The 144,179-nt window shown below is 41.8% G+C and overlaps 3 protein-coding genes and 1 long non-coding RNA gene across 4 annotated transcripts; 3 read left to right on the top strand and 1 right to left on the bottom strand.

Annotated features, from left to right (window-relative positions):
- Positions 1-21,107: 21,107 nt before the first annotated feature.
- On the top strand, positions 21,108-21,748 carry LOC119647261. The gene is made up of 2 exons (XR_005248827.1): positions 21,108-21,248; positions 21,410-21,748. It is a non-coding gene; the product is annotated as an uncharacterized LOC119647261 (long non-coding RNA).
- An 11,071-nt stretch (positions 21,749-32,819) lies between these two features.
- Positions 32,820-33,557, top strand: LOC119649448. The gene is made up of 2 exons (XM_038051604.1): positions 32,820-32,972; positions 33,026-33,557. The coding sequence occupies exons 1-2, from the start codon at positions 32,969-32,971 to the stop codon at positions 33,490-33,492; spliced, it is 471 nt and encodes a 156-aa protein (XP_037907532.1). The 5' UTR covers positions 32,820-32,968; the 3' UTR covers positions 33,493-33,557.
- Positions 33,558-62,479: 28,922 nt separating this feature from the next.
- On the bottom strand, positions 62,480-137,018 carry LOC119654753. Its single transcript, XM_038060322.1, has 6 exons — positions 136,802-137,018; positions 128,944-129,399; positions 99,051-99,509; positions 98,759-98,892; positions 63,208-63,304; positions 62,480-63,021 (listed from the first exon to the last, which is right to left on the bottom strand). The coding sequence occupies exons 1-6, from the start codon at positions 136,803-136,805 to the stop codon at positions 62,564-62,566; spliced, it is 1,608 nt and encodes a 535-aa protein (XP_037916250.1). The 5' UTR covers positions 136,806-137,018; the 3' UTR covers positions 62,480-62,563.
- On the top strand, positions 120,622-123,962 carry LOC119649439 (natterin-1-like). The gene is made up of 2 exons (XM_038051592.1): positions 120,622-120,779; positions 122,945-123,962. The coding sequence occupies exons 1-2, from the start codon at positions 120,776-120,778 to the stop codon at positions 123,814-123,816; spliced, it is 876 nt and encodes a 291-aa protein (XP_037907520.1). The 5' UTR covers positions 120,622-120,775; the 3' UTR covers positions 123,817-123,962.
- Positions 137,019-144,179: the final 7,161 nt, after the last annotated feature.

Raw genomic sequence — 144,179 nt, 5'->3', positions numbered from 1 at the left:
AGAAGGCATTGCAAGTTATAACTTGGATGCATATTCCCGTTGCCAAGTTTTTTTGGTTTATGTTTCAGCCCGACTTCAAAAAGAGAATTCGTTTTAAGGAGGACATCCCGTGTGAAGGCCGTTTTTTGCCCTTCTTTGAAAAATTATTTTGGAGGACTGGATAAAGATAGAAACGTAATTTTTTCACCATACATTTAATGATATTTCTAGTATAGTATATGTAATAAATTCAGCTTGATATCGTAGCCAGTTTTCGAAATACGTGTCAATTCATGCACCCATCACCAAAAAAGGTGATTTTCTGCTGCCACGCTGGAGGACGCTGTGTTCATCTGAGGAAAAAAAAACTAAACGGCATTTTAATGTGGACAATATTCCACGGTCCGCAAACTAGGATAATTAGAAAATATTAAAAGGTAAATTTTTGGTGGGCTTTTTAACTTAATTTTTTGGATTTTGTTGCTTTTTTACGACCCGTCCGATTGTAATTATCCCAGTTTGCGCACCGTAGAAATATGTATTAAAGAAGTGAAAATTTCAAAGAATTTGGTTGGATAGATTTTGAGGTATGGTGGCAGCAGTTTAGAGAAAAACGCATTTGAAAATTTAAATGTGATTAGAACGAGAGCGCCCTCCGTTTCTTCAAAAAAGTCTTTTTAGGCCAATTGTTGCTCTCTGGATTCAATTCTGGCTCTTTTAGCGAGGTCAGTCGATCGTCGTTCGGACCGCCAAATTCGTGCTTCATTACGGCGGTCGGCATAAACCAGACATATGTGACCAACTTGACATTCCATTGTCACTAGGATTTTGAGAAAGCCATTTCATCCTTCATTGAAAATAATTACAGCCAGAAAAGTGGCTATTTCTACGACCTTGGCCCCAGAATGAAGGTGTTTAGGAGCGAAAGTACAGATCAATGCATTTAACGACTCATTGTTATTCTGGGTCTCTGCTCCTAAATATCTGTCCAAGGGATCATCTCGTAGATTGGTTTGATGACGGTTTGAGCTTCTTCAGTCAAAGGTGCCTTCTCGTGGTGGAAACTATCCAGTTCTCCTTTAGCTTCCGCTTTGCACCATTTGCACCAACTGTCCTCGGTCTTTCTGTCCTTCTATCGAATTTGCATGTCGACGAATAGCTAGCCCAAAAAATGTAGTGAGGGCGTTAATAACCTTATCAGCAAGTTTTCCAGGCCCTTTTCCATCAATGCCTTTGTGATTCTTCTTTGCATTTCTAAGCCGCGTTCCCATTCTTTTCTCGACATGTCCTACGCATTCCTTTGTTACTACTACGTATATTTTATTATTTGCAGAAATTTGCAGAAATACCGGAGAAAACTCCAGCAAAATCCAATATACAATATAAAAAACTTGTCGCAATTGGAACATCCATGTTCATGGTTGCTAAAAGTTTCTTTGCTGATGTTGATGCGAAGTCCTTTTTCTTCTCTGATAAGTATCGATTCCCATGAAATACTCGTGTTTTAGTGCGAGCATGACGTTGAACGTTAAAGCGATCTCCCTTCGTACGATCCATTTAAAAAAATCACTGAACACACAAACAGCACAATACTTACAACAAAATATAACTGAGTATAGCTTGAAAGCCTTTCAGTGCCCACTCTCGACTGGATTATCCTTTTTATTCCAAACAGCAAATAAGTTTAGACAACTGATTGGTTTTCCATCTTTTTATATCTATACCTGTGTTCGAATTTATAAGGCTCAGGTAAAAAACTAACAGGTAAAAAAAGATTCGATGCTCTTTCTCATCGAGTACTCTAGCCGCGGCTGTAAACTCCTTACTTGTTTAACAACTTCCGAACGACTCGGGTTATCGGAAAATCTCTTTGCCCACATATTCTCCACTATATATAGATACACTTCATGCAAAAAAAAAATCGACTTCTCCAACCCAACACACGGGATGACCTCCTTAATGTTATAGATCGATTTAATTTTTAATGTAGAGGGATTATTACCGTGACTGGATGTCGGATACCAGCGGACTTAGCTGTGTTCTAAAACGCTTCAAGGTGCATATCCAATTGGACCTTCGCTCCAACGATTATTATTGTGAATAAGAGAGCGTTTCAGAAGTTTCAGCAGGATCAGCCGCAGGTTCAATACTTTTATTGCTTTTATGTATACTACATATGTATAATATATAGTAGTTTTTCCCTGTCAGATTAAATTCGATACGTGCTTTCGTTGTAAATCTGGGCTTTAGGTTCGTCAAATTTGCATTCTACTTTCTGGGTTAAGGAATTAAACAGTGTGGATTGATTTTTCTAAAAACATGGCATTCGCGGTTCTTTCTCGAATTACCGGTCGACCTCCGCTTCAGTTGGTGTTATCTAAGTATATATATTCGCGATCATTTAGCAGGTAGGGCTCATTTAATTGCAAACCCGTCTAGCATCATTTAGTAGCCATGGAAGGGGGTTCAGCGCCCAATAAAACCAAACGTGACTCAATGAATCCCCTTACAATATACTACTCCGTATACAGATCGGTTATGAGGTGTTGTTACCCTCAGGTGAGTCAGTATGACAAGGTAATGTGTGGTAGTTTTCCAATACTGCCTTCAAACACTTTGTTAGCGTCAGATCTATGCAGGATGTCTATTATAATTACGGGGTATGCGGTTTTAAAAGCTTTTGCACTAACGATATTGCAACCAAACACCGCTAGTTGCCTATCCTACAACTATCAGTTGGTATGCTTACAGGATTCCGCTGTAGTTTGGCAGTAGAGAAACTAGCTACCGTGAACAGAAGTGCTTGCCTTTCGGGTTCAAATGGGGTTGTTGACCACGCCCTTAAGGTCTGGCTGACTGCCGGGACATGAAGGTTGAGTGCGGGGATGAAGAGAACAAAAGTCTCTTATTGCTGCTGCGAGCGGGACGAAGCTGAAGCACTTCAGATCACCTCAACCGCTTTCTAATGAAAGCCAAGATTTTGTCGCTAAAAGCAGTACTGGCCGGCAACTTACTGCGCGTTCTGCGGGAAACGCTCAATGAATTTCTGGTGCAACGAAGGGCGACACAATTTTGTACCTGGCCGTTGCGATTTCATAGCAGAAGAGAATAGATACTTTTATTTTGTAATTGGTTCTAGTCCTAACCAAAATCTGCTCTCAGTCAGAAGTCATTATATTGAAAAATTCTCTGTATTTCATATAAAATTAGCTATAAATTAAAAGCAATAATTTTTAAAATTTTCGTCGGTTATGTGCTGTCTGCTCGTAAACTAATACACCCATTTAGATGAGGAGAAGGGCCAACATAAAAGTGAAAACAAGAAAGCCGATTGGACAACGGCTCCAAGATAGCGGAGCCAAAAAGTACAAATTAGAAGTGAGACAGAACTCATTCTAAGGCTGCTTCATTGATGGTGATGTTTCTAACCCACTCATTCCCCCACCATCAGTTGCAACTGCTCCTAGAAATAGACTTTTCATTTGATACACCACATGCTTATATTCGGTGAAAATATTTCACATCCCCCTTTCGCCTATGTGTCCCCCATAAACTCAGCCTAGAACAATGACATTCATTGCAGGCGTGTAGATTCACAGTTCCAACCTTTGTGCCAAATTTCGTGCCAGTAGGTTTCTGAGAAAAGGGTAAGTGACAGACACAACAGACGTCGACTGTTGGCATGTCGTCGTAACCGGCAAGGCGGCAATATGTAATAAAATGGAAATTAAGCCATCCAAAAAGTGAAGGACTTTCCAAAAGTTGGATTCGTTAGGGCAAAAATAGCTGGTATTTGCATATATAGCTGCTATGCTCCACCAAGAGCAATGTTGACACAATACGAGGAAATTCTAGGTGTGTTAGATTCGGATGCAAGCAGTCGTAGCTCTGTATATTGGGGGAATCAAACTACGAACATCCGTACTTTGCTCGAGGCTTTTGAAGAGCTAGATTTGGCACATACCAAAATACCAAAAGTATAGCTACTTTTCGAAAGATAGGCTCGGAATCAGTAGTCGATATGTGAGTACCACAGTGTTGAAGAGAATGGTCTGGTTGGGCACTAAGCATTTTATTCATAGCGATCACCAGGCAATTTTCCTCCAGAAATTGCTGCATGCGATGTGGGTTTACGCGGAGCTGGAAATCCGGGCTGGTCTGGGAAAATGTTTGAAGGCGATGCATTCGTGGTGCTGCTTTTGTGCGGTAGCACAAATAATGAGGCGCATAATGAGAACATGCGATGTCTCTATGTCGAGGTAGCGAATCCTTTACAAATAGGCGGTCAAACTGTTGGTGGAACAAAGAAGTTGCGAAATTGCGGGCTGCATGCTTTCGAGCACGAAGGATTGGATAATGGTTTAGAGAAAAACTAGATTTTTAGACACAAGAATTTTACGCAGACTTACTAGGTACCCTCAAGCAGGCTAGCAGCTAGCAAGTGAAAATTCTTCAAGGAGCTTTGCACTGAGACAGATCAAAACCACTGGGGAATAATGTGCAAGATGGTTATGAAGAATATGAGAGGGCGAACACAACAACTGACCTGCCCGCATCTTCTTCTTTTCGACATAGTGGTGGCGCTCTTCCCACCGCATAAAGCGGAGCGCAAAAAATATAAGCAAGCTTTGGATGTCTTCACAGTACCTGCGATAACTGAAGAGGAGCCTGCGGAGCTTTGCAGGAGAAATGGTGATATTAAGCTCCCGGTTTGAATGCTGTTTGCAATAGAGCCCCTTCATCATACTGACCGATTTGTCTTATAGACACAGTAAGAAAGCTGTTAGAACAGGACGTGTATAATAGAGTTTTCCCTATCACAGGAAATTAAATATATAAAACTTATTGGCTAAAACGGGTGTCCTTACTTATTTGAATAAACTCATCGAAAGTCATCTCTCTCACACTTTGGTACGATGCTGATGAGAGACCCAAGGTGGACACCGTCCCAACAGGAAGAACACAAAGCTCATTGTTGCATCCCTTCTCATCCTTCCCATGTCAAAGGAGGCCACGATAATCGGTTTCGCAGATGATCTAGCCAAGAACCTGGAAATGTGAAAGTGTATGCTAACGAAACCATCAGCGCTATAAGAGCGTGGCTGGAGATAATTCAACTTGACTTTAGGGAACAAAAGACATTGGAGGTCCAAGATATATCTCCAGATTACTTCTGACATGAGAGGTCCGCTCTACCCTGTTATAAGCAGTACCGGGCTCAGAAGGACCACTAGTGAGGGAGAGCAGAGAGCGGAGTGGGCTCAGCGATGACATGGCGAGATTAACTATCAGCTGACTCAATTCCTGTCAGGGCATGGTGGATGATAGCGATGTCGTTTAAGTGGATGATTCTCCCTTTTACCCTGAATGTGGCTGCACACCTGACGGCCGGCAGAATATTATGTTCTACCGTCCACTATTTTGCTCTGAGAGCCGGACGCTCGAAGACTCTTTGACAATCACAATAAACCCTCAGAACATCGTAGGGGAAACGTTGAAGTTGGAGGTAAATTAGTGAGCTGCGCAAACAAGAGGAGTGCGGAAGGCTTGACTGGTTCCACAGGGAAGGAAGAAGGAGAGAACGGGGGTGGTTTAGTGAGCGAGAAGCCCACACACTACTGTAATTTGGCACGGCAGTGTATTTCTAAGATTGCCACCTAAATCCATTAAAATAAGGCAGAAACCAAGCGACCCAGAACCTGGGAAATCGAGCTACAGAAGCAAAGATAAAGATCTTCAAGAGCGGAAATAGGTGATATATTCATTTACGGCTGCTATGGAGCACTAAGTCTTACGGTGGAGGAGTTCAAATCAATCGCGGAGAAACTAGTGGTGAATGGCCATAACCCTGAGATAATACTTGATAATTTAAACGGAAAATATAAAAATATAATTTTTTTTTTCTTACGACCCTGGTCTCAGAAGACAGCTATAGGATAGGTAGACAACAAGTTTGACGAGGAGGCTTTCAAAAGCATATTATGAGCCTTGTCAGATCGGCGAAAAATTACGACGAGCATGTGGCGATAAGGTGTATCAGAAACGAGCACCACACTTTTGGTGGAACTCGGAAATCGAGGAATATCACAAATTTGTCTCGCCTAGACAACGAACTAATCTAGATACGATCAGCTATATAGTATGAACAACAAAACAAAACGGCGTGGAAAAAGTTGCACTTGTCTATAATAAGATAAAAGCGAACACGTTAAACGACTGTGTAAGGAAACTGACTCCGACCTGTGAGGTGGTGCTTGCAAAACACTAATGTCGAAAATTAAAGGCAACGCCCTAGCAAAGTGGAAGCACTGCTAGCTCTAGGTAGATCTCATCAAAGTTCCAAGAGGGGTGGAGATCTTGGAAACTAGCTTGGATAGTATCCCCAACAAACCTTTTAAAGTAGCAGTGAAGACAGCATGTCTCAATGAAGGAACATTTCCCGCAGAGTGGAAGAAGCAGAGGCTAACACTCATTTCCAAGCCAAACAAGCCTTTGGATGAATCTTCATTCTGCAGTTCGCTATGCCCTATGCCGCTATGCATTCGAATGGATGATCTACAGATTACCTCCATTTACCGAAAAGTAAGGGGTCTCTCTGTTGTAAGATGATGTCTACGAGTTATATAGTTGATCGGGTGGCCTAAATAGCTAAAGCCGAACACGAAGAAGATAAATGCTAGGCATTCAATTCTATTCTTTCAATATTAGAGGTGCGTATCATTGTCGACTTCTTAATGGATAGGCTTCCATCATGTTGCATTGAATTAGGACCAGTCAAATGGCTTTATTCAGGACCAACATGTTCGAGATATCGCAAGGAAGGAAATGGTTTATCTTCAAACAGTGAGCAGAATCAGTAGAATGGACATTAACAATGAAGGGCACATCCGCAACAAACGGCAAAATTGCCACGAAAAACGACTCCTCGGCTGGATCGCAAAATCATTGCATAGGCTTCTGAGGAGTGTTTTTCAACTCTAAGGTTTCTGCATCAGGAACTTCAAGAAGGGGGAATAGACATTTCGGAAATGACATTAAGGAGAAGGCATTACGAAGGGAAATTAAGATCGGCAAAAAAGCCAAAGCTAACCACCAAAATAAAGAAAGCCAGTCTGGAGCCGTTATCGGCATTATACTGTTGAAGACTGGAAAAAGGTCTTTTGATTTGAATATTGATTATATTTTTCTCTCGAAAGAAATATTTTTGCTAACATTTAGGTAGCGTTTAGCAACGAATTTAGGCTGAAGGTAGTTATAGAGATCCGAGCCGAGGAAGACCACCAGAACGGTACAATTGAGGTTGCATCGCGGCAACGATAAAAAATGCACCAGCAACGATGCTGTGGTCACTTATTTCCGCCGATGGACCTGGACCCTTATATTTCGTGCAAGGAACAATGGACGCCCGCAAGTACCAGACGGTCTTTGCCGGCATCTTGTTTCCTTATTTTAGTTACCTTAGGTACTGCGGATTTTCTACGCAGGATGCAGGATGCAGGATGATACAACTTGAAAGAAGGAAAACTGAATTTTGGTAAAAACGTTAATGGTCATAATTCGATGAACAGGGACTGTACAACGGAGTACTAATGTGAGATCTCCCTACCGGAGAATATGTTGAAGTGTGAAGGCCGTTTTTTTGGAAATTTTTTGTGAAGAACTGGATACAGATATAAATAAGAATTTTCCACCATAGATTTATTAATACCTTGAGTGTACATAGTAATTTTTCCAGCCTGATCGCATAGTTCGTTATTAAAATACAGAGCAATTTATACACCCATCTCCAAAAAAAGGTGTTTTTCTGCCGCCACGCTAGCTGGCGCTGCGATCATATTAAAGAAAAAAAGTAAACGGCATATTAACGTACAGACTTAACAACAACTCCACAAACTAGGATTATTAAAAAATATTAAAAGCTAAATTTTTGGTGCCTTGTTAAACTTTTTTTTTGTGAATTGATGTTTCTTTAATGAATAAAAAAAACTACTGAATGGATCGCAATTATCCTAGTTTGCGGACCGTAGAAATATGTTTTGAATAGGTCCTGAAAGTTTCAAAGAATTTCGAAGAAGGATTAGAAGAATTAGATTTTGGGCTATGGTGGCAGCCCATTTTCAACATGCAGTTTCGAAAAAAACGCATTTAAAAAGTAGAATGCGATTTTTACCCATAAACCCTTAACTGACCATTAATCTGCTATACCTAGTCCATAAACCTTAGGTGCCTTCAAGGAACACATATCCAGCCTTGGCTTCAATTCTTGTCCGTTTAGCGAAGTCATTTGAACATCATCCGGACTGATAAATACACGCTTTATTAGGGCGATCGACATAAATCGGGCATGTCACTTGTCACGTGTTTAACACTATAATTTCCGAACGACCCCGAATATCAAAGAATCACACTGGGAAGGATCTGGTTTTTGGCGAGTGAAAGTCCCAGATAACGTTTTTAAGGTTTTGTGTGAAACAAAACCTTATTAGAATCGAGACGGTGTCTGTCTGTCCGTCTGTCCGTCTGTCTGTCTGTCTGTCTGTCTGTCTGTCACACCCGATTTATTCGGAAACGGCTGGACCGATTGTCACGAAAATTTGTGAGAGTATGTAATCTGGTGATCCCTTTACATGCAGTAAGTGGCGCCATCTTGTGTTAAGTTTAAGGGGGGGCTCCCCATACATGTGAATGGAGGGTACAAATTTTTTTTTCACAGAATGTAGCCATATAGGGTATCAAATGAAAGGTCTCAATTAGTACTTTTCGAATCTGGTTCAATATTTGATATTAGATGAAAGATAGGGGAGTGAGGGTTCAAAATATGACTCCCAAAAAGTGTAACAGGTCTCGTTCTCAGAACCTATCCAACCGAAAAATCTGAAAAAAATCACAGTTGTGCATGTCTACGAAATCTAGGCCTCAAAATATATCCGGTTCCGATATCTGCACAAATAAAGTTAATAATAGTATACTTCCGCATTTTAGAAATTTACCCGGAACCCCCGTTATGTTCATCCCAGAACTACAAAATTTGGCATGCGTGTAATGAAGAACATAATGCACAGTTTGGTCAAGTTTGAAGAAAATCCAACTATTATTAACAAAGTTATAGGGGGTGAAACTTTAAAATTTTTTGTGAATTTCGTGCACTCTACACCCTGCATGACGTCATCATCACATATGAATTCGTCAATACCACAACGAAATGAGTTCTTATGAATTGGGTCGCAGAGAATTATTTTGCTTTAGTTTTTTAGTTATCTGTCAACCAGACATGTGTGTATATAGGTATATAATATATGCGTGCTAATGAACTTTGCGGGTAGTACCTAATTCAGATAGATATAAGAAGTAAATCGGAAATATGGGTACGATCAATTTATATACGTGCATATATGTCTACAGTATTCGGTAATAGGCAGTTTGTTTGTTTAGGGCGAGCGTGATATCTATGGCTGTAATATGTACGTATGTCTCGTAGTTTGCAAAAATATGAAGGATTATGTTGGATTTGTAGCTATATACGGACAGAAAAATGTGCGTTGAAGTTTCTCAAATAAGATGAACACAAAACCTTTATACCCGAAGCGCGAGCTTCCGGTATTCCGACTTGTTTAAAGACTAGCAGTGTCTTTTGATGCTTTCGAACTTTTCTAAAATTTATTTTAGAAATTTCCTCAGTAAGTTACATCTCTAAATGCATTAAACCAAAGTGTGCTGCCTGTTTATAATTCTTTCCTTTGCTATTCTTGAAAGCGAACGTACACGAAACTTGCAAACAGGTCAAGCGGATTTTAAATGTTTGGGAGCAGGAGTACCAGCCAGCCTAAAAGGATCGCCACGATTTTAGAATTTGTCTTGGTCTGGACAATGTACAAGAACGCACTTTTAGCATTCTTGCTATCCCTTAGCCGTAAATATTTCTTTTCATAAATAATCTTCTTCTTCTGAAGCAAACTGAATTCTTACAGATTATTTGGCAGAAACATATTTACATATATATTCCGAAATAATTGCTCGTCAGTATCTTAACAGTCTCAATACGTCCGAAGCTGTTTCTCCCGTACTATAAACATTTCTTCCGAATGAAAATAATAAATTCAAGCGAAAATATCTCAACTAAAATTTTATGCATGTAAATTCCTAAAATTTCATTAAATTCTTGAACATTCCAGCTTCCATTCAATAATTTCTTGCTTTCCCATATTTCTTGAACTTTCCTTTGAAGCGGACCACCTGACGAGAGTACGTAGATATATTTATAAGACGATTTCATATTTCCTCGGTGCCTTCATCAACGGCCCGCTCGGATGCTGAAACGTTCTTCCCGGCCGGCATAAAAAATCAAATGGGTTCCATTTCCTTCTTAGCGTGCCTTTCACTTTGTGGCACCTTCGCGACTTCGCGCCTCTAGCGTCTTACGGCATTATCTTTCATCTTGCGCCATGAATTGAAATGTTTATCGGCTTTAGATGCGGGAGATCATCAAATCAAATTTAATTGATTGTTATGTCAGGTATGTTTTCTAAATTACTTTGAGGGAAAAGTTCTGGCTTTTTGTGGTTTCACATAATTGAACTGAGAGGCTGCCGCCATGGGTAAAAAATGATGCTATTGCAAAAGAGAATTAATAAATTAGGGTTCATTCATTAGAACCATATAGAAGTGCTTAGTGCCTAGTTAAGAAAGAGTAGTGATGAGAAGCTGTCCAAATTAAAATTATATTATATGGATGGATAATATTCACACCATTTTTTGCTTTCGGAAACAATACGTGTATGCAACTCCTCGGTCTAGGGAATAGGGAATTTTTAACTGTTTTTCGACTTTTGGCACGTAAAGCCAAAGAGGGAGGATCTTAGGCCTGTAGAAAGATAATTTCGTTCATTATAAGATAATCGACATATCGTAAATAACATATATCTGAGAGGCGAGATCCACCGACAAATATAAGGAAGGTGCTCAAAAAGGCTCACCCCCGCGATTGCACAAGATCGCGCAAGTGGCGCATCTATCGAGCTGTGAACATGGTAGGAACAAAAGAAGACAATTCTGTAATTTTTAAGGTTTTGTTTGCAAAACAAAACCTTATTAAAATCGGTTCAATATTCGTCTATCTTTCTTTTTTTTATGGAACCACCTTTAGGTATTGCATCACGAAGCGGAGTTAGCTTACTTTAGCTAGGTCTCCTTCCGTTTTCCCGCGGGTTTCGTAACCGCGCCTTCCTCACTCCTTCTGCTTTTCACAGTTTCTCCTGGATTAGTGCGATCATGGAATTGATCGCATCCCAGTTTTCCTGGCAAGCTACCATTCTTCGGACAAAATTTTCGGGTGATAGCACTTCACCCAGAGTTTCCTCTACACTGAGCGCAATTTCTATAGGCACACCCAATTTTTTTCAATTTTGAGATGAAATTCATGTTAAAACAAAATATTATATTCAAAGTCAAGTGGACACATTTATTTTAAATTATAATACAAACAAAAAATAACGAAATAAATATTATTCTTAAAAAAATTAATAAAAAATAGCATTTCAGTGCGCAATTTCCATAGGTGCACTTTCATTGTAACACTTTTACCAATCGAATAAAAGACATCAATCAAACTTTAGTATTTTGTTTTTGCACCATTATTTCTTATTATTTGAAATATTCTGTTTGGCATAGAATTAATAAGGGTTTTTAGTACATTATCATCGATTTCCCCCCAGCACTCTAATATTTTCTTTTTTAATTCAGCGACTGAGCTAAACTGCCGCCCATTTGCATAAACCCTTCTGGATAGTATTCCCCAAAGGTTTTCGATTGGGTTTATGTCGGGACTACGGGAGGGCCACTCCATTATTTTTATGTTTTTAGAATCTAGGTAAGATTTTGTGAATCGGGAAGCATGGACGGCGGCATCTTGTTGGAAAATAAAATCTATGTTATTTTTCTCGTCTAAATATGGGACAAGAATAACCTCTAACAAATCGGTGTAAATGTCTGAGTTCATTTTTGTGGGTACTATCCCAAGACGAAGTTTTCCATGATAGGAGAAAGCACCCCAAATCATTAAACTTCCACCACCAAAGTTTCTGCTCATACGCGGAGGGTTATCTTTTCGTAGGTCGTGCCAGTAACAACTAAACTCATCGGGGCCATCTAAATTGAATTTCTTTTCATCAGAAAAGATAACTGTTTTCCATTCATCTTCCCATTTCATATGTTTCCGTGCAAAATCTAACCGGGCGGTTTTATGGCACTGTGTTAGGTGCGGAGCTTTCGCGGGTTTCTTATATTTTAAATTGATATCGGCCTGCAAAATTTGCTGAACACGCCTCTTTTTGATTGGAAGATTCAGTTTGCAAACAATTTCAGCCGGACTTAATTTATTTTTCGTCGCTTCATCCTTAATTTGTGTGATGAGCCTGTTTCCAACTTTTTTGTTTCCTTTCGGGTGCTTTCGGGCGGCGTATTTTTCCCCTAATTTGAAAAAATTTCGGATAACATTTAATGATCTGCCGATTTCCTTTGCTATAGCTCGCATACTGCATCCCAGATTCTTCATAGTGGCTGCTTTTACTCGTTCTGTTTCAGTTAATACTTTTCCACGTGGCATACTGTTGTTGCTATATAAAACAATAATATAAGACTATGGATTTTAACCTATATAACATTAAACAATACTATTACTAATAACACACCGTTTTTTGTACGAAAAGCCCCCTCTAAACAACACACTATAAATTTTTTTTTGTATGCACTTATAGAAATTGCGCAGTTGAAAACGGATTTTCACCATAAAAACATAGAAATTAGCACAACTAATCAGCTGATCACATTGCAAATGTCAAAACGCCTTCACAGCAAACCCGAGAACAGATATTAATGCAAGTGGTCATGATACAGCAAGCGTTCTTTGTGCCTTCCTTGAAAATTATTAAAAATGCCATAGCACCTATAAAAATTGCGCTCACTGTATATAGGTTCCTTCTTTCTTCCTCGAACCTAGGCATCTGCCTGTTTGTCACAGGCACTTTTCTCAGAAACGGCTACACCGATTGACACGAAATCTGGTGAGAAGGTGGGACCTGTGGACCCCCAGACACGCAATGAGTGATATCCTTTCACGTTGCGATTTAGGGGGGGAGGGAGTCCCCATACATGTAAAAGGGGAGTGTAAAATTTTTTTTCACCAAATATAGTCATGTGGGGTATCAAATGAAAGGTCTTAATTAGTTGTTTTCGAAGCCGGTCTTAGTTTCCAGATTGGTTAAAATGGCGGGGAGTGGGAGAGGTAGAAAGTGACGATTTCTTTAACGGACCCATTCTCAGCAACTACCCAACCGAAAAATCTGAAAAAAATCACGAAGCTGCCTCTATATGGTGCCCAGACCTCAAAATACTCTCCATAGCTATATCTGTCCAAATTAAGTTAATAATAGTATATTATCATATTTTTGGGAAAATTGAGTAAAACCCCCTTAAGTTTATTTCAGAGTTATAAAATTTGCTAGTATTATAAAATATTATATGAAGCATATTATCTCCAAGTTTGATCAAAATCGTACTATTAATACCAAAGTTACAGTAGCTCAAAGTTGTCTTTACCGTGTAAATTTACAACCCGAAGTACTAAATCTGACATGCTAAATGCATATTCTTAACGGGCTACATACAAATGGGATAGTTCTACACTCAAATATACTCACACAAGAAGCGCCCCAGTTTCCCGACTTGTTTTCATTTAAGTGGATGTGCACAAGCAAAACGGTGGTTGGGGAGACTTTGGTAGTTTCAAAGGAAAAGTTCCAATTAGTAATTTCCAAAGCAGTCTCAGTTTTGACATTAGCTGAAAAGATGGGGTTGCAGGGGCGCTTGTTCCATTTATTTTACGGCCCCATTTTCAGAAACTTCTCAACCGAAAAATCTGAAAAAACTTTTGACCCTGCCCCTATACGATATCTAGGCCTCAAAATACAAATACACATTGCTCTTTAATATCTATAGTGCATCTATTGTTTTCCAATTGCCTATCCCTCCAACCGACACAGCGCCATACCGTAATAATTTCTCCACCATGTTTAACTGTTGAAATCAAATTCTTTGGGTCTAATTCTGTATTGGGTTTTCTTTTAATTTTGACCCTACCGAAGGTGTTGATGTTGCTTTCATCCGGTTAATCGCGGTCTCTTACTAGGTATTCCGCCTTTTTACACGGCTTTTATTAGAACTTGGGCAACAGTCCTGTGGTGGAAAACTCTTCCGCTGGCTTCTTTCATCTCTTCTGCTATCACCTGTGCAGAATTTTTTGGAGTCCGTCATTCGTCACGGTGCGTGAAAACTGTCGGACAACCAGCACGATGCAAGTAAGTAGCAGAATTGTTCCCAACAAAATTTCTAAGAACTGTTTGGATTGTAAATGAGCTTTTTTTCAAGATATTGCACATTTCTCCACGCGATTTGCCAGGTTACGGTGCATCACACTTGCACAATGCTATACACCAAAAGAGATTTCCGATATCACGGAGAATGATCCTCTTAATGAGCAATTACATGCAGTTTAGGGGAATTTTAGGGCATATTTGGATTATAATTCGATTACCCCACAAGAAAGTAAAATTCGAAACTATTAGGCACTTGCGGTTAACCGCGTAGGCGGCTAGACGCGCGCCTGGAGTTTTTTGATTTTGTATGTAATCGCGGATACTTGTACGCACTACACAGCAACAAAATTTCAGACGCGGCGGTTGAATGGAGAGACCAGACCTGCATTTAGCCGCCAGCTTGACTGTATGCACTAGGCACTTGTAACGCGCTGTTAACCACTGGTTATAGTGTACAGGTGTACTTTGCAGACATGAATTTCGACACATAGAAATTTGATACACTCACAACATTTTGTATCTTGCCGTTTGATAGTTTTAGATGATTTCTGCAGTAATTCATCAACACTCATTGTCACATAGTCGTATTTTCCTAGCTATTGAAGACAAATTGCAAATTGACCAGGTTTGTGACGTCCTTTTAAATGGTAGTACGACCCCGCTAACTCGACGGTATCCATTTCAGAATGTTCACTGTTCGGTAGCCCAACCGCTCTATTTACGGGTAGAAGAGAGGATGAGAAAGATATGGGAAAGAAAGAAGAAGCTCCCTCCTTTCTAATCCCTTTGGAAAAATTGTAGAGGTCTTCTACCCCCCAACAAGTGGGGCTATTTTCATGTCAAAACGGTTTGGTTTAACTTCCAACCGCGGGAGGGAGGGAGTTTGATAACTTTGTATATTACTAATCAATATAGCACAGGTTAAGCAACCTGTTCTTTAACAGTAACTACTTTTGATATGGTGATGATATATGATGATGGCGTCCACGTGCATTGTTTGACCGTCTAGCCGTCCTATTACGCAGTTGTCTGGCGGTGCATCATAGCGCTGCTATGGCGATTAACTGTAAATGCTTATGAGCCCTTAAAATTTAATTCATGCCTACTATACAGTAAGCACAAGTTTTCCATTTTTTTCCATCCTGAAGTGTGTTTTTTTTTCAAGTGATCGTGACACTTGATTTTCGGGAATTGAAAATTTTTATGATTCATTCCATAAAACTCCACAACGTGTGACCTATCCATTGCTACTTCCGTCTTCCGATCATAGTGCATACGAGTGGCAGGCTTGTGCTTCGATCAAGTTCTTCGTTTGAGATAGTATCAAGTCAGAGTATCATTAATGCATATAGGGATTGTGAGATGACCCGTCGTACTGAGAACCTTGGTTTTGTTGGTGTTTGTCTTCAGTCCTACTTTACTTGCGTCTCTTTCAAAATTCATTAATTGGCCAAGGCCCATAACCCGGTGAGAGAGCAAACAGATGACATCAGCGTAGTTGAGGTGTTTGAGTTATCGTCCATTGAATTCCTCCACACCCTCCAGACAGGTGCTCAGAGGTGGCGGCGGCAACCCTATCGGCCAAACCAAAACCAAGTGGCCGAGGAGAACCTCCGTAGTGTGGCACCGGGAGAAGCTGTAATCACTTTGGTTTGCCGGCCGTGATTCAGTAGACGAATGCTCCAAAGGCCTAATTAGGGCGATCAGACCCGAGTCTGCACAGGGACTCATCTGAAGTGGCAAATTGGTCACGAAACCTTACCAGGGGTATACTGGATACCATGGGAACCGGGAAAGCCCCTGGACTCACATACTTCGGGTGAACTCCTGTTGTATGTGAGGACAGCTCGGTTATTTGCGGTTGGCCCGCCTAGTGGGAGTTTCATGGTGGTTGTGGTTATGCTCAAGCGAGAAGAGACCTTCGGGCCTCAACGTGGTGTTGCGTATCAACACGGGTGCCGTACTCCATAGTTCGGTAGAGATTTAGGTAATTCTTGCATCCACCAGTATGAATGCTAAGCCATGCACTTGGTATAGACTGGTACCGTTGTTGCTTGTCTCAGCGGGGCTCTGATCGTGGTCACAAAATCAATCCGTGTCTTAAGAGGACCGTAGGTTTAAGTCTCACGACAGGTGCCTACGTAAAACACCATGGGCTTCACACCCTCCAGACAAGGCAGCATGAAGAACATCACAGATAACAAGAAGAAATAATATCAGTGACAGTATGCAACCCTGACGGAGAAGAAAGGTAGTCCAGCAGAATGTTATAATTACCGTCCGATTCGGTTACTATCCCATACCATGAAGATCTTTTAACCCATTCTTAACAACCGTATTCGCGAAATCGTTGAAATAACTGTCAACCAAGCCGGATTAAAGTAAATTTCGAAGTGTGGCGGGTATATCAAAATCACTTCGTGTCTCTGTTCGTGTTCATTAAGGAAGCGCCCTCTCACCACTCCTCTTTGTTCTTGTTATGGACACTGTCACACGGGACATCCAACGTCTATCGCCTTATATACTGCTTTAAGCAGATCATGTTTTTCTAGCATCCAATAGCAAAATTACCTCGAGCAACTTGTCCAAATATGGAATGATCGCCTCATGCAACACCGTCTCAGATTGAATCTAAATAAAATTGAATTTTTGACAACCGATCCCCATGAAACAGGCACAATCACTGTCAGTGGCAATGACCTGCCCAGAACTGAGCGATTTAAATACCTCGGTTCAACGCTATCAGCAAATGGAGAACTGCGCGATGAAATTGCTTCATGCATTAACGTAACCTGGATGAAGTGGCGTTCCACAATTGGTGTTCTTTGTGATCGACGTATCAACGAACGTCTCAAATCTAAAATTGACCATAATTTCATCCGTTCTGTCGCTCTCTATGGTTCTAATTGTTGGTCGATTATAAAAAACAATTACGGCGTTTTGTGATAATGAGGACGAAGATGTTGCGTTGGGCTAATGGCGTGACACGTTTTGATCACACCCGAAATCGATATGGGGTTGCACCGATCGTGGAAAAATTACGAGAGGGGCGTCTACGATGGCATGGTCACGAATTTCGCGCTAACGAGAATTCACCTGCCAAGATTAGTCTGAACATCGAATTCAATGATGAACGACCAAAAGGCAGGTCAAACAAACGGTGGTTTGATACGCTGCATGGGGATGCAAAGCGTAGAGATTGCATCAAGATCGGACATTTGATAAAGCCAAATGGCGAAACCGATCACTACGAGCCAACCCCAGGGCGAACGGGACAAAGGCTGAAAAAAAGGAGAATAATCTTTGCGACGGAAGCAAGCATGCAGATACCTCTCCAAATGTCACACTCAAGACGGGTGCTCTTCTTGGAGTCTCAACGATCATCCTCATCTTTCACTCTCTGGACAGATGTCGGATTCCCAAGATTCCTGTACGAGTGGCGGTAGCAGATTAGCAGTAACTCCACGTTCAGCGATAAATAACTCTGCGAGGAGACGGTCGCACCTAGCGGCTTTACTCCGTTTGAGTGCATTGATGGCTGAAATGATTTCTCTCTTGCTTGGAGGAACAGTCCGTATCCGTATGGCATGGTGACTAGCCATTTCATCCATAAGCGGAGGAACCTCATCGGATATGATACGGTTAAGAACCGTAGTGACCGTTTCTTTCCACGTCTTTAGTTGTACACTTCTGATATCTTTGCGTTCTGCGGCATCTTCGGCTTTCCTGAATAGCAAACTTTCTCTTGTCATAGCGTAAACTACGCTGGACTTCGCTCGGCATCGGAGTTCGAACGCGTCACGTCTATCATCACTCGCAGCAGTTAATTGAGCCTTCATCCCCTTCTGTTTGTCGATCCGCTTCTGCAATACCGCAGTCGATTAGATGTTGTGACGCCCCCTTGGGACGTGGGCGAGGACTTGAGTAGCACACGAGAAAAGCGTATTTTTGATGGCAGCCCAATGCTCAGCGATATTCTCAGGTGGTTTACTTAGTATATGTGACTTCCAATTAGCAAGATAGCTCTCGTAAATGTTGAATGACAATTGAACCATACAAGCGGTCGATATGGAACTTAGGGACCCGCAGCTCTCCAACTCTGTGAGAAGTGGCGGACGAAACACGCAAGCGAACATCAGATGATGATCCGAACAGGTGGACCTGATTGCTCGTACCCTGTCGGTTGAAAATCAACGCACCGTATGGCATGCTGTGTGCTCGAACGATGTGTCATTAATGACGAGGCGGTGAAAGTTACAGAAATCCATCAACGTCCCATCATTATTGTCATGGTCGCCAACACCAAGTTTCCCCATCACATATCCGAGCAAGGTGTTGTCAGAGCCCACCTTGTTATTCAGATCATTCATCATGGTCACAATGTCATCTTAAGGACGCCTTTCCTGAATTGTGTGGAATTGCTTGTAGAAAGCATCAGTTGGTGCGTAGTATTGTATAGTATTGTATAATTTTGAATTTTGTAGTTAGAAGTCTGTCAGAAATCGGTTCTCAGGTGAAGAGAGCGCGTTTTGCCGTAGCAGTGAGAAACAACCCGACACCGGATGTAAGTTTACTACCAAGTAGAGTATAAAAACACATTGCCTCAAGAGGAGAAGGATTACTTTCCAGAGCTACACCATTTTACTTCTCTTAGGTTCAGAATCATCATCATCATCAACGGCGCAACAGCCGGTATCTGGTCTAGGCCTGTCCTAATAAGGAACTCCAGACACCCCGTTTTTGCGCCGATGTCCATCAATTCCGTACCCCTAAAAGCTGTCTGGCGTCCAGAATAGGTCCAGAATGTCCAGTTTATATCGTTGGAATCCTGGCTCCAGTGGGAGAAAGCGTTTCGTTTCTAAGGAATTTCGCAACCGTTACCGGGGAGTGCGCACACATTCCAGAAACCAATCATTGTTCGTTTTCGATAACCAACGGTTTTCAGCGTCAAGTCAGTCCCAATCCGAGACATTGTTAGCGTTTTGGTAGCAATACAGTTTCAAAATTTGGACGTTCCTAGCCTAAAAATTTCGATCCCTTTTAGTTGGCTCTTACTACAAGCAGAGAAGATTCTGAGTGTATTCTAAAGTCCCAAATCATAGGACCTATGCACCTAGTGCAAACTCACTTGATTTAACAGTCAACAAGATGATGTATGATTTGAGCGGTAGATGAAAACTTTCCCAAAATTCTCAAATATATAGCAGCTAGTAAGATTTCGTGAGAGAATTGGTTTGCCATAGTAATATACGGATTCGAACTGCTCTTCAATACGCTCAGTAGGAGGCGCTAGATGTAACGTTCTCCCACGAAACTACTCATTTCTTGCAGCTCATCGACCCTTTTAAATTGGTCATTTCAACAACCTACGGATCATGATGGGGCGATGTGCGGAGTTCATATTCTATACTTTACTATACTATACTATTATTTATCTGTTTCTAGAAAGTGTTTGGTTCTCTTAAGAAGGAATGCATCGGGAGCGCTCTGTTCAAAAGAGCTGTTACGGAGAAGTGAATAGCCACTATCCTTCTTCGTGCTACACTGTCTGAAGTCTATATAGGAGTTTATCATTCATTAAAACATTCCCTCTGCCATGTTTCCTCGGAGTCTTCTACGACAATAGGTCGAGTTACGGGGTTGATACCCATGGATGTTTTAAAATGGCAGTGGATAAGTCACCCGTAAAAGAAGGGCGACATTGTTGGGCATACGCTGGAGCCCTCTACTTTAGATTGGTCGATGTGGTACAAAACTAAAGAGCTTTGCCGAAGACCGTCAACAATGACGTGTAGGTTTGGTTGACAGCTATGCTCCACATAGGAGTCCACAGTAACTACATAGGATGAGCAAAAAATTATCATATCAAATCTAAAACTTGATCATGGCATCTGAATAGATATAATATATAAATAGCTATGTGTGAATTTTACAAGAATTTCGTGTTTAATTTTGAAGAAAATGAGGCATAAATTTCCTAGAAAGGCAATCAATTCGCTGATTTATTATTGTATACGAACATATCGACATCACTTCTGCCTACATAAATTAAATAGATATTTGTTAAATTTCCCTCAGTTCAATTAAAGCAATTTCGGCATTTTCCACAATTTATTCAAAGGTTTTTTTCGTGTCTGCTATTGACGTGCGACAAAAACAAGGAGTTATTCCTTCAATGCGCTTGATATGCTATGTTCGTTCGTTGCAACAAAAACTTTCATGCTGCGTCATCAATCAATTGCTCCCTCTGTGGATGCATCAAGTGGAATTTATTATAAATGCATCCATCTGCATATATGCATGTAGTGGTTTCACTAGAGATTTCCCATGCTTTGGTCCGCCGGGTAATGTTTGAGTCAGGCTATTTGGCCAGCACAGTGTGATGCAGTGCTAGGCTAAGTGGGAGTGATACCCAGTCGATGCATATGGCGTTGTATGTGTTTATATGTATTCTGGCGGGATATCTTCCTCCGCCGACTTGTCTTCAAATACTGAGAAAAATGGAATGCAGTTGTGTAATAAGAAATTGTGTGGGCGATGCCACTTGAAAGCGGACACTGTCACTGCGTCCACTTCAAAGCGGTTGAGAAAACGCCTAAGGTCACGTGCAGCATTACCCACATGCCATCAGACTACGAATTTGCTCCGAATGGGAAGCGCCAATTGACGTTGACGCGGTACCTTCAACTCAGTGGCTGCTACGTGAACAAAGTTTTCCCTTTGTCGATGTGTAAATGGGTTTGCTTTGAAGTGGGCTTAATCCTATATGGGGCCAAGTAGGCTTGCGATTATACTCCCATTTGGATGTTTTCATTATTGAACGTTATAAATGTTGAAGAAAGTTAATTTGTTCTTCTTAAATTCCTTTTCAATACCTTCCTTTTGTACTTTGTCATTTAGGTAAAATGTCACTATTCTTGTCTTTCAGATCACCTGCAGTCAATAAAAAAACTCGCATATCCTGTTTCCTTTATTATAGGGTTAATGGCCACATGCGGCTTACTTTATTGCTGCCTTTTGTCCTCTTTTGTTGGCTCTGCTGTTGATGGCTTTTCTTTCAGCCTCTTTCTGATGCTGTACGAATTGCTAATGGGATGTTTCTTAAGTTCTCATACATCATGACGTGACCAGTAACCATGCGGCGTGACAAGATACCAAGGGGCAGGATGTGAGGAGAGGCGAAGAGGCCTTCTTGCTGATGAGTTTACGTCATTAGTGTTAATTGCCACGGCACGACTTGGGTGTTTAGTTCGCGGGCAAGGGGTTAATTGTTGATTGCTGGGAATTTAAGAACAGCCAAGTGTTTTCGGGAATTTTATTTGGAATTGTCAGCAGAATGTGTCCTATGTCATGATATTTTCAATTCTAAAAAAGTAAACGCACTTCGGTATTTATTTCAATTCCGAACTTTTATTTAAGTGGCAAAATAAATTTGAATCTTGTTTCACTTTGTTTCCAATAAAATAACATTATTAACGGTAAAACAATGTCGGTGTTTAATTGGGAACTGAATAAATGTATCTAAATTTCAGGGGACACTTATTTCTGCATAGTTTGAAGTCATGCGTATATAAATCGGTGTAGCTGGATAATTCAAAGGAATTTCAAAGGTTCAATTGAACAATTCCACTTACTTTCAGGTTAGGATGATACCACCAAAGATACCACAAGGTGAATATTACAGGAGGCTTGCAAAAAGGCAGCTCGCTGAAAGGGTCGAGAATATACATTTTGAATAGAGGTAACGTCGGAAAATCAAGCGGCATGAAAAACGAAGCTTCTGCAGGCTGAGAAGCGATGAATTGAGAGAAAAGGGAGTTTTACTTTATTTCTGCGTTTAAAAATGCTCAACGGGGTTTTTTTATATCGTTTTTCTTCCCCACTTTCATAATCTTGAAAAAATGCATCTTCTAAAAGTATTTATAAAGACTCTACTAGAAACGCTTGTAACACACGTAGATTCAAGAAGATTTTGTTGAGAAAAGTGCTTTGAAGTCATCGAATTAGAGTTCTTCCGAAAGTCAGGGATAGTCGGTCCGTAAATAGTTTTCTGTATAGTGACTGAATGGCTATTGAAAAACAAATAAAGTCCAATGGCAATTGTGACTTTCCTACTTACCGCGGTTAGCCTTATTAAAAAATGAAGAGCCATATTTCAATGTGGATTGAGGTAAGAGCTAACGCTTTCAGAATACATGATGCGCTTTACAGAGTTGCAAGTCAGTTTAGTAGATTGTGAGCTTTATTTCATAAATTGACTACCCAGCATATAATATTCCTCGGTGTATGTTAAGAAATAATTCGCTATTCGCACTATCTATAGAAACAAATACAATAAGAAAAAATACAAAAATAACAAACACAATGTTTAATTTTAATTTATACAAACAGGAATCGGTACATATTGTAGTAATTTCTAAAGAACTCGATATTTTTTACACATAATGTTTATGAACTACAAAGTTTTCAATGACATCTTCAAAATCGAATTGTTCAAGATTGATAAGGAGGAGGAAATCCTCAAAAGATGCTGGCCTGGACACACCAAGTTGTGGTATTTTCACCCACCAAAAACTCCACCGCACGCCGAATCACCTTCAGGTACTACATCTTGGGGCGGAGTTAACGTATTTTATCTGGGTCTCCTTTCTTTTATCCGCGGCAATTGTAACCGCGCCTTCCTCATCTCTTCCGCATTTCGCAGTTCTTCGTATTTTCCTCTGCTCCTTTCCTTCTCCTCCCCCCCCCCCCGCTTCCCCAGCTCTGCACTAGCCAACCAACCATTAACTGCATTGATTACTTCGCAGGCGTACAACTCAGCAACTTCGAGATACTTTGGAAACACAGTTGGCACAACCCGCCTCAGTAGCTTCCTCTAGAACCGAAAGATTAATTATGTCATTGTGCATGATGTTCTACAGTAGTGGGCCCAGTATTGAACCTTATGGGACACCCGCGGAGATAACATACAGTACTTCTGGGGTAGATTATCGGTGTGATACGAATTGTAAATTTCATTTTCAAAATAAATAACTAATTTGATAGCATTTATGGTTGGTTTAGCTTTATAGAACACATACTGTGGATGTGAAAGGCCTCCTTGGCTCTCAACAACCGGAATCAATCTATTACAGACCTCCTAAGATTTTCCCGATAGTGCCTAGAAAACATATGCCTCACTTGCAAGTTCGCCAGCCTTTTTGCATTTTTCTTTTCTTTTATTTTCTGAATGGAGAATCATTCGAGAATACCTCGTTGAGATTACAGCTTACGTGGCAGCCTGTGTTCCCAATGAAGGTTCTTTGCTTTACTAACGATCATGCAAGGCAGGAGACTTAGTAGTGAACGAAGCACCCCCGCGATAAGCTCCGCGGTGCCGGAAGCTGAAAAGTAGACTAAGGAAGGCGGGATTCATCGTAGACAGGAGCAGAAAGGTGCTTTAGACATCATGGATGATAGCAGCATCCTTGAGGGACCTATTTATTCTAATTTTTTTATTGTTCAGCGTTTTGCTCACAACACACGTTTTCAAAGTCGGTGCCCATCATAACTCAAAAGACTGTATCGATCCTTTTCAAGTTTTGAAGATAATTTACGTAACGTTGGAGAGTTTTTGTTTTCAAATTTTTTAATAGTTTATATTTTGCAATAACAATGCTGCATACCGAGTAATTTTGCATTCTCAAAGAATGCGGGCACGCGTAGAGACTTATCACGAACTCCGTCGTGCGGAGAAGCGACTTTACAGACGAAAAAACGAAGCCTTGGAGAACCAACGAGTCTGTGAAACCGAAAAGTACAGGGAGCAACCACACCAGGCGCGAAAGTTTTACCAACAAGTCAGCAGAAGGAAGCCTTATACACCTCGACGCTCATCCTGCCGAGACAAAGAGGGAAATCTGATTTCAGACAGAACGAGCATATTGGAGCGATGGGTTGAACCTTTTTATGAACTGTTCAACAACCAAAATATCGGTGAGTTGGAGGCCCCGCCAACTGAAGACGACGGAAAAATGCTGCCACCAAACATGGAAGAGACAGTCCGTGCAATTCATCAGCTTAAAAACCATAAGTCGCCAGGAGCCGATGGAATTACAACCGAATTGGTCAAATATGGAGGCGACCAGTTACACCAAGTGGTTCATCAACTTGTACTCAAGGTATGGGACAGCGAATCAATGCCTGACGACTAGCATCGAGGCATTATCTGTTTCATACATAAAACAGGGGGTATCATGCAGTGCAGCATTTATAGAGGTATCACATTGCTGAGTACCATCTATAAGATATTCTCTTCTATCTTGCTAGGCCAGATATCCCCATACGCTCAGAACATCATTGGCCCATACCAAAGAGGCTTCACTCCAGGCAAATCAGCGACAGATCAGATTTTCTCTCTGCGGCAAGTGATGGAAAAACTATTGGAATATGGACATCAGTTGCGCCATCTTTTCATCGACTTTAAAGCCGCCTATGATAGCATAGCCAGGGTAAAACTGTACACGGCCATGAGAAAATTCGGTATTCCAACGAAATTGATAAGACTAACTAGGCTGACCTTGACAAATGTGCGAGACCAGATAAAAGCAGCAGAATCAGAATATTTGATCAACCCTGAGCTATTTGTCTGGCTCGTTGGTAGTCTGATCAAAGACTTGCCAGTTCACTATTTCAACAGTCGTTGCGTCTTGTACTTGTGAATGTGAACGTCACATGCCTTTGAGATGTATTGTGTCACATGAAGGTTGATTTATACAGTGCTTTCGTAGATTAGCCTGATGTCCTTCTCGACTTTGGGTATGATGTTTCCCTACCGTGTGGCGGTTTGCATAGTTCAAAAATAATTACCTGGTGATCGCTGTGGGTGTACTCCTCGAGTCAGTCCAGGATTAGCAACGGTCAAGTCTTCAATTGAAGCAGACCCTCCTTTCGGAAAGGTCATCCTTGCCTTGGTTGGACAGAATTGAATCTAACAAAAAAACCTGTGAAGTTCAGTCTGTCAGTTCTGTGCTTGGTTGGACAGAATTGAATCTAACAAAAAAACCTGTGAAGTTCAGTCTGTCGGTTACGACGGAAGAGTTCGCAACGCACCCGCACCCGAGAGGAACTGAATGCACCATCCACGTACCAGCAAGCCGTATTGTCATTAGTTCAACTATGGACGTGGAATGACTTGATACGAGAATTTGAGATATGATAGTGTGTGAACATTTATCAAAAATGTTCATTAGAACGGTTATTTCCTCTGCATCCCATTCCAGGGCGCAAGCATTAAAATTATTGTCAATCACCTTCATACTTCGTCTCCTTGCGTCCTGAACATAGTTTGTCCAACATGACTCTAAACAATGTGAGACTGGGTGGCGCATAGTACACGCCGCTTATTTATTATTTATAGGTCGACCTGATGCCGAGAAAGACGTTTCCTGGCAAGTTCTCGTTGCAGATCTGTAACGAGCCTGCTAATGACTATATCATCATTTCAGGTGACCTTAATGGTTATGTGGATGAAAAGGCAGACGCCAACAGATGCCATGGGGAAAGGTGCTTGGAGCAGGCAATAACGGTGGTGAGCGTATAGTCAATTTTGCGGACATCCATGACCTTGTACTTGTGAATATATGGCTCATCAAAAGATTGCCTCATCTTCCTATATTTTGTAGCGGAAACAGCACAAGGCTAATCGACTATATTAACACACGACATTTTACAATCGTCACTGATTGTAAAGCCATTTTCTATGAAACGCGGGTGGCAGCCAGTTGAAAACATGATCCACAAAGGCTATGCAATCAACCCTCTGAGTGACCAAGCTATGTAAGCGGTAATAATAAGAACGGTACTTTGCTTACCGACCGACGAACCGCGACAAATAGATGGCGAGAATATTTCGAGGATATTTTAATTGAAGAATTTATTCATCCTCCACTTCCATAAGCATTGTCGACATTTGGAGCCGAGGAAACAAAAAATCGAATTAAATCGGGGAAAGCAACAGGACCTGACGACATCGCATCTGAGGTCTGAAAAGCGAAGATCAACACTGTGGCTCAGTGAATTCATTAATCGGATTATTCAGGAAGGCAGAACACCATCTGACTGCCAAGAAAGTACCACAGTTTCAAAATGGAGAAAGAAACATATCCCAGCAGAATTGTTCAAATTACCGCCCGATCCGGTTGCTCTTCTACACCATGAATATTTTTGAAGACATTCGCGAAATTGTTCAAATAACCGTAAATCAAGCCGGGTTGGTCTAAAACTGCGGAACTACTGACGCAATACACGCTGTGCGATTACTCATGGAGAAACACAAGCATCAGCCTCTTTACATTACATTTCTGGATCTGGAGAAAGTGTTTGACCGAGTTCCACACAAACTCATCTGGTATTCTCTACGACAGCAGCTAGCACCAGAAGAACTCGTACGCTGGATTAAATTGCTCTAACATGATACGAAACGTAAAGTTCGAAGTGTGACAGCCATATCAAAGCCGCTTCGTTTCTCTTCCAGTGATCATTATTCATCATTCCTCTTTATTCCTGTCTTGGACACTGTTACCCGTGATATCAAACGTCCATCGCCCTACATATTGCTATACGCAGAAGATGTTTCCCTGGCGCCTAATAGCAAAAATGATCTCCAGCAACTTGTCCAAAAATGGACTAGATAAAACAGTCTTTGTTGACGGATCCCAATGAAACAGGCACTATCATTGTCAATGGCAGTGATTTGCCCAGAACTGAGTGATTCAAATATCTCGGATCAATGCTATCAAGCAATGGAGAACTGCGTTATGAAAGTGTTTCACGCTTTAGCGTAACCCAGATGAAGTGGCGTTCCACAACTAGTGTTCTTTCTGATCGACGTACCAACGAACGTCTCAAATCTAAAATTTCCCGCAATGTCGTCCATCCTGCCGCCCTCTATAGTTCTGAGTGTTAGCCGCCTATAAAAGACAATGAATGGCTTGATCATATTCGAAATGAGAATATTCGCGGTCGATATGGGATTGTACCGATCCTGGAAAAATTGCATGAGAGGCGTCTTCGATAGTATGATCACGTAATTCGCGAAATTTTCAACATTAGCGGAGATGCAAGCGTTTACAATTTTTCACCAGATTACTCCATTTTTACGCAATTCTCCTGGCACGCAGACCGCATACCTGTGCACCATTTTGCGGCTCTACCTCTTCTCTAGACTCGGGAATTTCGCTCCTTTTCTTGAAATTTCGGCTGAAACAATGGTGACTTGATACGGTGGATGGGGATTTCAGCCTCACGGCTTGACAGCCTCGACAGAGCGAAATGGGAAAATCACGACGATTAGACCCCGCTTGTGAACGTTAAAGAAAGAAAGAAGAGTATGTAATGATGGGAGTTGGTTCCGTACATCATCATCTAACGTTTACTTTAGGTGGTATACCGTACCTGTGATATTTGCTCAATTTGGCTTAGTGCGTCCATTTGGGATGTTCATCGGAGTATTTGCCTACGGCTATATACTTATATTACTACTTGGAATTCTACCCGGAAACCATTATACTAAACTCGGCAGGCTAGTTGGGCCAACTCAGTAACGAGCTTCTGGGCAGCCGATGTGGGCAATTGTGTCGTAAGTAGAGTACTTACACCGATGGTAATGGTGTCATAACAGATATTAAAATTAGCGAACTGAAGATCAATTGTTCAGTTTGTTAACTTTGGTTTTTTACGGTTGCCGTCACTGTCGTTATTCCTCTTGTCTTAAGTTGATATGTTGCTCCAGTGACTCCGATTTTAACTCTTGCATGGTTGTGACGGTTCTTGAATGACTATTGAGTGCCAAAGTCTAACAGTGGCCCTAAAGTCTTACTCTACTTTCTGGCTGGTTGATAAATAGCAGCATTATCCATTATTAGTATTGTGTCGCTGATGCTTTCCAAGTTCCTTTGTAGTTCCGTCAAAAATTAATTGGTTGTAATTCAGTTTTCTGCACTGATGATTTTAAAGTGGACTACTCTTTGGTTATTGATGGCTTTTGTCACGCCTTGAACTTTTGGTATTGTTAAGACAGCAGGTTTGCTGCGCCGGGAACGGGCTTCCGTTCCACAAAAAGGAAAGGACTGATTTCGACTCATTTGTAAATAATATCACTTCATTCAGTTGACGATCTATTGGTGAATCACGTGGTATAAACCTTATTTTTAGCAGGATTCAGTGAGATAACCTGCTTCAGTGTCTTCTCAAGGTTTTCCAATTAAACCAAGAATGTTTTTAATTAGTTTGTTAACCACCTCTTTTCCACTTCCTTTTGTCAGTCATTTGGCACTTTTTGAAACTGTAATAAGCATAAAGTCTGAGGAGTGTTTCCTTTTGTCTTTCGAATATTTATTATACTTCCCACTTCTACGATTCTGCCGAGTAGTTACAAATATAGACTGCAAGGCAGAAGGCACTTACGTTCCATTTTAGGAACGGTCCCATGCTACGAAAATAGAGACCTTCAACTAATGAGGTCGGTGATGGGCCCAAATGTCTAGACCGTCCAGATATTGTAGATGGATTAGGATCGTCAATCCGTTCACTGTTTTTTGTTACCACAATAAACTTAATTACCCTATAATTTACATGTAAAGCCTATGGCTGTAACTTAATACTAGAACTTGTCTCGAACGACTTAGTCTTATCTAGAGGTTAACCTAAAGCTTAATATTTTCTGGATACTTAATCTAAGCTTATGCTGGTGGGGGAAGCTGAGGAGAAGCTCTTATATATTGAAGACGGTGTGAAAGTACGAAAGGTAAATGCGTGAGGGGAGAATCAGAGCTATTGAGCGGCGAAAGCGATGTTGGTTGTACGGACGGTGGTAGTATGTAATTGGTAAATGCAACGTCATAGTATAGATTTAGGAGATTGGTGGGGATGGTATTTGTTCCAAATAGGGGGTGTGTTGGGCTGATGTGTGGGAATGTGGCTTCTCATATGAGGCTATTGCTATGAGTCTGGGATGGGGACAGGAATTTTACGAGGGATTTAATGGAGAAAAAATCTATGCGGATCGTGTTGATCTCATTACACATAGACTTCTGGATCTATCGATATTCGAAGGAATATCCTTTCGCGAGCTGGTAGTCGCTCCATTTGGGTTGAATTTAAATTACACCAGGTTACAGAGCCGTAATACTTTAATGGGCGAATTAGTTGCTTATAACAGTAGAGCTTCATATTGAATAATTTTAAAGGAATGTGGGATGTTTGTTGGATGATGAAGTGGGATGTTGCCCGTGTAGTGGGAGGATAGGGTTGCCAAAAAGGCCGAACGTTGTGGAATGCTTACGGAAGGGCTATAAGGATCCGATAAGGTGTTGAGGACTCTAAATTGAGATTGATGATTGGAGAGGTAGTTGTAGATAAGTCGGCATCAGTGAGAATTGAATTTGTAGGTAAGAGATAACTTTTAAATCAGGCTTCGTGCCACATGGAACCGAAGGCCTTTTGCATGTCTAGTAGGCAGGCAGTAGTAGGGATATTGTTGTTTAAGCTTTAATATAAGCCCAATTTAAAAATGACGAGGGCCTGTTGGGAAACTGGAAGTTAGGGATGGTACCATGGTCAGGTGGGTCAGTGTAAGGCCGTGGATAGCAGTTTCTAGGACTTTGGAGAGGATGTTAAGAAGAGAAATTGATAGGTAGCTACTGAGGTTGGATGGGGATTGTTTTTTCAGGATGGGTATGATGTGTGCCTTTTTCCATGGTGTACGAAAATGTGCTGGAAGAATACAATGGTTAAAATATTCCGACAAGAAGGGACTTGGGGGTTTTGGCGCATTTTTTGCGGATTATGTTTGGGATTTGGTCTGGACCTGTAGATATTTTGTTATTGCGGGAAAGGATGAGGGATTCGATGGATCCTTGGGGAAAGGCCTGAATTTGATCGCAATATTGTGGAGCGTGACATGGTGGTGGTATATATGTTTTGTATTCATTGTGTTGGCGGTTAGGTAGGGTTGATGGATGCAGAGCTGGTGTGCGGGTCTAATAAGTGGAAACGCGCTCATTGTCACTGTGAGAGTTTATATATAACAACCGTTGCATTGTCAATGAGGAAGGCACAGCGGGGACGAACTTTTGCAAAGAGAGTCGGTATTCTATTAAAACTACACACTACACACTACTATAAAATTATTATTCCTATCTAATGCTTATCATTAAATATTGCTTTGAAGGGCGGAGAATGGTGATAATGTTGTATAGGAACTTTTTTTCACTATACATAACAATTGTAAAAAAAATGTGCTATATAAGATTTCACAACTAAATATTGAAAAAAGTCTGAATTTAAAGGATGGATGGATGCATTCGATGTAGTCAATTCTGAAATTGTTTAGGAAATTTCTGAACTTGTTGAGCTTAACTTAGAAAACCTGCATATGTTATGCTTGTTCATCACATTCCAGTAAGAAATGTTTTACTTTGTTTCGTTGAAAATACAATTATGGCTCGGGAGTTCAGCTTAAATTGAATAAGCTAGGATAGGAGTAAATTTGTTTCAAATTAGCAACTAACTGAATAAAGAAATGAAATCCTATCTAGGGTTACGTTTTGAAGTTTTTACTTCCTCTCGACATGCTCCCAAAATTCACAGAATTTCTTATATCACATCGATCCTTCTCTCGGCCAAATAATTGATTTGTGAAATCTTCCTTCATTTATTACAAAATTATTTAATTCATTTTGCTCTTGAGAAACAAATTTCTAAATAAATGTGGTTGATTCAAAAGTTTTTACTTAACCGGTGTTTTTTTTGCTTTTTTGATGATGATACTTTTCATTGAGCACTTTCTCCTTGAATTAACTATGGGGCATACCCTCATTTTTTTCCAATTTTTCTCCATTTTTTTCTTTAATGCAATTTTTAGCTCCTATAGAGTTTTATACTTGTGCCCTTCAGAATAAATTCGGATAAGTAAATTCTCCTATAAATTTCCTGTGGGCTTTAGATAAGTGCTTCAAGCTCTTGGCGACCCTTCTCCCAAAACTCTTTTAAACCATCAGAGCCATCCAAATTGAACTTGTTTTAATTACTAAAGATGGCGGATGGCCACTTGGTAACCCAAAATTAGTATTTTCGGGCGAAGCTCAATTTGGCCAATTTTTGACAGAGGCACAGACAGGATCTTACGAAATTTTTTGATATTTAATGTCTTCCGCTTTGCTCGAATTTTTTTGAACCCGTCTTATTACCACAGGTAAAGTTAAGGTATGATGAACTTTCGATTAGCTATTTTTTTTTGTTTAGTCTAAAACCTTTAACTTGCCTTTTTGTCCTTTCGTCAATTTTCGGTGCACTACCGGAGCGGTTCTTTTTCTCATAATTTTTCCTATTTTCCAGTGTACTTATTTCTACTAATTTGTATTGAAGTTGAGGGAATATAATAACTAAAATTTCGCACGTTCCTCTACACTTACAATCTACCTCGTAGCATTGGAAGTTTTTTATAAAATGTTTTTAATGCGAAAATCGGTTCGTTAATAAATAGGAAATACATTTTTTCTAATTTTTCCCACCCAGCAAAATTTAATACAAAAAATTCAATAACATTTTTTTTAATCAAACATTTACTCTGTCTCCGGTATAATTATTTCGTACTGCACCACGATTGACGCATGAACAACAACCCATGACGCTGCAATCACATGTTTCCAAATACCATTATTCATCGTCAAGTTGGAAAAATTCATTTTCCAATGATATTTACTTTTTCACCAATTACGAATGGGGTCATCGATCAAAGAACAAACAAGTCGGAATACCGGAAGCTGGACATTTGGCTTTTCGTCAAACTTTCCAAAATTATGCATTATATGATTACTTATCTAATTTTGTACTTATATGATGATGAACTTAAGGGGGATCTTCTGGTAAATTTTGAAAATATGGTAATATATAATATATCTGAACTTAAATATCGAAATGGGATGTATTTTGAAGCCTAGATTTCGTATGGATGCATCACTGTATTTTTTTCAGATTTTTCAGCTGGATAGGCTCTGAGAACGAAACCTGCTACACTTTTGGGGCACACATTTGAACCCTCACTCCCCTATATTGTTGGTATAATTATTTGACACATTGTGTGGAGAACTTGTAGAAGAATGTCTGATAAGATGTATAGCTATTATTCAGCCCCTATTTCGACTTTTATCCATGATCTAGCTAAACTAAATAGGTCGGAGTACCTACTCTGTCCTCTTAAGTGCATGATAATGTGAAAATAGTTGCACTAGTGTGATGACACGATTGGCACCTACGGCAGGAGCTGCTGGCTAAAGGTCATAAACTAATTTTTTATTGTAAACAATTTTAATGATACGAAACCAGAGGTTTTACCCAGGGGTCGATAATAGTTTCTTAGTTACGAAAGTGAGCGGAACATGCGTACGCTCTCTTTTGGTCTGCAGTAGGCTTTATAATGATTTGATTTGCTATTTTGCATATACTTGGTTGACGTTTAGGTGAAAGTTTTTGAAGTTTGAAAAATGTTCACTTATAAGTTGTAATTTATCTATTCTGGATATATTTAAGAGCGAGATTATGCTATCGTATATCTAAATCTATCATAACGGATCAAAATCATGCGTAAGTATTAAATAAATTCGTTTTTTAGGTGATTAATTAATTAACAATTTTAGCGTGGATTAGAAGCTCTATCAAAGAGAGGCTTCCGCGAAACGCAATTGTGGGAGGTCGAACTAAATTGGGCAACACCATCTATGTAGGACGTGCCGTCCATAACAACACCGAAATATATCCTTGCAGTGTGATACCGGCACAGAAGGCCGCGTATATTGCCACGGCTGGTGAATCGGTCTTCAAAGAAGAATACGAAGTACTTTGCGGCGATGTATATTTTTGGGATCGAGGGCATGATGGTGAAGTGCCTTCTGGTTCACTTATCGGTGGACAGAATGCATCGAATGAACAACTTTTTATTGGCCGCGCCAGTTATAATGGGGGATTATATGTCGGTACAATTGATCCATCAAGGGGGCAACTGTTTATACCATATGAGGGAGGTGTCATGAAGTTTCCAGTCTACGATGTTATGTGTGTCGCGAAATGTCATGGATGTAATTGTTTTGAGTGTGTAATTTCGTGATATTCATGGTTTCAAAATGCAGTGGTGGAATTTAAGATGCTATAAAGCGGTCACTTCTTATCTTTTCTAATTGTATTAATAGTAGTAGTCTTAATAGTATTTCTTATACTTTAATTAGGCTAAGTATCTTGGAATTTGTTTCAACCAAACAAGCAATGATTACTATTAAAAATTGAAAAGATTTGGTTTGTGCTATTTTGGCCTAAAATTTAGAATGGAGAAAATTACGTTACTTTCCTTCGCCCACACTGTGGTTCTGATTCGATCGTGACTTGCATTTTTCAACCGTTGAATTTTTATCACAAAAGCCCACAAATTCCCTTTTCCAAATAGTTGTTATAGCGAAATCTTTGAAAATGAATTGTAAAACATTTGCCGTGCAGTAGAGTTAAGGTAGATAATGTTGATGGAGGCAAAATCATTTTGAATTTTTTAAGTGTACGGAGGGCTTTCATTGGGTGGTTGCGAGAATCGGAAGTCAGAAAGAATTTATAGTTTCTTTTCGCCTGAATGTTCACGCCTGACATAGAAAGAATATAGGATTAGAGAAATGACATATGCATTTTCAGGCTGGAGATTGTGGGTACCTGTTCTGATACGGACGCTCTCTTATGACTTCCGACTAACTCATGATTTTTTAACGAAAAACTGCAGAGGTAAACGGATGGAGGTGAGTGTCCCGCGCCTAAAAACGAGACAATCTGTGTGAATTGGTGTTCAAGGTTTGGGGTTGGGTGGGGGTGACAACCATACTAAGAAAAACTACCGGACAGTCCTCGGACAGGACTGACTACACAACGATGGTATGCCCTCATGAATGTGCACCTTTTGTATAAAGTAGGAGCTACCAAGTAGCCAACGGTTTCTTGGAGAAGAAGGTTTGTACCATGTATTATTCCAGCCATCCAGTAAACTGTGTGCTCGGAGTAAGTTTCCCATTTAGCCAAAAAATGAAAAAATCACCGACTTTGAAAATACATAACCGAACGATAATACATTCTGCGGTTGCGAGGCAAATTTGGAATCATAAACCTCAATAACATTCATGAGCCTCAATAACATTCATGCAGAGGAGAAGGATACGAAATTGTTATTGGAAGTACTTGGTTTGCGCGGAAAAGATCTACAAACATCAGGTCAAAGCAAATATTGCCATCCGTAACTAAATGCTTCGTAATACTTATACCAATGAAATAGATCCCACAATAACCACCGGTATTAGATGGCCTGGAAATGAAGCATCGGTCGATGGTATCTATTGACATCCGTTGGATCCTGGAACTGAGAGATCTGTTGATGATCTGTCAATTTGCGTTTCTAAAAGCATTTATCGTTAACGATTTACGATTTTTAAGGTGCGTTCTGTGAGTTATATGTCAAGGATTACGACATCGTGGGTGTTAATGCCAGGTGCAATTTTTAGAAACGCTAAAGTGTTTGGTTTGGTTTTTATGGATTGTGATTTTGTTAGGGTAAAATATGAGATGTTTTCTGCAGCAAGGTAGGTGGCCAACTAGCGGCAAAGCTTGTGGTAGCTGTTATTTATTTGTGATTAAAAGGCATGTCTGGCTTTCATTTCTTCTTCTACTTCAGTCTTTCCTTCGTTTGGAAGCGAGGTCCCCTCATTTTGAGCGGTTACTCTGTCAAAGGCTTCGAACGGCTTTCTAATTAACTTCTAGCGTATCAAGCCATCGTTGTTTCGACCGGTCTTTTGGTCGTTTCCCATCGACTTCGATGTTTGGCCAGTGAATTCTCGTTGGCGCGACATATACATGGTGCGGCAGCATAACTTCCTTTTTTAAAATGCGCGCCACTCAGTTAGTTGATGTCATAGTGGAGCGCTAGTGGTCTCGTTCAAGAGGGGATACTGTAAAGTTTTGTCCCGACATGGTTCAGTCGCCATCATGCGCTGGAATAGTGAGGAGCGCGCCTTTGCCGTTGAGGTTTACTTTTCAAGCGGATGTTCGGTTATTGCAACACAGCGTGCATTTCGGAATCGCTTTAATTTAGCCCCGTTGGCTCCCGTCTCAGACCGCAAATCAATTGTTACATGGGTCACTACATTCAGACAAACTGCGAGTGCGACAAAAGGAAGAACTGGAGTCCCTTGGCCCGTTACATCACCTGAGAACATTGAAGCAGTGAGAGCGTCAATGTTGCCATCGCCACGGCGTTCGCGCAAACACGCATCTGCCCTTGGACTATCCGATCGTTCTGTGAGAAGAATTCTTCGTGATGACTTTCATTTTCATCCCTATAAGATGGCGATAGTGCAGGAACTTTCAGAACGTGACTTCAATTCTCGGATGAACGCGTGTGAGCTTCTTCTTGATGTCGTTCCCGAGGGTGCTATTGTTTTTTTAGCGATGAAGCCCATGTTCATTTGTGTGGGTCGGTTAACAAACAAAACATGCGCTACTGGGCTGACACCAACCCTCGAGAATTGCATGAAAAGCCTTTGCATTCACCCAAAGTCACAGTGTGGTGTGCAATTTCCTCAGCTGGAATTATTGGTCCCTGGTTTCTTGAGGAAAATGAGGTTACAGTGACAGTGAATTCGGACCGGTATGTAAACATGCTACAGAATTTTTTTCCCACGGCTAGAAAATTTGGATTTGGGGGACACTTGGTTCCAACAAGACGGTGCAACAGCACACACTTCAAGAGCATTGATGGCTGTTTTGAGGGAACACTTTACAGAGCGCCTTATCTTAGAGGCGATTTGGAATGGCCGGCACGCTCTCCCAATCTGTCCCCTTGTGATTTTTTTCTATGGGGTTTTTTGAAATTCCGTGTTTATGTGAACCGTCCAAGAAGCCTACAAGATTTGAAGACCAACATCCAAGAAGAAATTGCCAACATAACACCTGCTATGCTAACAAGAGTCATGACAAACGCCAGAAATCGGTTTACGCAATGTATGGAGAATGGGGGACGTCACCTAACATCTTCATTGATCATTGATCTTGAAAACAATGTAAATAAAAACTTTAGACATGTACCTACATTATAAAAAATAAATAAATATTTTCCGATGCATATAATAGTTTTTATTGAGTTTTGAAAAAATTAAATTATGCTGCCGGACCCTGTATTACCCACAGATAGATGCTAGACAGCTACCACGGGGGGGAAGGGGGGAAATCAGTGCGAGTACGCACGATTTCAAATTGTTTTGCCCTTGAGCATGAGCGAGATGTAACGAAAATCCGATCAGTTGTGTTTGACATACCGACCGGACTTGCCAATGCATTGGTGAGATCGGCAAGTTTTTGCTTCTGGATAAGTGAATACGTGAAACCACAGTTAGATACTAGACAGCTACCTCACTCCCCCTTGCCCCTCAAGGGGGGAAATCAGTGCGAGTACACACGATTTCAAATTGTTTTGCCCTTGAGCATGAGCGAGATGTACCAAAAACCCGATCAGCTGTGTTTGACATACCGCCCGGACTTGCCAATGTATTGGTGAGATTGGCAAGTTTTTGCTTATGTATCAGTGAATACGTGAAACAACTTTTTGCTATATGGGTGACTACGCCGTAGTATCAGAATAGCAGAAGCTTACCGATCTCTCTCTTACCAATACGATTTGACGAAGATTATGCCTTTTCCTTGTTTAGCGTCTCTGATGTGTACAGATAAGCTTCTGCAAGCACATTTGCACGTGGGGTCATTTTTGTAAGGGTACTGCCTATAGTAGATCTACTGTGCGTGAAACAACTTTTTGCTATATGAGTGAGCACGCCGTAGTACCAGAATAACCAAAGCTCACCGATCTCTCTCTTACCAAAACGATTTGACGAAGATTATGTCTTTTCCTTGTTTAGCGTCTCTGATGTGTACAGATAAGCTTCTACATGCACATTAGCAAGTGCGGTTATTTTTGTGTGGATACTGGCTGTAGTAGATCTACTGTGATATTACCAAAAGAGACGCCTTTCACGGAATTTTTCCACAGTGCAACTCTATATTTATCACGGATATTCCCGTTCCCAACGTAACATCTTCGTCTATATTACCGAGATGCGGGCGCTGGATAATGGATGTTCGGAGTAAGTGTGTCCATAACAACAACAAGGAAGAGTGGTGAGAGGGCGTCTCTTTGATGAACGCTGACAGACAGAACAGAGAGACGAAGTGGTTGAGTGTCAGCCCCTCGATTTCATTGACTCGAGTTAATAACCCTAGTTCGTCATGGAAAGCAGTGCCGGTGTTCGCGTTGCTTCGAATAGTGTTATATTCGGGAAAATTTGCGTTACGTCTGCCTTTTAGATGTGTCTTTCGAAAAACAGAAGACGTTTTCTCTCAGCGTTTTTAGAAAATGATTCTCCAGCACTTTGGGCAAAAGGAATACTCAGATTAACCTAATTTGATCTATGTCACTGTTTGGTTGACCCGCAATATTTTACTAGCTTGCCTTCTAGGAACCATTGGTTGGTAAGCAGTTGAATCGCATTTACATTGTTGATTTTAGGAGCATGGAATTTTTCACATTTAATGGTTTCGCGTCCGGCCGAGCAGTTCTGGGCAATATATCCAAAGTTACTTGTTCTTTGGCTTGTTCTTTGCTTCTGGTTTTATCAAGAATGATTTTGTTGATGTACTTCACTTTGAAGACCTCGTTAAGTTGTCGAAATATCTCGGAGGCAGCAACGATCAACCCAAGTTTTCCGGGATGGGGGCATCTTTATGCTGTGTCTTATTTTTGGGCGTTGTAAAATTAACCGACCAACTTAATCTCAGGTGGTCAGCAGTGGAAGAAACTCTTGAAAATTATGTTTTCAGCAGTTCTGTAAACACATACATTTTTATTTATACTTCACTTTACATTGGTGTGTGTCCGGATGGCTTAAGTGGTTAGAGCGTTCGGCCGTCGTAGCGGAAGGTCCTGGGTCAAATCTCATCGGTGGCAGAGGGATTGTTATCGTGACCGAATGTCGGATACCAGTCGAATCAGCTGTGAATGAGTACCTGAGTCAAATCAGGGTAATTAGAGAGCCTTCAGGAAAGAAGGATGCTCTGTTTGCTCGTCTAAAGTCAATGAATAAGCGGTTTTATGCAATCCATTCTACCATCATCTATTCTCAAAATATTACAACTTGTATTAATGTAGATTCCTAAAGGCTCTTTCCAACAGAACAAGTGCTATTCAGCACACGTATGCCAACTCAGAAAAAAACACTCCTTCAATTAATTTCAGAATTTCATTACACACACCCCAATTTCCAGCTCTTGCAAATCCAACGAACTGAACTGACTAACAACTACTATGACGCACCCTTACAACTGTATCCATACCACGGCGACAGCATGCTGTACAGTAACATAAAGTCTAGAAGAATAATAAAAATAAAATGAACCCACACTCTGCTATTAAACCACCCCATACTTTCAATGTAGCGTCAACTTTTCTTATGAGGGTTGTGATATTGAAATACCAAATGGAAATCCCCTTTGGCTGTGGCAGTTTTATTGCTACGCGGCAGGGGCCTCAGTGTAGTGTAACAGGGTATTGCAATTGATAGCATGTCCGGAAATTACGCCCAGTCAGGGGGAAGGGATGATGTGTGTGTTGAGGAAGGGTGATGAAAGTGGATATAAAAAACATTGGATGTATTTTTTACATTTATGCGTTATCGCATCGGGATTGATTAAAATTGGACAATGCCGCTATAGGTAACATAAATGGAAGGGTTTTGAATGTTCAAAGGATACTTAATGTATAGATGACTGTAGACTGCCATTTGAAAGAGGATACAGGATTTCTTCCACTTTAAGGGCTTGAAAACTTGACGTCATTCTTAACAACTTAGTTTGATAAATCAATTTCAACTTCATGTAAATGAAGAGACACCCAGCATGCAAAATTATATTAAATTGGATCTATTGTGATCACAGCAGCGATCTTTTTTGTGTTTCCGAAAAACTGCACGGCCATTGACTTGACTGTTAGCCAGCAATTCAACTAACAATAACCCAAAAACTTTGCTCTAGAGCTACATAGTTGAGTGAAAATGCTATTGTTGACGCCTGACATACTTTCCCGCCGCGTGAAACGGTCAAAAACTTGGTTTGGAAGAAGTAATTTGAACTCGATTTCTCAAGAAGCTCTTGGCCAGAGACGGAGTGCCTGAAACGAAACCTCACTGAACGCCGTAGACAGTTCCTCTGTGGGCCAGAAGCTCCAGCAACGAGCCGGCGTTAGTGGAAGCAAATTACAAACCTCGTATTGTGACTGCACTGTTTCAAATGTTCATTGACCGGAACCATGGAGTAGTTAGAGCTGGATCGTTATGAAGTTGGCGTAATGGATCGGATTGTTAGAGAGCTCTTGTGAGCTACAACTTGCGGCACACTTAGCTGAGTTTGCTATAATAGATATTTATGCTTGACACCGTGTCTTTTCATTTTCTTTCACGTGCTTCTATGCAAAGATGCAATTACCTTGGATCAGGAGCAATGCACTGATTGGGGTAGAATTCAAGCGAAGGTATCGCCAAAATGGTACTTTAGGCGAACTAACACGGTCAGTTGTCGATTCACACCTTCAGAAGAATTGCATTTCTTGACCTTACATTTTAAATTGCATAATGAGTCTAATTCCAGCATGCACATAATTTTTGTCAGTTGCGTTCTTCCGAATTATGTATAAATGAACATCACGCATTGGCTTGCATTATCGAAGCATTTTCGATTGCTGATTTATTATGACTTGTTATACATGTTACTAACAAACGAACTCTACCTACGGTATAGATTTCCAGCTGGAACAGCATTTTTACATCGATTCGGCACCATTTCTGTATGTTTTTTCTGTTAAGCCCTGGATGAAGTACCGGCTCGCATGGAGCTCTAGAATCTTTTGCTTACTCACGTGGTTCTAAGTGGCCCCAAGTCTTTGAAGTTGAATTGAATTGTGTGCTCTGCTTCCAGTTCATTGTGCTGTATCCATTCAACCGGCAAATTTTCTACGTTTTATTTCTTATTTCATTCATTTGAGTCGCGGAATGCAACCGCTGGACGCCGAGTTAAAATGGATGGCATTCATCCATGCAAGAAAATGCTCTATTATTTTCAATGAACTAGAAAAGCTAACTAGTGTTCATGTAATATTTGGATTACTATTATTAGTTTTGCATGGTATGATTTATATGTATGTATGTTTTTAGAGAGGGTAATGCATTGTGTAACATAGAGTTAGGCTGATGTTTGAAGCGAGGCTCCAGAGAGAAATGTGCCTCTGTGGGACTTCGGACACAAACCGGGAAATATTCGGTAAATGTGGCACACGAAAAAGCCTGTGGCAAGCCAATAGCAATCTTCTGGAAGGACGGTAAACCTTCCTTTGATTCGCATTTCGTTCGAATTTTCTGCATCTTAGGCCACAGAAATAATGGAGACAGATTGACAGATAATAAGGTTTTGTTTTGCACAAAACCTTCAAAAATGGAATATCCCGGTAACCTATAGGAAACTTCAAGCAAAGCTAAGAGTGGCCTGTGGGTAGTCGCTTTGACAACTACTTCGAGATCTGCACTTTGAATCAATAAATTTTTCAGTACAAAAACTGGCAGTACTGCCACACACAAAAACCAGGCTGATGTGTCAAAATGCTAGACCGCTAGTTGGTCGAAGTGATAGCGATCAGGAATGCTCAAAAATGGACTCCTCTATCCCGGCACAACCAGATTACATCCAATAGACCGCGCGGGATTTTTATGTCTTGTTTCACCGGATCATCCTTATCCTTTATCAAAGCAACCAACCAACTCTTTGATTCGTATGATGTATCCACCACCAAACCCTTTTGCGCGGACCAACCCCGCTCAGCTTGTAAATCGTAGTCTCCACCCACACAGTAATCTTCGTAAACCTTTGCTTACTTTCTTCCGAAGATATCCCAATCAAGATCAATATGCCGATGATCTTATCGACTACCACAAGAGAATGATCCTTACAGATATTAGGGTGACACCGAAAGTGGTTTGCGACCTCTAATTATTTTTAATTTCATTTTCTGGACTTCTACTCACCACGGTCTACTTCTACCCAAGAAGCTTATAAATAATCTTTAAACTTTTGGACAACTATTTCATTCTTCACTCTGTGTCCGGATGCTTCAAGTGGTTAGAGCGCTAGGCTGTCGTAGCGGAAGGTCGCGGTTTAAATCTCACTGGTAGCAAAGGGATTTGTTTTCGATGTCGTTCGATGGTTGTCGGATACCAGTCGACTGAGCTGGGAATGATTACCTGAGTCAAATCAGGGTGATAATCTCGGACGAGCGTAATGCCCCCGTAATGACCACATTGCGCCCTACAGTGTACTGTAGTGTACCGTTACGGTCTTGAATGAAGTGCTTGAGTGAACACTTCAAGACCCTGATTTAAGTGGATTTTTGGGCCAGCGATTATTATTATTATTTAATTATTGCAGTTAATTATAATGAAAAACATACCTTTTGGGATTCGAGACTGAAACCAACGAAAGACAACGTGTCCCAGGCTGGACGCGGCTGCAATACTAATTCCTCTCATTTGGTTCACCGACATACTGGTCTATTCACCCAATGGAAACATCAGATTTAATTCGCTTCTTTGTAACAAATGGGGTCAATAATAACCATGTTCAAATAGAAGATAGTGATCACCTCGCTTCAGATCTTTTAAAAAAAAGCCATCAGTGCATTCAAAAATGCATCAATTAGAAGATTCCTAAAAACCTAACTGCCGACAAGTCCATTGACCATTGTTTGTGGAAAGCTGCCAAATGTCTTCGAAGACCACAGTTGCACGATGAATATGAACCTCAATGTAAGTGAAAAAATAAAAATTAATAATTTTTGGAGCTGTTAAAAGAGAATTTCAATTTTGACTACATATGCAAAAGAGCGCCGTTAAAAATATGGTATCCTCCCAAAGGCTCATATTCTACATAATTTTATAAAAAATACCTTCAAATTTCATAATGATCACTTACTCTTGAGCCACTTACTTTTTGAGTCAGAATTTCCGCAAATATGAAAGAAGCCATTTTGAGAAAAACATCATCATCAACGACGCAACAACTGGTATCCGGTCTAGGCCTGCCTTAATAAGGAACTCCCGGTTTTCGGCCGAGGTCCACCATTTCGATATCCCTAAACGTTGTCTGGCGTCCTGGTCTACGCCATCTCTTCATCTGAAGCAGGGTCTCCCTCGTCTTCTTTTTCTACCATAGATATTGCCCTTTTAGACTTTCCGGGCCGGATCCTTCTCATTCATGCGGAGTAAGTGATCCCCCACTGCAACCTATTGAGCGGGATTTTGTACACACCCAGACGGCGATGGTATCGTTCATAGAATTCCTCGTTTTATAGATTACGGAATCGTTCAACCTCTTGGAGGCTTAGAGCGGAACAGTTTTTGCATGCTGAAATAGGGTCTGTTTACTGTCAACAACGTGGATTTCATCGTCGTAGTTTTAATCGGTTGTGATCTTCAACCCCGGATAGGAGAAATTATCAACGTTGTAGTCTCCTATTTTTATTGTTCTTGTTTGACCAGCGCTATTTGATATTATTGCCTCTTTGGGTTTTGGTGCTGACGTTGCAACCATATATTTGGTTTTACTTTCAATAATGTGGAGCCCAAGATCACGCGCCGCTTGTTTGATCTGGGTGAAGGCAGTTTGTACATCTTGGATTGCTGTTCCCATGATTTCGAGGAAAACGGGAGGATGTATAATTAAGTTATTTACATAGCGTTACAAGATTACGTAAGCATATAAAGTAACTATTTCCTGGGTGCCCGAGCCTGTACGCTAAGCGCTAAGCTATCTATGGAATAAGGAAAAGCAATTCTGGAAGCCTGCTTATGTGGTTTCTCCTTTTGCACTCGAAACTCTAACTGCAACCTTGTTCGATTATGCGAAAATACTTATCTATTGGTTTTGATTCGGTTATCGACTCATTGATCGATATGGTACGCAATTTCTTTTTTAGTCAGGACTACTTCGGTTTTCCAGCGTAACCTTGAAATCATCCGCTTAGCCGTCGAAAGCGGACCGGCCAAGCAGACTTGGCATATTGATGCCCTAGGGCGGATCCCAGTGCTACTCCTGACGTGTACTCACATGCATACATACCTTCTCAGATAATCCCTCAATGTCCGTAAGAGATAACTCGGCACGTGGAATGTATTGTCTAGTGTGCCTAGAATGTCTTTCTATCTTCGAATTTTTATATCAAGCGTTATTAGGAGCACCACCCGTCAGTCGATGTACCGCAGGTACGACTTACATATCAGTGTCCACCGTGGATGTCTTGGGGATTTTTGCCTGCAGCACGGCAGCGATTCCATTCCTGATGAACTTTTGGGTACTTTTCCGGCGCTGTTAAGCACACAAAATGGTTGGTATGCAGACGTCAGTTCAGAGTTTGTCGATTAACACGACATCGCCTCCTTACAGCGAAAAGGTAAAATACCCTATTTCAGGCAAGCGTTGAATGCGCCAAGCAATATGTCTGGCCGATGCTGGGACACTAATTTGTATATCTCGGGCGTCAAATCATCGAGACCGGGCGCCTTCTGGTTTTTCATAGAGAGGACTGCCTCTTGCAACTCTTTCATAGAGAAAAGTGAGCAACCCTCGGCGTCTTCCACGCTGCTGTCATTGTTTCGTACGGGTGTGCAGGGAAAAGTTCGCGTACAATACGCCCCGATTTTTCCGGTAACCAGTTTATAATCGAGTCCCCACAGATCTCTATTCACCTCGACCATCACGTCCTTTTAACATTGAGCTTTGCTTCTGTTTATCGTGCTGCGGAGACTTCTTTTAGCTGACCTGTACTCATATCATTTTCATCGTTTAGGCGTTGTGTCAATCGGATGAGTTTTGGCAATTTCTGCCGCCCACCAATACTTAGAAAATCTGCCACATCTCGATGCGATGAGTATGGCAGCCTCGCAGGTTGTCGTTATCAGGTTCATAACTGAATTTACGGCAGTGTCAGTTAAAGCGTTGGGGATAAATGTCTCCCGAGTGCTCAACCATTATGAGGTATAAATTTCCCCAGCTGATAGGGCACTCGACAATTTCAGTCGCTACTTGATTTTTCCGAGGGCTAGGTGATCGACCATACAAGAGCCATACAAACCGTAGAGCCTTGCCTCGAAATTGGGGAAAAGAGGAATTACCCGGAGTAGGTTGAAGTCTGAGAGCAATTTATTATACTCCCGTTGAATTATTTCTGCAGACGTTGTTGGGCGAACGATATGGTCTTGATCACTCCGTTAGTTTTTTCTTGTCTGATATTCTCTCGCGGATGAGAGCGAAGGCAACTCACGAGAGACCGCAGGATCCCACAGGGACTACTTGAACTGATTTTGTTCACCACCACTCAAATTTTTCCATTCTTCTCTGATGTCGCTAAATCTATCGATACGATTTGATTTCAACTCCAAAACTCGACTCCCGCCCCGGTCGGATGATTTGTCAGCCCTCTCTAGTTCATCTTCAATTTATGTAGTGGAATTGCTATGATTTTAGGATTGTCGGGATGTTAGGAATGCCAAGTTGTTGATAAAAATTTCAAAGTGGAGTTGATGATACGTTGATAATTGAAATTGAAATTATGGATGTGAGGTCAGGACGGATAAGGGGTTCAATTTCCCCCTGGGATAATAAAATGACAAACAATGGTACATATATTGAAAAAGAGCAAATATTGTATGTAAATCAATATTAGTATTTTCTTCCGTAGTAAGCAAAAAGCCCACGGACCCTCTTCCCGCCCAACCGTAGTTCCGGATTTTTTCGTGCTGTTTTTCAACAGTGTTCCGGTCCAACGGTACGGCTACATCGATTATAAAGCACGCTCGTTCTTCCTTCAGAAGCAGAACTAGATCGGGTCTGTTATGATTAACACTGTGGTCGGTGGCAATAGTGTGATCCCACAATAGTTTGACCCGATCATTTTCCAAGATTCTCTGCGGAGTATACTTATAGTAAGGATGGTAGGTTGCCACTAAGTTATACTTCTTTTCTTCCGTAGTAAGCTATATATATATATATATAAGCTATATATATATATAGTTCAAAAAGCCCACGGACCCTCTTCCCGCCCAACCGGACCGAGGGGCGACCAACCTAAGAATGGGCTGAAGGCAACATCCAAAGGCCCGCATCACAGCGATGATGCGTTTTAACGCAAAGTGTGTGCGACCATGCGAAAATGTATTACTACATCCCGATTGTCGCAAACACTTCAGCCAATGACGCGGAGGTCCTACACTACAGAGACATGGATCTTATATTGAAGACAGTGCGGATGAAGACTGAAACCCATTAGGTCAGATTGTTACCGAACAGGACTCTTCGGACTATAGCACAGGTTGCAAGGATAACTGCTTTTTGCATCTCCATGTATAGTCCAGCCCTAAGATCGAGCGTTTTCAGCGCTTTATGTAAGTTCTGCGGGACTAATCCCGTCGCTGAAATTATACACTGGGACTACTTCGATCTTTTGTAGTCTCCAAGTCTGCTTCATATCATCTGCCAAGGGGCCGTAGTTCCGGATTTTTTCGTGCTGTTTTTCAACAGTGTTCCGGTCCAACGGTACGGCTACATCGATTATAAAGCACGCTCGTTCTTCCTTCAGAAGCAGAACTAGATCGGGTCTGTTATGATTAACACTGTGGTCGGTGGCAATAGTGTGGTCCCACAGTAGTTTGACCCGATCATTTTCCAAGATTCTCTGCGGAGTATACTTATAGTAAGGATGGTAGGTTGCCACTAAGTTATACTTCAACGCAAGGTTTTGATGGAGAATCTTGCAGACGGAGTTATGACGATTGGTGTACTCGGTACCGCTCAACATCCTGCACGCAGATGTTATGTGCTGGATGGTCTCCTCTTCACAGTTGCATAACCTACAACTGGAGTTGGTGATTGAGGAGTCGTGAAGAATGTACCGTTTATAATTTTTTGTTGGGAGCGAAGCATCCTGAATTGAAGTTAGGAATTCTTCGGTCTCATAGAAAAGTACACCATTTGTCAACCATTTGTTGGAGGCTTCGATGTCAATGCCTGACAACAACAAATTTTTTATATGACCTCCGTGAATGGGTTTCTCTTTCCACATGTCGATCTTCTGTTGGACTGAAGTAACATTCGACATGGGATCCCATTCTCTGCTTCTCAAGTTCAAAGGAGATAATTTATTATCTGCCATGACGGTAGCCTGATGTATTTGGCTAGAGGATTGTTTCTCATAGAAAAACTCACGAAGAGAATGCACTTGATTGTAGTGCATCGTTTTTAAATCAAGTACCCCCCTTCCTCCCTGATGACGTGGGATAGTGATCCTCAATTTTTCGGCAGCTCTATTGTGCATGTTGTTGTTTGCGAGAACTACCCTTACCCGTCTATTGATAGATTCTAAATCAGTATTACTCCACTGTATCACACCGAAAGTGTATAGAAGGACGGGAATGGCAAAGGTGTTGATTGCCATGATTTTATTTTTCCCGTACAGCTCAGTTTTAAGGACAAGATCCAGACGCCGCTCAAATTCCCCCAGCAACTTAGATTTAATTATTGCACCACCGCAGGTGTTGTTGCTTGCAATATGCCGAGGTATTTGTAGACGTCGTCCGAATCCATGCCCTCAATTCGGATGTTATTTTGGCTGTATCCTTCGTTGTCGGTGTGTTTTCCCCGAACAATTGTTTTTATGCGACATTTCTCCAAACCCAACTGCATGCCGATATCCCTGCTGAACTGGATGGTGATGTCCAGCAAGTAGCGAAGTTGGTTCTCGTCTTTGGCATACAATTTGATGTCGTGAATGTACATCAAATGACTTAATGTACATTTCGACAATATGCCATGCTTGACTTGGAACCCGTATTTGCTTTCATGCAAAAGATGGGATAGCGGATTCAAAGCCAAACAAAACCACAGTGGGCTTAAAGAGTCGCCTTGGAAAATGCCACGCCTGATTGGTATCTCTCCTGATGTTTGCGAAGATACCGATAGCTTCGTGCTCCAATTCTTCATTACTGTTCTCAGTAGAAGAACGACATTCGGGTTGATTTTATACAAGCGTAACACTTGTAGTAACCACGAATGTGACATGGAGTCAAAGGCTGATCTATAATCGATGTAGGCTATCGAGATGTTTCGTTTTTGGTGGACAGCCTGCTTTTCAGCTACCGTATCGATTATAAGCTGTTCTTTGCAGCCTCGGGAGCCTTTTGCGCATCCTTTTTGCTCCTCAGCTATCAAGTTATGAACATCAAGATGTTTTGAGATGTTCGCGCGCAGAACTGAAGTGAAGACCTTGTAGATGGTAGGAAGACAAGTAATTGGTCGACATTTTGAAGGGCAAGAGACACCCTGTTCCTTGGGGATGAGGAAAGTTATCTCCTTGGTGAAAAATGGTGGAACTAAATCAGGATCGGCAATCATCTGATTAAATTGATTTGCCAATATCCTGTGAGTGCTCTTGAACCGCTTCAGCCAGAAGTTGTGAATCTTGTCAACTCCTGGCGCCTTCCAGTTACCTGCCTTGTCAAGGGCTGCTTTAACGTCGACTTCAGTTACGTCAGGCATGGTCATTTCGGGGAGGGCCTCGCATGAACGCATAAAGTGTGGGAGCCACGCTGCTTCTAAATTGCAACGGCTGGATTCGCTCCAAACACTTCTCCAGAAGTCTTCTGCCTGATCCAGATTGAGGTTACTTTCCCTACCTGAGTTGATGAGATTTTTGTAGAATCCTCGTTGGTTCTGGAAGAACAAGGTGTTGTCTGTCCTTCGCTGAAAGCTTTTCTGATACCTACGGATGCGATTGGAGCATACCACAAGTTTCTGCTTCAGCACCTCGAGGATTTCTTCGATTGGCATATCATTGGACAGATGGCAGTTTCCAATGATGTTCGCAACGCATCTGTGCACTCTTGGTGATGGATTTCCAAGGAGTGCTTGCGTCACACGACCAATCTCCTTTCTCAACTTTTCGACTCTTTTGTTTAGTCGAAACACCCAGAACGGTAAAGTCCCTCTGCGCATACCTCTGTTATTCGCTCTAAGATGTTGGTTATGGAGACGAATAACCGTGGCAGCTGCAACGTAGATCAGGCTGTGAACCTCTGTAGCAGTAGTCTCGCTAGCCAAACGATCAGCCAAACTTCTGTCAACGGCAGCAATGATGTTAGTAGTTGCCGAAGTAAACTTCAGTTTTGGGATCTTTGGCCTAGCGTCTGGGAGAATCCCAGCATACTCTGTGAATGCGACCTGGAATGCGGTCAAAGCCTCATTATAAATTGGGTCGACATCCCCAGTTACTAAGCTTCTCCTGACTACTGGATTCATGGAGTGCCTTACAGGTGGAGTACTTGTGTTACTCCTTTGACTAGTCCGGTAATTTGATGACTCCAGCCCGAGCTCAAGTGAAACCTCTTGGAAGATTTGTTGCCTAGTTGGTAAGGCAACTCGGTTGTTATTCACTATCACCCGGTACTGGTTGATGACGTTCTGTTCCGGAACATGACTTAGCTCCGGAAATCGGGTTATGAACGCGTCATGTAGTCGATGTCTGTACCCTGATGGATTCCGTTCCAAATCCGTGACACGGTAATAGGCGCGGACGATAAATTCGTTGAGTTCGTTCGTCCAAACCATACGACGCCTAGGTCTCCCGTCCCTGGTGGTTGACGGCATAACCGCCAAAACATCCAAGGGCGAAGAGCCGCTCTGATGTTGTTGAACGACCCTTAACCGTGTTGGGTACTGTCTTCGTGTCCCTGGGGTCCCATTAAGAGAATTTAAATTATTTTCCCCAATTTTGTTCCCACGAGTATTGGGGAAGCAGTCAACCCTGCAACAGAGCCCCAATGTTGCAATGCCCCATGGTTACCTCCAAAGGTAGGGAAGGTATTTGGAGGGGAGCCGCTGAAATACAGTGTAACGTCACTGCAATTCATCCGATAGGCGCGTCGATCCCTTCACCCCGGATTACGGATTTGTTAAGGAGGTTTACTCCCCCTGAACGGGAAGAATCGGTAAGGGAGGACGAACACAAAGGGAAACGTTCTGCTTGTCCGCGGCTACTTATTTACAAGATTAACTTGCGATATTCGTAGCTGACCCGGTGGGTCATGTCATTATCCGCAACCCATGACACGCGCCTGGTCGCATGCAGCTCTGCGTTTGCAACTCAGGTGAGGATAAACCTGGTACGCCAGGTAAGCTATTATTATCAAAAAGCCCACGGACCCTCTTCCCGCCCAACCGGACCGAGGGGCGACCAACCTAAGGATGGGCTGAAGGCAACATCCAAAGGCCCGCATCACAGCGATGATGCGTTTTAACGCAAAGTGTGTGCGACCATGCGAAAATGTATTGCTACATCTCGATTGTCGCAAACACTTCAGCCAATGACGCGGAGGTCCTACACTACAGAGACATGGATCTTATATTGAAGACAGTGCGGATCAAGACTGAAACCCATTAGGTCAGATTGTTACCGGACAGGACTCTTCGGACTATAGCACAGGTTGCAAGGATAACTGCTTTTTGCATCTCCATGTATAGTCCAGCCCTAAGATCGAGCGTTTTCAGTGCTTTATGTAAGTTCTGCGGGACTAATCCCGTCGCTGAAATTATTACTGGGACTACTTGGATCTTTTGTAGTCTCCAAGTCTGCTTCATATCGTCTGCCAAGGGGCCGTAGTTCCGGATTTTTTCGTGCTGTTTTTCAACAGTGTTCCGGTCCAACGGTACGGCTACATCGATTATAAAGCACGCTCGTTCTTCCTTCAGAAGCAGAACTAGATCGGGTCTGTTATGATTAACACTGTGGTCGGTGGCAATAGTGTGATCCCACAGTAGTTTGACCCGATCATTTTCCAAAACAGAAAACAAAGTCGGGTTAGTTACACTATATATAGCTCAAGAACGACTGGTCCCATTTTGATATTTGATTTGTTGGATTTGTCTTCGATCCGAATAGCTATGCTATTAAGACGTCATTAAAATAGATACTTTTCTAAGATTTTCCTTTTCAAGGTTTTGTGTGAATCCGATGTCTGTCCGTCCGTCGGTTGACCTGTCTATCTGTCTGTCACACCCGATTTACTCGGAAACGGCATGATCGATTGTCACGAAATTAGGTCAGAATGTGTGGTCTGTGAATCCCTTTACATATAGCTAGTGGCGCTATTTTGTGTTGACTTCACTTTTGGTTAATGGTCCCATATTTGATGTCGAGTGAAACGTAGGGGAATGAGGGGTCAAAATATGACACCCAAAAAGTGTAACAGGTGTCGTTCTCAGAACCTATCCAACCGAAAAATCTTAAAAAAAGATCACAGTGGAAACGGAATGTAGACCTCAAAATATATGCCGTTCAGATATCCGCCTAAATAAAGTTAATAATAGTATATTACCATATTTTAGAAATTCAGCCGGAGACCCCCCTTAAATAAAAAATTTGGCATAAACATAAATTATAGCATAAGGTTACTATTATTAACAAAGTTATCCAAGGTGAAAATTTTATATTTTATGTGAATTTCGTGCACTCTAAAGTATGTAAGACGTCATCATAACATATCAATTCGTCAATACCAAAGCAAACTCAACTCCTACCACTGGCGGGTTTCAGGGAAACATTTCGTTAGTTTTCTAATCATTTATATATCAATATCAATTGCTCGAGACAAATATACGTATGTATTTATATGTCTATGCTAATGAAGCTTTGGAGTAGTGCCTAGTTCAGATAGATATATTTGTACATTAAACTAGCGGTATTCAATATACGTTCTGTATATGGGTTACGTATGCGTACGATTAATTTAAAAAGGTGCATGTATGTCTGTGTACAGTATCCGGTAATATGCAATGTTTGTTTGTTTAGAGTGAGTATAATATCTATAGGTGTAACACTTATATCTTGCAGTCTGAAAAGGGGCATGAAGGAATATTTTGGGTTTTTAGCCATATATGGATGAAAAAATTTGCGCAGAAAGTTTCTCACATAAGATGAACCTTTTATACCAGCACCAGCTTCCGGTATTCCGACTTGTTTAAGGTTTTGTGTGAAACAAAATCTTATAAGAATCGATACGATATCTGTCTGTCCGTTTGTCTGCCTTTTTTTCTGCCGATATAAGGTGGAAAGCTTCAAAAGCTACCGCTGGCTCCTGCCTCTCCATCCATTCTCCCCGCGGCTAGATCAGAATGTATTCTGCGTTCGTGTTAACATTCGAGTTTCTCTCTCTCTCTTTTCGACTTCGATCCATACCCCTTTGCTTTCACTACATGTTGCCTTATAATGTAAAGAGCTCCCCGGTTGTAGCTTCTAATGCAGCCCCTTTGGCTGTGTTGTGCGTCCTCTGCAATATTCGGGCACTTTGGGCATATGGCGAATAATCGTGTCCAAATTGAGAAATATGCTCGAAAGCCTGCTCTTTGTGCCTCTGCGAGTCCAACGGCCTTTTTCTGACTCATCCCACTTCTCGTGCCATTCCGCGATAATTTCAGTTCGTACAAATTGTCGCCGGCGGGCAGGAGATTTTCCGGTTTGATACAGTCGATCGTATAGTCGTTGTCTTTTCTTTCGCGGGAATCTCAATTGGGATCATCCTTGCTGTCACGCAACTGCTTCATCGGATATTGTCCTGTAAGTGCAACATATTCGGAGTGCACTTTTGCGCTACGCAGCTCTAATCTTGCTCTTATTTGTTGTATTTTTCAGTGCATCTACCCAAACTGGCGTTGCATACAGTAGGACCGATCTGAACTTAAACGCAGGCTTGGAATGAATTGTCTGTGTTCATGGACGGGCACTTTCTGCGCTGGGTAATAAGTACTACTTCCGTCTTAAGTTCTGCGAGCTGTGGACTAGCATTTTCTAACCAGGATTTAATGTCATAGACTGCTTTATTTGCATAAAGCTCGACTTCTTCGAGGAGGCGTGCAACAATCGTCACACCAATGTCGTCCGCGAAACCAGTGGAGGACACCCCAGTAGGAAGATCTAGCATGAGTACTCCATTATACATAGTAACCCAAAAGAGTGGTCCTAGGGCGGACCATTGTGGAACTTCGCATATCGTTTGATATAATTTCATTCCTTCATCTAATTTGCAGCAGCTTGTTGATTAACAAGTTGGCAACAATACCGACCAGGTACTTCGGTACGCCCAAGCTGATTAGGGATTCAAGTATCTTGGCCCATTTAGCCGAATTGAATGTGGTGAATGCCCCGGAAAATATATTTGGTGCAATTTTCACTGCTGCCTATTGGGGATGCTATCCAAGCCAGGTGCTTTATTACCAACTATTTTTTCCGTAACTTCGGCGGTGCCTATCTCGACAGTGAGGAGGTTAGCGGTACTCACATTCTGTGGGAAAAGATCCGTTACTATTCCATTAAGCAGATTAGGGCAAGAAGCCGGTGGGCAGCGTTTGCCTTTGACTTTCAATATTATTGTCTTATAGCCGCATCTGTCTGTCTGTCACACCCGATTTATTCGGAAACGGCTAGATCGATTGTCACGAATTTTGGTGAGAGCATTTGGTATCTGAATTCCTTTGCATATAGCGCCATTTTGTATTGATTTTGAAGGGGCCACATTTTTTTCATTGAATATAGGCACGTGGGGTACCAAATGAAAGGGCTAAATTAGTACTTTTAGAAACTGGTCCCATATCTGATATCGTAGGGGAGTGAGGGTTCAAAATATGACCTTCAAAAAGTGACAGATCTTGTTCTCAGAACGTATCCAACTGAAAAATCCGAAAAAAATCACAGTAGTGTATCTAAACGAAATCGAGAGCGCATCTCGTTCCCGAGCACCAGCCTCCGGTATTCCGATTTATTTACAATTCATCAGCGAATAGTAATTTTAAAGAAGTGAGTTGTCGTTTGTCTTTATAATCCCATCGACAATCATTCCAATCGATGATTTTGGTCTCCGTGTTTGGTTTTCCAGACGAATTTGTTCTTAATTCAATTCGAATTTGCTGCTCATTTTATTCTGGTCAATCATTCTAATGTGGAATTCTATTTTCGATTTAAATGCGGTTTTGATAATTTTCCTTGAATGCCTTCTGACAATATTTGTCGTGTTTTTGTGGTTGGAGGTTGTGTTAGATACCATTTTGGTCCATTAAAGTTCGGTGGCGAAGCATCTGGATTGTGCTGTGGCGAGGTTGGCGTTGCTCCCATTGCCATTCCATTCATTGCTCTGTGACGAAACATCAGAATCAGGATATTTTCAATCCAACACTCAAAGATACAATTGATGTTTCGACTTCATTTTGTGCGGAAATTATCGATGGAAAATTTGGTTATCTGGCTCCGATTGAATTGAGTTTTCCTGGTTCCCATATAGTTCCTTCTCTTGATTTCCAGGATATTTTACCTGCTTAGACTGAAGAATGTGATCGTTAAGCTTAATTGGGGTTAAATTCGTTTCTTCTTTTTTTTTGTAAAATAGCAAATATGAGACTAAATTCCAAGATTCTAAGAATATGGGTATTCGCTGGTAATTTTTCTTTAATTTTGTAGATATGTCAGATTATATCAAAGGTCTGCGCGAAGGCAGAAATATCGCAGAACAATACTTCTTATCTTTCAAAACATTGTGTCATGAAGTATAATGAAATAAAATACAACCCATTAAACAAAACACAATGAGCAACTTAATATGAAAATATAAATTAACATCAAAAACAACTCATTAGCCTACCAAATATGTCATCAGCAAGCGATTCACATTGCATTCCCACCATTCATTCATTTAACGCAGTCAGAGTGAAGCATGATCCTCAAACAATATTTACAATGAAAGTGGATGGCTCCGCAAGTATGTACAATTGCAAAGTCGAAAGATACAAAATGCACAATGACCGGTGCATTTGAAAATATAGAAAAACAACAAATCAGTAGTGGAAATCTGTTTAGGTAGAAAACTAGTTAAGTAAGCATCTTAGAATTATATTTAAGGAAGAGTGTTTGTTAATAAACCGCGGATCGTACCTGAACCTACCACCACCTTTTATTTGCTATTCTAATTTGAAGGGCAGTTTCTGGGGTTCCCCTAGATTAGCAGTCTCCAGGCCAGTGTTACAGCGCCTTTCGCTCTACAAGTCGAGGTTTAGCTTGAACCAGAGCTATAGTACTTCCGTTCGCTCCTAACTGCTTGGTTCAGAAACCTCAATCGTGTATTAGGATTACCTCCACTATTAGCCAAGTCTAGCCGAATCCATTATATAACATATGTATACTAGTTAAATCCAGTAGACGTTGCTCTGGGGATTTTCTTCAAGTATCGAAACTCGCCTGGCAAAGTATCACTCGGTCTAATGCACGAGCTGATGAACGCCGCGTCATCTGTGACGGTCCTGAAGGCGGAACATACCCTTGATGAGTAGCCTGAAAGTATGTCGCGACCTCCCTACATTCAGCATCTTTCTCGCTAGAGCCATACTGGTTTTTCGCAAGTATACTCCACGTGCTGCTTAAAATTGAGCTTCGCAGCTATCACCGCTCCCAAGTATTTGTTGGCCGGATTGGAAGTGACGATATGATTTCTAATGCGGGCGTAAATTCTATTAGCGCGCTTAGTGATGAGGACAGCTTCCGTCTCCTTTTCCAGGTGTGCCACCGCAGCACCAAGCAACCCTTAACAGTATTGATTGCTTCGCATGAGTACAATTCAGCATCTTTGCGAAGCTTTGCAACCACAATCAATGCTAGGACTCGGCGTAGGCCTGCTCTGGAACCAGAAGATTAAGTCCATCGTTGTACACGATGTTCCACGTAAGTGGGCCCAGTACCGACATGTGGGGCACCCGCAGGTACAAAGTACGCCTGGGGTCCAACATCGGTGTCATACTAGGGCATTCGTTCTAGCAAGTAGCTATAAACAATAGAATCGAAATATGTGGGAGCACTAATCGTCACTTGAGTCTTTCGTATAAGGCTCCAATGGCATTCCTTGCGTCCAGGGTTATTACCACTAATATTTTCTGGTGCTACCCTTTCCGTGAATTTTCTGTTAAGCTAGTAACGAATTTGTTGACATCAATGGATTTTACGGAACTGATACTGCCGATCTGAAAGGCCTCCTTTCTTCTCGAGAATCGGGAATAATCTATTGTAAATTACTCGCTCCAGCACTTTCCGCATAGTATCTAGAAGACATGAGTATATAGGAGGATGGTTCACTTGGAGGTTTACCAGCCTTAGGCAATAGTACCAGCTTCTGCCACTTTCATGATGTAGGAAAGATCATGCATGCCTTTCGGTTACAGATCTCCAGAAGTTGGTCCTTGCTGATCGCCGGAATTGACATCACATTTCACTTTCTGGTTGGGGGAATAACCCGGGGGTTATTTTTAACAAGAGGGTAAGTCTCTCAATAATCCTATCCCGTTCCGTGAAGGTACATGCCCTTTAAGGCTGGTCCAGTCACACCTCTATGAATGTTTGCTAATACATCGGCCTCGCAGACCATCATGAAATTCTTTTCGATTTTGGCTTTCGGCGTGCGGGTATCCTGTCGTGTGCCTCTCTCCATAGCTCAAAGGTGATTAATTACCTGGTGGTCTTTGTTCGCGAACTCCTTACTAACTTAATAATAATAATAATAATAATAATCGATGGCGCAACAGTCCATATTGGCCTTGAAGTGAGTTAGAGCAGCACTGCGCTTGCCCGGAATTATTACCTTGAATTGACCCAGGTACTCATTCACAGCTGAGTCGATCGGTATCCGACATTCAGTCACGATAACAAATCCCTCCACGACCAATGAGATTTGAACCGCGACCTTCCACTACGACAGCCTAACGCTCTAACCACTTGAGCCCTTCGGACATTTCTCACTAACTTGCCAGATTATATTATGTGACAGCAGCCGGGCTAACAAAAATGTAGATCTCGTTGGTTAGTATAATAGTATATATAACTGGGCAAATCATCATCATCATCATCAACGGCACAACAACCGGTATCCGGTCTAGGCCTGCCTTAATAAGGAACTCCAGACATCCCGGTTTTGCGCCGAGGTCCACCAATTCGATATCCCCAAAAGCTGTCTGGCGTCCTGACCCACGCCATCGCTCCATCTTAGGCAGGGTCTGCCTCGTCTTCTTTTTTCTACCATAGATATTGCCCTTATACACTTTCCGGGTGGGATCATCCTCATCCATACGGATTAAGTGACCCGCCCACCGTAACCTATTGAGCCGGATTTTATCCACAACCGGACGGTCATGGTATCGCTCATAGATTTCGTCATTGTGTAGGCTACGGTATCGTCCATCCTCATGTAGGGGGCCAACAATTCTTCGGAGGATTCTTCTCTCGAACGCGGCCAAGAGTTCGCAATTTTTCTTGCTAAGAACCCAAGTTTCCGAGGAATACATGAGGACTGGCAAGATCATAGTCTTGTACAGTAAGAGCTTTGACCCTATGGTGAGACGTTTCGAGCGGAACAGTCTTTGTAAGCTGAAATAGGTTCTGTTGGCTGACAACAACCGTGCGCGGATTTGATCATCGTAGTTGTTATCGGTTGTGATTTTCGACCCTAGATAGGAGAAATTGTCAATGGCCTCAAAGTTGTATTCTCCTATCCTTATTCTTCTTCGTGTTTGTGTTTGACCAGTGCGGTTTGATGTTGTTGGTTGATTCGTCTTCGGTGCTGACGTTGCCACCATATATTTTGTCTTGCCTTCATTGATGTGCAGCCCAAGATCTCGATCTGGATGAAGGCAGTTTGTACATCTCGGGTGGTTCTTCCCATGATGTCGATATCGTCAGCATAGGCCAGTAGTTGGGTGGACTTGAAGAGGATCGTACCTCTTGTATTTACCTCGGCATCGCGGATCACTTTCTCGAGGGCCAGGTTAAAGAGGACGCATGATAGGGCATCCCGTTGTCGTAGACCGTTGTTGATGTCGAATGGTCTTGAGAGTGATGCTGCTGCTTTTATCTGGCCTCGCACATTGGTCAGGGTCAGCCTAATCAGTCTTATTAATTTCGTCGGGATACCGAATTCTCTCATGGCCGTGTACAGTTTTACCCTGGCTATGCTATCATAGTCGGCTTTAAAGTCGATGTATAGATGGTACAACTGGTGTCCATATTCCAACAGTTTTTCCATCGCCTGCCGCAGAGAGAAAATCTGATCTGTTGCTGATTTGCCTGGAGTGAAGCCTCTTTGGTATGGGCCAATGATGTTCTGGGCGTATGGGGCTATCCGGCCTAGCAAGATAGTGGAGAATATCTTATAGATGGTACTCAGCAACGTGATACCTCTATAATTGCTGTACTGTGTGATATCTCCCTTTTTATGTATGAGACAGATAATGCCTCGTTGCCAATCGTCAGGGATTGATTCGCTGTCCCATACCTTGAGCACAAGTTGATGAACCACTTGGTGTAACTGGTCGCCTCCATATTTAACTAATTCGGCTGTAATTCCATCGGCTCCTGGCGACTTATGATTTTTTAGCCGATGAATTGCACGGACCGTTTCTCCTAAACTTGGTGGTGGCAGTATTTGTCCGTCGTCTTCAGTTGGCGGGACCTCCAACTCGCCGATGTTCTGGTTGTTTAGTAGCTCATCAAATTACTCAACCCATCGCTCTAATATGCCCATTCTACCGGAAATCAGATTTCCCTCTTTGTCTCGGCAGGATGAGCATCGAGGTGTATAAGGTTTCATCCTGCTGACTTGTTGGTAAAACTTCCGCGCCTGGTGCGGTTGCTCCCTGTACTTTTCTAGTTCACAGACTTGTTGGTTCTCCCAGGCTTCCTTTTTCCGTGTGTGAAGTCGTTTCTCCGCTCGACGGAGTTCGTGATAAGTCTCTGCGTGTGCCCGCGTTCTTTGAGAATGCAACATTACTCGGTATGCAGCATTCCTCCGTTCCGTTGCTAGCTTACATTCATCGTCAAACCAGCCGTTCCGACTCCTTTTGCGGCTGGGGCCAAGTATGTTTGTGGCCGTATCCATCATAACGTTCTTCAGGTGATTGTGAAGATCATTTGTTGATGCTTCATCTCCAGGTCCTCTGTTGACTGCGGTTATTGCGGCATCCATTTCCCTCTTATAGGTGTCGTGGAGGGTTGTGTTGTGAATGGCTTCAGTGTTCACTCTCACCTGATTGTCAGAGGGGATTCTAGGTGGTATTGTTATTCGAGCTCGGAGCACCATGCCAACGAGATAGTGATCCGAGTCTATATTGGCCCCCCTATATGTTCTGACATTCATCAAGGCTGAGAGGTGGCGGCGTTCGATCAATACGTGGTCAATTTGGTTGAAAGTGGTCCCGTCTGGAGAGGCCCACGTATGTTTGTGGACCGCTTTCCGCGCAAACCAGGTACTTCCAACAACCATTTCGTGTGACCCTGCTAATTGAATTGTCCGCAGTCCGTTATCATTTGTATTTTCGTGTAAGCTATGGGAGCCAACGTATCGCCTGAATACGGGCTCCTTCCCTACTTGGCTGTTAAAATCCCACACACATCTGAAGCATCCAGCTTCTAGTTTCCTGATTTGTTAGAATTTTTGCATATGGTAGATTTCCCTTGCTGGAGATTTTAAATGACTGTGGGAGAATTCGAACTTTTGGTTTCATTTTCGCCATTTTCGTAGGAAATGCTACAAAGACAGTGCCGCGCCAGGTTGCAGCAGCGTGTGGGATTCTCACCCACTAAAACCACTCCCACTTTCTCCTTTTTCCTTCTCCGCGGGACCGCCGCAAAGCATTACTTCGCGGGGTGGATTGCGCTTTAAGCGACCATGCCCTCCGTTCTTCGCGTCCTCCTTGCGCGCTCCGCTCTTTCAAGTTCCTCTTGTGTTGTTTTGATTGCGGAGTTCACCGCACACCAGTTTCCCTCCGATTTCAACATTTCCTCGACGATGTTCTGTGGGCTCAGGTTGGTTTTCAGGGAGTCTTCCAGACTCTTCCTTTCTGAGAGAAATCGTGGACAGTGGAACATAACATGCTCCCCCGTTTATCCGGGGGGAAGAGCGCCATCACGATATCGAGCAGAAGATGCGGGCAGGCCAATTGTGGTGTTCGCCCTCTCATCTTCTTCATAACTATCCTGTATGTTGTTCCTCAGGGACTTTGGTCTGCCTCTGTGCAAAGTTCCTTGAAGCATTCTCGTTTGCTGGTCCGTATAGCCTGCTTAAGCCTACCTGGAAGGTTCACATATGCTAGCCGTTTCTCGTCGAAGTCTGGTCTTGCTCTAGATCGTTGGCAGATTCCTCTAGCACGAAAACATGCAACTCGTAACACCGCGATCTTTTCATTTCACCAATAGTTTGAGCGCCTTTTTGCGAGAACTCGCATAGCAGCGTCGGATGCTCTCGTTATGCGTCCCATCATTTGCTCTACCTTTTCCGTAGCCACACCATCGGGACTTTGGCCTCCCAATAGCATCTCTATGAATGCATCCTCCTCAAGTCCTTTCACGGATCAGCCCCGGTTTCCAGCCTCACGGGAATACACATCGACGCATGGCCCATATTCTATCTGGAGGAAAATCGCCTGGTGGTCGCTATTTGTCTGTCTGTCTGTCACACCCGATTTATTCGGAAACGGCTAGACCGATTGTCACGGAAACTGGTGAGATTATGTAATCTGGTGTTCCCTTTACATGTAGTAAGTGGCGCCATCTTGTGTTAAGTTTTAAGGGGGGCCCCATACATGTGAATGGAGGGTGCAAATTTTTTTTTTCACAGAATGTAGCCATGTGTGGTATCAAATGAAGGGTCTCAATTAGTACTTCTGGAAACTGATTCAACATTTGATATTGGGTGAAACATAGGGGAGTGAGGGCTCAAAATATGACCCCCAAAAAGTGTAACAGATCTTGTTTTCAGAACCAATCCAACCGAAAAATTTGAAAAAAATCACAGTGGTGCATTTCTACGAAATCTAGGCCTCAACATACATCCGGTTCCGATATCCGCACAAATAAAGTTAATAGCAGTATATTTCCACATTTTAGAAATTTACCCGGCGCCCCCCAAATATTCATCCCGGAAGTACAAAATTGGCAAGCGTGTAATGCAGAACATAATGCATAGTTTGGTCAAGTTTGAAGAAAATCCAACTATTATTAACAAAGTTATAGGGGATGAAACTTTACCTCCATGACATCATCATCACATATCAATTCGTCAATACCACAACAAAATGAGTTCCTATGAATTGGGTCCCAGAGAATTATTTTGTTTTAGGTTTTTAGTTACTTGTCAACCAGACATGTGTGTATATAGATATATAATATATGCGTGCTAATGAACTTTGCGTGTAGTGCCTAATTCAAATAGATATAAGAGGTAAATCGGAAATATGGGTACGATCAATTTATATACGTGCATATATCTGTTCAGCATTCGGAAATAGGCAGTTTGTTTGTTTAGGGTGAGCGTAATATCTATGTCTGTACTATGTACGTATGTCTCGTAGTTTGGAAAAATAAGAAGGAATATGTTGGATTTGTAGCTATATACGGATAGAAAAATGTGGGTTGAAATTTCTTACATAAGATGAACACAAAACCTTTATACCCGAAGCGCGAGCTTCCGGTATTCCGGCTTGTTACTTATTACCTTGACCCATCCAGCGTTTCCATGTCTACTGGGTTTCGTTTCACTAGCTGACAGTTCCATTTGGGCTACATATTTTTCCCCTCTTCCGGACTTCTGGTTCTATTTGTTGGAATGTATTTTTAATATTTTATGTAAAACAAAACCTTATTAAAATAGGTTTACTCTCTCTGTTTGCCTGTCACACTTATTATCTCAGAAACGGTTACTCTAATTGATACGCAATTTGAGTTTAGCCGTATTGGGTATCGAAAGAAGGCCTTTGCCGAAGATTAGTTGGTGGTTGGTTGATCTGGAAAGGGTCAGTTACTTCAAGGATCCTTTCTCAGAAACTACCCAATCCAATTATCTCGAAAAATAGCCTCAAATACTTTTCATATCGATACCCGTTTAAATGAAGTTAATAATATCGTATTGCCATGTTAATTAAAAGTATATTTAGAAATTGACTGGGATCGCTTCTTAAGTTCAACCTAGAATCATCAAATTTTGCAGTAGTAAAGGCTACACTGTAGACCACAATACTACCAAGTTTGGTGGAAATAGCACTATTATGGGTAATTGAAATTACTATATTATTAAATTTTTATATTATTTGTTATTTATTAAAGTATAAGTTTTAATAAAAATTAGTTTTTTTCTCCTCGGTCCTTTTGTCTTGAACTGACGTGATATCGAAAAACAATTTTTGCTGCACAAACATTAGGAGCTAGATACAAATGGGGCAAATGCCAACGCAAATATGCTTATATAAGCAATATAATACCTGAAGCGTTTAGCTTCCAGTATCCCGAATTGTTTCGTTTTAAGCGCCTGTTGATTTCGTAGAGGTTTCCTTCTTTGAAGCTAAATCGCCGTACGATTTGGTGCCTCTTGGGTCGACTGTGACACTGTTAGGGCAGCAGGTTTCGGCTTTTCCTTTCGGCTTCTCCTGCGACCTATTATAAATCACCCTGATGGCTCTTAACATGTTCTTAATGACTTGGTGTATGTTGTGCCTGCCCTTGATGAATTCAGGCAGCTCAACTATTTTAGAGTCAAGCTGTATAGAGGTTAGTTGCTCCGGGTCAGGGTTCTGTTGCCGGTGAGGCTTGGGCTTAAAAAAACCCAAAGCCTTAAAAATGCGATTTTTCGACCCGTTTTATCTGAAACAACTCTGTTCTGCAGAGAATTAGTTTTTTTTTGTGGCTTGTAATGCCAAAGCCGATAAAGTCAGATATCTTGTGGTGATCGGTTTACAATTATTTTGAATAAACACTAAATAGCATATTGAATTCTCATCAATTAGAATAGATTAGAATGCGTAATGCTTTGAAATTTATTGAATTGGGACATATTCCTCAATTTCAGCAAAAAATATATTTGGACGTTCTTTTGCAAATCTTTATTTAACTTAAAAATTTTTCTTTATGTTCAAGGTTAATACTTCATATAAAGCTAACTTTAAGTTTAACTTATAGTGCAACAAACACAACCTTCTCGGTATTTAAGCACAGCAACATCGTATTCTTTGAAACATTCCTCCTTACCTTCGATTGATACAAGGAGGCATCCTTCAGATGGTACGATCATGCCTACCAGGACAGCGCTTTTATAAGCAACACGTCCTACAAAAATATTTTCTCCTTTGGCAGTTTTTCCCCCAATTAGGGAGCCTTCAGGAGCTTCACCATCGCGGGCTGGTATCCAATGATATGTATCGCCACAAAGGACATCGTATTCTTCTTCAAATATTGTTAGTCCTTTATATGTGGTGTAAGCAATTCTTTTGAACGGAATTATACTACACGGAAGTATGCTTTCACCTACTTTAACACGGCCTATGTAAATGGTATTACCTTCCAAGTCGTGTCCCCCATATATAGCATTCCTAGGTATTTTTCCACGAATACCTGCTCTTACCCAAGCTGTAAGGACATACATGTTCGGTTAAAGCGAAGTGTTTAACGAAGAGGAAATTAATTAACTCACGCATAATTTTGAAATTGAATTAAAACTTTAGAAACTCCAAAATGTAAAAAGCTAAATCCAATTGATCCAGAAACTAGGAATTTGGAAAGACAGCATATCCTTAAAACCGGTTGTCAACTTACTGGATTTGAAATGACAGTAAACAGTGTGAACCAGGAGCCTACTACTTTTCATGTGAGCGAGAGTTATAAATTTGAAAAAAAAATATGCGGTAATTTTCTATAAAGAAAAGTAAAGGAATATTTTTGGGAAATATTATGACTGAACGCCCGGAATTTCGTAAGTCTGTGTGGCTGTATCTGCTGGCAGTGCCGACTCTATAAATTCAACACCGAGCCAGTTGTCGCCCAACAGTGGGAAGGTTTTCTTGATGTGCGGACGACAGCAACTCATATTGATGAGCAAAGTGCTTGGCATGGGTCAAGTTGTCTGCTACTTTCTGTAAGAACTGAACGGAAATATTTCTGGCGATCGCATCACTGAACTCGATGTCGCTCGACTCATTAACAGCCCCAAATTCACGCTTTGGTTTCCAAAATATGAAAATGCATCTACCTTAACACAAACATTGAATTGAGGCTGTCTTGCGACAGTTTTATCTTTGGGAGACAAGAGCAGGAAAGTGACCACCACTGTGACCCCAAACTTTTATCAACTCATGTTGACCAGAGCCTTGAAGTGTGTTAGAGGACTTCATTCAAGGCCGTAACGGTACACTACAGGATGGCCTGTAGGAGGCAATGTGGTCAGCATTGCACTCGCCGGAGATCATTACCCTGATTTGACTCAGGTACTCATTCACAGTTGAGTCGACTGGTATCCGACGTCAAATCACGATACGAATTCCACTGCACCAGTGAGATTTGAACCGAAACCTTCCGTACGACAGTCTTGTGCTCTAACCACTCAACTATCCGGATATGTTGGCAATTGGCTGAAATAACAACCAACAAAGAATCGGGTAGGGGTACGGGTAAGACACCGGTCGCCGTGCAACCAGAGGGCGGAAGTGGCAGTACAAGGGCAACATATCGAGAGAGGACGGAAATTCCATTAGTAGTTGTGCTATTACAATGGATAGGACTGTCTCCATGGCGCAGTACGCCGGTAAGAGAGTGGAATTTTCTCGAAAAGTCGGAGGAGAGCTAATGCTCCTAGGGGTTCATAACAGCCATATACACGGCGAGGCGAGGGAAGCGGGGAAGAGGCTGCTTGGCAAGCCGGAATATGCTCAAAGAAAACAAAGATTACTGCTATTACTATTGCAAGCAAAATATTGTATTGCCATGGACATTAGAAACGACATGATTGGGATGAAGGGACTTGTGGACTTCATTCGACCCCGGCGAAACTAATGGGAGATCGCCGAAAACCAGCTGCGGAAACAGCGAACTTTTAGTATAGTGGTGGTGTAGTTTGAGCTTATCCTTGAGTTGTATAATTCTTTCTTTTTCTTCTCTTTTCCTTCAGTCTTTGTCCCGTTCAAAAGCGGGGTCGGCTCGTCGTGACCGGTTTCGCCATTTGGCTCCATCGAACGCCTGATATGGGTGCAATCTCGAGGCTTTCAAATCCCCATCTAGCGTATCAAGCCACTGGTGTTTAGGTCTGCCTTTTGGTCGTTTAACATCGACTTCGATGTTCAGACCAATCTTGGCAAGTGAATTTCCGTTGGCACGAATTGCGTGACCATACCGTCGAAGGCGCCTCTCACGCAACTTTTTCACGATCGGTGCCACCCCGTAACGATCACGGATATCCTCACTTCGGATGTTATCTAATTTTTCTTGTTAAGGACCAAAGCCTTCAAGTAAAACCAGAGGATTGACAATATAATGATCCTATAGAGTAAGAACTTTGACCCTATAGTGAGAGTTTCGAGAGGAACAGTTTTTGTAAGCTAAGTAATCTTTCTTGGCTGCCCATAACCGTCCGCGGATTTCTTCGTCATAGCTGGCTTCATTTTCACTGTACTCCGAACAAATTGTCTACGGGATGGTTAATTTAATGTACCATTCCCTGCCCAGCACATCTCTTGTAAAATTACATCTGCCTCATATTGGGAGGGGATATCGGCTATATGCTTGGCAGCTCGTTTTCTTTACAGGGAAGGTATGTTCCATGAGAAAAAACGACAAAAGGGACAAACTATTGCCAGAAGGCCTTCTTCTCAGCCCGAATTATGTGAGTTCTCAAACCAACATCTACGTTTCATAAAAAGTATCAGCACTGTCCTGTGGAAGAGGCGGAGGGAGCAATCAGATGAGACCACTCTGATACGACCAATGTTAAGAAAACTACTCACTTCAGTGCGATATTGACATTTAGCATTTTGGCTTACACTGAATCTATAAGGAAATAGCAACTTTGAGCTACTTTATTTACCTTTATCAGTAATAGTACGATTTTGATCGAACTTTGAGATTCATACTTCACGCAATATTACTGCAAATTTTTACGATTCTTGGACAAATTTAAGGGACGTTTCTGGTAAATTTTCCAAAAACATAGTAATATACTATTATTAACTTTGAGTAGGTATCGATTGTTTTACAAACAAAACCTTAAAAAGGGCTCACTTCATAGCGGCAAAGGGTAAAAGGGCTGGGGAGAAGTAGCTTCTTCATATATGAGGTTTTAATATTTGACTTGAATGTCAAATGTCATGCTCGGTGCAAAATTTCGTACTCCTAGGATGAAGTAGAGGGGGGGTCCTTCAGTCAATTTCTAAAAGTTGGTAATATACTATTGACAATTGACATCAAAATTAATATATATTGTTTTGGATCGTACTAATTGAGACGTTTCATTTGATACCCCACATGACAATATTCGGTGAAAAACATTTTACATCCCCCTTTTGCACATCAAGTTACGTCACTCGATGTATGTGTGGGATTCCATGAAGCACGGGGCTCACTTTCCTGGTTCAAGCTTTCAAGGAAGAACAGGAAAACCAATCACAACTGCTTGGAAGTGCTGGCGTAGATGATATCAGGAAAAATAGCTGGCTTGTTACTCCGCACCGAGCAGTACTGAATAGGAGCTCCCCATAGTAGAATTTTGATACTGCCGCCATTTGGGTTTCAGTAGAAGGTGATTTCGTTTGTGCAGGAATACCTTTTCTGGTGTTTATTTTATACTGAACGATCCTATGCCAGCTTTTTTGGAGGAGGATAGAAGATAAAGTCCAAAAAATGGAAGGAAGGGGTGACTCATTGCTCAATTAGAGTTGGGTACAAGGACGAACCTCTTTCTATTAAAATTCACTAGAATTCCAATATTGCGGTGTCCTGTTTTCGAGGTCATTATCCTTGACGTAACTTTTGATACGAAATCTTAGCCCCCACAATGCAACAGAAGTGGATGCTGAAAGATAATGCTACCAGTGACCACCAGTAGATTTTTTTCGAAGTGGTGAACGCCCAGACATAAACTATGCAATCAGGTGCAAATTTATGTGGGTACATTTTCCGAGGGGCAAATGAGTCGCAGGTGGATCTAAAGATGAGGCCAAAAAGAGACGCACTGTAGGAGGCTGGTCGCCAAAACAGTATGGTTTTAAAGCGGGGCAATTCATAATTGATGCCTGAGGACAACCGAGAGTGCAGATTCCATCAGGGCGTCTCAACAAACTATCATTGACTCAAGATGCCGCATGTATCACAATAAGCCGGATGCGCGGACCATATGGTGGAAATAGATGCCGTACTTTTGGCTACCGTACATTGGGAATTGTAATGCAGCAAGTCAATCAATGCAAGAAACGGAAGTGGGCGTCCCGGCCAAAGACAGACGCCCAGTTTTTGGTTGACCAGCTAGTTTTAAATATGTTTCACAGGTTCTCCTAAAAATTCACATCACATTGCTGTCTGTAAGTCTACTCTCTACTTTCGGCAAACCGAATTATTAACTTTCATAATCAATGTGTCTGGAAGTGTTGATCAGTTAAAAGGTCGGTGAGCTTAAGATACTCGTCAGAGCTACCAAATGCCACAACACAATCTTCGGACATCGAAGGAGTAGAGACCGTACAAACACCTGTTCCACCACCTACTGTCGAAGAAGTCAAGGATGCACTAAAAACGTTGAGAAAGAACAAAGCCTTCGGAGTTACTAAACTAATGACGACTAAGTACCATGACCTCATAAACACTGTTTGGTTGACCAAAATTATGCTGAAGATTGGCGCAAAAGTGTCATCTGCCCTAATACAAAGTGCTGTCAAAAATAATCGAAAGAAGGCTCGAAGTCTCCTCAAAAAGTATATATTTTTGGCAAACACCAGGGAGAATTTCAATGTCAAAAGTCAACGATTGATCAGATATTCTCAGTGAAGTAGATACTGGAGACGTGCTAGCAATATAACATTGTGAACCATCAAATTTTCTTTGAGTTCCAGCAGGCATATGAAAATATCGGTCATTCGGTATATTTATTTTGTACATATTGTCTAAATTTGTTGCGGCGAAACTGATTCGACTAATTAGAATCACAATGAGCTAGCATAGCGCTCAAGTAAAGATATAAAACCGACTAACAAGTTAGTTAATTAGCATGGTATGCTACTATACAAACTTAGATGCCTATGCGGATGATATAAATATCGAAATAGATCGCGATGGAGGCCCTGGTGAACCTTGACGAAGTAGCCAAGGAATTTGGCTTAAAAGTAACCGAAAATAGGGCTAAAATCATGACACAAACCAGAAGGAAGACGACAAACCAACACTAAACGATTACATCTTCGAAGAAGTCGGCAGTTTTGTGTACTTAGTTACAGCTCACACAAAGGACAGCAAAGGAACGCACGAAATCAACAGGCGGATCATGCTTGCCAACAAATCATTTCACCTTGTACTGCCAATATACAGAAAACAAAGTTCACAATATATCAATATATGTGTATGCATACATATATGACGGTTCAAGGGTAGTATGCGACCCAGCGTGGTAGGGCCCACGGCACGGTATACTACGATCAAAACGTCGTATGCGGATAAACTGCGAAGCGTCAAAACCGAGCCCAAATTGGAGGAAATGGGTAATGGTGTCCAAAATTATAAGGAATCAAAACGGGGATCTTGGGCATACAAGCAGAAGTTAGAACACTTACTGATCGTATTACAAGCGAATGTAAAGACATCGATGAACTTACTAGGAGGAGCACATAGTGGCTCTCAGTTCGAAATCGGGAAAGCACTCACCTTACAGACAATATCTTTGCGGAAAGCGTACGACTGCACACAAACTGTGGCACTTGCCCTTGCTGCAGAAAGCATGAAGAAGCTTTTGGAAGCAGGAAAAATAAAAATAGGATCTCCTGGCATAACTATACAAAATACCAGGTAATAATGCATGCATTCATGATAAGTGCAAATAAGCCGGTGGTGCAAAATAAATGGCATCAATTTTTACAGCTGCTCTGCAAGGCCTAGTTGGACAATAGAAGAATTCCAAACAATGGTAGACAATGTGGCGACAGACGCAGATACTGGAGGTCCATTAATTATCGGCGGTGACTTCAACGCGGTCAAAGGGTAGTATAGGTCCCAGGATGAAACGTGGATTGGTACCCGCGATGGGGCATAAAACCTGGGAAATGTCTGCTGAACCAACACCAACAGCTCTACTACCAAATCCTATCTCCATCTATAAATTGTGATGGCAGGGAGAAGCGAGAAGCGATGGATACGGACCGGTTTCCTGGAGAAGAGCCGCTACACCATATATTATAGTGGCCATCCAGTAGACCATGTGCTCGGAGTAAGTTTCTTAGTCAGCCAAAAAATGAAACCTGCTGTTATCGGCTTTGAAAATATAAGCGAACGGCTGTGCACTCTGCGTTTGCGAGGCAAGTTTGGAAATATAAGCCTCATTAACGTTCACGCCCCTACAGATGAGACTGCAGAGTCGGAGAAGAATACCTTCTACGAGGCAGTTGAGCGAACCCTCAAAGCCTGTCCCAAGTATGATATGAAAATCATACTTGGAGATTTTAACAGTCAAGTAGGGACGGAGCCCGTATTTAGGTGACACGTCGGTTCCCATAGCTTACATAGGGATACCAATGACAACGGACTGCAGATTATTCAGTTAGCAGTATCGCACGAAATGGTTGTTGGAAGTATCTGGTTTGTGCGAAAAGTGGTCCACAAACATACATGGGCCTCTCCAGACGGGACCACTTTCGACGAAATTGACCACGTGCTAATTGAAAGCCGCCATCTCTCAGCCTTGATGCATGTCACAACATATAGGGGGCCAATACGGACTCGGACCACTATCTCGTTAGCACCATGCCAACGAGATAGTGGCTCGAATTAGGGCACCACTCTGACAATCAGGTGAGAGTGAATACTGAAGCCATCCACAACATAGCCCTCCGCAACACATATACGAGAGAAATGAATGCCGGAATAACCGCAGTCAACAGAAATCCTGGAGATGACAAATGATCTTGACAACTATCTGAAGAACTTTATCATTGATACAGCCACAAGGATACTTGGCCCAAGCCGCAAGTAAACTCGGAACGGCTGGTTTGACGGTGAATGTAAGCTAGCTACGGAAAGAAAGAATGCCGCATACCGAGTAATGTTGCATTCTCAAAAAACGGGGGCACGCGCAGGGTCATATCACGAACTCCATCGAGTGGAGAAACGACTTTACAGACGACAAAAGGAAGCCTGGGAGAACCAACAAGTCTGGGAACTTGAAAAGTACAGGGAGCAACCGCACCAGACGCGGAAGTTTTACCAACAAGTCACCAGGATAAAGCCTTATACACCTCGATGCTCATCCTGTCGAGACAAAGAGGGAAATCTGATTTCCGACAGAATGGGCATATTAGAGCGATGGGTTGAGTACTTCGATGAGCTACTGAACAACCAGAACATCGGCGAGTTGGAGGTCCCGCCAACTGAAGACGACGGACAAATACTGCCACCACCAAGTTTAGGAGAAACAGTCCGTCCAATTCATGGGCTTGAAAACCATAAGTCGCCAGGAGCCGATGGAATTACAGTCGAATTGGTTAAATATGGAGGCGACCAATTGATGCTCAAAGTATGGGACAGCGAATCAATATGCCTGGCGACTGGCAACGAGGCATTATCTGTCTCATATATAAAGAGGGGATATCACGCAGGGTAGCAATCATAGAGGTATCAAGTTGTTGAGTGCTATCTATAAGATATTCTTCTCCATCTTGCTAGGCCGGATGGCCCCATACTCCCAGAACATCATTGGCCCATACCAAAGAGGCTTCACTCCAGGCAAATCAGCAACAGATCAGATTTTCTCTGTGCAGCAAGCGATGGGAAAACTGTTGGAATATGGTCATCAGTTGCACTATCTTTTCATTGACTTCAAAGCCGCTTATGATATCATAGCCAGGGTAAAACTGTACACGGCCATGAGTGAATTCGATATCCAGACGAAATTGATAAGACTGACTAGGCTGACCCTGACCAATGTGCGAGGCCAGATAAAAGCAGCAGGATCACTCACGAGACCATTCAACATTAACAACGGTCTAAGACCGGGGGCGCGCTATCATGTGTCCTCTTTAACCTGGCCCTGGAGAAAGTGATTCGCGATGCAAATGTAAATGCGAGAGGCTCCATCCTTTTCAAGTCCACCCAACTACTGGCCTCCGCTGACGATATTAACATTATGGGAAAAACTTGGGGACAACGCCAGCGCCAAAAAACCAAAGAACGAACAACATCGAATCGCACTGGTCAAACGAAAACAATAGAGATAGGAGACTACAATTTTGCCACCATTGAAAATTTCGCCTATCTAGGGTTGAAAATCACATACCGATAACACCTATTACGATGAAATCCGCGCACTTCAGCTTACAAAAACTGTTACAGTCTTCATGCATTCCTCGCAGTCCTGGACTCTTAGAAAAAAAAAATTGCGAACTCTTGGCACGTTCGAGAGAAGAATCCTTTGAAGGATTTTCGGCCCCCTACATGCGGATGAGCGATTCCATAGCCTACATAACGACGAAATCTATGAGCGATACCATGACCGTCTAGTAGTAGACGAAATCCGGCTCAACAAGTTGCGGGGGGGGGCGTCACCTAATCCGTATGGATAAGGATGATCCAGCCCGGAAAGTGTATAAGGGCAATATCTATGGTAGAAAAAGAAGACGAGGCATTCCCTGCCTCAGATGGAGCGATGGCGTAGATTAAGACGCCAGACAGCTTTTAGGGATATCGAATTGGTCGACCTCGGCGTAAAATCTGCATGTCTGGAGTTCCTTATTAAGCCAGCCCAAGACCGGACACCGGTTGTTATGCTGTTGATGATGATGATGACTTTTCAGAATGGCTCTTACGAGTTTTTCCGTCTTTTCAGTGAGGCTACTAATATTCAGCGATGTTTGTTTGCTTCCTGTTCATTCCTCGGTAGATTATAGCATCGGAAGAACAACCCGAGATTTACAGTCTACCTTCATTCAGGTCGAGCAGGCGGCGCGAGATCTTGGGCTACACATCAATGAAGGCAAGACGAAGTACATGGTGCCAACGTCAGCGCTAAGACCAAAACCGAAAGAACGAACAGCATCGAATCACACTGGATAAACGAAAACAATGAAGATAGGAGACTACAACTTTCAAACCGTTGAAAATTTCTCCTATCTAGGGTCGAAAATAACAACCGATAACAGCTGCGACGATGAAATCCGCTTACAAAAACTGTTCCGCTCGAAACGTCTCACCATAGGGTCAAAGCTCTTACTGTACAAGACTATGATCTTGCCAGTTCTTATGTATTCCTCGGATACTTGGGTTCTTAGAAAATAAAACTGCGAACTCTTGGCCACGTTCGAGAGAAGAATCCTCTGAAGAATTTTTGGCCCCTAAATGAGGATGGACGATTCCGTAGCCTACATAACGACGAAATCTATGAGCGATACCATGACCGTCAGTTTGTGGATAAAATCCGGCTCAATAGGTTACGGTGGGCTGGTCCTTTAATGCGTAATTATGAGAACGATCCAGCCCGGAAAGTGTATAAGGGCAATATCTATGATAGAAAAAAAAGACGAGGCAGACCCTGCCTGAGATGGAGCGATGGCGTAGGTCAGGACGCCAGATAGCTTTTAGGGATATCGAATTGGTGAACCTCGGAGCAATAGCGGGGTGTCTGGAGTTCCTTATTAAGACAGGCCTAGACCAGATACCGGTTGTTGCACCGTTGATGATGATGATGATGACTTCAACGCGTGGGCAACATAGTGGTGTAGCAAGCATACTAACGCCAGAAGTCGAATGTTACTGGAAACGTTCGCATCTTTGGAATTAGGGATTGGAAGTAGTGGTGAGGTAAACACGTATAGTTAAATCCGGTATGGGTTGGATCGTTGACATCATTTTCCCCAGCTTTTCCTTTCTGCCTAAGATCAGGTGGTGAGTTAGCGAAAAATCCATACACAGTGATCATTAGGCGGTACTGTTTGCAATCAAAGAGCACAGAATGCGGACGAAGTTCACCATGCTACCAGTGGAATGAGGAAATAATGACGTTGACGCAAGTCCCAAGAATCGTCAATGTTCGAAAGAAAATTGGACTTGCATTAACTACTCTCCACATTTAAACAAACAAAATAAAGAAAAGCGATAAAACAAAGCAAAAACAGAAGCTTGGAAAATCTCCGAGAAGCTGAAGTAAACCCCTGGGGCACAGTCCATAGAGTGGTGGCGTCTAAAATAAAGGGGAAGAAATCACTGCAAGTAAATTGGCCTACAATGCTGGCATCGATAATGAAGACACTGTTTCCGCAAATATCAAATACAGTCATCTAAGTAATCGGTGCAGCAGGGAAAGAGACCATACCGCATATCACCGAATTGCTCCAGGTAAGCAAAAAAATAGGCGATAACCAAGCATCGGATCCTGATGGTATTCTCAATAAAACAGTGAAAGCTGCAGCCCACGCGAAATTGCAAATGTTTACAGAAGCAATGCAAAAATGTTTCTTAAAAAATGGAAACAGCAGCGTTTTGGTTTTGTTATTAAAAGGAAACAAACAACCTGGCGATCCGTCATCATATCGTCCGATATGCCTTCTAGATACGATGGGGAACATACTGGAAGGAATCATTTCCAACAAGTTCCGCGAAACAGTTGAATATGAAAGGGCTCTTTGTGATATGCTGTTTGCATTTAGGAAAGGTGGTTCCACTGTCGATACAATAAAGGTGTTGGTACTGCAGGAAATGGGAGATGGCGATGGTGGTCAAAAGAGTACTGCGCAGTGGTCACGTTGGACGTGAAGAATGCTTTTAACTTAGGCCGTCTAAATGGGCCTCATCCCAATGAACACCCTACGCTACCTGCGAAACATAGTTTCTAACTACTTTGCAGACAGGGAGCTAAATCACGAGAGCTACAAAGTTACAAGTTACTACCATGTCTCAGCGGGAGTCCCACAGGGGACTCCACTCTTGTGGAACATCATGTATGATGGAGTCTTCCGTCTGCATTTACAGAAGGAGTAAAAGTAGTAGGTTTGACCGACGATATTGCTGTGGTTGTGGTTGGAAAGCACATCCATGAGGTTGAGGCAGCAGTCAATGAAAACTGCCGGCTGGAAACTGCCGGACTAGTGCTTGCAGATCACAAAACAGAAGCAGTTTTGATAGCAAGCCGGACGACCCTAGAATACTACAAAATTTGGGTTGGAAGCCACACCATAATAAGCACGGAGACCAGACCATAAGAAGGAGAATTGTGATGCTCGATAATAGACTCAACTTCAAAATGCATGTACGTCGGAAAAAAGTGTGTTGCAGGCAGCACTCTCTCGAATGCTGCCAAATATTAGTGGACCCAAGTACGTCAGTAGAGGGTTGCTATCTAGATTCCTTAGCTATCTTGTTCTATACCGCTTCTGTATGGGCTGCAGCATTAACGACTAAGGAAATCGGGAGAAGCCTATTGCGTTTGTACAGATTATGTGCCCTGAGGGTGATTTGTAGTTTTCGAGCGATATCAGACGACGTGGCGTTAGTTGGTAAAACGAACCTACATCATGAGAACGACAACGCAAGACGCTGTGCAATTGATCAAAAGCAAGGAGAGGGCATCATCAATGGTGACAGACCCGATGGGATAGCTCAACAAAATGCCGATGGGCGCATAAGCTGATCCCGATCATCCGTAAGTGGGTCAATCGTCATCGTGGAGCCTGTAATTACCAGCTAACACAGTTTATATCTGGTCACGGTGGGTACTGTAACATCCACATAGCATGACGACTCGCCAGCATACCCAACCTGTCCAGACGAGGTAGAAGGCGCAGAGCAAGCAATATTCTATTGCAGTCGCTTCATGGCGTGGATGACCAACATTCTGAGCGTGTGTTTTCTGGTGGAGCGCATGCTTCCGTCGGAAGACAATGACATTCGTAACTAATATTCAGGAAGAGCTCCGTATAGCGGAAAGAGAAAGGCGAGCGACAGCCATACAGGAACTATCATCATCATCAACGGCGCAACAACTAGTATCCGGTCTACAGGAATGCAAGCAAAATTGCTAACCGGCCCCGTGAAATAATATCTAATGGCAGTTCCGCGGTATGAGCGGTCGAAGGATGCACGGATGTGGTTTAGTATATAGACGCGTATTTACCGCCACGAATCGAGCATGTCAGTGGTTTCTGCTGATGTCTTTGGAAAATTCCACATCCTGGCTTAGTCAAAAAAAAACATATTTTGATTTGGCCTGTTTTGATGTTACGGCAATGAGATGTGAACGATGAACCAGGCCGGAGGGTAAAAAGTCAGCGCTTTCGAACGTTGGGTCTTTAGGAGAATCTTACAGGTAGACCCGGTGAGGGTGGACGGTCAATGGAGCACGAGATACAGTAGTGAGTTGCATCTATTACAAAACTAGCCAGAAGCCGCATCATATTAAGATTCGAAAGCTGTAATGGGCAGGCCATGTAAAGCATGTGGATGACAGGAGAATTCCCAGACGCCACTCAAAGGGAAAGTGGATGGTAAGCGACTGACTAGAAAACCTCGAAATACTTGCTTTCCATTGATTGTGAAAAAGACTTTTGGGTACTTGTGAGCATGCTGGATAGAACGGTTTATTCTTCTGATATCTGCGTGAGTATGTAGATAAGATGTTGAATGCACCAAACAAAATCTATATAGGCGGAAGTCGACATTACAGTGTTTTCGCTCTACCTAATTTCTAATGACGATTGGGGCGAGTGTCAATAATAAAAGTGTTCAATGGAAAGAAGACTGTAAATACCCTAACAACACAAACAGATTTCCATTGTGCATATCTATTTTTTCCTTCTCAGCAAAGCTTCTTTTAATTGCTCATCATGTTTGGTAACGTTTAGGGTCTCTGAAACACTTGAATCTCTTCCTGCCTACTCTCCACTTACTATTGTTCACAGAGCGAAAGCTGATAGAATTAAACATACACGTTATATACTGTGTACTTAGGTGCGTAGTTTGGAAAAATAGTAAATATGTTTTTCTAGATAATACCGAAACAACATCGCTGGCCATCTATTGGAATATAGCTGAAACAAATTTTTGAAATAAGTTGTTGGGACCTCCCAACAGAGGGATGCGGACGTTATTCAGAGCTTTCGTGTGGTTGTTGATTTCGATGTGCACGTCCCAACTAGGGGCGGAGAATTTAAGTTGAATATCGATGTATTCAGATGAGGAACGGAAATACTTACCGTAACAATTATGTATAGTTAGCTTTGAAATTTTCCGAAGAAGAAAAAAGAAGAACGGGATATTTTATTGTATGGAACTGCGTTGTTAATTATAGGAATATCGAATTAGAATGTTATGGTCATGTTTATGTTTCAAACGATCAAACAATGGTAGCATATGTGACCCCAACATCATTTTTCGATGAATCATAGGATTCAAAGCCAGGATGTACATGGAAAAAGTGGAAATTCAAGCATAACTCAACCATAACCGTCTTATATAAATTTTGTGTGTATGTTATAACCGATTCCTGTAGTCCTTTCCCTTTTGTTTCACTGAGTTTGTCTTACAACTTGCACAAGAACCACTACACTACTAGTAAATGACGAAGCAGAGAAATAAACTCCACATTTTTCTACAGAGAGCAGTATTCGTGTTCGCGCGGCGTTGAAATAAAAACGAAAAATAAAACTATCATATTATGTTTTCTTTAGCATCTTTTAATTTTATTAAATAAGTAAAAATAAGAATAAAGAATAAATTTGAATATTGTACTACCATTCTTCTGCGTTCATTATGTGGTAGTTTTTTCATCATCGTCATCAACGGCGCAACAACCGGTATCCGGTCTAGGCCTGCTTTAATAAGGAACTCCAGACATCCCGGTTTTGGGCCGAGGTCCACCACTTCGATATTCTTAAAAGCTGTCTGGCATGCTGACCTACGCCATCGCTCCATCTCAGGCAGGGCAGGCCCTTGGGTGGGCTAAGAGAATCGTACCTCTTGCGGATTACCTTCTCGAGGGCCAGGTTAAAGAGAAGGCATGATAGGGCACCCCCTTGTCGTAGACCGTTGTTAATGTCGAAAGGTCTTGAGAGTGATCCTGCTGCTTTTATCTGGCCTCGCACATTGGTCAGGGTCAACCTAGTCAGTCTTATTAATTTCGTCGGATACCGAATTCTCTCATGGCCGCGTACAGTTTTACCCTGGCTATGCTAGCATAGGCGGCGTTAAAATCGATGAATAGATGGTGCAACTGTTGTCCATATTCCAACAGGTTTCCATCGCTTGCCGCAGAGAGAAAATCTGATCTGTTGCTGCTTTGTCTGGAGTGAAGCCTCTTTGGTATGGGCCAATGATGTGCTGGGCGTATGGGGCTATCTAGCCTAGCGAGATAGAGGAGAATATCTTATGTATGGTACTCAGCAACGTGAAACTTTTGCAATTTTTTAATTTTTTCTCAATTTTCAACCGCAAATGTTCGATGGGATTAATGCTTAGTATTACGAAGGTGGTTATAATACCTCAAAGCAATTATATAGTAACCACAGACGTAACTTTATGGCTGTGTACTTAGATGTTAACATATATTTATTTAGCAACATCCATGCCCCCATTGAGGAAATGGAAATTGCTTTACCGTCTGTCTGTCTGTCTGTCTGTCTGTCTTTTTTTTTTTTTTTTTTCTTGAGGAGGTGGAAATCTTCAAAAGACACTGGCCTGGACACGCCAGCGTGTGGGATTCTTACCCACTAAAACCACCCCCGACTCCCTCCAAGCCCCGTGGAACCACCGTACGGTATTACATCACAGGGCGGAGTCAGCTCATTTTAGCTTCGCCCCCTTTCGTCTCTACGCGGCGTACGTAACCGCGCTTTTCTGATCTCCTCTGCCTTTCGCAGTTTGCTCTGGATAGATACGACCATGGAGTTGATCGCATCCCAGTCTTCCTGACATGTTAGCATTCTTCGCACCAGATTCTCTGGCACAAGCACCTCTCCTAGAGTCTCCTCTAAGCTCTTCCTTTCCTCCACAAACCTTGGACAGTGGAAGAATACATGCTCTGGGTCCTCTGGGACTCCATCGCAGTTTGGACAATGGGGTGAGGTATCCAGTTTAAACCTGAACAGGTACTGGCGATATCCTCCATGCCCCGTGAGAAACTGAGTAAGGTTATAATTAATCTCACCGTGCCGTCTCTCCAACCACTCCTTGATGGCAGGGATGAGCCTGTGTGTCCACCGACCCTTTCCCGAGCGTTCCCAACGCTCTTGCCATCTATTTAACGATCTCTCCCTTTCGGCGTTCTTCGTCTGCGATAAAGGAGAGATAGACTTCGCATTATATATATTCGTCATCTCGTCTGCCAAGATGTCAATGGGCATCATTCCAGAAATGCCGAATGCTGCATCATCTGAGACAGTCCTGAATGCCGAGCACACTCTTAGGGCTGTTCTTCTGTAGACTGAACTCAGTTTGTTACCGTTAAATGTAACCTGCAATGCCTTTCCCCAAACTGGAGCTGCATAGAGCAGGATCGAACTCACTACCCTCGCTAGAAGCAACCTGGAAGCATGCCGTGGCCCTCCCACGTTCGGCATCATTCTTGCCAGGGCCACACTCGCAGTGGATGCTTTGTCATAGACATACTGCACATGTGCTTTATAGCTAAGCTTCCCATCTATCATCACTCCCAAGTATTTGATCGCAGGCTTAGAAGTGATGATATGATTCCCAATTTGAATACGGGCAAAATTTCTTTTACGGCGCTTGGTGATAAGGACCGCTTCCGTTTTTTCCTCCGCAAGTGTCAGACCAGAACTCTCAAGCCAACCCTTAACAGCACTGATCGCTTCGCATGAGTATAACTCAGCATGTTCGAGATGCTTTGCGACAACAACCAGCGCTATATCATCGGCGTAGCCCACCACCGTGGCTTCCTCCGGAAGGGGAAGATTAAGAACATCGTTGTACATGATGTTCCACAGCAGTGGGCCCAGTACGGAGCCCTGTGGGACACCCGCGGAGACAACGTACTCTTGGGGTCCGTCATCGGTGTCATACCAAAGCCTCCGTTCTTGTAAATAGCTGTTGATAATAGCTGCAAGATAAGCGGGAGCACCAATCTTCGCCAGAGATTCCCGTATTAGGTTCCAATTGGCCGAATTGAATGCATTTCTCACATCCAGGGTCACCACTATGCAGTATTTGCTAGTACTGCCCCTTCCGTGGATTGCATTTTCGGCCAAGCCAGTAACCATTTTGATGGCATCAATGGTTGATCTGGCTTTACGGAACCCATACTGCCGATCTGAGAGACCTCCCTGGCTCTCAACAACCGGGAGTAATCTATTATAGATTACTCGCTCTAGCCTACAGTGTCCAAAAGACAAATAGGTCTGTAAGAGGTTGGCTCACCTGGTGGTTTGCCAGCCTTAGGCAGTAGCACCAACTTCTGTCGTTTCCATGATGTAGGAAATATCCCCTCGGACATGCACGCTTCGAACAACTCAGCGAACATGTCCGGTCTGGATTTCACGGCAAGCTTAAGGGCTTTATTCGGCACGCCATCCAGACCCGGAGCTTTATTATCTCCTATCCTAGTGCAGATCTCCAGCAGCTCGTCACTGGTGACTGGCGGTATTGCCGTGTCGTTCAGAGGTCGCTGGAAGCTGTCTACGCCCTCCTCTTGCTGAGGGAATAACCCCTGGATGATTTCTAACAAGAGTGTAGGACACGTGATCTGCGGAGATGATCGGCCTCTGAATCGCCCCATCACGATTCTATAGGCGCTCCCCCACGGGTTTACGTCTGCTTCTAAACAGAGCTCCTTAAAGCATTCCCTCTTGCTCCGTTGGATGGCGAGCTTGAAGATTTTGCGGGCTTCCTTATAGGCGCGCTCCTTTTGCCCTTGGTCAATTCTGCCTACCGCTCTTTGAGCCGCTCTTCTGGCTCGGTGACAGCCTGATCGAAGGCTCGCCAGTTCAGCATTCCACCAGTAGTTTGGTCTTCTACTGGGGAATGAGCACCTCCTCGGCATGGACGCGTCACACGCTTTGGCGATGCATTCGGCCACATGGACAGCTCGTTCCGTAGAGGCGCCTGCTTTATTAGGTTGGTCTAACCACACCTCCGTGAAGGTCTGCTCATCCAGAGCTTTAGCGGACCAGCCTGACATCTTTTTCGGTTTCGGGCATGATGATCTTATGCCTGGTGACTCCACCCATAGTCCAAAGAAGATTGCCTGGAGATCGCTGTCTGTCTGTCTGTCCGTCACACGCATTTTTCTCGGAGACGGTTATAGCGATTGACACCAAATTTGGTAGAAAGGTGGGAACTGTGAACGCTCACACATGCAGTGAGTTACATCCTTTTACGTTGAATTTAAGGGGGGGTCCCCATACATGCAAAAGGGGGGTGTAAAATTTTTTTTCATCAAATATAGTCATGTGGGATATCAAATTAAAGGTCTCGATTATTACTTTTCAAAGCTGATTTTAGTTTTGACATTCGTTGGAAGGGTGGGGAGTGCGGGGGGTTGAAAGTGATCATTTCTTTAAGGGGGCCATTCTCAGAAACTACCAAACCGAAAAATCTGAAAAAAGAACAGGAGGCTGCCACTATATGGTGCCTTGGCTCCGAAATACCTTTCATACCGATATCTGTTTAAAGAAAGTTAATAATTATTATTATTCTGTTAAGGGAAAGTCGCACCGCGTCCTTGAAGAACTATTGTGCCCCTTTTACTGGTTATAGTGTACCTGTTGATCATAGTATCTCAAGCAGGTCAGTAACCGTTAGGAACTTTAGTATGTTCCCCACTTCCAGAAGTTTCAGCTTTGCATCTGGTATTAAGTGTTCTCCCAGATGTATCGACCTACTTTGCACAAGTGCCGGACACTGTCCCAGGACGTGCATAGAGGTTTCGTCCTCCTCCTCACAGAACCTGCAGGCAGTGTCCGTAGATATCCCTAGCTTCCCTAGGTGGTAGTTCAGCCGACAATGACCAGTGAGAATTCCCACTATGATTCGGAGGTTCTTTTTGGTGAGATTTAAGCAATCCTTTGTGCGTATGGGTTCGTATCCCCCAATAAGCACCCTGGACTGCTCCATCCCTGGTAGGCCCCCCCAATATAGTTCCCTCAACCGTTTCTCTTCATTTCTTAGATTCATAGCCATGAAACCGTTTCCGATTCCACAGAAGGGTTCCGGGCCATTGAAAGGCGTTCCTGCTCCCTTCTTGACTAGTTCATCCGCTGCCTCATTGCCTTCCAGCCCAGCATGGCCTGGAACCCAAAGTATCCAGACCTTGTTGGACGAGCCGAGTGTATTCAGTCTCTCAAGGCATTCCCATACCAGTTTAGAGTTCACCTGGTTGGACCTAAGTGCCTTGATCGCTGCTTGGCTATCGGTGAGAATAGCTATATTCTGCCCCCTGTAGTTCCTTTGCAGATTAAAGGAGGCACATTTGTCTATGGCGTAAATTTCCGCCTGGAATATGCTAGTGTACCTGCCCATTGGCTCAAAGTACATTTTCCTTGGACCAATGACACCGGCACCCGCTCCCTCTGCTGTGAGGGATCCGTCAGTGTACCAAGTAATCAGTTGCTGGTTTAAGCCGTATGTCGCAGCCACGCTCTCCCAGTTTGCCTTGTTACTCCAACGTGTTTCAAACTTCTTATCGAAGTGAAACCTCGTTGTCATGTTGTCTCTCGGTATCAGTAATTCGGGATACCGCCTAGAAAGGATATCAATCTTCATTCGATTTAGGCAGCTCCCCGCCTCACTCATGCTACCGGCCATCCTGAATATTGATCTCCTTGCCTGCATCTGTATGTGCAGATGGAGAGGGGTTAATCCCAGAAGGACCTCCAGGGATGCCGTTGGGCATGTCCTCATTGCCCCACTGATACACACGCAAGCCAGCCTTTGGAGCTTATGTAATTCCCTGGCTTGTGTGCTGAGTTGGGTTCTTTCTGCCCAGATTACCGCTCCATAGGTAATCATTGGTCTTAATATTGCAGTATATATCCAAAGTAGTATCTTTGGGCTACAACCCCATTTTTTTCCTGCTATGGATCTGCAAGTCATCAGAGCCCTCGTGGCTTTCCGACAAGTGTTTCCGACATGTGTCTTCCAGAGTAATTTTTGGTCTAGCGTGATTCCCAAGTATTTGACCTCTGTTTCTCGTTTCACCTCCATATCATGTAATGTTATGGCTTTCAGGTGATCCAGCTTACGCCTCCTAGTGAATGGTACTATGGTGGTTTTGGTTGGGTTGATCCGCAGTCCCACCTTCCTGCACCAGGCACTAGTAACCCTTAATCCAGTTTGGATTCTATCACATAGGGTATCTTCATATTTGCCCCTACAGATTAGAACAATGTCGTCCGCGTAGCCCTGGACTTGTATTCCAGTATTAGTTAACACGTCCAGGAGTTCATTCACTACCATACTCCACATCAGCGGCGATAGTACTCCGCCCTGTGGACAGCCTTGAGTGGTGTTCATGATAATAGAATTTTGGTCCTGTTTGTACCTCTATTTGTCTGCTTTCTAGCATTTTGCCCATCCAGAGTGCCAGGGTGTTTCCCACTCCTTTGCGGCTCAGGGCATCCTGTACCTCTGTGTGCGATGTGTTGTCGAATGCTCCTTCGATATCCAAAAACGCGTACAGTGCAATTTCTTTTGTTTCTATGGCGTCCCGTAGTACCTCTGTCAACTGATACAGAGCAGTTTCAGTTGACCTTCCTGCCCGGTAAGCGTGTTGACAGTGATGTAAGGGATTGCGCTTTAGAACGTTAGTTCTAATATAGTTCTCTATGACCTTCTCCACCGTTTTGAGTACGAACGATGTTAGGCAGATTGGTCTGAAAGATTTAGGGTGAAAAGGATCCTTTTTACCCGCCTTCGGAATAAAGACCACTTTTGCCCGTCTCCATGCCCTTGGTATGTAACCCAGTGCTATGCTCCCCCTTACCACCCTCAGAAGAGACTCTAAGATAATTCCTAGGCCTCTCTGGATAAGTGCTGGGAAAATGTCATCTGCTCCGGGAGATTTCATTGGTTGAAAGGTTCCCACTGCCCATCTTAGCCTAGCTTCTGAGCATACCTCTTTTGCTAGTTTCCAGCTCTCTTTCCTTCCCCTTTTATTCGTTGTTGGGGTGTCAGGCAGATTATTGTCGCTGCCGCCGAGGGGTAGGACCCCGGGAAATGAGTTCTGAGAAGCAGGTGTACCCTGTCCTCCTCATTCTCGGTGAATGTCCCATCTTCCTTTTTCAAGCAGACAGAGGATATTCCCCCGTCTTTGGCTACAGCCTTGTACAGCCTGGTTGCTTCTGTGATCTGTTCAATCTCTTCACAGAATTCCCTAAAGCTGTTCCGTTTCGCTTCCCTGATGGCGTTGCTATACGCAGTCAGTGCATTTTTATACCTCCGCCAGTCCCCGGTTCGTTTTGCCCGGTTAAAGAGTTTTCGTACCTCCGTTCTCATTCTGGCTAAGTTCCTGTTCCACCATGGTACATCCCTTGACGACTTGACTGTCTTGGCCGGACAGCTGGCCTCATATGCGTCAATGACGATTGTGTTGAGGTCTTCCACCACCGTTTCTAATTCTAATTCGCTCCTGATGTCACCGCTCCCTTGAAGGTGGGCAATGTTGTTGCTCAGTTGCATTGTGTAGGATTCCCAATCCGTTCTCTTGGGATTCCTTATTATTCTTTTTATTTCGGAGTTACCCTCAATGTCGAATCTGATTATCCTGTGATCAGACATTGAGGGTTCATCCGACACCCTCCAATTCCTGACCATCCCGTTCATTAGGGTATTTCCTAGAGTTATATCTAGTACCTCTTGTCTGGTGCTGGTCACAAATGTTGGAGTGTTCCCTACGTTGTATATTTCTAACTTATTACTAAGAATAAATTCGAGAAGGTACTCACCTCTACGATTAGTGTCACTGCTTCCCCACACTTCGTGGTGGGCGTTGGCATCGCAGCCGAGAAGAAGTGGTAACGCCCTCTCCTCGCAATACTCCGTCAGCTTTGCGACTTGTTCCGGTGGAGCCCGGCTCTCGTCTCCTGGGAAGTATCCCGATGCTACAACTACCTCTCGAGTGCTCCTCCCGGCTTCCAATGAGACTTGGATAGCCACAAGGTCCCCGGTTAAGAACTCTGAAAGACATATGTATTTTAGATTACGTTTGAGAATTATGCAAGCTCTTGGTTTTTCACAAGAGGAGTCCCAAATTACCTGCATGTCTCCTCCTTGCAGACCGCGAATCTGCCCCCGGTACACCCAGGGCTCCTGAGCCAGCACTATTCCAATGTTCTCCTTGGAATTTGCCCTTGCAATCACTGCAGATGCAGCTCTCGCATGGTGGAGGTTTATCTGGGCTATCCTAGTGCTGGCCATTGGCTCCGTTATTGTTTAGAGCTCTTCTCCACTGACGGAGTGTCACCCTCCTCCTCCGACATGGCGCTTTCCTGCGCGTCGCTGTCCACTCTGAGCCCTAGCAGTCCTAGGTCTAGGTCGTCCAGCTTCTGCTCTTCACTGGGCAGCAGGTCTATTTCCCTGGTTGATCCCGTTCTTTCCGCCTCTATGGCTTCCGCGACTTCTTCAGGGACCTTGGTAAGTTTTCCACCCGATGCCTCCTCCGAGGTCTCTTTCCTTGGCTTTTTCTTGTGCACATGCACGGGTATGTTGCCAAATCGGTAGTTGATATGACAACTCCGACGTTTAATTGCCTCTAGGGATCGGTCATCTACCCCGATCGTGAGGAATTTACCCTTTCCCTCCACCTTGCTTCTGAAGACTCTCCATAGTCGAGTATGGAGATCTTCGTTCTGAGCAATTAGGAGTCTCATAAGGTCTTCTGTTACTATTGCCGCGGCCTTTGGGAGGAAAACTGTCACCATGTGGGCTCCTGGTATATCATCTCCAGCACATGTTGACAGTTCCACCCCTTCCCAGCCTGGCAATCTAGGAATTATGGTTCTGACTCATTCTGCGGTACCTTCCGTCGCGCAGTCCACCAGTATAAGGCCTGGTCGAAAGCGTATCCCGGTGAACACCAGTTTCGACGTCCAACCCTTGATCATCTGCTTGACGACAAGTTCTTCAATGATTTCCTGTTCCTCCCGAGTGAGTATTTGCTCGGGAAACCTTTTTGGCAGTATGACCAGTCGAATGCCCTTGACCGCACTAGCATAGCTAATGCCGGGCTTCCTGGGTCCTGCCTTCACTCCTGACCTGCCCGGGTTTTCTCCTCCCGTGGGTTCAGGTCTGGGTTTTTTGGGAGCATTCCCTTCATGCGGGCTGATCTCTGCTGCTCCCCGCTTTCTCGGCTCCGGTAGAGATGGCTTAGGTCTGTCCTGAGCCTTCTTAAGGGCCTCTTCTGGTTTCAGGCCTTCCTTCAGATAGCGCAGGTACCATTTAACCCCGGCGCCACTGAGACCTGTCTCCTTCCTGACGTCTGTTATATTTATCTCAGACGTGCTTTTGCTGGTCCCTGCTCTTTGAGCGGTGGTGTTCGTTGGCTGTATTCCACGCAGTATACCAATGCTCACCTTGGATCCACTGCTTGACGTCCCAACTTCTCCCTTCTTGGGTGTAGTCACCTGGCTTTCAGTAATTTGGAGACGTGCCTCCGCCTGATTAACCAGTTTTGGTGCGGTACGGGGCCCCGCTTTTTTGGTTTTTGTTTTTTTTTTCCAGTTTTGTACTCATTTGATTCCCACGAGTATGGGGGTTAAGAGGTTCGCCGTGCCATAGCCCCCCGTAGCACGGTAAGATCTAACTTACTCACTGAGGCGACCAGGTATCAGTGAGGCTCCGTTCGAATACAGTCAGTTACCCCTGACTGCAAACTATCCAATGGGCACGGTTCGCATGACACCCTGGATTGGGGGAGGTGTTTTTCGACTCCCCAGTCTAGATCCGTAGCGTTTTATTAATAGTAGGGTCACCTCGTACAGGGTGTGGCTATCACCACTCACTAACGGTCTTGGTAGACGAGAGGCTTGGCCCCTGAAAAGGGACACACCGTCCCAGAGGAGAGACAACTCATCCTTAGAGAAAGATAGGTTAAGTTAATAATAGTATGTTACTATAATTTTTTGTAATTGGCTGGAAACCCCCCTTAAATTCATCCTAGCGGATGATTGCAGTGATGTAGGCTATGATATAGAGTATGATCATACCAAGTTTGATGGAAATCGCACTATTACTAACAAATTTATAATACATCGAAGTTGTTGCTTCTTTGAAAATTGAAGACTATCAATGTCAATATCACCCGAAAGTGGACATATGCTTATATTACGTGCTACGTACTAAGAAATACACAAAACCTTTCGTACCTGAAGCGTCCAGCTTCCGGTTTCCCGACTTGTTTAGTTTGTCTTTCACTAATTCCTTTCGAGAGGACGGTACTGAATTTGCTGATATCTGTGAAAATCTCTTATTTTCGGAAGCTGGACTCCTTGCGGATATATCCTTTTCCGAAATTTAGAGGATTGTTCTTATTTACTTTATTTATTAGAAAAAACTGGTTCATTCAAATGTTGCTGGAGACTTGCAGTAATAATAATAATATGTTGTCAAAGGACGTCGCACTGCGTCCTAAAATAACTATCGTGTCCCTTTGCTGGTTATAGTATACCTATAAACTATAGTATGTCGTTTAAACTTACAACAGACAGAAATTTAATTATGTGGCCTATTTCCAAGTGTTTCAACCCCGCTTCTGGTATTAAGTATTCTCTCAGGCATCTAAACCTACTTTGTATGAGTGTCGGACGCCGTCCCGGAACATGTGTGAAGGTTTCATCACTCTTTTCACAGAAACTCCAGACAGTGCCTGTAGAGATCCCTAGTTTCCCCGCATGATAGTTTAGCCTGCAGTGACCAGTGAGTATTCCCACTGTGGTCTGGAGCTTCTTCTTGCTGAGGTTTATCCAATGTTTCGAGCGCTCGGTTCCCGGTGAGTTCATCCAGTACAGTTCCCCCACGCGTTCTTCTTCATTTTTCAACATCGTATCGGTTCATACCCATTTCCGATTCCACAAAATAGCTCTAACCCGTAAATCCTCGTTTTTGCTCCCTTCTTGGCCAGGCCGTTCGCTGCCTCATTGCCCGCTAACCCAATGTAGCCAGGAACCCAGAATATCCAGACTTTATTGAGCGAAGCAAGCGTGCTCAATCAGCTAAGGCATCCCAATACCAATTTAGAACTTGGTAGGACTTAGGTTTAAAGGGGTCATCCCGTCCGAAGGCCGTTTTTTTTGCTTTTTTTAGAAATTCGTCGTCCGAATAGCTGATGTGCTCTAACCACAAGGCTGTCGTACGGAAGGTCGTGGTGAAAATCTCATTGGTGGCAGTTGGATTTGTATCGTGATTTGACGTCGGATACCAGTCGACTCAGCTGTGAATCAGTACCTGAGTTAAATCAGGGTAATAATCTCGGGCTGTGAAGTGCTCTAACACACTTCAAGGTCCTGATCCAATATGGATTGTTGCGCCAACGATTATTATTATTATATTAGAATTTTTTTGCGAAGAGCTGGATAAAGATACAAATACGAATTTTTCACTATAAATTTGTTGATATCTTCAGCAAGCGTAATAATTTTTCCAGCCCGATAATACAAAGCAATCTACAAACCCATTTCCAAAAGAGGTGCTTTTCTGCTGCCACGCCAGAGGGCGCTGCGATCATCTTAAAGAAAAAAGTAAACGGCATTTTAACGTGTAAATTTAACTACAGTCCGCAAACTAAAATTATTAAAAAATATTAAAAACTAAATTTTTGGTACCATGTGAAACGTTTTTTGTGAATTTTGGTGTTTTTTCGAGGCATCTTTAATTAATAAAAAAAAACTACTGAATGAAACTACTGAATTATCCTAGTTTGCGGACCATAGAAATATTTTCTGAATAAGTCGTGAAAATTTCAAAGAATTTCGTTGGATAGAATTTGAGCTATGGTAGCAGGAGATTTTCAATACGCGGTTTCGAGAAAAACGCATTTAAAAAGTAGGATGTGGTTTTTAGCCATAAAATCTTCATAATAATAATAGTAATCGCTCGTACAACAATCCATATCGGATCAGGGCCTTGAAATGTGTTAGAGCACCTCATTCACGACCGTAACGGTACACTACAGTATATCGTAGGAGACAATGTGGTCAGCATTGCGCTCGCCCGAGATTAATTCCCTGATTTGACTTGGGTACTCACTCACAGCTGAGTCGACTGGTATCCGACGTCAAATCGCGATGCAAATTCCACTGCCATCAGCGAGATTTGAACCGCGACCTTCCGTACGACAGCCTTGTGCTCTAATCACTCAGCTACCTGGACACATAAAATCTTAACTGACCATTAATCTGCTATACCTAGTGTATAAACATTAGATTTCGCCAAGAGACACATGTACAGCCTTGGTTTCAATTCTTGCCCTTTTAGCGAAGTCATTCGAACATCATTCGGACCGATAAATACGCGCTTTATTACAACATTTTACCTGTTTAACACTGTAATTTCCGAACGGCTACGAATATCAAAAAATCACTTTGCTCATATATTCTACACTATATCTAGATCCAATTAATGCCGAAAAATCGATGCTGGGGATCCGACACACGGGATGTCCCCGTTTAGGGGGCTGCTATACTTACCCAATGGTTCCTTGGGTCAGTGAACTCAGCACTTGCTCCTTCTGCCGTACGCGATCCGTCAATGTATCAGGTAATCCTTTATTGTTATAAACCACGCTTTCCCAGTTTGCCCTGTTGTGCCAACGTGATTCAAATTTCTTATCGAAATGAAATCTCGTTGTCATGTTATCGCTTGGTGTCAATAATTCGGGATGCCGCCACAAAGAATATGAATGTTCCTTCGATTTAGGCAGCTATCTGTGTTACTCCCGCACTCCTTGCCTGCACCTATATGGGCAGATGAAGAGGGGTTAATCCCAGAAGGAACTCTACCAATGCTGTTCGGCATGTTCTCATTGCCCCACTAATACACAAGTAAGTCAGTCTTTGAAGTTTGAGAAACTCCCTGGCTAAGGTCTGTTCTGTCTGCCTAGATTACTGCCTCCTAGGTAATCATTGGCCTTACTATTCCAGTATATACCCAGTGCAGCATTTTCGGGGTGCGTCCTAATTTTTCCCCTGCTATGGACCCGCAACTCATCATAGCCGTTGTAGTTTTCCATGTTATTTATATAGCATGTCCAGGCCCAGATAAAGAAGGAGGATTTGAGGTAACGTACTATCCTCAGTAAATCGAAAATAAAATGCCGAGATCGAGGAAAGAGATAAATAAAGAATAGTTGAAATATTCGTTTTAGGAATGATGGGGTCCTAAGTCCGCATCAACTTAATGCTGGACCGGACCAAATGGAGTTATTCCACTCTGCTAAATCCTAGTTGAATTTTTTTTGGTGACAGGTCCTGCGATAGACTTATCAAGAAGGTACATTCAATGTCGTTAAAAATAAAAATGATCGTGTTGAGATATCCGAAGCCTCTGAGAAATGCTAGGGGATTCACCTTAGTCGACGCGGCAGAACAGGCCTCGGTCGTGTCGAGAAATGGGTAAGGGTTTTTGACGCATTGGCGGCATCAGGATGCAAGAGAATTAGTGCGAGCAAAACAAATACGCGTCCGTACGTTAAATATTGGCACCCTCGTTGGAAAGATTGAGGAACTTGCAAGAGCCTTTCGAAAAAGATGAACTGACATTTGCGCTCTACAAGAAACTCGATGGTGGGGTGCCAAAACTGCAACATAGGACTAGAACGAGGTAAAAATGACTGCAATTTTTTCAATTTTGTTAGCCCAGAGACTTAATTTGGTGTCGGCATTGCTATCTCAGAGGATTTCCGTGGTGTCATTAAAGAAGTGGAATGATTTGCTGATCGGCTGAGGAAGTTCAGTATTATATCAGCTGATCGCACTATGCACTTTTTCACCGCGTGTGCACTACAGATAGGTGGATCCGATACCGGCAAAGATGCCTTCTGGCAACTTCTAGATACAAAAAGCTGCAACGCCCATGCTCATGATTATATCATCATTGCGGGCGACCTTAATGATCATGTGGGTGAACAGGTGGACGATAACAGGTACCATGGGGGAAAAGGATTTCGAGCAGGCAATGAGGATGGCAAGTATAGTCAATTTTGCGGACACTCATGACCTTGAACCTGTGAATACATGGTTCATCAAACTATTGTCTCATATTCCTATATTTTATAGTGAGAATAGTAAAACGCAAATCGACTATATCCTCATAACATGCAGACATTTTATAACCCTCGCTGACCACAGAACCGTTCCCTATGAGGCTATCGCACCTCAATGCCGGCCGTTGATTGTTGTCTTGCGAATCAAGTCACCGAAAAAACAGCGGGAGGAACACTTGGCGATTGTTGGCGATTTCGTGAGAAAAAAGAAGAAAACATTACAAATGTCGAAGAATCGTGGAGCGTTGTTGTGTTGTCAGGCAGAATACTATTACCTTCCGCCATAGGGTAAGACCCCAGAAAATGAGTTCCGAGAAGCAGATGTACCCAGTCCTTTTCATTCTTGATAAATGTCACATAATTCTTCAGATAGACAGAAAATATTGCTTTGTCTTTGGTTATAGCTTTGTAGAGCTTGGATGCATCTGTGGTTTGTTTTATCCGTTCACAGAATTCCTTGAATCTGTTTCGTTTTGCTTTCCTGATTGCGTTTCTATACGTCATCCGTGTTTTTGTGCACCTCTGGCAGTCCCCGTTTCTTCCGTTTGAAAAGTTTTCGTACCTGCCTTCTCATTCTGGCTAGGTTCCTGTTTCCGTTGAGCCCTTCCACCATTGTTTCCAGCTCTATTTCGGTCCTGATATCACTGTCCACCTGTAGATGAGCCGTATTGCCACTCAGGTGTATGGCGCAGGATTTCGACGCTGCTGTCCTGGGATTTCATAGTATTCTATCTCCTTTCGAGTTGCCCTCAATTTCGATTATTCTCTGATCCGACATAGAGGGTTCATCTGACATCCTCGAATTGTTGATCAAGCTGCTCTTCAGAGTGTTCATTAAAATTATGTCTAGTATCTCTTGCTTGGTGCCGGTCACGAATGTTGGCGTGTTCCCTACGTTATGTATTTCTTGCTTATTACTGAGGATGAATTCCAAAAGGTACTCATTTCTTCGATTAATGTCGCTGCTTCCCCAAATCTTATGGTGGGTGTTAGCATCGCAGCACGAGAAGTGATAACCCTTTCCTCTCGCATAATTTTAAGCTTTGCTTGAGAATGATGTACGCTCTTGGTTTTTCATAAGAGGAATAATAAATCACCTGCATGTTTCCTCCATGCAGACCGGAACTGAACTGAAGATGACGGACAAATAATGCCACTACTAAGCATAGAAGAAGCAGTCCGTGCAATCCAGCAGCTTAAAAATCATAAGCCGCCAGGACCCGATGGAAATACAGTCGAATTAATTAAATATGGAGGCAATCGACTACCAAGCGGTTTGACAACTTATACTCAAGGTGTGGGAGAACGAATCAATGCCTGTCGATTGGCAACAAGCATAACGAAGAGGATTCACTCCAGGCAAATGATGGAAAAACTGTTGTCATATGGCCATCAGTTGCACCATCTTTTCATCGACTTCAAGGCCCCTTATGATTGCATAGCCAAGGTAAAACTGTACAAGGCATGAAAGAATTCGGTATCCCAACGAAGCTGATGAGACTGACTAGACTAACCTTAACAAATGTTCGAGAGCTAAAAACAACAGGATCACTCTCGATACCAGTCAACATCGACAACGGTCTAAGACATCCCTTTGTCATGCGTCCTCGTTAACCTGGCCCTAGAGAAAGTGATCCTCGATGAAGATGTTAATGCAAAAGGCACCATCTTTTTCAAGTCCACCCAACTACTGGCTTGACACTATGGGAAAAACCATCCATGTACAAACTGCCTTCATTCAGATGGAGCAGCCGCGAAATCTTGGGCTCCATATTAATGAAGGCAAGGTGTAATGATAATAACAAATAAATTTGAGACCGTTTAGAATTTTTTCCTAGAATCTAAAACCGCAATCGATGACAGCTACGACGATGAAATCCGTGCACGGTTGTTGGCTGTCAGAAAAATCCTCCGAAGAATTTTTGGCCCCCTACATGAGGATGGGTGATTCCGTAGCCTAGATAACGACGAAATCTTTGAGCGAAACTACCACCGCCTGGTTGTGGATTAAATTTGGCTGATTAGGTTGCGGTGGAGGGGTCATTTAATCCGTGTGGGTGAGGATAATCCAGCCGGAAAGTCTATAAGGGCAATATCTATGGTAGAAAAATAAGACGTGGCAGACCTTGCGACAGATGCAGCGATGGTGTAGGCCAGGACGCCAGACAGCTTTTAGGGATATGGAATTGGTACACCTCGACGTAAAGCCGGGATGTCTAGGGTTTCTTACTAAAGCAAGTCTAAACCGGATATTGGTTGTTTCACCGTTGGTGATGATGATGATAACGAATAGATAAAACATCGGTGCCACATCGAATTGAATGTTGGGTAGATTCTTTTTATACACACTGCGAGATATGTTTTCATGAAACCATCTGGATACACGATATTCTTACATAAAAAGCCAACAAAACCTTTCATACCTGAAAAGTAAACCTTCCGGTTTCCGATTTGTTTATGTATAGGGAAGATGCCTGTCATTAGACATTGATTCGCTGCCCCAAACTTACTGCATTAGTTGATGAACGGGTTGGTGTGCTTGGACGTCTCCATATTTCACCAGGAGTCCTGCTTTGCAGAGTGTGCAGTAGGGTTTCCAATGCGCTCTTCAAATTTAAGTGTTCATTGTATCAATCTGGAGTGTGGATCTTAGTCTATTACTATTTTGAGCTTCGTTGCTGAGGTATATAGACGGAAATATAATATTTAGTGGCACAAATAATGGCCAAGAGCACCTTTTCCATTGCAGATTAATCAACTTCAGAATCGACCAATTGTGATGTAATGTTTTTTGGAAAACTTCGCTGAGATAGTGCGTGTGCTTTTTTAATGAAGTAGGTGGGTGATGAAAATATGCCTGACGTCAGTTACAAGTCTGGTGCATTCAACGAGGTATGAAAGGACCTGAGATTCTAAGAGTCAATCCAATTTTAGAATTAGAACGGTGTGTGTGTGTATGGTGGGGGAGAAGCTACAGCTTCTGAGTACTCAGGCCGTGTTGGCCCATTGTATTATACTCGCCTCCCCCGTCTAACGGAATATTCCGGATTCGTTAACGTATCGCAGGATTTCCGTTAGTGGATGTGATGCTACCCGTTGCAATTGGAGAACATCGGCACCAAAGATCTGATGCCTGAAGCATTCACATAGGAAATGCTCCGTGGATTCCGCTTCCTCATTACAGGAGGGACACGTATCATCTTCGGTAATTCCTATTCTGAACATGTGCCCAGCTAATGAATTATGACCTGTCAGAATGCCCACAATACACCTGCTTTTTAACAGGATAAACTTTGCGGTACGTATGTTCGGTTCTGGCAGGAAAAGTTTGGTGTGTCGAGCAGGATTTAGGCTCTGCCACCTGTCATTATGGGAAACTTGTTCCCAGTTTTTGAAAACAGATTTAGCCAATGCTACTGATACTCCAATTGCTGGCTCCGGTCCCGGCACGGGGGAGATTGACCCCTCTTTCGCTAAAGCGTCCGAGATTTCATTTCCCTCTATCCCATAGTGACCAGGTACCCAGAGTAGTTCCACCGTATTGAATCCAGACATAGAGTTCAAACGGTTTCTGCATTCCTGAACGATTTTCGAGGTGATCAAAGGACTGCTCAATGCCCTCAGTGCAGCTTGACTGTCACTGCAGATTGCGATGCGCCTGCCTTTCAACCGCTCGTCAATCACCCAGTTTGCCACCCTTAGGATCGCATAATCTTCGGCTTGAAAAACCGTTGCATATTGTCCCAAAAGCAAAGCCCACTTCTCGTTTTTATTCGAGAGGTAGACTCCGGCTCTAGAACCCTCTTCTGTTTTTGAGCCTGGTGTAGAAGACTTCCATATATCCCGCCACGCATTCCTCTGGGTCTTCCCAGTCCTCTCTACGCTTCAGGGTAACTTCATATCTTCTACCAAACAGATGTATGGGGGCACGAGAATCGGAAGGCATTGTAAGAACTGGATTCAGTCCTCCCAGTAACTTTTCCAATGCTCTGTGCCCCCCACATCCGTTGTTTTCCCATAGATCTAATCGAATTAGTCTATGAGCTGCTCTCATTGCAGTGCTTTAAATAAATATATCCAGGGGCTGCAAATTGAGTAGTGCATTCAGAGCTGCGCCGGATGTCGTGCACATGGCACCAGTGATACCCAGACAAACAATTCTTTGCAGTGCGGCTCGTTTACGATGAAAACTTTTTGTTTCACCTTAACCCACCACACTACGGATGCATATACAAACATCGGCCTAATGATGGCAACGTATATCCCCACATTACCACATGAGGCCTGAGTCCCCATGTCGAGGCAAAGGTCCGTCTGCACAGCCCATAAGCTGTGAGAGCTCGTTTCATCTTTACCTCTACATGTTTGTTCCAAAGAAGTTTTTTATCTAGAGTGACTCCCAGATATTTCACTTCTTCAGAGAGTTGAAGGGTAGTACCCCTCATCTCAGGGAGACAAAGTCCATCCAGTTTTCTCCTTTTTATGAATAAAACCATTGTGGTTTTATTTGGATTAACTGACAGACCATGTCTAAGGTACCAGCTGTCTATCAAATCAACGGTACGTTGTATATTCCTACACACCGTTCCAAGATCCCGATCAACACCAAGTACAGCCACGTCATCAGCATAAGCTTGAGTGTGTATTGGCAAATTTTGCAGTTCGCATAGCAGTGAGTCGATCAGCATACTCCACAGAAGTGGCGAAAGCACACCTCCTTGGGGGCAGCCCTTCGTTGCTTCTGTAGTCAAGTAGCGATCGACCCCTACCTCAGCGCACAGCAATCTTTGCGTTAGCATAGCATGGATCCACTTAATTAAAGCATCATCAACACCGTGCGCTCTGGCGGCATCACAAAGTTTTTGAAAACGCGCACAGTCAAAAGCCCCTTCAATGTCCATGAACACCCCCATCGCGTACTCATCATTCAAAGTTGCATCCTCTATCTTTGTGGCCAAAGAATGAAGAGCAGACTCACAGGACTTTCCACGTTGGTAAGCATGTTGGTTTTCACTAAGTGGGTGTGACCTAAGTGCGTTTCCACGAACGTGACGCTCCACCAGTCTCTCCAAACCTTTCAGCAAGAATGAAGTCAAGTTGATCTGTCTGAAGTTCTTTGGATTAGAATAGTCATCTTTCCCAGGTTTCGGTATGAAAATCACCTTAACCTGTTGCCAAGAAGAAGGCACGTAGCCCAGAGCAAGACATCCTCGAAAAATATTTCTTAGGGGTCGCTCTAAATGCTCCATACCCTCCTTTAGCATTGCCGGATAGATGCCATCCATGCCAGGTGTTTTGAAATGCTCAAACGACACTATGGCAGCTTTAACCTTTTCATGGGTAACAACCGCTTTCGCAGTGTTCCAGTTCCCCTTGCAACACTTGCGTGTTGAAGGGGTTGCAAGAACCGTCAACTCTCCCCCTACCACTTCTCTCACCCGTTCTACCGTCGGGTTTTCTAAGAGAATCCAACTTGGCTGACTCATCCCTTTTGAGGACTCTGCACAGCCTTGAAGTCTCTCTTTCACCTTCCAGTTCCTGACAGTACCCTCTAAAGGAGTCTCGTTTCGAACACCTAACGAGCCTCTTATATTCACGTTGTGAGTTCCTGAAATTTAACCAGTGTTCGTTCTTGTCACTTTTGCAAGCACGATTTAGAAGTCGCCTGGTTGATTTCCTGAGTTTTTGCAGTTCTCTGTTCCACCAAGGAACCGTTTTACCGCTTTGGCCTCGGGAAATAGGACAAGCCTCTTCATAGCACTCTAAAAGTGTGCAGTTCTGAGTTTTCAATTCATCTTCCAACACCAAGGGAGTCCTTAGTCAGGGTACAGATTGTTAGGTCAATTACTTCGCTTCTTCTCGGTCCCACGAACGTAGGCGCGCACCCTACATTTGCAGTCATAAGACCAGCTGAAGTAATGAAATCAAATAGCTTCTCCCCTCTTGGATTGCATTTGCTACTGCCCCAACAAATATGTTGAGCATTCGCATCGCAACCTATTAAGAGTTCGAGACAACTTGATTCTGCATACGCCACCAGATCCCTAAGCTCTTGCGTCGGTGGAGGATACAAAGAATCATAGGGTAAATAAGCGGAGGCAACTATGATGTTTTTCCTCTCGCCACTTATCTGGTATTGTATGATGACCGTAGCTAAGTCCTGGGAACAATATTGTCTCAGCATAGTTACCTCTAACCGTCTTGACATCAGGACGCAAGCTCTCGGTCTTATGGATCTTTCGTCGTAGAAGATCCTAGCCCCCTTTACTGATCCAATGCCACAGATTCTGTTAAATCGAACCCACGGTTCTTGCACCAGAAAGATATAGGGGAAATTCTGTAGCTTTGTCATTCTCGCTGCCAGCAGGTAGGAGGGAGCTTTGGCATACTGCAGGTTGGTTTAACCAATCTTTATGTTTTTCGACATAAGCTTAGTCTATTCTCTTATGGAAAACAGTTAGAAGCGTATGCGGCAGTCCGCGTATGACGGGGTTTCCCCTATACCGTACCGCCAGAGACTCAATCCTCTCGCGATTGATTTCTCTGACAAAAACCGTACTTGGAAGTACCGCAATTCCCATGTTCTCATCCACGAAAGATCTCATCTCATCCCGCAGAGCATTCGTCTGTTTTCCACTTAGCACCCTAATTGGTTTGCGGTGTCCGGGTTGCATAGATTCGATCACCCGAACTGGCATCAAGTCAGTTCCGTTCACGTCTCTGGCTTCCCTTCCTTCCGCCTGTTCCTTGGAAGGTGTAGGAGAAGTTATTAGCAGGTAGGATTCACTCTGTAGTCCTTTCCCCAGTGCGAGCCCCAGTTCCAATACCAAGTTGAAGCCCTCCACGTTTGTAGATTGGTCCTTCTTGGCATTCATGAACTTTACCCTCCAGTGCCCAAAGTCCATGCCCGGGTTCTGTTCACCCAGCACGCGGATGATGGACTCTGCCTTCCTTCGAGGGCCCGGTAGCCAACATCCGACATGTTCTGTCCTGTGTAGCTCAGTGTTCACAATAGTCAACTTGGGCCGACCGCCGGAACTCAAAGTTGGGATTACCTGCTGGAGCCACTTTAAGGCAGCCTCGTCAGTGCACTCAAAATGGAGAAGTCCATCACGAAAACCTTGATTGTTAAATCGTGGCTTCGTCCCAGGACCCAGCATTTTTTTCCACAGGCATTCCCGGAGGATGCTAAATTGTCCCTCTGACATTTTGCCATTCTTGCAGGAAACTCCCACGGCAGCAGTCCGAACAGAGGCTGCAGCTTGCACATACGTCCTCTTCCTTCCCGCCTTCGTGTTCGTATTCCTGTGGGAGGGACCAGCTCCAGTGAGATCTCTCTCGCTGATTTGATCACCTCCCGGCACAACGGTCCTAATCCCCGCGAGACGCGTGGATATAAGCCCTGGTGCGGAGCACAATAAAGCGTTGGCCACAACAGATGTGTTGGTCTTACGCTTCTTGCGCGCATTACCGCTGACAGAAGAGTCTGGTGCGTCCAGTGTGGATCTTAGCGGGGTTTCCAGTTTATCCCCACCTTCCGCCGGAGATTCCGCTTCCTTGCGTCCGATTTCTCTGGGCGTGACCGCGCCTAGTGGTACAGCCACGTCCATGTCCTCATTCTCAAGGTGCTTCATCTTCCTTCGCAGTGCTGTCTTCTGCCGTCGGCTTAGAGCCTTTCCAGGTTCACGGTGTCCGGACCGCTTGGATCCATTTCCACATACTGGCGTTAAACCAGTAGCGTCCACGTCACCAGCTTCCCGTTCTTCCGCTCTTCCCGGTAAGGATGAAGGAGAAGGTTCTGACAGGCAGGATTCAGCCTGTAGTCCCCCCTCCATAGTGGTCGAAGTTCCCTTCTGCCGGGCCTTCCTCTTCCGCTTGCGGGTAGATTTGGGCTGTAGTACCGCGGACGGGCCGGCCGGAGTCGGATTTCCAGTTTCTCCCAATTTGAGAGTTTCCGTACTTTCCTTTCTGGCTAACTTCGCCGTAGGCACTAAATGCAAACTTTCCACTGAGTCGGAAAGCGTGTCTTCTACAGATTGATCTTTAGGCGAGTATGAATGTGGTGAGGCCTCCAAAATCCGTGCCTCGGCCGCGACATTATTGTTCATGGTCGCGGGTGGATTCGAAGTCTGTGACTTCTTACCACTTGGAGAGTTTATATCCATCGTTTCCATATTCATATTTTGGACACCCTTACTGTAGTAGTAAACTACTACAGGCTCCCCCACCACGACAAGGTGGTGTCCGAGGGGGAAGCTCAGAACGGTACATGTCGCTTATAAATATGCCTCAAATATAATTAAATATTATGAAAGTAAAGGTAAAAAAAATATTTGTTTAAAAGTTATGAATGATTTATATCTTAACGCTGAGGAGTCTTTCTTCTACAGGCCCCCGATATAGGACAACTTAATGCCCCTCATCGGAGTGGGGATATTTTGTTGGACATTCCGCCCCTTCTTGGTGAACTTTGCATAAGTTCACTAATGCGATCACCTAGTGGGAAAAATATTTTTCCTATTCCTTGCTTTGCCGGGGACTATTAGTACTTCGCGACGAATCCCGACAGCTGAGAGGCAATGTTGTTCTCCTTGGTGTACTTCGCAACCTTCAACTCTTCCAAACAGGATCCAGTGTGGAACTTATTTCCGCTCCAGTATTATTTTTTGTAGTAGTACCGCACTTACTTTTGGGCCTAATAATTGCCGGCAATGGGTTCTCGAAGCCAACTGTTATTTACATGGGTGGAAACATTTTGTTGTTTTCATCTACCCGATCTGCTTACACATGCTCAGAGCAAATCCACTAAGCATTCCCTTATTTATACAAAACAACGCGTCTGATTGACAACTCCGCATAGTTTGTTGTACTAAATGTAATAATGTTCATTCTCTATTCCTGAACTCAAAGAAAACAACGATCGCTACTCACATTGTTTTGGATATCCACTTTGAATCCTGATTTTCCTTGATTCCCTAACATAAATGGCAAGATAGGTATTAACGAAATAAAACGAGATGGTCTTCCATTTATTTTATCTTTGAATTTGGCAAGGGTGTAAGGGCCTACATTTACAAGGAAAGTTTAGGGAAAATGTGAACTAAAAACATTGTAGAAAAGTATAGGAAATATAAAATAGTTTGCACTATTCAATTTTACTAGGCAAAGTTACAAGTTGTCACAGCAACGGACTTCCTAACTAGCAGACGGTATGAACCCTTTCATTGACACACGCAACCGCAATTGGCACAGTCGCATCCTTGCTTGACAAGCGTCTCGTACTTCATAAAACGTTTTTCATCACCATTAAATGCAATATACATACAATGATGCGGAGGAACTATTTTGCCAGGCGTGAGGCTTCCTTCGTGTGTCACACGCCCTACGTAAAGTATTGTACCATCCTTCAGTTTGCCACCTTGAACTGAACCGTCAGGCACCTCACCATTTTGAGCCGTCACCCAGGAGAATCCTGTGCCTGTAAGTATATCAAAATTCTCCACAAAGACCTCCTTCCCATCGACAGTTATATAGCAAGCATTTCTGGCTGATATGACTTTGGCTGGGAACAGCTCTTCGTTGTGCCACGCTCTTCCTACATATATAGCTGATCCATCAGAGTCCTTACCAGCTACCACGGGATTCTTGGGGAGACGGTTTCGAACATTTGTTGTTATCCAGGCTAAAACGAGAAGACGAATTATTAGTGTTCGGTTGTAGGGACATGATATATATTAGCCAATTATTTCGATAGCTTTTTTGGAGAGGATCCCCTAAATATACTTACGCATTGATGCGTGGAAATAGCTTTTCAAAACGCGATAAAAATTTACGCGATGTCACCCGGTTAAATGCTAAAATGCTGCCAAAAACAATTCAAATGATATTCGAATGTTTCGCGGATTAGATATCTGGAACGGAGCCAACTAAGTCACTCAAAGCAAGAACGGCAATTAATCAATTTTACGAAAAATCCCTTTTGAATAGTTGACTTTTTCGTCAAAATGATAATTAGATATTTATTTCATCAAATCGGCCATAGGTAATAATATGATATTCCCCATGAGAGTGTCCTTTCCATTCAAACCGTTTATCTTCGTAACTTATGCCACTACAAACAAGACCATGCACAGGAGGCAAAACTGGCAAGGTTTGAAATTTTATAGGACAGAAAAGATGGCGTCGGTGGAAAAGACTTGTTGGTCAAGAACACAGTGCGTTCTGCGCATCTTCATTGTTATTTGTTCTCATTTGTGTGGTTGGTTGTTTTGTTTGTAATTTCTAAATTGTAATTGTAAAGATAGAAGTACTATAGAAACACGACATGGTTTACTGTCCGTCTGCCTGTCGGTCTATCTGTCTGCTTGTCATACGCATTTTTCTCAGAAACGCTTATACCGACATCACATTTGGTGAGAAAGTGGGAAATGTGAACACCCACACAAGCGGTAAGTTACATCAAATATAGCCATTAGGAGTATCAAATGAAAGGTCTCGATTAGTAATTTTTAATACTGGTCTCAGTTCTTGGACAAAGGGGAGGACGGTTGTTGAAAATTGGTCGTTTCTTTCATGGGCAAATTCTCAGAACCTATCCAACCAAAAACAAAGTCACCTAACTGCCGCTATACGGTGGTTAGGCTCCGAAATACCTTTTATATCGATATCTGTTAAAATAAAGTTAATAATTCTTAAAAAAGTTGACTGACGGTTTCGTCCAGGGTGAACTTTTTTAAAGACTGTTGTTAAACTTAAAAGAGGGACCCGTGGACCTCAAGAGAGGAAGTAAGTTGCTTTCCATTTCCAGTGGATGTCATCTAAGTACATCAAGTAGGTCAGCTCGTACATAGTTTGTAGGCCACATTTGATTGTGAGACCATGTCCTGTGGCATCATTCAGCAGCCAAGAAAAGGGATTCGGTACCATACAAAGTCAAAGGGGACACAGAAAATCCCCTTGGAAAATGCCCCTTCGTATGTGGACGGGCTCTGAGGTGTTGGTGTCCTCAGATGATCGCATTGACAAAGTGGGATGCCACCCTTCCATAACTGTCGCCAAAAACTTTACTAGTTTCGGATCAATGCAATACAGATGTAGGACATCGATTAGTTAGGTGTGCAGGACACTATCTAAAGCTATGACGTGATCGTGGTATATACCAACTAAAGAAATTTGTTTGGCCTCTAGTTGCTTATCCTACAAGTTGGGGAAGTATTTGGAAGGGTGATCAGGCTGGGCAGTCGTCCAATATGTGGGAAACCGTTTTTATAGCTCCAGCTGTAGATAGATTACAAACCAACTTCGATCCTTTTTTGATGAGATATTCATGAGTTGCTTTGATGTTTCCGAAACGGAGTCAGATCGCAAAGTGGTCGATATGATTGCTCGTGCGGTGTCGGTTAGTTGAAGCCCCCCCCCTCTCTTGAAACGCGTTTAATTGCTCTTAGAAAATATCCTTCTCCATTATATCGGAAGTCTTGGTTGATGCATAGCACTGTACAATTGTGATACTTCTTAATCTGGACCAGAAACTTGCGTTCAGAAATCTGTTAGAAACCGGCACCCAGGTGAAGAGAGCGCACCTTTCCGTAACCGTCAGAAACAACCCGACACCGAATTCACGTCTGGTACCACTCGAGAGAACAAAAGGATATTAGCATTAGTGTGGCGAAAGGGAGAGTCCCAGAGTCCTACCATCTTACTTCGCTTAGGCCCAACATGTTCACCTTATATTGTTACAATTCCTGCTCGACTTGGAGATAGCGAGCACTCTGGGAACCCTCGCTACCGTTGTCGAGTAGAGTGCGCACATTCCAGAAACCAATCATAGTCCGTTTTCTCATCTCAAAAGTCTTTGACATGAGGTAAGACCCAACCCACAGGGTGATTCCATAAGTTTCATTTATTAAAATGTAGGCCAAGAATCTACAATTCTACAGTTTTCGTAATTGAAACATCGTGTACTACAATTTTGTCGGGGGCAAATATGTAAATGATGTTATTTAGTTAAAGATACTTTGGTTCCAGATATCTATATTCAACCATTGACCACCACCACTTGAAACTTTTCTATTCAATTATTTTTTTGGAAAATATAAAAAAAGAAAGAAATGTTCCAATATTATATTATTTATGTTGAAATGCCAAAATAGGAAAAAATACCGCCGGATGAGATCCTTGCGGGATTCTGTTTTGGATCGTGGGAAACTGACGACAGGCAACCGTTAACTCTAAGTGCAATTTTCCTGTTGCATAGATTTTTTTGCGAAATTAAAGAAATGAAATGAATGAAAATAAAACAACGAATTCAGCTCGCGAATTGAGCCTCCTACTAGGTCCTACCGATTTGCAAAGTCAGCTGCATACACAGGAAAGCAAAGCTCCGATTATAGAAAGCTATAATTAGACCTATGCTACCCTACTTTCGAAAAATTGGTCATATTTTCGAAAGGAGGGTCCTGAGGAGAATAATAGGAGCTAAACGAGAGGACGAACAATGACGAATCAGATACCACCATGAGCAGGATGAAATATTTGACGATTCTGAAGTCTCCAAATTAATAAAACTTTGGAAATTGTAATAGGTTGGCCACGTTCAGCGTATGGATGACATTTGTATACCCGAACGGGTGTTTGAAGGGAGGGCAGAAGGAAGAAGACCGGTAGGAAAACCCCGAAAGCGCCGGTCGTATTCTGTTGACGAAGACAGCGCATCACTTCTCGGATTTCAAAATTGGAGGACGCGATCGACGGATCAAGATGATTAGAGAAAAGACATCCTGAAGACCAACACCCCACATTGGCTGTTGTGCCTCGACGACGATGATGACGAGACAATTTTGTAAGTAGTTATAAATATGAGGACCTACATTACACGATTTTAGGAAATTAAGTACGGGATGAAAAAGATATCTATGCTGCTTTTAAGGTTTTGTTTGTAAAACAAAACCTTATTAAAATCGGTTTACTGTCTGTCTGTCCGTCACACGCATTTTTCTCGGAAACGGTTGTAGCGATTGGCACCAAATTTGGTAGAAAGTGGAAACTGTGAACGCTCACGCATATAGTGAGTTACATCCTTTTACGTCGAATTTAAGGGGGGGTCCCCATACATGCAAAGGGAGGGTGTAAATTTTTTTTTCATCAAATATAGTCATGTGGAGTATCAAATTAAAGGTCTCGATTAGTACTTTTCGAAGCCAATCTTAGTTTTGACATTTGTTGAAAAGGTGGGGGGTGCGGGGGGTTGAAAGTGGTCATTTTTTTAACGAACCCATTCTCAGAAACTGCCCAACCGAAAAATCTGAAAAAAATCAGGGGGCTGTCACTATATGGTGCCTAGGCTCCGAAATACCCTCCATACCGATGCCTGTTCAAATAAAGTTAATAATAGTACACTACTATAATTTTTAGTAATTGACAGGAAAACCCCCTTTGAGTTCACCCTTGAATCACAAAATTTTGCAAAAATATAGGCTACAGTATAGAGCATGATCCTGCCAAATTTGGTGAAAATCGCACTATTACTAACAAAGTAATACTAAGTCAAAGCTGTCGCTTCTCTGCAAATTCCAGACTATGAATGTCAATATCACTTGAAAGTGGCTATTTTCACATAATATATGCATATTTTACGTGCTACATGCTAATGGGACAAATGCACACCCAAATCTCTTCATAAAAGAAATAAACAAAACCTTTCATACCTGAAGCGTCTAGCTTCCGGTTTCCCGACTTGTTTTCCTTCTTAAATGCCGCTTGTTTTGTAGATAAATGATTGTTTTTGTGAAGAACCCAAGTTAGGTACCTCGAGATGTGAGAAGAGAAATGAGTGGCAGAGTCGTTGTTTAATAGATGTATAGCCCGGTCCAAACTGTACGTTTTGCACAACGTTTTGTCTGCGCAGTTCAATATGTTGCAGGCAAAACGTTACGTATCGACAGGAAAACTGCCCAGTTTTGAAAAATGCGCCAACACGATAAAACCGCAGCGATAACTGAGCAAAATGGCTCAGTTTTTCCTAAACTGCGCGGGCAAGTCGCTTCGTGTGGACGTTAGCTAAGTTTTCGGTTCATTTTAAAAGCGAAAATGGTAGACCCTTTGGCAATGTTCCCAGGAGCTTTTGGCGGAGTTGTGTGACAGTTTGCTATGTATTTGGTATGTGAAATCCAGGGAACACTGTGATAGGGATGAAAATAGGCAGGCATATGAGAAAATTGATTCGACTGCAAACAGAGAAAAAGTTGTAAGAAAAATCAATTCTTTGAGAAGTGTTTACCGAAAAGAGATTAAAGTCAATAAATCCTGTCGATTCGGGTCTGGAGAATATGATGTCTACAAGCCACCCCTCTGGTATTTTGATTTATTGCACTTTTCGAAAGATCAAAGGGTACCAAGGCAGTCCAGGAATACCATGGATGACGATCAAGAGTCAACATTTGGTGAAACACGAGGACAGGAGGTAAGAAAAATAAATAACTTTTTCCCTTATGTAAGCAATCATTACTTTATTTAAATGTTAGTTATTGTGATTGAAGGCTACAAATCTATCTTGCCAAAGGACAGATCACTCATTGTTGAAGTAGCCGTTAAATTCATCTCTAGCCACGGCAGCACTGTTCAAAATTTGGCCTCTTGTTCCACGATGAAGGTCCTGCAGTAATTCGGGGTCACATCTTTCGCCTAATCCAACAGAACAGTACATTCAGAGATATTTTCCCGATCCATACTTTCAGGGGGAGTATACTTTTGGGGAACCCTTCTCTGCAAAAAGGTAAAAATTAACTTAAAATTAAAGCTTGTGTGAAAAACGTGAAATCGTTAAGCAAAAATCCCGAATATGTTTTCAACAACACGCCTCGCCCTTGATAGGTGGTAATTAAAAATTCTTCGCTCCGTTGTTACCGTTTCTCTCCGATGCGACTTAAGAAGTTCTGGAGGCACTGCAAAGGCTTCAGCACCAATAAAAACCCGCTCTGTTTCAAGTCGTTGTTAACGAGCTTTTCATAAAATTTGGTATGATTTAGAACTCCACCATCTGACATCCTTCCGTTTGCGCCTACATCGCAATGCTAAAATTCGCAGTTAGCATCAACTATTGCCAGAAGAGCAACACTGTGAGTTTTTTTATAATCAAAGTAATAGGATCCACTTCAGTTGGGCGGTAAAAACCTGATATGTTTCTCATCAATTGGCCGTAAGCAATGGGGAACTGCCACTTTTTTTCAAATTCAGCCCCAACTGTCAGCCACTCTTCTTTAGTCCTGGGAAACTGAAACAAAAAATAAAATAAAATGAGACGTCTTACATAATTGTAATTACAAAATAATGGTAATTGCATTTTGGTAGTTCCAAATGATGCCGGTGCAGTTGAAGTTTTGGCATTGGTACGGAGAAAACTGGACTCGTTTCACCCAGAGGATGCTTTTCAGGTGTTTGGAAAACCTGTAGCCAATACAATACCATCGACAGCGAACAAAACACAATTGCCCAGAAACTGATTTCCGACATTCTGTCTGAAACCGAGATGGTTCGCTAGCGAAACACTTCGTTACTGTGCCTGGCCGGCGGCAAAATGATTTCGGTGCAATGGGTGGACACAATAGCTGTCAGCCTAATATGCCTAGACAATTGTGGGTGCCCAATACTGCTTCTTTACAAGTTGGAGAATATCAGTCCTTTCTGTAACCACACACTCAGAAGTATGAAAGAGTTGTGCAAATACATCAAAGTGAACAATGTCCATAGATTCAAAAACAGCACTTCATCTCAGAACAAGATGGAGACACCGAGCAGGTATCGTTTGGCACTCTTTCTGAAGAATTGGCAGCTCATCAGGATCCCTCTTGCGTTGCACACTATCTTACGACATTTGAAGCAAACTGAATTCTGAAGTACATACATACGTACTTATTTACTTACCTTATGATACTGTTATGTAATTTTGAAGTATAGTTCTGTTTTGTTTAAAAATATGAAAATATATATTTCTTTTATGCGAAAACAGTGTTGTTGCATACCTTCAAATATTCAGCACCCTATAGATAGCTTCACGGGGATGATTTCGCTTAATGATGGTTTGGATATAAGTATTGAGAATTCTAGGTCTTTATAGCTTCTGCCAGTTGCCGTAGAATTGTTGTCAGCCTTTCATGCAGTGATATTGCTTTTCTCATACAGGCATTTTCTTTTTAAATATATCCGGTTTTACCAATTACATACTAAGTGTATGTCTCTATGTCCATTCTCAAGTCTCGTAATTCATGCATGCAAAAAAATGTTGTCTTTTTAGAAGCTTTAGAAGCCTCGACCGCTGGATATTTTTCAAAAGTCCCCCCCCCCCCCCTTTGCAAGACAACATTCAAAAATTTACCACCAAAACTGCCCAAAATGCGATACAGATCTGCTCCATCTGGACTCTCGCTCATTTGCAACGTTTTAACCTTAAATTTGTGTTCCTTCCGCTGTCGAAGTAAAATCGTTGAAATCCTCAAAAACTACGGTGCGGTATTTGAGATGAGAGCAGTTGTTGACGGGATATAAATATAATAGAAACGATGGATAAGTTTAAGACACTGCTGATTTGTATCGATATCAACTGGGTACCATTTACGCAAGAGTTTTGCTTAGAGGCGTAGTCGATATCATTCTTAATTAAGAACCCTTAAATAGTGGGTTGTCATTTTTTAGGGCGATAATGTGCTTTTGTGCAGGGATAAACAGGAAGAATAAGGATAGGAGAATACAACTTTGAAACCGTTGACAATTTCTCCTATCTAGGGTCGAAAATCACAACCGATAACAGCTACGATGATGAAATCCGCGGACGGTTCTTGTGAGCCAACAGAGCCTATTTCAGCTTACAAAAACTGTTCCGCTCGAAACGTCTCCCCATAGGGTCAAAGCTCTTACTGTACAAGACGATGATCTTGCCAGTCCTTATGTATTCCTCTGAGACTTGGGTTCTTAGCAAGAAGAATTGCGAACTCTTGGCCGCGTTCGAGAGAAGAATCTTCCGAAGAATTTTTGGCCCCCTACTTGAGGATGGAAGATTCTGTAGCTTACACAATTACGAAATCTATGAGCGATACCATGACCGTCCGGTAGGGGATGAAATCCGGCTCAATAAGTTACGGTGGGCGGGTCACTTAATCCGAGAGAGACGGATGAGGATGATCCGGCCCGGAAAGTCTATAAGGGCAATATCTATGGTAGAAAAAGAAGACGAGGCGACCCTGCCTAAGATGGAGCGATGGCGTAGGTCAGGATGCCAGAGAGCTTTTGGGGATATCGAATTGGTGGACCTCGGCGCAAAACCGGGATGTCTGGAGTTCCTTATTAAGGCAGGCCTAGACCGGATACCGGTTGTTGCGCCGTTGATGATGATGATGATGATATGTATTTCTGGTAGTGCTATTATGTTTGAAGCCCATGGAGATTGTTGAGGTATCCAATCAAATTTCATTGTAAGATTTTTTGTGCCATGTGAATTATCATGAAAATTGTAGAAACCGAATCTAATAATGTTTGTTCCGTACTATGTTCTTTGCCGTACCATGTTCTTTGTAGTTTCTAGTTCAATGTGAATGAACGTTTGTAAAGTTTGGCAGTGGGCGCATGGACATTAATAAATCAGTTACCTGCTAACAATGGGCTCGTCGGTGTCGCTTATGTCTGCTTCGATTAATTGTTGCGTGGGAGGATCTAGTTTATGATTAATTAAGCTTTTGTGTTTACACATTAAAAATCACAATTAAAATCGGTTCAATATTTGTCTGTCCGTCTGTCCGTCTGTCTGTCACATTCAATTTACTCAGACTTGGCTGAACCGATTGTTACGAAATTTGGCGAGAATATGTGGTTTATGTGTCTCTTTACATACAGTGTGTGGCGCCATTTTGTGTTGAATTTTAAGGGGGCTCTCCATAGATCCGAAAGGAGGGTGAGCATTTTTTTCACAGAACATGGCGAAGTGGGTTATCAAATGAAAGGACACAGGGCTAGTACTTTTTGAAACTGATCTTTTTTCTGATATTGGGTGAAATCTAGGGAAGGTAGGGCACAAATAAAGTTAATAATAATATGTTACCATATTTTGGCCAATATTTCGCACTTCAGGTAAATTTATACCACCCAAGACATGTATCTCGTCATAATCATATAAAGTGAACTTATATGAACCGCCCGGTATGGGAACGTTTTAGTTTTCCTTTTTGACTTTTTAGTTAGTGTTCCAATATACCAATATAATAGACATGTGTATTCTAATTACCAGCGGTTGTTAATTTATGTATATGTATGCTTTTGTGCACGGAGTAAAGTGGAAATGCATGAAGATGCGTTAAATCAATTTAGATGCACAAATATATATGCGTCCATCGTCATGCCGTAATAGGCAATGTTTGTTTATTTAGGGTGAACGCAGTATTTATGTCGTTGATTTTTATGGACATATGTGAATCTTGGGGTTTGGCAAAATATGACGGAATATTTTGTATTAGCTATGTACGAATAGAAAATCGTGCGTAGCGAGTTTCTCACATAAGATAAACACAAAACCTTTATACCTGAAGCGTCCGGCTTCCGGTACCCCGACTTGAGTTGATGCTGATATTAATATTAGGTTTTCACTTTTTTGGGTAGTGTTTCCCTTTTGGTTCATTTCAATTTTATTTACATTAGTAGGGTTCTTTTGCCTGAAATCTGGATTTCATGGAATTGTTCCCTATATTAACACGTTCACTGCTGATCACGCATACGTGGCGTGAGTATACTGTTCTCTGGATTTCTGCCCACTCATACGCTGCGTGAATAGAAGTATCCTTTCTTCTTAACCTCAGTGTGTCTAGAACAGGGATCTGAGCTATTGACAGACTCAGATGTTAATGTCTTTGAGACCGTATTAAGGGGTTATATACAGTTAGAATTTTCATAAAAACGATTTTTTTTTATTTTATTTTCTTAATGTACATATATTTAAGAATATACACAGAAAATTTCATATCGTGCCGGTGAATATGTTCGAAGTTACATGCAAATTTTAAAAGGCGTTTCAGAGCGGCCGGAGCGGCAGCGCTTACCTGGAACGCTGTGTCCCTTTTGTGCACCTACCTATTCTAAATGTTCCCTTCTAATGTATTTAGATGGGTAAAACATCAGTGTGTTATTGTCGTTTTTATACCTGAAAGGTAAATTTTAATTTTGCTCTCCCCAAACTGGAAAATATTTAAGAGTGGTAGTCAGTATAAGCAGCTAAGCCGAGCAGTAAACTTGTGAGTTCGTTAAAATTCTATTTGTAATTTGAAAATGAAGGCTTCTAGAGAAATGAGAAAATCTCTTAACATACGTAAGTCGAGACCAAAAAAGCGAAAAAATGTTTTTAATCCAAAAACAGCCGAAACGGATGAAAGTATTTTCAGTGCCTCGGCAAAAAAATTTAAAAAACAAGAGGAAATCTCAGTTCCGCGTGATCCGTCTGTTTTATAACAGTGTTTGCAGCAATTTCTGAATATGTGAAATATAAGACCTGTGACGGAAATGTGAAGTTTCAAACTGCTTCTGGACGAGGACTTGGTTTTAAAATTGTTTTGCTGTGTGATAAGTGTGCAGATCGTAACATAAATTCTAGTCCTTTTGTCGCGCACTCTTATGAAATAAATCGACGATTTTTATTTGTCATGAGAGTCCTCGGATTAGGGTTAAAAGGTGTAGCAAAATTTTGTGGATTAAGGAATGGCATCACTATTATATTATATGAAGGCAATAGGAATCACACTTGGACCCAATGCGCATTCATATGCTGAAAAAGAAGATGAGCAGCGCGTGTCCATTTCCGATATCAGAGCGCGTGAGAGCACCCGAGATGGAAGAATGGCTCGCAGACAACATCAGCTCGAGTTATTAGAAGTTGCCGAAGCGACGGAGGGTTTATTATATGGTCCTGGAATAGACGACTCTATGTAAGTTAAAAAAAAAAATTTTTCATCTTATGTAAAGTGCTTTTCAAACTTTAAACGCGTTTTTCTCAAAATGGTGTTTTCAAAGTCGGTGACCAACATTACTCAAAAACGGCTAAACTGATTGATCTCAAATTTTGACACAAGCTTCTTAAATATATTTTTTAGTAATTGATCGAAGATTTTATCTTACCGATTAATATTTTTTTTTTATAAACAATTTAAGGCCGAAATTTTGGCCGAAAATCAATTTTTTTTTTCTAGAAACCACCATTTTGTCAAAAAAAAATTATTTTGCTTATTCCTTCGATTAATTACTAGATTTAACATTACTTTACCGAAATCTGTTTGGTTTTTTAATTTCAGAGGTTCCAGTTCAGTGGTATAGTGGTTACCGCAAAACGTCTTTTTTGAGAGGAGCTTCCGGAGATCAGCTGTAGCTCCTGTCCAAATAAATATTTTTACTAGTTTTAAGTCTGAAAATATTGTTAAAAGATACCATAATATATGTTCAAATATTTAGATCAATAACTTTAAAAGGTTTCTCAAAAAAAAATTCTGGAAAATTCGCTTTTTTTCGGCCTTCTAACTGTATATAACCCCTTAAGTTTGCAGCATTCTGTGAGTACCCATTGCTTCTTGCTTCCAAACTATTACCTTCTGGTTGATTTTCGTCCAATCTTTGTTGTTTCGGCGATTGAAATATACAGAAATGGGACTTTTTTTATATATTTAGTAGTAAGAGATTAAGAGTAGTTTTCCTCATGAAAACAGAACGCCGATAATTTAGTAATTAATTAGTAAGTAATATTTTTCATTTTGATTTGGTATATTTTGGTTTGTAGTACGAGTATTTTAGAATATATAAAGTCTTTTAGAAATCCTTGCAAATGGAAACAAAAACAAAATTCCCCACTAGATATTCATAAATATATTATATATACATATAAACAAATAATTAGAGGCAGTTTTTGCTGATACTGCTACAGAAACTGATGAGTTACTAACCGATGTTTTAGTATTAGTAAACTTATCAAGTACGTCGAAGGAGAAAACCAGTTGTTGGCGGTAAAAAGCGAAAATATTCTGGGGAAGATAATTACGCTCAGACTAGAAAATCTAAATATTCTTCGACGATTTTCAAGGATCTGATGACGATGTTGAGTACTTATTAGACGATGATTTACAAATTTCATCTGACGGCGAAGATGCGACCTCTTTACCGATTCCTGGCAGCAAGAATATTAGCACCACCACTTCAAATTTTCAAGGCAGGTTAGGTGTTGGGCTTAGCGACATTGAACTGTTGGAGGAAAGTGATGCAGCTCAACATAATAAGTTACCTTCCACGTTCAGGTGTACCTAAGTATCACCTCGATTCTCTCGTGGATGGTATTATGAGCCCCAGGTGATCAGGAATTCGTTTCGTGGGTGGAAAAGGTTTGAAAATAACCCCAGCCCTTAGGACTCCTTTTGGATATTTTTGTCTATTTTTCATGGAAGAATTTTATAAATATTTTATGTTTTATTTGAGTCGTTATGGATTAATTCAAGAATTTCACAATGAAAGAAATTACTGTTGATGGGATGAAAACTTTCATTGGTTTTGATGGGATGGGATTAATCTGAGTCAATAGGATGAATGACAATTGGAAGAAACATTGACTTTTCAATTTATAGTTCCACAAAGTTTATGAGTCGAGATCGATATTTGGTTTCATAACGTTGCCTTCATTTCGAAAGAGAAAGAAGTGCAAGTGACCCAACCTTTAAAACTCGATCTATGATGGATTATTTTAATTACAAATTGGACGAAATTTGTTACCCAACTCACGAGCTCACCATTGATGAAAGCATGGTTCTGTGGAGGGGTCAACTGGCATGGAGGCAATTCGTTCAAGGAAAATGCCATAAATATGGTATGAAATTATATATGCTAGGCGAACCAAATGGTTTACCATTTCTAAGAGATTAGATTTTTGTCCCGAAATATATATTTACATTGAAAACTAAAAATTGTAGTTTGGAGGAAACTACCCTTGTATAATACAGCAAATTCATGGGCAAAGAAATTGACGTAAGTGCACGAGAACATGTCTCGAAAATCGTTGTTAAATTAACGGAAGGACTCGATAACAAAGGACACGCCTGTGCATGGACAGCTTTTTCAATTCCGTCACAGAGACAAAAGACACTTTTTGAACATCTCCAGCGAAAATGGAGCCAAACTCGTTCAGACGAGAAACCAGACCAGGAAAAGGAAAAACCAGAATTATCGTTGAATACAACAAGGACATGAAACTTAGCATTCATATATTTCAGCAATGCTAAATATTGCATATTTCCTTTACAACAAATACAGCGATAAAAAATTATATTGGAATAGTTTCAAGCTTATTGCCACAGCTGTCAGAACAAGCCCTGTTGCCCAAACAACAGAGTGCAACGCAAACTTTGCAGCGAAAAATATAAACAAGTTGGAAACCGGAAGCTCTGCACTTTAGGTACGAAAGGTTTGGTTTGTTTCTTATGTTAGTTATTTGAGTTCAGAACTATCATATTTGTAGATAACCTGCATATTTACCATATCAACCTACTCAGTTTGGTATGATATTGAATATTTTAGGTTGCAGTAAATTTACCCGAAATAGGCAATTTTGAGTATTGTAATTTTATCAGTAATAGTACGATTGTGATAAAACTTAGGGATATCATTCTTTATACTAAGGTTTATACTACTGCGAATTGTATAACTCTAGGATAAACTTAAAGGGGGTTTCTAGCCAATTTAAAAAAGCAGCAATGTTCTATTATCAACTTGATTTTAATAAATATCGATATGAAGTATTTTGCGGCCTGAACATCATGTAGAGGCAGCTTCATGATTTTTTTCCAGATTTTTCGGTTGGGTAGTTTTTGAGAATGGGTCCGTTAAAGAAATCATCACTTTTCATTACCGCACTTCCTGCTTGTCCAATAAATGTCCAAACTAAGACTGGGTTCGCAAAGTACTAATAGAGACACACGCCTTTGGTTGCTTTATAATTGTCGAAAACGGTTGAATATGCCTCCACAAAGTCCGGACATTAAACCGGTAGAAAATTTATCGTCTATTTTAATCAAAATAACATTTTTAGATTAACATAAGGAACATGATTAACATAAGGATTATAACATAAGGAACACAATAGACCTTAAAATTGCTTTGCGTACAGAATGGAAAAAATTTGACCAAATTTAACAAAAAAATTAGTTGAATCTATGCCAAATAGGCTTAAGGCAATAAAAAACAAAAAGCAGAAGGGGCACCCAATAAATTACTTAAAATAAAATACACTTGGATTTTGTTTGGATCAAAATATGAGTTGTTTTTTTTATGCTTCAAATATTTTTTTATGTTTGTACATTACCGTTGTCAATGAATAATGTTATTCCTTGTAATAATTGCTCACTTTTATTTGATTTCGTCTGGTATTTTACAGACGCTTTCCAAATTATTGCTTAAAATGATGGCATGCGAATACGGATTTTGCATAGTGTATATAAAGGAATATTTTGAATTTGTAGCTATCTCTGAAACGAAAAATGTGCATAGAAAGTTAATCGCATAAGAAATTATTTTTTACTTTTTTTCACTTTTCACTTCCTTAGTGGCTTAGTGGTTAGAACGTTACGTTGCCGTAGCAGAAGGTCATCGTTCAAATATCACTGGTGACAGAGAGATGTATATGATTGTCGAATGTGGGTCAACTCAGCTGTGAATCAGTACCTGTAGTAATAATCATGGGCGAGCGCAATGTTGACCACATTGCCTCCTTTAATGTACAGTAGGTATGTAGTGTGCCGTCGGCTCGTCGTGATCGGTTTCGCCATTTGGATCGATTCAGTGCCTGATCTGGGTGTAATCTCAAGGCTTTTAAATCCCCCGTTCAGCGTATCAAGCCGACTTTGACTTTGATGTTCAGACCAATCTTGGCAAGTGAATTCTCGTTAGTACGAATTGCGCGACCATACCATCGAAGATGCAACCCCATAACGATCGCGGATATCCTCATTTCGGATGTGATCAAAACGTGTCATGCCACTAGTCCAACGCAACGTGTTCGTCTCCATTACTGCAAGACGCCGTTCATTGTCTTTTATAGTCGGCCAATAATCAGAACCATAGAGAGCGACCAGACGGGCGACATTGCGGTAAATTTATATATTTGAGACGTTCGTTGATACGGCGATCACAAAGAACACCAGTTGCAGAACGCCACATTATCCAGGTTGCGTTAATGCGTGAAGCCATTTCATAACAATATTTTGAATTGTAAAAAGGAAATAGGTATGAGAAGCATCAATCCGAGCTCGGAGTGACATCTGGGGTAAGTTGTTTGTTTATTTTCTTTTCTTTTCTTCTTCTTTTTATGATTTTTATTTTATTTCCATTCTTTTTCTGTAAATTTTACATTTTGGTTATTTATTTTTATTTTATTTTCATTTTTTTTCTTTAAACTTACATTTTGGTTATCTTTATTTTCATTTCTTTTTTTTGTAATAATTTTTTTGTAATATGTATTGAATGCTTGAACAAGTACAATGATGACTGAATAATCTTAACGTAGTTTGAGGACTTCCTCCCCTTCGTTCCTCCTTACTCCCGCAGAATTCCTATTAAAGGGACATCCTCTTAATGAATAACTGGCCGGAGGATGTCGAGGAAGGGTGGGAACCTCAGAGGTCGCGCCTCGTACAAGATCTGAGGCGGAAGAGACAGCAATTGAGACGGTGATCCGTCGTGGATCTTCCCCTCCTTGATCGCGGCACTCGGGTCCGCGCGGTCGAGCCGGTTTTTTTTTCTATTTTCCAATTTAGCTCGCGTTCTGTTTGTCCATCGATAGGCCGTCGCGAAATTCGTTGTCAACTCGAATTTAAAACCGGTGCGGACCCACGCATCGGAAAAGACACGTTGGTTTTTAGTAATGAAGCGTGAGGGATCAAAGCGCTCAAAGGACCCCCCCACATTCCCGAGCCTGGCTAGCACAGAGGCGTGCAAGAACTTGTCGATCGAGCACTTTGATGGAGCTTCAATCTTTGTGGGCGGACCTTCACGGTCAATTTAGCCAAATTGTTTAGATTTTTGGGATAGCTCTGCCCTCTAGGTCGTTATCGGCCACTAAGGATGATCGACCTGATCTCATATCTCCACTCGTATCATTACACATCGCCTGTACTTATTATACTAACAATTAAAAAGAGAATATAATAAATAAATAAATAAATGAAAAAAATACAATTTTATTTCATTTCAAAGGACCTTCTCCTTAAAAGTCAATTTTAAAAGGGTCTCCTGTCATAACATATTTTATCAGGGATACTCATTTGGACTTTCCATACTTTATATGTTATATGTTCCGGCCACCGCATTTTCATATACATAACCCTTTGCTTCCGGCCAACTCATGACTGATATTGTGTAGCATGATGATTCATTATTATTCGGTCAAAAATAATAGATGAATTAACCATAAATATTATCGGGAAATAAATATTACTATAGGAGCAAATACCAAAAATCCCCTGATATTTCTCGATAAGGCCAATTCGATATCACCCATTTAAACTTTAATCTTCACTTTTCTTATTTCCAGGTGTATAGTACAGAATTAACATCTATGATTTTGTTTATGAATAAAACGGAGTGCACAGGTCATCATAAATGCTAAAATTAGTCTGTTGCTTCGGAGTAATCTACTTAGGTAGTTTGGAAAAATTGCCGTTATCTTCGCTTTCGATGTATTATACTAATTATGATTAGATAAAATGTATACGTTTTTATAGTCTAGATACAATTAGTAGTATTGTTTGTATATTTCAAAATTTTCATTTTTAAGATAATTAATAAGTATCAAATATATAATTCAAAATATTCTTTTATATATTTGCAAACTCGAAATTTACATATTAAAGACACAAATATTGGGCCCATTTTTAACAACCAAATATTGCCTATTACCGCATTCTGATGCATACGTATATACACTAGGCGGTATAATTCATCATACGACATGTTAAAACGTTATAAACGTTATAAACTGCATTTATTTGAATTAAATTAAAATAAACAGTACAAAAGGAGGAACATAACAAATAGACAATTCAAATAAACTTTGAATTTATTTGCAGTTATAGTTTTTGTAAAAATAATAAATTAATAAAGAAGAATTAATTCTAAGCCACAAAAGTACGGCTGTGGTTATTATGAGATATTTGTCTATTGGTTATCAATACTTGGTTGAGCTTGAGCTTGCTTTCGCTTCCAGGATTGCCTACATCCGCGATGGCGTAGATGACACCAGTTTCTATGTAATATTTTTAGGTCTAATATTCGACACATCCTGGTAGAGCCTTCTTTAGAGAACTCTTTGCAGGAATGTGGAAAATATAATTCGGATTCAAACCCAGTTCATTGACAGATTCCTATAAAATGTTTTTCAAAATATTTAGGAATACACGCTGGTTCATTTTGCCATCGAAAAACACTAGATTACCAACCCCTGGTCAACTCATACTCCCCCAAACAAGCACATTACTTCCGCCGTGTTTCACGCTGCTCCATAAATTCTTTGTCTCTAATGCAGTGCCTTTTTCCGATGTCAATATTCCTTCGCGATCACTGCGTTCTGACTAATCGCATTTCTATGCAGTTTACTCAAAATAAAGGAAATGCGGAACGGCAGCAGTGGTCGTACGATGACGTTTGAGATAAGATGCATATTTGTATTTTTTCTGCTATAACCCAAAAACGATGCTAGGCAACAATTGAACACAAGCATGGTCATAACACTTGTAATAGAAATAATAATATATAATGGAATAAATCATATATAATCAAAATAAATAAATGAAATGAAATGAAAAATACTCTGATTCGTCCGCAAAAATTACGGCATTTTAAGACGTAGAATTATTTACGTGCTCCTTGGCAAAAGCAAATTTTCGTGCTTTTTGTTGAAATACAAGGCTTTTTTCGAGTTACTTGGCCATTTAAATCATGGTAGCCCAGGACAGGTCGAACTGTTTCAGAATTGCACGACTTTTCCGGTTTATCAGGAATCTCACTAGCTAAGTTCGGATAATCCAGTGCTCGTCTGGTTCGCTAAAAAATTTATTTGGTGATTTTTTACCGTTGATTTCCAATAAATGTTTGTGTACAAAATTGACACACTGTTTTTTTAAAAAACGGCATTTTTTTTAAAGCGGTGGATTACCAGTTCACGCTGCTCCATCGTTTTACGACGATCCATTTTAGAAAAGATTTAACAATAGTTGTACTCAGGGTTTCAAAATTAGTCAAACACAACATGAAATTCGTAAAACAAAAAATACCAAACCAAAGCTTTTTCTCAAAATTCCAGACTGGTCTTGTTGTCGTAATTGTTGTTGCTACTGTGTATTGATGATGCTGTCATTACAGTTTGGGTCCCAGTTGAAGCCAGCATCCATTAGAAAGTGTTGATTGTCTATGTGAGCTGGGGGTCACCCATGGGTTAATACAAATCCTTTTGGGAGTGTTCAGAGCCGGGTTCAGGCCCTAGTCAGCAGTCCATTTCAACTGAACCTGCATTGCAAATTTAAAGGTGTCATAGCCTGGAAGGTACTTGCAGCTCAGCCAAGATTCATATCGGGACGAGCTGAAAGCCCTTTCCACGAGATGTCAATCTCGTTAATTAAGGTATCAGAATGCCATAGCTGTCCGCTCATCATATTCCAAATCGTTTGCCAAATTATAAGTGCATGCCACACCGGGTCGTCGTCGTTATCGCTGCACACGTTAGTTCACAACCAGCTTACCTGATGGTTATCCGGGGATATCAACTAGGAGATGTGAGTCGACTTGGTTCGGAAGTAATAAAGATCGTTCTTCAACTTTGCCTTGTCTGTTCGAAGTCTTTAGCCTCCCTATTTAAAAATACAGAGAGTGACAAATTGGTTTTTGCCAAGCCCATTCTACGATGTACGCTAGAGTAATAGCATTGGCTATACGGAATATTATTCGTATGCTAAAACGTGCTTCGCTTAACCCTTTTATAGGCTGAGGGGAAGTACAAATGTTTGAAAGTAATCAGAGAAGTGTAAACTAGATTATCGCCTACTGACGCTAAGAGTGTGTAGTATATTCAATACAATCTTAAGGATACCTATGTGGGATATAGCAAGGATAACTTTTAGTCAATGAACCTGAATGCATGAGAAAAGGAGGATGAATCTGCAAACAAAAATCCAAAATATTGAAAAGCTGCAAAACAATAATCAGTGAGAAAGTGGCGACAATGGTGGGATGATTATTCCTAAAAGAATTGCTGTACTCATGCGCTAATTACCGGAACCGATGGATAGATAGACTCTCCCTTTTGTCCTGTGTGGTCATACATTTTAAGCCTCAAAACATGTTGAACTCTGTTGTCCACGATTTTGCTCACTCGGATCGAAACTTTATTGAACGAACGGAGCGTGTTCAGTTTGTTAAGCATTCCCATGACAGTTTGGAATTTTCTTACCCGTTGGTTTAAAGTGCGTTTTCCTTGGATCAATGACCTCGGCCCTTGCTCCCTCTACCGTAAGGGATCCATCAGTGTACTAGATAAGCCGTGTGTCTATGCTACGCTCTCCCAGGTTGCTCTGTTGCTTCTACGTGTTTTTAACTTCTTATCGAAATGAAACCTCGCTGTTATGTTATCCCTTAGTATCAATAATTCGGGATGCGACTAGAAAGGATATTAATTTGCTTTCAATTTGGGCAGCTCGCCGTCTCACTGGTACTCCTGGACATTCTGAAGATCGTCCTCCTGTTCGCATCTGTATTTGCAGATGGCGAGGCGTCAATTCCAAAAGGATTCACACGCAAGCCAGCCATCGAAGTTTGTGTAGTACTCTAGCTATTGTGCAGAGTTCCGGTTTGTCTGTACAGATTACCGCCACATAGGTAATCATTGACTTTACTATTGCAGTATATATTCAGTGAACCATTTTTAGCGTGCATCCCCATTTTTTCCCTGCTATGCAATCGGAGCCCTTCCAGAGTAGTTTTTTGTCTAGTGTGATTCCCAAATGTTTGACCTCTGTTACTCGTTTCACGTCTATGCCATATATTCGAATGGTTCTCAGATGATCAAGCTTGCGCTTCTTAGTGAATGGTAGGATAGTCGCCTCAGCTGGATTCATGCGCAGCACCGTTTTCTGCACCTGGTACTATTAATTCTTAGTCCGGTTTGGATTCTGTCACTTAGGGTGCCCTCATATTTGCCCCAACAGATTAGAATAATGTGATCAGCGTAACCCTGGAGCTGTATTTCACTGTTTGTTATTTTTCAGGAGTTCATTAACTACCATGTTCCATATTAATCACGATGACACCAAACCTTATGGACAAATAGAATTTGTACCGGTCGTCTATTTGCATACTCTTGTGGTCTAGTATAGTTATCTACGACCCTCTCCACCGTTTTAAGTACGAACGATGTCAGGCAGATTGATCTGAAAGATTTAGAACGAAAAGAAGATCCGTTTTATCCATTTTCGGAACAAAGACTACTCTTGCCCGTCTCCATGCCTTTGGTATATATCTCAAGGCTATGCGCCCCCTTACCGCTCTTGGGAGAGATCCTAGGATGATTTCAAGGTCTCTCTGGAGTAGTGCTCCATCCCCGGTGACAGAAGATATTGCTTTATCTTCGGTTTTAGCTTTATATAGCCTGGGTGCTTCTGGGTTTTATTCTATTCTTTCACAGAATTCCCTGAAGCGTTTTCCTTCTCTGATCGCTTATACGTCGTCAGTGCCCTCTTGTATTTCTGCCAGTCCCCGGTTTGTTTCTCCCGGTTGAAGAGCATTCGCACATCCTTTCTAATTCTGGTTAGATTCCTGTTCCATCAGGGTACGTTCCCTGATTACTTGACTGCCTTAGTGGGCTTCTTAAACCTCTTTACAGCCATGTATACAGATCCATGTTTTGAGTTGGAGGAGGCGTAGAAGCTTCTCCGTTTCAATCGCTGCGGCTTTGGCAAGGTAAACCGTCACCCTGGTATATCATCCCCATCCAAAAAGGACCTAATGCTTCATATGATTAATAGGCTAGTAGAAAAGTTTGTTGTTTGCGAATATTTTTAGAGAAAGTTTATGCTATGCCTGAAGATAATACCATTATTATGACTCAACGGTACCACCAAGTGGATTAGTCAATGAAAAAATAATAAAACTTATTAAAAAGCTGGACCCAGCAATGAGGAATAACTAGGCTTCCAAGCAAAATCAAATGAAGAGAACGGATACTCTATAAAGAAAACTTTTCAATTGGTGGAGAACATGGATAAACATCAGACAGCATACAGTGTGGTACAGAAGATACTGGTGTATAAGTAAGAATTATTTATTTTATCGACCCGTGTCATGGAAAGTCCTCGTTGGGACCTGCTAACTTAACTTGGTTTCCAGGTTCTTGGCAAAGATGTGGACGATATGCTAATTGTAAGCAACTGATTTGGAAGACTAGTGAAATTTGCTTAGTTAAGGCTTTATAAGTTGTTCAGTGATGTCCGACGGCTTGATGATCCTCCAGCCTGATCAATCAATTCCGACTTACTCCCCTTTCTCGGATTAGATACCGTCAACTCTAAACAAATATTGCTATTTGGGGCCATGAACTAGAGTATCTCATTAACTTATTATCTGCAAACGGTGATTTCCACTTTAACCAATTTTTTATTTGTGATATGACTATTTTGATAATATTTACCGGGACGGAGTCATTCATTCAAATGATAACAATCCCGGCTCCGTCTATGCACATATATTCGCAGTGTTTATAGTGAAAAGAAACGTATGCCTTTTAGTTTGCTCAGTTTGGATCAATCAACTGACTCGTACGTACGTAGGCGGCTTGAAGATAGCAAGTGCAGTTTAATTGTTGTTTCTGTTTATCTGTTCATACATTTTTGAATCAATCTGATCATGGGTGAGTCCTCAAAGTTTTAATTTTGTCCAGCGTTTTATTAAAATATTTGAAAGAGTGAAACTTTGTCAATTGTGATAAGGTCTATATAATTTGCTTTTTATTTGGAAACCGATTTGTAAATTTCTGTTCTACGATATTTTTTACAAGCTCTACAGTTATATTTTTTGCTTAAATTTTCCTGCAAACTGGGAACTTGCGTTAGTGGATATTGCATAGCAAAGGGTTATCGACAATTTGAAGTGGGAAATTGAGGTTTTATGATTACTTTAACTAATCCCAGGAAAATGCCATCCAGACATTCGTATCTTAATTGTTTAATATTTTTATTATATTCCATTTCAAATTCATACTTTGCCGTTCACAGTTTCTGTGATTTGGTAAGAAATGCAATTTTACTTCATCTGAGCGACTATACCTGTGTATATTGAAGTTATTTCGTGCTTAGACCTTTTGTTCGGGGTATCAGGAATCCAAGGCTCTAAACATGGATGATCTATTCTAATAAGTTAACCACGTAAGCCACCAATAAATATCGTCTTGCGTAATGTGAATTTTCTCATCCATATGTTATATATCAAGTGATAAGATAGCCGGTGAATCATTTCGCCTTATATTGTGAACAAGTGCACTGATAACAAATCAATGAATAACGTTCAAAAATAATCTGTGAGGGAACGAGAGGTATATATCGGAGAAATTTTTCCCGGTATGACATTATGATTAATATTATAAAATATATATCATATCGTGAACAATTTTTTTCGAAATTCCATTTGAATTGAATATGCAAATTGTTCTTAGTTATCGCTCGGTCCACAATGGGGAATAAGCACGGAAAGAAACGTTTCGATGGTAAAAATATTTTATTTGGAACTTAGGCTAGTTGTAAGAGGAGCTGCAAATTTCAGCAGATTAGGCGCGACGTGATCATCAGGAAGTATGGAGACGCCTAGTTGGGGATTGAAAGAGATTGATAAGCGAAACTGACCGCGTCATGCTAAAATCGTATCATATTCGAGTGCAATATCTACGGTTAACCAATAAATACCGGGTTTATTGGAAAATGATAAACTGAAAAAATATCTGATTACCTGCTTGGGCCAATTACAGAGGATAAAATGTGAAACTCTGTGAAGTAGATATCATGGTTAGATTTTCTAGCTAGATCATGGAGAGATTGCAGTTATGGTAAAGTTAAAAAAAACCTGAGCAAAAAGAACTTCGTAGAAAGTTCAATTCCGGACGGAGTGGATGTCAGTGGATTTAAATAATACCCTACTGTAGAAATCATCCGAGATAGATGAATGTGAATGATATAATTATTCCGGAACGACCAAAGGAGAGCCTGATGGAGACTGTGATAGAATAGCGAAGGAAGTTGCCCTAAAAATACACGAAGAAAAGACCAAAATCATAACACAAACCAGAAGAATTATTACCGCCAATTACCACTTTGAAAAAGTCCAAATTTGTATGTACTTAGGCACAACTTTTACACATGGCAACAACGAAATGGACGGAATTAACATGCGGACCATCATTAACAACAAATAAATTCACCAATCTAAAAAATAAGAATATACCCAAAGAATAAACTTCACAATATATCAAATTTTGATTTGGTCTGTCCTATTACAGTACTGAGCCGTAGACCATGAACAAGATTGGAGACGAGAAAAACAATGCTTTCGAACTTTGAATCCTATGGAGAATCTTGGGCCCAGTGAGGGTGGATGTTGGGTAGCTAATGAAATGTGAGTTATATCTTATATTATACGGCAAACCAGAAGCCGCAATCCACATTAAAGCTGTAATGGGTAGACCATGTAGAATGTATGGACGATAGAAGGCGCCTACTCAAAGGAAAGCGGGAAGGAAAATGGTCATTAGGGAAACTCCAAAATAGATTGGAAGATACAGTGGACAACGCGAGTTACAAGTTTTTTAGTTTCAGAAATCGGAGAACGATGGAGACTTCCTTAGGCCATGGAAGAAGATGGAGAAGAACAACATCAGTAACTAGACCATAGGTAGTTAGGTCCCCTAATCAAGAATAAATGGGAATTTCTTTTCGTTTCGCTGCTAATTTTCTCCAGAATTTGAGATAAAACTATCAATCAATGTATTATACCTCATTTTCATACCATTTTATTTTTCTTTTGTAGAATTCCTTTGGAAACATTCATCCAGCTTCGGTTTTGGCGGGGTTCCTCATGATGCTGTTTCTGCTGGACACGATTCGGATGGCGCACAAATCTATGTAGGGCGTTCTCATCATGAAGGTGAAAATTTACCGGCAAAGGTGATTCCGAGCAAAAGAATCGCTTATGTTTGCTACAATGGTCAGGAAGTTCCACAACATATCTATGAAGTATTATGCGGTGATGGATTTGCTTGGATACCTTCCAGCCATGGTCAAGTTCCACCTAATGCAGTGAGCACAGGCATAACAAAGACCGGAGAACCACTGTATGTAGGACGTGGACACTACCAAGGAAGCTTAACTCCTGGAAAGATCCATCCTTCTCATCATTGTTTATATATTCCATACGGAGGTGCCGAGATCAGCTTGCAAAATTATGAAGTGCTAGTTTACGCTGAACGTTGGATCACTTCTCAGATTCATCAAGGACTGCCACCACAAGCTGTTGTTGCGGGACATGATTCCGATGGTGCTACTATTTATGTTGGCAAAACTCATCATGCTGGTGATGTTATTCCCGGAAAGGTTATTCCAAGCAAGCAGGCTTTCTATATTGCCTATGGTGGACAAGAGGTATTTAAAGATCATTATGAAGTCTTGACTGGAGCAGGATACGTATGGGTAAACACCTCTTCGGGCCATGTCCCACCGAATGCTGTTGTTGGTGGTAAGACTGCAAGCGGTGAGCAGCTTTACATCGGCCGTACTCACCATGCTGGAAGCTTAACTCCAGGCAAAATTCAACCGTCACATCAATGCCTATATATACCATATGGTGGACAGGAGATGAGTTTCAGGCAATATGAAGTATTGGTGAAACCAGGAGGCCTTTAGACAGAGTAATAAACAGTCATTTATTAATTTCGCTATAGTAATTGTAAGATAATACAAGCAAGATATATGTAATAAGTGAACGAAGGAATGAATTGATTTTGTAGTTGATATTTTTAAGCTATTAAAGTTTGATACCTTGAAAAAAATCGGCTTTTCAACAATCGGTTGCAACCGTATTCTGAATTGATTACAACATTAACTGGGCTTAACAACACGCTTTTCATTAATTTCGAGACGGCTTTCGACAAAGTGAACAGAGAGTGCTTTTGGAGTGCAGGATGGGCATTTCAGGGAAACTAATATCTATTATTAGCGACTTATGATGACACAAAATTGTTTGTGCTGCATTGATGTAAAATCTCAGAAGAATTTGATTCCCAAAAGAAGTCCATCAGGGTTGTATCCTGTCACCGATATTACTTCTTCTTGTTATCGGCGACGTCCTTCATGTTGGCTGATTTTGGTTTGTACAAAACCTTAAAAACCAAGTTCTTCAGACTGACGGCTCATGGCAGACTGTTCTGTAGCATTATTCTTTCTGTGTTGTTATATAGGAGTAACGCATGAGAAGTGACTACCACAGTTACTCAAAGCCTCCAAACCTTCTTCAATACTTGCCTGCGATATGTCATCGGGATACTCCAAAATGAAATAATTTCTAATGAAGACACTCATTGGCGGACAGGCTGTGGACGAGTTGATCGGAAGTTGGAAGTGGCATTGGATAGATCACACATTAGAGAAGGGCGGCAGTTCCTTACATGTTCTATACATGCTGTGTAATTCATTACACTAAGATGGCCGACGAATATGTTGCCCGAGGAGCATATGGCGCAGGACAGTAGAGAAGAAGTGTAGGAGTCTCGAAAAGTTCAGAAGGAAGTTGAACCGCATTTCGGGAAACCGTGAACATTGATTCGTATGGTTGGCTCACGCGTTGTGCTCCATTAGGCAGTGTCTGAGAGCTATGTTATCAATAAGGTTAAGCATAACGAGATAATTACGTAAGTAGTAATGTTTTTTTAAGTGGTTTTATGATGACTACCATTTGAATAGTTGTACTACCTAGTAGTAGTTAATAGTAGAGGATATTTTTCTGTTAATTTTCACAATTGATTGATATTTCCAATATTAGCCAACTAATGCTAATTAAAAACATAGAAGCAATGGTAGAATTAGCTCATCCAGTGCTCGCTTGTGTTATGTAGAGGTGATTAGAAAAGAAAGCTGTTAGATGGGCAAATTTCAGTCGTAGCTTGGCGAGAGGTGGTTTTAATATGAAAAAATCCCACATTCTCATGGATCGTGAACCCTGAAGACAATTTTTTGAAGATTTCCACCTCTTAAAAAAAAATATTGTATATTGCAGCCTAAGTGATGTTTGGATCATGGAATTGTGATACCTGTATTAGACTTTAAGGTGGTATCACTTGTGTGATTATGTAATATTATCAACACGTACCCATCTATCCCGGAGCGTAGCTACGCACATATGTGACTAGTACGTCAGAATATGCGCTTAACCTTTAACAATTTTTCGACATTGTTGTTCTCAGAAATAATTTTTAAGGTTTTGTCTGCATAACAAAACACAGTTCAATGTCTGTCTGTCATTTTCTTTTTTTTCAGGAGATGGAAATCTTCAAAACACACTGGTCTGGACACACCACTAAAACCACCCTTGACTCCCTCCCTGCCCCGCGGAACCACCATAAGGTATTACATCACGGGGAGGAGCCAGCTCACCTTTCTTCAATATTCGGCGCACGTGACCCCGCTTTCCTGGTCTCCTTTGCCTTTCGCAGTTTGGTTTAAATAGATGCGATTATGGAGTTGACCGCATCCCAATTTTCTTCATGCGTCTCCTCTAAATTCCTCCTTTCATCCACAAATCTCGAACAGTGGAGAAATATATGCTCTGGGTCCTCTGGGACACCATCGCAATTTGGACAGTTAGGTGAGGTCTCCAATTTAAATCTGTGCAGTTATTGGCGATATCCTCCATGTCCCGTGAGAAACTGAGTGAGATTATAATTAATCTCACCGTGCCGTCTCTCCAACAACTCCTTGATGGCAGGAATGAGCCTGTGAGTCTACCGCCCCTTTCTCGACCGTTTCCACCACTCTTGCCATCTATTTATGGATCTCTCCCTCTCAGCGTTCTTCGTCTGCGATAAGAGATTGACTTCGCATTGTATATATTCGCCATCTCATCTGCCAAGATGTCAATGGGCATCATTCCAGAGACGACGAATGCTGCATCATGTGATACAGTCCTGAAGGTAGAGCATACCCTCAGAGATGTCCTCCGGTAGACTGCATTCAGTTTGTTAGTGTTAACTAACATGTGCAACGCCTCCCTCCAAACTGGGGTTGCATAGAGCATGATTGAGGTCACCACCCTGCCTATAAGCAACCTAGAGGTATGCCGTGGCCCTCCCACGTTCGGCATTATCCTCGCCAGGGCCATACTAGCAGTGGATGATTTATCGCGAACATACTGTAGGTGTTGCTTATAGCTGAGCTTCCTGTCTATCACCACCCCCAAGTATTTGATGGTCAGCTTGGAAGTGTTGATATGATTCCCGATTCTAATACAGGCTTAATTTCTTTTCCGGCGCTTAGTGATGACGACCGATTCTGTTTTTTCCTCCGCAAGCGTCAGACCAGACCTCTCTAGCCAACTTTTAACAGCACTGATTGCCTCGCTTGAGTATAACTCAGCATCTTCGAGATGCTTTGCGACAACAACCAGCGCTATGTCGTCAGTGTAACCTACCACTGTGGCTTCCTCCGGAAGGGGAAGATTAAGTACATCGTTGTACTGTCTATGTGTTCGTCTGTCTGTCTGCCACATGCGCTTTTCTCAGAAACGGATATACCGATTGACACGAAATTTGGTGAGATGGTGGCAACTGTGAACGCCCAGACATGCAGTGAGTGATATCCTTCTACATTGAAGTTTAGGGGGGGTGGGGGGGTGGGGGGGTGTAAAAATTTTTTTCTCCGAATATAGTCATGTGGGATATCAAATGAAAGGTCTCGATTAGTGATTTTCGAAGCTGGTCTTAGTTTTGAGATTTATTAGAATGGCGGGGAGTGGGAGGGATGGAATATGAATTTTATAGGAATTAACTTTGCAACTTTGTTAATAATAATTGAATTTCCTTAAAATTTTGTACTTGCAGGGTGAACATAAGATGGGTTTTCGGGTAAATTTCGAAAATATAGTAACGTACTATTGTTGACTTTATTTGAGCAGATATCCGAATTTGATGTATTTTGAGTCCTAGATTTCGTACAGATGCGCCATTATGATTTTCTTAGCGTTTTTCGGGTGGATAAATTCTAAGAATGAGACTTCCTCCAATTTTTAGGGTATACATTACACACCTATATTGCATCCAATATCAAAAACACGACCAGTTTCGTACTAAAAGCCCTTCGTTTGATACCCCACATGACCGTATTCGGCGAAAAATGAGGAGCCTCTCTTAAACTCTGAGTAAATCGGGCGTTACAGACGGACAAACAAACATACATTGAATCGATTTTAATAAGGTTCTGTTTCATCTAAAACCTTAAAAAGGTTAAAGCTGATCCCGATCTAAAATATCTAGGTAGAAATGTCAGCAAAATCCGAAGGATCCAGAAAGGGGGGATATAATCTTTGAACTGAAAAAATAAATTTTGAGCAAATCAGACAGCTTTCGTCACCACGTTAAGAACTCGCTTTGGGAAGATGTCACAAAGCATGAGATCTAGATACAATGCAGGGATCTCGACGAAGTGGCAGTCAGAACAGAAATCTGCGCAGCTTTGAAACAACAATTTAAGTTGGAGGAAATTAGAAGAACTCAAAAGGCCACAATCCGATCACCAGTGGAAGAAGCGCATAAGTTGTGGCCATAGGAAAAGTTCGAACTGGATGAGTTCTCTGCCGCCTAGAGGGAAAGATTTCATTCAAGAGGTGCTGCAAGTGCCACATGTTTGGATACTTTGCGAAGGTATGCATCAACGGCCTTGGTATGTACCAATAATGCAGAAGGTGCGGGAAGAAAGCCCACATTGCCAAGGAGTGCAATAGGGGTCACAAATGTCCTTTATGCTAAGGAAAGGAGTGAAGTGATAATGACATCTTACACGGGAGTAGTATATGCCCTAAACTTAGGAAGGCGCTAACTGAAATGATATGGTGGAGTTTATTCAAATCAAGCTCAATAAATGCAAGGTCGCTCAGGACTCGCTTGAACAAACTATTTACGAATCTGAGTTACAAACTAGCATCATGAGTGAACCACACAGAATCCATGATGGCGATGTATTAGTCATAGATGCGACCATTGTAGTAGTGATATGATATAGCCTGCAAAGATCTCAAACTGGCCATCCATCAGAACAAGAGGGAATATTTTAATATCTCCCGTTACCCCTACAGATCACAAGACCCTGTTTCCTTGCTAACAATCATCTGGGGGTTATTCCTTCAGAAGAATACCTGCAATATCTGCAGAAACCAGAGCCGATCTGGGGGAGATCTATAATATTATAGAATAGGCGACAACAAAGCCCTGAGCCTGGACGACATATCGGACAGGACATTTAAGCTCGGGATGAAATTTTGAGCGATCAGTTGTTCAAAGTGTGCATAACATTTCCTTTATCATGAATGCAGCAGAAACTGCTACTGCGCCTAAGGCCGATAAACCTCCAGATTAGCAGTCCCCCTACAGATCAAAAAATCTTCTGGGTACTATGAGGAAAATGCGATCGGTTTGGTTGTGGATAGAATATGGCTCAATAGACTGCAGTCGGCGGGTCATCTAAATCGTATGGGTGAAGATAAATGAGCCTGGAAAATCAGGAATTGGCAATATCTATCGTAGAAAAAGGAGGCGTGAGAGAAATTCCGTTAAATGAAGCGGCGACGTGTGGTTGAGGGGCGTTCTTTAAATTAAAGTATTGTATTAGGGTATCCTATGAAAATGTCTTACTCCATTCATTTATGGTGGTGTATTTCAATTTTCTTTATTATGAATGCGAATAGACTATATAGAACAATTATAATTAGATTAGAATATTCGCTATATGTAAAAAAGTCACTTTTGTTGGAAGAATGTATCTAACAGCAGCAACAACAGGAACAGCAATCTTCTTCAGGTTTTTGAACTAGAACTTCGTAGTTTTGAAAATTTCTTTCCTGGCCATCATACGGTACATAGAGACACTGGTGTGAAGGATGAATTTTTCCGGGAGTTAAACTACCTTCGAAAGAAGCCCTTCCAATGAAGAGTACCTCTCCATCTGACGATCTCCCACCAGGAACTGAACCTTCTGGGACTTGTCCATATCCAGATGAAACCCACATGTAATTATCTCCGCAAAGAACTTCATAGTTTTGAACAAACACCTCATACCCATTGTAAGAAACGTAGGCTGCTTGCTTTTGTGGTATTATTTTAGCAGGAAGTAAGTCTCCCGAATGGTAAGCACGTCCAACGTAGATGACAGTGCCATCACTGTCCTGTCCACCAACAACTGCTCCTGATGGAAGTGGACTATTCACCGCCGATTGAACCCAACCTTGAAAATTAAGAAGGAAAAAGAAATTAATTAAATGGAAAATGTAGTAAACATGAAAATAATTTATAAAACATGATTAATTCATTGATTAATTGGCAGAGAATTCATCCCAACGTCCAATCTGTTCTTATTTGCAAAGAATTAGTTAATATCAAAATCAATGATATGTCACTCATTGAAGGATACTTAATAGATCTCGGAGGCGTGTCCATACTTATAAAACAGAACACCCATGACTCCAATCCGCAGGAGATATTGTAATCTTTTATAGAAAGGAACTACTGCATATCGTTTTTCAAATTCACAGACAAAACTATTTTCATTCTGTATATGAATATGAATAGTTCGGAAATCACATGCTCCTTTCCACTTTCTTCAGAGCCTAGAGCAATGGCGAACTGCATTCTGAAATGGTTTCATGCATCAACGCAACTTGGATAAAGTGGCGTCCCACGATTGGCATTCTGTGTGATTGAAGTTTCAAAGAATGACTCAAATCTACAAATTACCACAGTGCGTCTGATCTGTTGTATTCTATGTTTCTGAATATTGGCCGACTATAAAAAACAATAAATGGTGGTTCGCGAAAATGGAAATGAAGATTATGCGTTGGACCAGCGGCGTAGCATGCCATGATCACATCCGAAATGGGGACATCCGCGTTTGATATGGGGTTGTACCGAACGTAGAGAAATTGCGGGGCGTGGCGTGTTCGATGGTATGGTCACATATTTCGTGTTAATGAGAAGGTTGGTTTGTACATCGAAGTCGATGACAAACGACCAAAAGGTTGCCCGAACGACAGTTAGGCAATTCAGTATTGTGCCAATAGTTTGATTTTCTGCTGGGAAATGTACGTTACATTATCCTAACGTTGAATTGCCTTTTATTTTAACTCTCTCTCTCTCCCTCACCTCCCTCTCCCTCTATGGATACTGATCCATCACTTACACTGAATAGCCTGGGGGCTCCCTCCAAAGTTCAAAATTGACTAGTCGGTCTTGCAGGGGGAGTCTCCGTTAAAGTACTAAGACAGCGCTAATAAGAGTCAAGTCTACAACTGATCCAAATGCGCTTTTCGTGACATACCTATTTTTATAATTTCCTTGGATTTTCGTTGATTATCAAAAAATGCGGACATGGGAGAAAAGGCCGCCGAAATATGTTTGCGAACTCTGTCAAAGTAAGACTTGAAGAAGCACGGCAAGATCAAACTAAAAAACTAACCGAACGAGGAACTAACTAATCTTGCGGTGTCTCCCGTTATGTGAGGTAATCACGCCATATTTTCTGATAAGTTAGGCAATCCTTTTCAGCTAAGTATCTATTCGGTGGTTCAAAAGATGTGATGAAAGATACAGTTAAACCCATATAATAGGTAATTTTCAGAAGGTTTTGTTGCCAACTATTAACTATGGCTGACTCACTGAACCCTCCCCTTTTGTTGTTCAAGTGTCTCTCCAACAAAAAGATTCAATTGCTTTAGAAGTTTAATAATTTCCACAATGAATCAATATAGATTACTTTTATCGACGGTTATAGTTTTTCACCTTGGGGTTTGTAATGACCGATTTAACAATCAAGTGAAGTTAGTTGATTTTGCTGGCGCTGTTGGTGTCGGAAAATGAAGTATAAATACTCCTACATTAAATCAAGGAGTCATTTCAGTTTTGACCATCGTTGTGATAACAGTGAATAAAAAGGAAAAAAGGATGGAAAAGGGCCAAGAACATATACTTTTTCTGTATGAGTTCAAACTCGGTCGTAAAGCAGCGGAAGTGACCAGGAACATTAACAGCGCATTTGGAGCTGATACGGAAAGCACAGAATAGCCACTGAAGCATATGCCGAAACCGAGCCTCCATCCGAAGAAAGCAATGGTGACAGTTTGGTGGTCTACAGCTGGAGTTATCCACTATTTTTTTTTTTTGGCACCTGGAGAAACGATAAATGCAGAGAAATACTGTGCCCAACTCGAGGATATGCACCCAAAATTGAGTATTCAACGGCCGAGATTGTTCACGACCTCATGTATCCAGAACAACGGTTCAAAAGTGGAACGAATTGCAGTATGAGACTCTGCCTCATCCACGGAGCACTCCATCAGGCTGGCAAGTTGGCAAACCGAAAGCTGATCACTTTGGGTATAAAAGGTTTCGTGTGATTTTTATATAAGAATGTTTCAGTGGGCATTTGTCCCAGCTGTACCGCAATTTTTACGTATTCAGTTTCTCAGACTGCAGTGTGATAATGACATTCAAGGTCTTAAGGTCGCCATCAACGTTTAGTTCGGCCTGTCAATTTTGCCGGGAGAGCACACAGTGCACCTGGGTGCCAGTTGAACTAGATAAAAGCATTATCCACGTATCGGCCAGCCAAGCGGCATCATTAGTTCAACTCTGGATATGGAAAGCATTGAATCTCAAATTTGACATATTTGTGTGTGTAAGCATTTCTAAAAAATGTCACTCACTGACTGACACTGGTAGTGTTTTACTATAAAAATTTATGATTCTAGGTTAAACTTTCTAAAAAATATAATAAATATAGTAAGACACTATTTTAACTTTATTTAAACAGATATCGGTATGGAGGTTATTTTGATATTGGTATGGAAGTTATTTGGGATTTTTCTCAAATTTTTCGTTTGGTTAATTTCTGAGAATGGGTTGATGACAGAAATTATTACTTTTCAGTGCCCGCCTTCTCCCTCTTGCATCACATGTCTAAAATCAGGCCAACTATGAAAAGTACTAATCGAGACTTTTTACCCGATATTCCACATGACTATATGTATTCGGTAAAAAAGAGTATGTAGGGGAACAGGATGGAAGACGATTTAGGCGAGTGGCAAATTGAGTGACATTTACTAATATTTAGTGTCTAACTTCCACTGTAGAGACTCACAATCTCCTGGTGACACTGCGTAGGAAAAGGGCTTAGGGAGTAAGTCCACTAGACGAAGAGATAAGGGATCAAGACATGTAATCATCGAAAAAATGCTGCAAGATCGTTTAGAGAGGTGAGCCCTGTGGCCAAAGTTAGCGGTAAATCAGTTATTGACGTATGTCAACAACTGGAAAGGATTTTGAAGTGGAAAGAGAGAAACAAAATTGATCGCCACTTTAGTATACAAGCAAGGTAAATAGCAATTTTCGAAGCTCTTGGCAAGAATTATATTGAGAAGGAGCGAAATGCATTGATGGTTTTCTAACAAACAAATGTTAGGAAAATTACCAGGACCGGGACCAAGACATCAAGATTGCTAATAAGATACTTGCCTAAATAAAGGGCAAAGTACACGCCCCCGGGAGAAAAGAAGACAGAGGAAAGCAGCTAAATGCCGTAGGGAGGTGATTGTACATAGTATAACCATAACTTCTGCCAGTCAAACAAATCTTTATTTCTCAGGAAGGAAAAGGAAGTCTGTGAGGCCATGGATCGATCGCTTTACTCATGGTATTTCTCGAGCTGCGCGCATGATGCTGGCCTTCAAGTTTTCCAAATCGGTGTAAGTTCGATCGCAGGCAGTCTCCTCTAACTTAGCCCAAAGGCTGTAGTCCAGAGGATTCAAATCTGTTATGCCTGAGGCTCATTCATCCGCCGCTAACCAGTCATGAATTATCTTGGTTTTGTGAGCGGAGGCCGAGTCTTGCTGAAAGCACCACGGCTTCACAGCGAAAATTAAAGGATATAGTCAATGGTGCGACTATATCCTTTAACATCTTTTCACACACGCTCGCATTGGTTTTGAGCCGGCCTCGCAAAAATGAATTCCAGTTACTTCATAATATGAGACGCCCCACAATACTATGACAGAAGTCGGATGGTGACGATGATGGACTCGCGGAGCATTTTCTTTGGTTTCGTAATAATCCTTAGCATATACTTGATAATTTTGTCGGTTGAATTTTTCCTCGATGGTAAAAATTTTTCATTAGAAAATAGAATTTTGCCATATTTTTTACCGGGAAATCGTTGCAGCACACCGTTCGCCGTATTTCCTTCAGTTTTCGCGTTGACATATGGCTAACGCACCGCCGGTACGCACCGAGACCGAGATTTTCTCGTAGAATACGTCCCATGTTTCGAGTTGAAATGCGCATTTCCGCCAACATTCGCTTCTGCTTCCAGAGAGAATTGCGACGAACACGCACAGCATGCATGATATTTGGGTGACGTACAGAGCGCGGGCGCCCCTCCCGCGGCCTGTCAACCATATTAGCTCTTTCGCGGTATCGAGCTAATGTTCTAAAAACAAATCGTTCGTTTACCGACAGCTTTTTTAACAAACTATGAATCTTTTTCGGCGTATTTCCACATTGGTGCAACGCAAAAATCGCAATTTTTTTTTCGTAGGGACCAAACTTCATCGTATTGTCGTTCACGCGCTACTGACCTTCGGAACCTGAAAGTCTGATCAAAGTGGGGTATGGTTAGGTACTCTCCGTGTGCAGTGTTACCAGTTTCGGTGGCCTGACATTTTTCGCTATACCCATCGACTGACAGAACTTGCGGCTATACTTTGTAGAGTAAATTACATTAAGATTGAGGCCTGTCAGTAAAGGAATCTGCAAATTTATTGCAAATGGGGGAGGGCTGGGCGGGGTTACCAGGGTCACGGGTGTGCAACCAGACCAGAAGAGTTAACATTTTGCAACACCAATTGGCTCTCTAGATTGGCCAGATATTCCCGTCTAGACTTAGTTATCGTTAAGGTTGTTGAAGTTCACAGACCTTTTAAAGAAGTCAAAGCCACGCCTTCTGGAAGACTTATACTCTTACTTTTTCTTACTGTGTGCTTGAACCATTCTAGCGATCCCAGTTGCTAAACAGAATGAATAGGGGCGTAGGGACTTAGAGGAGGAAGGGGCAAAACAAGGGAGCACGTTTCACGAATGGTATAAAAGGAACCGAGGGATTGGTCACATTTTAATAGTGTGGGATGAAAAAGTAGGCTTGTGCACAGAATGAGAACAGCCCTGGCGTGAAAATAATGTTGGCCACTTTATTGTCCTTCAGTTATTTAGTTGTGCATATCCATTCACCTGAGAAAATTCCTAGTCTGAAATTTGCTTCTCTCTCTTCAATCTATCAACCTAAAAATTGACTTCATGCCTCCGTGCGTTTGGCATCATTCATTCTTACATAGACCGCTAGATATTTTGGGTGCATTGACGGCTGTGATGAATTCTCTTCTGATTATAGGAACAGTCCATCTCCGCATTTTACGGTGGCTAGCCATTTTACAAATGTGATAAGGTTAAATTCCATTTTTCCACCACTTCAGTTGCTCGTGATCGTGAATGAGAAGTCGACCGTTAATGCCCTCAGAGAAACGTCAAAAGATTCGCGACCACATGCAAGTTCTTTCGTGTTGCGGTATATGCAATCATCAAGATCTGCGGTATCTGACCAGCTCGATAGCAAATTCTCTTTTGCCACGGCGCAAACTACACTGAACTTCTCGGGATTCCCCTCGACATCGGAGCTCAAGCGTGTAACCTCTGCCATCATTCGTAGCGATCAATAGAGTCTCCAACCCTTTCCGTTCGTCAATCCCTTTCCATGATTCTGCCAGTTCTTCTTCAATGAATGAATGGCATGGTAGGAAGTCAGCCCCGATCCAAGACGTTGTTGACGTTTCAGTTCCAATAAAGTTTCAAAATATACAGGTTACTAGCCCGCAAATTATACTTCCTTTTTAGTTGCCTCTTATGACAAGCAGGGAGGACTTTGTGCCTATTTGTAAGCCTCAAATCACAGGGCTGCATTTTATTCTGTAGAAAGTCCTCTTTATGTAGATACCTGATTTAACCAGAGCTCCGTACTTACTGGAACGTACCTCTACCCTTCGCAGCACTGTGACCGAAAGCGGCTGCAGGTGATGTTGGTTACCATTATATTAATTTTAAAACCCGACGTGGGAATGCATTATTACGACTGTAAACCGTCGGTTTGAAACCCTGGCTGGTCTGAGACAACAGCTCTGAACTATCTGGTACATGGCGGACTGCTCTAATTTTGAGAAGCGACTGACTTCTTCCTTTTAGTGCGTTATAATTCATACCCAAGTGGGGTTTCGGAAATCCGAATATGGAGCCAACAACACTTCTAGTTGCTTTAGCTTCTAGGATAATGATTGCGCTTTTCTTCTTATTTCTTTTGTTTTCAGTCGATGCAAAAGGTTTAATACCTGAAAGCTTTTGTTTGGTGGTTCTACATTATTGTATTCACAGGTATGAAAGGCGCCGCTTACTGAATCTGTGCCGTGCCATTTTGGAGCTTCCAAGCTCTTACCATATTTCTTGACAATAGTTTCAACCCCTTTATGCATAATTATTTGCATGTGGCATACAGACAGGCAATGGATCGGTTTAAATAATATTTTGTTCATCACAAAAATTTAATAAAAGGAAACAAGTGATGCATAAATAATTGTACGTAAATCGGAGAGGTAAAAAGGGGGATCCACATTCGCTTTATTTTACTGAAACAATTGTCGATAATACTATAAATAGCGATTTTGCATCTGCGATAAGAATGCCTACTGTGCATATCCAATAAACATTTTTTCCTTTGAGATAATTAGGTTTAACTCACAAAATTACTTTCTAAGTTTTCAATCAGATTTGGAATACTTTAAACATAAACTCGGGTGTTTTTATTAATGTGTTTTTCTAAGCGATTGTGAACAAAACGATCCAATTATCGTTTTAGATAAAATAAGTGGATTTTTAAACACTAATTAATCTTCATTATCAGAAGTTGCATAATTCATTTCGGTATTTCCTGACTCATTCGTGGATTGTAAATTTATACGACCAAATACAAATAATCTTAACTTATCTAATTGCTTTACAAAAATGGATAAACCCAAAGTGTTTTTGCTTTGGTAACTCCTGTTTAAGTCCAATTTTAAATGGAAAGGACTACAAACAGTAGGGTTACGGGGAATATTTTGGAGGATGGAAGGATATGGTAGAAGTAAGTATACTTGCACATTCCACCCTGGGAATTCCCTGATCCCAAGATCTATGAGTTTTTGGACGCGCCAGAGGATAAATTTATATGGAAGAAGCAGAAAGGGTTGCATTTTTTTGTAAACTGATGTTTTGTCTTTGGCAGAAAGCGACTACAACATGCCTTCAAAAGCTGTGGATACTATCTGATCTTATAAGTGACAATGTCCAGGATGACCAAGGACTTAACAACAGGGGCTTTATAACTGGCACTCATTTATTGATATTCACGAAAATAGCGAATCAAAGAATAGTTTCTATTATGAATCATCATTTAAAAATTGATAACAAAATTAGTGTCTTAATATTGAATAAATTTCAAGGAGTTGAGTTGTTTTGTTTATTCTTGAGTATCACAATATGTTCACTTTAACACTTACTCATTTTTACTCTGAATCGCTGTTACTTCTCCAATAAATGGTGCACTTGAACTGTAGACTCCCTTGACTGAGTAGTAAACCGGAAAACGATTTGGGTGATTGTGATTAACGATTACCTGTACCACCTATTATTTAATGGGCGAGAAATTCACTTCAGCCGCGATTGTGCCGTCGTTTCTTCGAGTACACTTAGTCACCATGGAAATAGGTGAATTCACACATAAATAAAGATTACGTATCTTATCAAGAAATTTTCGCTCATTCATTCGTTTATATTGTGATTTGCTAGGATCTTTCATGTATTTTTATTATTTTTATCTTGCAAATTACAATTCAACTAAACATTTTAGAGCAACAAAAAGAGCATATTGTTTGTACTCAAGCCATCTTACATCCACCGGAATTAGGTATTGCATAACATAAACAGGTCAAAGTGTTTTTAAGAGTAAGGTTTGCACAGGCTACTCTTGGTTTCTAGGTTGACTTATCTATAGACCTGGACTTAACATATCTTTCGCTGCTGCCAAAAGTCCAGATTTGAAGCTCCAGGTTTGAATCATTTTGGTAGCCACACCTCACGGCGTTGCTCTTATATCAAAATCGACACCTTTCTTGCTAGTAACTAGCTATTCTCCACGAGGTAATTACTACGTCATTTATGAAGTAGTAAATGAAGTTTTGAACTTTTCGAGAAGCGATCGCAAACTAATTTACGTTCTTACGACGATAAAAGAGCTTATCACTTTGTGGAAAAGCTTGCAAATTGGTATGAATTTGGCAAGAAGATGAGGCCCCAAAAAGACGGAAAATGTCACAAGTTTTCATTGCGGTTGTTGAACATGATAATAAATTAAATATAGCGTCGGGAACATTTTATCAACATTTGTGGTTGGGTTACCATTCGTGCATTGAATACAATTATGTGATGTTCTTCGGAGAGATAGAGTATTCAACCATCCAAATTTGGCAAGACTTTCCACTTTTATTTGGATACTTGGATAGAATCCATCAATGTACTTTAGCAAATTTGTACAAAATTCGTTTCCTGGATCCTAAGTTGATATTAATCCTTCCTCTTCATAATCGGCCAACACTAATATCCAATTTCATAAGACAGTTTACCATTGGCTGATAGCATTGATCCAAGCTATAGTAGAATCCCGATAATTCGTATAGTCAAAGGACTGACGATTTGGTGCGAAATATCGAGATTTCCAATTATCGGGAGTGCAGAATAAAAAAAATTAACTCTAGGGACTGCCAGGACAAATCATTTGCATAAAGCAGTGTATAGGGCGCTGGACGTTGGATGTCCCATGGAACGAAGGTGGTGAAACACGAAGAGGTTTTGATATACCCGGCACAGTCCGCATTTTATTTTTCAGATTACCGGAGAACAATTTACCCAAGCGCATGAGTCTGGTGTGTGGCAACACCTCATACCAGATGAGTTCGTATGGCACACGGCCAAACGCCTTCTCTATATCCAGAAATGCAATGTAAAGAGGGCGATATTTCTCACGGTGTCTCTCCATGAAGTAGTAAGTAGTAGTTCTGCAGTTTTTGATAAACCCGGCTTGCTGGACGGTAATTTGAACATTCTGCTGGACTACCTTCGCTGGTTGTCAATCAGATGGTAGGCCACCCTCCTCAATATCCTGGTTCAAGAGCACATTCAGCTACAGTGTTGGCTCTCAACTCTTCGCTTTCCAGAGCTCAGATCCAATGTGGTCAAATCCTCTTAATTTTCTCGATTTTATTTGTTTGACTGCTTCCTGGGGGTAGGTGGAATTACTTTTGGAAGTGGAGGATGAACAAATTCCTCCATTGAAATCTGCTCGAAATATTCTCGCTACCAATCTTCGTGGCTTGTAGATCGGTGAGTAAAGCACCGTTCCTGTCATTAACGAAACAGAAGTGTTCGACATCCTGTCTGCGTTGGTGTCGGTTTTTGACAACTCGATGCAGATTTTTCTCACCGTTCCGGGGGCCCAGTTTATCGTAATGATCTTTCTAATGGATTACTTAGGTAACAGCGATCGTTTTCTTTGCTTTCCCATTGTCATTGTTGTAAATTTGGTAATTGGCCAACGATTTATCGTCGAGAAACTTATGGTAGAGGCGTTTCTTTTCATTGACCTTCATTTGGACATCGCCATTCCAAAGCGAAGGTTGATGGACCGTTTATCTGGCTTGGTGACCCCGAGTGTTTGTTGTATAGACCGCTTTGTATGCAATTTACGTGGAAAGAAAATATAATAAAACTAAAAGATTGAACGAAATGTCAGGGAAGAGTTGACTGGATTTGGGCGCAGTACGAAAATGCGTCGCTTACCCTAGCGGCCAGCTAAAGAGGCTACAAGGGCTGAAACACCAGATGTGACACCCGGACGCCCAAAGAAAGAAGAAGCCTTACAAAGTGATACGATTGATAGTACGGGGACAGCAACTCCAATATCCTGTAGTGTCTTTGTTCTGAAAAAAAAATCTAGTCAAAATCGTTAGCTCTGAGCAGGTACATTCGGACATGAACTGAGTAGAAGTGCGGTCGACCGTCCTAGTTAGAGCCGAAGATGAAAGACTCATCAGGAAATACGCGGCAGTGGTGAAGCGAATGCGGTCGGCAACGTTCCTCCAGAAGAACGTCAGCAAAAGCGCCAAAATCGGGCTCATGGAACAGGAGGAGCTACCGAACGTGGACATCAGTGCAAGACAAGCGGAAAACAGAATCAGCTTCACCTTCTGCTGAGAACACTGTAAGTGCTGAACGGATCGTAGATAGCCCACTGTAAAGCCAACTGGGGAGAAAGCGGAAAGATGAAGACGCGTCTGAAGGGAACTTTATCTGAGTAGTTTCTAGGGCCAAAAAAAGGTAATCAGGGACGAAATGAAAAAATTCGCTACGTCACCAGAGACCCGTCTGTCTAAAAATAAGGAGGCTACAAATCGAAAGCCAGTAGCTGAAAAGACAACGGAACGGAGAAGGACTAGATGATCAGGTCTGTTCATTACGCCGTTGGAAGGCAAGACATTTGTGGAAGTCCTCAGTGAAATCCGCTACAATGCTATATGCAAAACGAAGCGTGGTGGAGTCCTCTTCGAACTAGGCCCGAAGATTACTAGCAAGAGAACGTTCTGCGATGCGGTCAAGGGGCTACTGTTGGAGAAGGCTACCGTTTTTAGTCTAGAGCCTATGTGCTCTCTAGAAATCCGGGACCTTGACTGCCTCACAGAAAAGGTCGAAGTGAAAGAGACAATAGATCGTGAATTTTCAGAGATAACCAATGCCCGAATAGGTATGGTATCACTTTTATGAATGCTCGAGACCAAAAAATTACTGTGGTTTAAGTCCCCGAACAATATGCGTGGAAACTCCTTATCGGCGGAAAATCAAAAATGGGTAGTAAGCCGGGTAGAAATGCCCCCACCAGGTGCTACAGGTGGACACACGTCGGCAACATGTAAGAGAAAGGGCAGGAGGGCAGTATTCTGCAGATGCGGTCAGGTAGGTCACCATGCGAAAACCTGCAACGAAAGCGAAAACTGTGCTCTCAGCGGATCATGGCGGGCCTCGTGAACGCGTTGTACGCGTTGCAGATTCGGGGCGGCGTCTTTAGGGCGGAACTAGAAAGGGTTAGGACGCGACTAGCATGATCTGCATCCTACAAATTAACTCGCACCAGAGTCCAACCGCTCACGAGTTGCTAGCGTAATTCGCTGAACATCGGGAAATTTTTGAAGCTCTTAATACAGGCAGAGTCCCGCTGGCGTTTCGGGAGGTGGCGGCGTTGTAGATGACACTGTCGTGAATTCAGTGATGAACCTGATAACGATAGCGTGTGAGGCTTCCATGCCACGGAGGGTGTCCTTCGTGATAAGCCTCCTATGTGTCATAACCTCGTGCGTTTGGTGCAACGTTTGCATGCCCGCGGGGAGGCATGCGCCATAAAGGCAGAGTATAGGTAAGCAAAAAGGAGATTCCGCAGTGCAAAACTATCGACTGGCAGAGTCTATTCAACGAGGTAAATGAGGACCCATGGGGACTTGGCAACAAATTTGTCACCTGAAAAATTGGGGCTTTGACTAAGTACCGAACAGATGTACCGCATTGTACGGACATTACTCTCCGTACATCCCGTACGGGTTGATGTCAACAGCGCGGAAAGCGTCGAGGACTGCCCCCTTTTCGCTATGAAAAATAGGGAGGCTGGTAAGTGAGACCATTTCTACGCTTTGCTCACTAAATCGGCAACATTTGATGCGCGGCGAGCCGATGTTGACGTGCGATGGGCTCATAAGGAACGGCTTTATAATCAAGAAGTACAACTTCATAGGTGTCTATAAAATTGTCTGTGTTGCTGAAGGAAGTGAATCATGTGATCAGTTATTATAAAGGTGAGCTTCATCAGCAATTTTTGAAAAGTAGCCAAGACTTTTCTCAATCTCAATTACGAACAAAATACAGTCGCAACAAATTTCGTCAAACGCAAGTATTCATAACCATGCTATTTCAATGACGTTATTATGTAGGTACATACATGAAGCGATAAATCGAATCTAGAGAGCGGTAATATCAACAACATATTAAGGAGATACATTCGTAAACGAGAAAGGCGGGAAACCGGAAGTTGAACGCTTTAGGTATAAAAGGCTGGGTCTATTTCTTATATAAGAATATTTGAGTGGCTTTTCGTATGTAGCTTGCAATGATTATCCGTTTAGTTTGTCAAGACTATTCACTTTAGTATGATACTGACAGTTTTAGAAAGAAAGAAATTTACACAATAATGCGATTTCCTAGCCTATATTACTCCAGATGATAATTCGAGGATAAAGTCAAGGCGGTTTACAATGCACATAGAAACATACTATTACATAATAATATAATATTATTAACTTTTTTTAAACAGGCATTGGTATGGAGGGTATTTTGAGACCTAGTCACCGTATAGTGGTAGATTTTTGGGTGGGATAGTTTCTGAGCATAGATCCGCGAAAGAAATTATCTCTTCCAGCCTCCGCACTCCCCGTTATGCATCAAAAGTAGAACTGCTATGGAAAGTACTCACCGAGACCTTTCATTTGATTCCCTATACGTTTATATTTGGGAAAAAAAATTACATCGCCCTTTTGAATGGGTTCCCAGTTTGAACCTTTCTATGAGATTTCGTGTAAATAGGAGTAATCCTTTTTTCTTCCATTTAAAGGGAGTACATCGCTACCGAGAACATCTATTCTAAAGACTCGAAAAAATGCTTCACAGACTAGGCATTCGTCAGCTCGTAGTACTGACTATACCTGGTCGGGAGATGTCACAGGAACTAGTGCTTCATCTGTTTAGGAGAAGGTCGGTGGTCCGTGATTTCTCCCGAAGTCAATGTCGGTGAAATATCAGGGAAACTCCTGGGAGACTAATAAATGCGGAGTGCACAGTGGGAAAGCCCATACAGAGAAACAGTGTCTGAATACGGACGATTCATCGTTCGCTCTACTCGGAGGGAAAATAATGGAGTTGTCCGAATCCATAAAGAATAAACACAATGTGTACAAGGCCGCCAAAAACATGGTCAGAGCCATTCGTGTTCTATACAATAGTGCCAAGGACAATAAAGAGGAAAACAAACGTCACTCAGAGAACACTCAACGCCAACTCAAGAGAGGGTAAACGATTCTTTTGTATCCTCACAGGACGCAAAAGGGCACACAAGGCCTCTCACCGAGGAAGGGAAAGGCGAACAAAAAACCGAAATTGTGAAAACAACGGCGCCGACTTGAATGGACCCAAGGGAGATAAAGCTCCTGGCGGAAAGAAAAGCCCGACATGCACTCACGGACACGGAACCGATGGACCTTGGAGAAAGCGACGGCGGGATCAAACATTCGTGAAAAGGAGATTTAATGCTGGAGCTGATAAAATCTCCGAGTAATTCAACTGAAAATTGGAAAAGTGGAGTAGTTCGTAGGGGAAGTACGTAGCACAAGTACGGACCACAAAGTAGGAAATTGTGGTAGAATATCAAAACATTGATAAAGGCACGACCAAGGAGGATATCCACTACTTGGTCTGCAGGAGCCCGCAATTAGAGGGATCAGGGAGGCATATGGCGGCACGCAAACGGAACTATAAGCTCACCGGCTAAAACAGCGTTCAAAGTGGGTAAACTAAAAGTAGAAAATTTAATAATAATACATTCTGAAATTGACTGGAAAGGAAAACCCCTTAAATTCATCATAAGAGGACCGGAGTTTCGTGAAAATCCGTTTATTGGTATCAAAGTTATAGCAGTTCAAACTTATCAATTTCACACGGATATACTGAATCTTAACCCATGCAGAATACGGTCATGACGTCAGAATATGGTCATATGGGGTATCATATGAAACCATATGAAATACTAATCGATTTTTTCGAAATTGCAAATGCCAAGTGGACCCCAAAAATGAAACAGATCTCGTTCTCCCTCCCAAATAGAAAACTCTGAAAAAATAACAATGATGGATCTACACAAAATCTAAGTCTCAAAATACATCCCGTTCCGGTATCTGTTCAGATAAATTCAATATGTAATAGTACACTGTCATATTTTATAAATTTACTCGAAAATCCCCTTAAATTAATTTTAGAAGCACAAAATGTGGCTTCAATATAGGTGATGACACAAGACATAACTTTGAAAACTTTGAAGGTTTTCATACTATTATTAACGAGACTATAGAAGGTCAAAATTTTGTATTTCACGGGAATTTATTGCAGTAAAGTCAGCTTATATGAAAGGTGGGGTCCATGTATACATTTTAGTTTTCGTCGTTAGAAATATTAAATATTAATATTCCAATATATGAAGGACTACGAAATGTATTGTTAGCTAAGTACGAATGGAAAAATATGCATAGAAAGTTCTTCGCATAAGATGAGCATGTCTACCACACCCATTTTCTCTCAAACGGTTAGTCCTGTTGACACGAAATTTAGTGAAAAGTTGGGAACTGCGAATCCTCTTGTAAGCAGTGAAAAACATTGTTCTACGTCTGTAAAACTGACCGTATAATCTGACAGCCGCAAGTGTACCACCAATACATAAGTGATTATTAGCGACATATCAGCACACAGTGTCCGGATAGCTGCGTGGTTAGAGCACAAGGCTGTCATACGGAAGGTCGCGGTTCAAATCTCACTGTTGGCGGTGAGATTTGTATCGTGATTTGTCGCCGGATACCAGTCGGCTCAGCTGTGAATGAGTACCTGAGTCAACTCAGGGTAATAATCTCGGGCGAGCGCAATGCTGACCACATTGCCTCCTACAGGGTACTGTAACCCTGTAGTGTACCGTTACGGTCTTGAATGAAGTACTCTAACACATTTCAAGGCCCTGATCCA

Source organism: Hermetia illucens, chromosome 1, assembly GCF_905115235.1.
Source record: "Hermetia illucens chromosome 1, iHerIll2.2.curated.20191125, whole genome shotgun sequence".
NCBI classification, from domain to species: domain Eukaryota; kingdom Metazoa; phylum Arthropoda; class Insecta; order Diptera; family Stratiomyidae; genus Hermetia; species Hermetia illucens.
Note: the sequence above shows the minus strand (reverse complement) of the source record. Positions and strands in the feature narration are given on the sequence as shown.

Coding starts and splice junctions, on each gene's coding strand:
- LOC119654753 (XM_038060322.1), bottom strand. Junction 63,305..98,758: donor AAGTGGATATCCAAAACAAT/GTGAGTAGCGAT, acceptor TTTTCTTTATAG/AAAATTACCGCATATTTTTT. Junction 63,022..63,207: donor TTACTGTCATTTCAAATCCA/GTAAGTTGACAA, acceptor ATGTCCTTACAG/CTTGGGTAAGAGCAGGTATT.